Here is a 144,179-nt window from a genome sequence, read left to right as displayed (position 1 = left end):
CAGATAGTCAACCTGTAGTTGGATTTGACTCAAACTTTGACAGGTATCTACACCATAAAATTTAATTCTCTGTACCGAATCTTATTTATCTAGCTATCTTCGTTTTGTACTTATCAATTTAACTTATATCAGGAATATAAGTTAAATTGGTAAGTTATATGGAAGTCCTAACTAAATGTGTAAATTCTTGCTTTGGAATTCTCATTCTTAATATGGTGAGATGCCGTGTTCATTCCGTATTGTTCTTGTGTATTTTTAAAATGGCGTATCTAGTTAAAAAGAAACTAAGGGGAATTCTAATTAAATCTTGCTAAAGTGGAGTTACCCTATTAATGGCATGCAACTAATATTCGCAAATGTATTTACAACCTGTGGTTGATTTGGATACTCTACGATCCTAGGTAGTGTAAATTATGAATGCTATCTTAAAATGTTCTGGTTAATTTCACATTTTAGCAGAGTTTTATTTTTATATGATAACGATAGGCGTTAGGTTATTGGGGTTTTTTTTTTTTGTTAACTTTGTGAATATATATTTGATTCTGTTTATGACTTCAGACTGTTCGCATTCACGTATGTTCACAAAATTATTGACTTGGATATCCATTTCTATAAATATTCTTATTCTTTTGTCATTATAATGAAACCTGGCCAATTATATTTAATAAAACGTTGATATTATCCTGATTGCTTAAACATCTCTTTTCAGGCTCTTGATTTACAATTCATACCATTTACATGTTTTTAGACTTGTTTATTAAAAATTATTTTCCGAATTTTTCAATTCACCTGTTTGTGATGGCAGACCAGGCAGCTGCCTATTCTGATATGATGGAAATACACTACTTTACTGTTATTGCTACCCCTACTATCATTACTACCACTAGTGGAGTCACACTAATGATTTCTAAAGTTCTGTAATTAATGAAGTGACATAACACAAATAGATAGTTTGATATATAGTCAAATTTTATAATTAAAGATTCAAAGGATCATTGGCAAAGACTGTATTATCGTGTATCATAATCTAGTAAATACTTTCTTTACTTTCTACGGTTAAATAATCTCTATTTTAAAAGCCTTTGTACAGCATTTCGTTTATAAATAACTACTTTGATATCTTGATATTTTTCTTGAAAGACAGAATTGAATATGCATCCAAGTCAATTATTTTATTTTTAAATACGAAAAATGAAGTTTAGTTTAAGACACAAGATTATTTTCATTTCAAGAAAAACTCTTCTTTTTTTAAGATATGTTTTGATTTCCTAAAACCAAAATATAGCCACAATGAGAAAACTAATGGCATGTCTTCGAAATAAATAATATAATCTTATTACTTTCTCGTATATTTAGTATAGAGAAAGTATAGTAATCGTCAAAACCTTTGAACTCGACGAATCTCCACGTCTCAGATCTCCCTCAGTTAGAAAAACACAAATTTGAAATTATCTGTATGTATATTGGTGACAAAGTTAATTCTAAAACGCTTTGAGCTAGATAACTAAAATTTGGTATACGGTCTTCACAGCAAATTTTCAAATTTCTACCAAATTTTGTGCGAAATTCGTTGAAAGGAGGTCTGTCTGTCCGGCTGTTCAATTATAAGTCAACACGATAAATACAAAACGAAGAGAGCTAGATAGATAAAATTCGGTATAAAGATTTGACATCTGTTAACACCTGTCAAGGTTTGAGCCAAATCCCACAAGGGGTTAACTGTCTATCAATCTGTATTTTCAGAAACATGTTAAAGCAACAATTCAAAAACGAAATGCCTTAAATATATCAAATTTTATATGAAATTTTGGGACTACAAGTGCAGTTTTGTGTTAAATTTTTGTTTCATTAGGTTGAGAAATATGTTTCTAAAACACACTTAGATTTTCGGAACTATTAACGCAGATAAGGGATTAATCACCGAATATTTCGTTAATGATCACAGGATAGATTCAATAAAAATGCTAAATTCGTTAAAAGTTAATCATTAATAACTGTTGTACGCCAGTACCATGTAAGGCATTCTCTGGCATGACATGTTTATTACAGAGTACGCGAAAACGTTTTGAAGAAACTTTTCCGCTGGAGTTTTTTTCGTGGTATATGTATATTTAAATGTCTCATACTAACTTTAAGAACTCAAGAATAAACGATGAATCTTATAAAAAGCTTGCTATCCTTTCATTCAAAAAGTAGTTTAATATTCATCTAATAGTGCATAGACTATTTATTACAAAATTCAGTAACACTCATACACTACTCTATTGTGTGATAAAAAGCAATTATCTGGAGTTTCTATCTGCTTGCCTTGCAGGTGTAATTCCTTGACGAAACGATATTTCCCGTTAATTACTTTTCCAAACTTAAAGCAGAGCGAGTAAAGTCAACAACGTAACAAAATTAATATATGAAGAAAGTCAACAGTGAAAGGCGCCATCATTAGTTGCTAGGATGCGCTGGGATTTGGCGACGGAATTAAGCTGGGTGAAGCCAATAAGTCTTAATTCGTCGCTGATTGAATATCCCTTTTGAATATTAGCGAAACGGGTTGAGAGGACTTGTTAACGCAAATGGTTGCCAAAAGATATAGATTCGATTCCGCGATTAAGTGAGCATTTGTACACAAAGAAGGAATTGGCGACTATTCAGGCGAAATTAATACCTTTGGTTTATTCTAAGTAAGCGATATTTTGAAAAATAATTCACAAGTTGTTAACGAACACTTCAATTAGAATACATGGCTTCCGTTTAAATTCTTTAAATGGTCGATTACGTAAAAGAAGATTATTAAACTTTCGTAACACTTTCTAAAAATGACTGACTGACAGTAAGATTTTAAGATGGCGTATGGAGTATGTTTTGCATCCTCGTTTCAAATTTACCTATTTTTATTAGATTTTTGCATTAATCTTTCAAGAATAACATTAGAAAAATGTTAAGAACAAAAATGAAATTAAACACATAAAAATATGAAAAAATACATACTAAATTTTTTTAATGAAATTCACAAAGCTAGAAAATTGTATCAAAAGCAAAGCAATTTCCCAATAGAAATTAAAGGAATTTTTGAACTAACATATAATGAAATTTTTGTTAAAAAGATAAGAGTTATAAATAAAAATTCTGAATAAATTGAAATATTTTAAATTTTCGTAAACTTGAACTTTCTTTAATTGTTGATTGCAATGCGTTCTGTAACATACCCTGTCTTGTCCGTGTAAATTTCACAAATAACATTTTCCCATTGTACTTGGTGGATATTCCTATTAGTGTAAATGGGACTGTAGAAATCATAGAAGAACAGTTTGAAATGCATTACCATAAATAAAGAATTGGCATAATCAATGAACCAGTTTCTTCAAAAAAGATTAAAGAAAATATTTCAGTACCAAATGTTTTATTGTTTATTCATGTAAATCAATTATGACAATCCGGTCTTTCTAAATACTAAAATTTATTTGAAACCATCTTCATCTCCCCCTTCCTCTCTTCTGAATATAACCATTTCCTTACATTCATCTGATTAACCCTTTCCTTACATTCATCTGATTAACCATTTCCTTACATTCATCTGATTAACCATTTCCTTACATTCATCTGATTAACCATTTCCTTACATTCATCTGATTAACCATTTCCTTACATTCATCTGATTAACCATTTCCTTACATTCATCTGATTAACCATTTCCTTACATTCATCTGATTAACCATTTCCTTACAGGTGGTGATACTATTATTGGATGAGTGAATCGTTTTGGTTTAAAATATTTTCGCTGAACAGTTATGTCTGTCCCTTACTCGCATTGCAGATGATTTTAATCTCGTATCTTATCGTGTCACTAGCTAATTTTTTTATGATATAAATTAAGAATAAGATATTGGTCTTGTCTACTAGAAATTAAGGGAATCAGCTCTCACTCTTATTTTGTTTTGACGATATTACTTAAACCAATATATTGTATCGCATGCTTTACTGTAAACTCCAAAAAATTCTATGTAATGGTTATAAAAGTTGTAAAAAGTAGTTGCAATATCTCACTGTAATCCCATGACTCACTATAATTGATGCTACAGCATTCTTAATGAGTAAACTAATGTCACTGCAAGCATCGGGCTAAAGTAACCAAAATTATTACAATATGTCTTATTTTGCAAATTTAGGTAACCTCATTTATTCCTTTTTTTTTAATTCGAAAGAGGTTTCGCAAAAAAAGTCATTAAATCTCTATCAATCAATCCCTAATATCAAATTAATTTATTTAGTACAGTGATTAGAAAAATTATAATTTCTCGACCACATACGGCTCGTTTTGATACATTCTATGGCATGCCGAAAGTTTTCGAATAAGAGTAAAGTAATTTAAAATTGTAGTGAACTTTACCAATATAGAAAGAAACTGTTAGAAATGCAGTCTCAACTTCATTTACTGCATTAGTATTAAAGAATTTTTTTGAAAATGTTTTTAGGATTTCGTAAAAGTTTGTAATATATTGTTTGTAATAATTAAAACGTTTTCTTTTTTTAAAAGCAAATATCGATCATTCAATTTTTTTGTAAATTTCATTCGGATGTTTTAAAAAATGACATTTTCCTTAAAGTGTACGTTAAGGAAACTTACACAGATAAAACAAAAACAGTTATTTCAAGTACTGAAAAGTGTGAGAACAAATAATTTGACTCTTCCCTCTGATTCATGAAAAAAAAAAATTCCGTAAAAAAATAAAAATACATAAATTAACAACGAAAAATATCTAACTATTAATCATTGCCACCCATTTAATTAATTCGTTTATTTGATTAAATCATTACTTATTTCTGTTTCTATTACACATCTATCGAATTCGCTTTTAAATAATGAAACATGCTTTTATTGCAAAACCGAACTTTTAAAATCCATTTTCCATCAATGTTATGTGCTTAACACAGCCAATAAAAACGCAGTCTTTTAAAATAGATGGGAAACCAAATAGAATTTTTCCTAAACTTCACAAACACGACAATAAAGTTAATTAAAGAACCGAAGACAAGCCGGCACCTCCTGTTTGGCTTACTGAATGTAGAGTTGTCTAATAAAAGGATTAATGTTTCAGATGGTTATTCCGAATGTCTACTCAATCAACGAGACGTGAAACCGTGCATATATATAGCAACCGAAATACGCACGTGTTTCATCTGAACTAAATTGCAAAAGCCATCCTTCAATACACGGCTCAAACAAAGCTCTGTTATTGTGCGAGATCAACATGTTTGTCCGCCTCTGATGAACATGTGTGTCTAATGTTTACAACAACGAAAAACAGTCATACCCATTTCGAAATAAGCTAGATTTCTGAAGGCGAATTTAATAATTAATTAATTATGATACACCTCCGTATAACGGAAATATCATTTATAATGCGTGGATCTCCTTCCTGTATGTTTGATGTTTTATTCATTTTTCTAACATTATACTAAAATTAATTTATTAAAAAATGTATTTATTCAATTTATGTATTTATACCTCTCATATATTCATTATTTTTTTTTTAATTTTCTCGTATACGCTGTACAGAAAGTATAGGAATCGTCAAAAAATTCGAACTCGAGATTTTTGGCGTATCTCCACGTTTTAGACCACCCCGAGTTCTAAAAACACATTTTGAGAAATGCCTGTCTTTGACAAAAAAAATTCAAAATTGCTTTGATCTAGTTGGATGAAATTTAGTATATCGTCTTACACTAAATTTATAGACATCTATCAAATTTTTAGTAAAATCTACTCGGAGATCTATCTGCCCGACTATTCGAATAAAACGAATATCATTTAACACGAGAACCACAAAACGAACAGAGCTAGACGAATAAAATTCGTAACATCTATAGTCTAGACATCTATCAAATTTTTAGCTAAATCCAACAACGGGTGGACTATCTGTCGGTCTGAAATGTTAGATACATGTAAATGTGATAACTCAAAGACGCAATGACTTAAATGTATCAGTCATTATTTAGTAGGAGAATTGGAGACTACAAGTTCAGAGATGTGTCAAATTTTGTTCAGCCAGGGATTCATTACAAAAAAAAAAAAACTCACAATAAATTTAGCAAAAATACTAAATTTACACCAGAGGTTGATATTTCGTAACTATTGCATGCAGGGCGTTCTCTGCAATGACAAGTGTGTATGAGAAAGTTGTGGAGAGTCCGCTTGTTGATAGTACAGCGTGGTCGACTTCGGGAAGTGATCAAATTGGGTAATGAATACTTTTGAGAAGAATTTATAAGTTTTTATAACACAACATTGTCCCAGGCCCTGCAAAATACCCCTTAACCCATTCGAAATAGATTACATACCGAACAATCGAAAGAATTTCATTGCAATTCAATATTTTTAAAACATTTGCCATCTCGAATAAGTGAATTAACCATTATAGTTACTTAAACAGCATAATAGAAACGCCGAAATCCGATAATGGATATAATGAAGTGCAAGCTTTGCAAAACTGCCACTTTACTTAATCCGACTTTTGCAGGGTTAAAATTTAAAATTATATCTAAAAATGGTACTTTTTAAGACAACCCATGTAAAAGTAGGAGTCGTTTATCCAGTAGGAAATGTTTTAGTTTAGTTATATTCCCGTCCCGTTTTAAAGCAACACTAGGGCTGTTTAGGGACGGACCTAGTAATTTTGAAACGCGGTCAGATGACGAGGACGACACCTGAGCTGGCACCCCCACCCCCCACCCCCTCTCCACACCTGCGAGAGGACGTTTGTCCCGGATAGATTTAGCGTACACTAAACCCGCATACACGATGGTTCTTCGGTGGAATCGGATCACGAACCAGAAACCCTCAGGTTCTGCAGCCGAGACTTTACCCCAGGCCACTGCGGCCCTCCCCAATGGGAAATTGAAATAGAATCTCAAGGAAAACATGCCGATTTAGGCCCTAACGAGTTAAAATCTGTTATCACACCAAAAGAATGTTTAAATGATAAGTCTACAATAATAAGAGATTGCGGGGAACAGCAACAAATACAAAGCTCACTAATGAGAACCAGCGGGAGTGAATTCTCTAAAAGTTTCTTCCATATTCTTGATAAAATATGTTATCTCTTTCCAGCATAAAAGTTGGGAATCTTGGACAAGATCGTTATTTTTAGACTCTCATTTTGATACATTGTGGTTGGTAATTTAGTAGATAAAATCAAATATTCATTATGGATACTATAATATGGGCTCTTTTATTCCTAGCATATTTGTAAATTTGTAATCGGACACAAGGATTTTAGATTAGATTTTTAAGGGTTTTCATTCATTTACGCATATAAATAAACTCAAATCATTTCATTCTTGAGCCTCGAAGTTTCCTAGCTTTCTCCAATTCTCCCGAACTCCCTTCTAACCCTTTCCATCCTACTTGGTGACTCATTTTTTCATTAGGCTTTCAGGAAAGTCGCCAACTCATACAGAGTCGCTTACAGATATCTTCGTTTCCACCACTTGAAGTTAAAATTTGACAAAATTTCAGCAAGAAGAATACATAGCAAATTTTGTAATTCTAAATCGTTGTGATTTTTAGCTTTCATTTGCAAGAACGCATGCAGATATACAGAATGAAAAACTGTCATTCCTGGTTTTAGCTCAAAACTTGATACCTATGTACAATTTAAATAACCAACTGTATCAAATTTTACTAATTTGGCTTTTTTTATAGTCATCGTGTTCCCTTGCCATCGCAGAAAGAAGAAAATAAACTTCTTCAAAAAGGAATGTCGAAATTTTAAAGAAAATCTCCAACGACAGTATGAATATCGTCTCTAAAAGCAAAATATCGTCTCTGAATGTTTGAGTTATCAGCTTTATAGTCAAGCATAACTCCAAACCAATGAGACTGGACTCGCCAAACCTTTCAAGAGCACTTTCAAATTAGATCTTATTCACTCCACTCCCGCATAAAATTGTGAATTCTAGATAAGACCATGGATGCCTTGAACGGCAATGCGAATAATAATTAAAAAATATAGATCTTTGGAATGAATGTAGAATCTTTACTCAATCTATCGTAAAAATATGGATTCTGGTCGCCATTATACCAAACGTTTGAAACCAAAATTTGACGTAGAACTACAATTATAGTAACGAGATCACATGCCGAATTTCATTAATGTAAGTCATTGCGTTTATGGATTGATTTGTTTAGATACATGCAGATATAGAAAACAACAAACTGAGAACACTACGACAGATTTGTTCAAAAGTTGATGATAATCACTTTCTTAAATTCTAAACCAATGCTCTAAAATCTCTTTATCTAGATCTTTGTTTTGTAGTTGTTGAGTTCACTAGTACTCAAATTACTGCACATTCTTACGTTCAATGGATTTCGTTCAAAACTTGATAGAAATTTACAAATTTGATCAAAAATTCTATACATCAAATCAAAGAATTTTTGAATTATCGGGTTCACAGACTAACAAGCACACATAGCTCTAAAAAGTGATTTTCGAATATCAGGGTGATCTGGAATGAATAGAGTCGTTGAAATATCGAGATGTAAATTGTTTAATGGTTACAATCGCTTTTCTTCCCATATTATAAAACAAAAGGAACACAAATACAGAAATCGCATTTTAATAAAACTGTAAACGTTGGTTTATAATACCAATAGTGCTTCTAAACAAGATTATTTATCATCGAACCTTGGTTCAAAAATATGAGTCTTTAATATTTTCTAAATAATAAATACACTGAGATTGGAACAAATAAGATTAGATAAGATCAAGAATATCGCATATGACCCGACTTTGAAATGGCTAAGATACTCGGTGATATAGCAAGGCAAAATAAAAATAAAAACTGGCATCGCCAGTAAAGAAAATAGAGTTTTTCTTTTCGTGTTTATCATGTATGTTTTCGTTATGAAAGTTTAAAATATCGTCTATAGCATGAACTAGTTCTTTTTATTGCAAAGGCATAAAATGAAACGGAGCAATTCCCAGGTCCAGCAAGCGAAAAAAATCAGCCACGTGCCTCAACCGAAATATACCAGAAAATTTTAAGAAATATATACTATGAACAGAACTGATACTGCTTCGTGTATTCTACAACTTTCCCTTTAGGAACACAACGCTGATTTCTTTATTGGACTACAAATACTTCAAGCTTAGTCATTGTAATCATATGATTGCAGCTATTAAATTACCAATTTCTTTGAAATTTTGTGTGTGTGGTATATTAATACACAAAAAACCTATCTACCTAAGCCAACATTAAAATGGTATTTCTATGGAATCTCCCCCTTGTTTTCTGCGGTATATTAATATCAGTCATCATTGAAGACCTGTTTCTTCTTTCGCATTATTGTATTTTAGGTCATTAAATGATGCAGGAAATGCTTTTTTAAATTCTTTGTTTATTGATAGATTTGAAAGATGTATTTCATTGAATCAGCTTACTGCAAATTCAAAAGTGTTTATATTACGAAATAAAAGAGGAATTGAAAATTCTATTAAAGAGCTAATGATTGATAAGAACATGCGATTGAATAATTTAATAGATGAGTTTCATTTCCATTATAAAATATAAAGACGGCGTTTCAAACTATATTTAAAATATTAAAATTAAAGAAAAAATTCTACGAAACTGAATTCTATATCTTTAAAAATGTGGGGTTTTTTAAAATTCTTAAGATAATGTAAGGACTGTTTTTATAAGATAATTGTTTAGGAAGATAGGAATATCAATTTCCGTAGACAAGTTTTAACTATTTACTAATCTGACAGCTGTTCAGTCTATTTTTAATTAATTAACTAAATTAAAAATTAAACTTTCTACTGGTAGCTTGTTTCTTGATTACTTTCTTCTTTTCAATGACAGAATGTACTTTGATGACACATCAAGCCTTTTCTAGAAAATTTGTAATAATATTTTGGCAGCTCCATTAATAAGCTACGCGATGCGTTGAATCCAATACATTTGTAAAAACCTTTAATGAATCTGTCTGACATTCATATGATGGATTGCTTGAATTTGATTGTTGCCATTTGACAATAATTTATAGGAGCAACTTGTTTGCCACATGGGTTAACGTTTTATTTATAAATATAGATTATTCCAATTATTATTCTATTATTGTGCATATATAGATTAGTCCAAGACTGAAGACAAAACCAAAGAAATGAGTAACTCAACGTACAAAATCTATTTTATAATGCCTTTCAGAGCAATAATGGATCGAAATTTTATTCCATTTGTTGCACAATTAATGGCAACACTCTTTAAACCGATTTTTAATCAATGAAAAGCGAGGCAGAACACTTGAAATATTAGAATTTCTCCCCGCCCACAATGTTGAGAAAAACAATCATTTGATTTAAAAATTATAGGAATCACAATCTCATTTCTGAAGACCATCAGGAAGTACCGAATGCCGGAAATAAGCTTCGAATTTAAATGCGTTTTCGAATCGAATATATTGGGAAAATTTAGAGACCTATGCATTGTACAAACCTATAAAAGTGCAAAGAAGTTATTGATATGTAAGGAAACGCATCATAGTGAAAAATTCTATTAAATAATGCAGCACAAATAAGCATCAAATGCTCCAAGAGAGAAAGCTGTATCAATTAATCTTAAGATCTTAGTAATATATCAATATGCTCTGTAAAGTTGACATAAAAAGATTTAACATTTCTTAAGATTATAAAAATTCTAATCAATAAATTATAAAAAATATAATAATTAATTTTAAAGAGTTTAATACAACAGAGAAACACCAAAAAGCATACAAGGATTTTAAAAACTATGCTCAGTTACCTTAATAACATAAAAATACATTAAAGATTTTTTAAGAATTAAAAGGCTTCACTATAATTTTAAAACATTATAGGCTAATGTTTACAAATTTGTTTCTAAGGTTTTAATAGAAGTAGGGCTTATAAATAAAAATCAATAAAAAGCAGACTTTCTTTTTTTATAAATAAAAAAATCATTAAAGTGCAGACTTTCTTTTTTTATAAATAAAAAAAATCATTAAAGTGCAGACTTTCTTTTTTTATAAATAAAAAAAAATCATTAAAGTGCAGACTTTCTTTTTTTATAAATAAAAAAAAATCATTAAAGTGCAGACTTTCTTTTTTTATAAATAAAAAAAAATCATTAAAGTGCAAACTTTCTTTTTTTATAAATAAAAAAAATCATTAAAGTGCAGACTTTCTTTTTTTATAAATAAAAAAAAATCATTAAAGTGTAGACTTTCTTTTTTTATAAATAAAAAAAATCATTAAAGTGTAGACTTTCTTTTTTTTATAAATAAAAAAATCATTACAGTGCAGACTTTCTTTTTTATGAAAGAAAAATCAATAAAGTTCAGACTGTTTTCATACAAAATTATAAAAAAAAATCCTATTATATAAATTGCCATGATTTAAATTTCTAAAATCTGTCTTAAAAACTCATTTCCTAAATATTTAAAACATCCGCATCTGAATTGAAACTTCAATGTTCCCTTCAAAATTCAGGAAACTTTTAGGTTAGATCCTCTGCAAAATAATGTCCAAACCTTATGTCAAATATTTCACAATCAGGAGTTGTTGCCATTTCTATGTTCTGCTGAATTTTGATATATTATTTTCGGAAATAGTAAGCCGATAGTTAGTTATGTTCTAACTAATGCATTCCTCCACGTCTGTAGGTCCTTTAGGTAACTTTATAAATAAATTATTCTAAGAGCCATTATCTGAGAACAAGTCCGATATTGGCGAGCGTCTCTTCCTTAATTAATAAACCGGAAGCGAAGAAGGATAAGGAAAAGTGCACTAGAGAGGAAATTCATCATAAGTTATACAAAACAATTGCTGCCTCATGTGCATATTGAAATGAATGAACTGACCACTAGTTATTGAGTATTTTCATTAAAGCATTATTATAAGCCTTCGAGGTTATGCTTCTGCTCATAATCTTTTGTTTAGTCTATTTATATAATTCGTTGTCCTCCCCAGGAATTTGAGAAGATACATATAAAAACAAATATAAACGATGTATCTTTTTCATGTCATATTATTATTATTCCAATAAAATAATCATTTTGGAGAAAAAAATAAAACATTTGTTGTGCCCATGTTATTCAAATTCTTGCTTTGTATTTTTTTTTATAAATGCCACATATCCTGCTTTTATTTGTACCGTTTTTATTGAAATATTATCGTTTTTTCCGACTCGATTCTTCGCCCAGAATATTGACTTTTTTTAATATTTAAATTATTAATATGAAATGCATATTTAAAAATACATTTCTCCTTGTTATTTGATAGGATTTTTAAAAAATAATTCAATTAATTTACCACAGATGAAAAAATCATATATTATGAAATAAAAGTGGAAGTGAAAACCCTACTATTTAGTTACTAATTAGTAAATACATATAATCGAATGTTTCAGTGGTAGAGTTTGAATTCCATCATAGGATTTAAAAACATTGTTACAAATAGCGTAGTCAGACCATTAAACTATTAATATTATTAAAATTAAAGACAATAATATGAGGAAAAAAAATTTGTATCATCAAAAAGAACGCCAAGTCTATTTTGTAAGGTCATTGCCATGGAAGATATGAATATCAATTTCCGTAAGCAAATCATGTCAATTATCCATATCGAAACACTCATATCTACTTTTGCGTTCAATTAATTTTTTTTTTCAAATCTACTTTTTATATAATTTTCCAATGATTCAATGTAGCTCTTTCTAACAAAGTGAGCCATTTTCAGACAATTTCTAATAATATTTGCTGATCCATTAGTCAGCCAATGGAAGCGTTGAATTTAATATAGCTATAAAACTCTTCAATGAACGAGTCTCAAATTCGTATGATGGTTTGTTTACATTTGACTGTTGCCATTTGACAATAAGTAATGAGGACGATTTCTGTGTCGCATACTTAGGGTTTCATACATAGAGATTATAGCACAACTCTGTAATTAGGAATATTATTTACATTTTATTTATTGAATCAATAGAATATTGTACAATAGATACAGTAGCATCTTATTATTGCTCTTTTATTTTTATTTTATTTTTTTATTATTAGTAGCTCCTTGCTGGCATCCTGGCTTCGAGGTAGGCGTCTTCCCCGTAATTTGGGCGCCCCGGGTTCGAGTTCCTGTTCGGGCACGGTTGTTCTTCCCCTGTATTCTATCTGTGAAGTGTGTGAAAGAGCCCCCCCCCCTATAAAAAGGGGTTGTGCAAGCGAGTGTGTGAGTGCCATCTTCATATGAGCTAGAAGAAGTCAGAGTTCTGCCCTCGGGTGCTCAAGGGTCTTTACCCTTAGAAGCTACAGCACCTTCTCTCCGTGGTAACGTGGACAGGACATTATCAGCATTAATAGCTTTTATTTTGTCTCAACAGAAATTATATGGTAAAATTCTCGATTTTAATATACACCGTGAATATTATTGGTAGAAGATCATTACACTAAAATTATGGAAGACAGCTTTAAAAAAAATCAACCGACGTTATGAAACATGCCAATAACCAAAAAAAAAAAGTTTAAAATAAAAATGAAGAAACTATACATCTATCTGATGTTCCAATGCACAAATATTACACTGCATTAGATTATGTTTACATTCAAACTCAAAATCAAGGAGTAATTACACACTTGAAGATTTTTTTTTAAATTTTAACTTTAAAAATCCAGTCTTTTCACAGTAGGTTACTAATATATGTTTAAACTCATTTCAGTGAGAAAAAACCATATTACACTAATTATTAATTAATTAAATAATATTTAATGAGTTAATTAGCCTATTTTTTGAAACATGGTATCTTAAATTCTAATTTGTACAGACACACAATTCTAGTTGCAATTGATGCCTAATATGAGTCTTCATGTTGTCTGCCTCAAACAAGTTATAAAAATGTATAGTTTTTTTAAACAATTTTTTCATCAACGATAAATAGAAAAAGCGAGATTTTTTCTCTCATTTTAACTTTTAAACAGCTATCAAAATTTTATTTCTATAAATAGAACTTTGATTGAGGCACAAAACATCCGCTATTTCATACAGATTATTTTGATATATAAATAACTGTATTTGGTTCATTTCTTGTTGAGTTATAATTGTTTGAATGAAGCAACATAGTGGAAAAATATCAATCTTCATAAAATGAGTTTTAAAAACACCGTAACTACAGTTTTTAATGAGAGCACCTCAAGAAAAATAATTATAACTCGAGAAATATTTCGAATATTGACAACATCTTGGTATCGTTTGAAAGCTAAAAGATCAGAAAACATTATGAAGCAATAAAAAAATATTCGATATTTTGAACGATTTTCAAAGTTTCAAGTGTGAACATACACCTTAACTTGCCATTTAAAAATGTTAACCCTAAAACAGAAGAATCTTCATCATTTTATATCCTTATTTACTGAACTTTCTTATTTACAAAAATTTTGCCCTTTCAAAGCTGCAATATATTTTACATTTTCAAATACGTAATATGTGACCGACACCAAATTAAGCTCTCTGTTGCTTTTTGTATTCACAGAAAAAAATTATTGTATTTCTTGACTCAATTTATAAAAAATGGGAAAAGAAGGAGTAGATTTAATCAGTTCATTAAAATAACATTTTATTTGAAAATATAAGCAAACAAAATTCACTGGGCTTTTTTTTTTCATCCAATAATTTAAATAATCTTTAAACAAAGCAATTTAAGTTTTCATTTCATATTCTTGGATCAAAAATACACCTTATATATATAAAAAAAACTTCAGGGTTTTTAAAAATTATTAATTCCTTTTTGAAATGTTATATTTTCCTTAAGACAAAACATGTTTGTATCTAATTCAGCGATATGTACACACTTGAAACTTCGAAAATCGTTCAAAATATCGAATATTTTTTTATTGCTTAGTAATGTTCTCTGATCCTTTAGCTTTCAAACGATACTAAGGTGTTGTCAATATTCGAAATATTTCTCGAGTTATAATTATTTTTCTTGAGGTGCTTTCATTAAAAACTCTAGTTAAGGTGTTTTTAAAACTCATTTTATGAAGAATGATATTTTCCCACTATGTTGCTTCATTCAAAGAATCATAACTCAACAAGAAATGAAACAAATACAGTTATTTATATATATCAAAATAATCTGTATGAAATAGCGGATGTTTTGTATCTCAATCAAAATTATATTTATAGAAATAAATTTTTAATAGCTATTTAAAAGTTAAAATGACAGAAAAAATCTCCCTTTTTCTATTCATCATTAATGAAAAATTTGTTTTAAAAAAACTATATATTTTTATAACTTGATTGAGGCAGGCAAAATGAAGACTCATATTAGGCATCATTTCCAATTAGAATTGTGTGTCTGTACAAATTAGAATTTAAGATATCATGTTTCAAAAAATAGGCTAATTAACTCATTAAATATTATTTAATTAATTAATAATTAGCGTAGTATGGATTTTTCTCACTGAAATGAGTTTAAACATATATTAATAACCTACTGTGAAAAAACTGGATTTTTAAAGTTAAAATTTTTAAAAAATCTTCAAGTGTGTACGTTCACCTTAAGTAATCTAAACTTCAGGGACTGAATTTTAGGATACGCAATAACTAGAAAAGAATATTAAACGTAAGAAATTAATTCGCTCAAAAATACTAACCAAAGAGAATTTTTTTTTCATTAATCAGACTTTCCATTCATCATTAATAGGCTAGAATATTGAAATTTGTTTTATTAATCAGGTGTTCTTATATAAAATAAGTCTCACAAGTCTGAATAAGGCACTAATAAGCAAAAATATTGAGAAATTATTCATAAAGTAAAGCATCACACGAATCAATAATCTTTAAGAATATCATAATGGAATTTAAATATTAAAAGGGATGCAACGAGCTATAATGGTAGTTCTATAACCCAAACCTATATAATTTAGAGCATAACCTCGCTGTTTTTAGGTTTATAATTCTTTCAAGTGGTGTTGGCTTTCATTTTGAGATACTTAAGAATGAGTAATCGATGGGTTAGACAATAAAAGAAAAATTAGATTTTTTTTTTGAGAGGAAAAATATTTAATATTTGTCTTCATAACTTAATATAACTCGAGAAAGTATTTTCTAGGAAGGCATATATGTAAGTTGAACATTTTTATTTAAACAGTTAATTCCACAAACTTGGGAAGACACAAAGGAGCAAAATATTAATGAAATAAATTTGGAACGCGATGACCCAATAAACTTATCAATACGGCTTAATACTATAGTGGAACCTACAGTGGATGTACAATGGATGAAAAAGTGCTTGGGGCATTCACGGATAAAAAGTTGTTTTCACAACTATTTTGTTCTAAAAATTATAAAAATATTGTGTGATTATTGTTTTTGATTTTGTGATACTAATTCTCATCACCAAAACCTCAATTTCTTGGGATTTTCGAATCACGAGGGGTCAGTATTTTGGACGAAAGTCAGATCCTTCACAGAAAAAAAATACCTAGTTTGAATCCTTACCTGAGTAAGTATAAGCCTTGAAAAAGTCTTCAGGCAGGGTTCATCGTTTCGTTCTTTTTGGTTCCTTTGCATTTAAGCAATATTATTTCTAATTTGGTTAAATTCATTTGCGTTTTAGTTGTCGCAGCATTAGCGCTCCCTAAATACAATGTACCTTTTATTAGTTTGGTTCAGGAAATATTTATTTTCAGCTGAATTTCATAATGACTGCTTTTTTTATTCATAGTTTCTTAGAAGGAACACTGTTATTTTACTGACATCAAAAAATAAAAATATGCCCTTTCAGGCTGAGAATATATCACAAAAAACAGAAATACTATGTAAAACTTAATCTAAAACAGGAATGCTATGTAAACTCTAAGTTATTATGCACATCATTTTTATTCAGTTCAACCTATTTCTGTATACTGCTGCTATTGCATATATTTTGTACCATATTTCCATCAGAAAATAAAAAATTTCGAGACAATTCGAAGTATACAATATATGAAGGCATTGTTCTCTTTGAATCTCTTACTCAAATAAATCGAATACCCTTCTATTTAACTTATCCAAGTTTATAATTTTAATTTTCAACGTTCTTACTTTTAAGTAGTCATGATGTTGGAAAAATAGTAACATGTATTCTAAATTATTACAAAGAACGTTCTTATCATTATATAAGTCATGATGTCAAGTTGAAAAAAAAATTTAACACTTTATACTGTAATATTTGTGTTTTAATATTCACAAGTTTAGAATTTCCTCTTGGTTACAAGCAACACGAATTCAATGATTGAAACATTTTAAATTACTCAAAATAAACTGTGGATTTTTTAAGAAGAAGCAGTGTCAAAGCAATTTTGTTTCATAAAGTTTTTTGAAGTTTTGAAACTTCGTATATTAACAAATTTTAGAATCGTCAATCTAAGAATAATTAATTCAAAAAGTAATTATTCTTAATATTTAAAATATTAAATAAGTAAGTTTAGTATCAACCAAAAAGCACTTTACAGATAGCACAGCTAAGCAGCAGGATTTGCTAGTTCTACTCAAAATAATTTAACCATAAATTAACATCGTTTTTAAGAAAAAAAGAATTGAAAAATACTGCAATAAAGAACAACCCCAGAAGTTGATAGAAGAAGAAGAAGAACAACAAGATAATTTATAATATTTTTATGTCACTAATGAACGATAGATATTTTATAATTTATTAATATGTCTATAATGTTTATTGCAGGTGCAAGAAAAAGAATATCACATAGAAAAAATATCTAGAATACAATTATCCGCGGGCGTCTGAAACACTTTGAAGATTTAAAAATAGCCTTCACTTTTTCTTCGGCGTCATTATTGGATGCGAAATTCCGACTTCAATTTTCGCGTCTAATTGAGCCAGGGTTTTTTTTTATGTTTAAATTGGTTTTATTTATAAACTTAAGCATTAATAAAGTGTAAAAATCAATGAGATAAGTTTGTAAATTTTATTATTTTACATTTATTATATTCTCCCATCACCGAACAAATTGAAATTTATTGCTAATATTTTCTTCCAACATTTATTTTACTAGTATATATTCAACAATGCTTTTTTTTTTTCTGTTAGTGGATCGTAATTTTTATATTACAATTTTAGTAATTACCTTTGATTTGAGTATTCAGAACATTGTGGATAAAGAAAATAATCCCATTGTTGCCAGATAAAGGTTTTAATATCATTATATATTTATATCTAAAGTTTACTACAAATAATAATTTATTTCTAAAGCACTGTGTCAATGTTCATTATGTTTTCAATCATAACTTTATTACTTAATATGTAACTATTAGATCTGAAATACTGTTAACAGGACGGCCGCCAGTCTAGACAGGCACATCATCTACTTTTAAAATAATTTATTTAAAAAAATAATTTCGTAGAGATTAGTGAAATCTATCTCAGAAATTGTGAATCAGTCATGGATTTCCCAATATAAATTTTGTTACAAACTGTAAACCCACACCCTCGAGCTTCAATCCAAAGTGAGATTTATTGCGGACGAATCCATTTTCTCGTCGACCCTCCCGAAGAGATTTCAACGATTTATCAAGAGCGCAGTGTTCGTTTCTTTCCCCCGCTATAAATTCAACTTAAGCGTCCCTTGAGATATAAAGACACCGCCTTCACCAACGATTAAGTTAGTGCTGACCCTCCCTTTCTTCATTTCGCATTTTTCTCTAATAATCACCGACAAACCTTGGCCATTGAAATGAATATGTGGGAGGGGGATTCAACAATCGAGCTTCTGCTATATTCATGTCACCAGAGGTGACTAATCATACATGGAATTAATAGGAGACAAAGATACGAGCTATTTTTGTCCAATCTCAGCATGCAAGAGTTGACATGATTTAGGAAATGGCAGAATTTGCAGTTAAACACCCACTTAATTACAATTTTTCGTTTAATATCTGACAGAAACTATGTATTTCAATCATGAAGGTGTCGTTAAGTTAGTATGAAATTTTATGCTTTAAATAAGAATTCTCTTTCTCTATAATGCTACTGTTACTTTTGGATATATTTTGAATTGATAACCACATTTATTACCAACTATTTTACGTTTTTAGATAATATATAGATTTTCTCGTTCATAATGTACATATATTTGAATTGTTTGTGAACTAACTCTCGATCAAGCAGCCACATAATTAATGGATATTTCGAATTTCCATCATAAGTAATGAAATAGAAATTTCGTCATCATAATTTTTTATGTCATATCCACCAAAAATGACAAAATATGACGCAATTGTCTTGATAACGAACGAAAAAAAACATTTTATTTAGTAATTCCTATTTTCAAACGAAAACACTGTTAAAATCTTTTATATTAATAGTTTGTAGATGATAAAAATAACAGCAAAGGAGAAGATAAAAATATTCACTTATCAGTTACTCTCTAAAATATTTTTTTACTTTGTCGTATAGGTAGCATAAAGAAAACACTGAAAAATCGAACTCGAGATTTTGACGACTTTCCACTTTATAGATCTTCTTAATCCTGAAAAACTCATTTTTGGAAAATGTCCATCTATCTGTCTGCCTGTAACAAACATAACTCAAAAATATTTAGATCTAAGCAGATGAAATTTGGTATTCTGTTTTTACACAAAATTTGTAGACTTATATAAAATTTTCAGCAAAATTCATCCAAAGGAAGTCTGTCTTTCCGGCTGTCCGAATACACGTTAACATGATATACACAGAATTTTATCATGTATAGTGTCAACATCGATCCAAATTTAGAATAAAATCCAAAAGGTTGCTGGTCAGTCAGTCTGTACTTTCAGATACATGTAAACGAGTTTACCCAAAAACGCAATGAATTAAATATATAAAATTTGGTGCAGAATTGTACAGTTGAGTAAAATTTTTGTTTCAGTTGGTTAAGTAAAACGCGTTTCAAGTACAAATTCTGTTTTCGGGCACTATTAAATGTATGCTAGGAATAAATTGCCAAAACATTCTCTAAGGATAACACGACAGATTCAGTAAAAATACTAAATTCCCGCCAAAAATTCAAATTTCGAAACTATCAAGGCATCCTCTGAGATAACAACTTTGAGATTGTATGAGAAAGTTTAAGAAGACCACTTCCATGTGGTTTCGCAGCTTACTTTAACAGAAAAATATAGAATAAGTAATAAATTTAATTATAGATAGTCTCAATAACATAATGACTGATAGAAAAGAGTTTAAAATGACTTGTTAAAACTGAAAATATAAATTCACAGCAGTAATAATATTTTTCCAGGTATTTTATTTCTTTAAAAACAAAATTGAATTCCATGAAATTTAAAACAGTACTAAAATTATTTGTTTTTCTAAGCTATACGAGCAGTATCATCATGATGATACTAATAGAGGACTAATAATCTTATGATTTTATCTTAAAGGGAACGATTGAATCTATTAATCATTTATGCAAAGTATTACGCACAAAACGGAAATACTATATGAAGAGATTAGAAAACGAATGTTTTATTTCTCAATTTGTTTCATTTTTGCATTCACCTTTTACAGCATGTGGTGTGAAGACGGTATCTTTCACCTTATTGTTCGATACTGTTTGAAGAAAATGCTATTTGGGGGGGGGGGCTGCATTGATATCATCCTCTGTGGTGCAGTGGATGCAGTAACTGCGTTAATCTATTTTTTGTTCTACCTTTATTACTGATTTATGATATCCATAGAATTTTGATTTTAAAGACAAGATTTCAATCTTGAAAAAATGTTTTTAAAAAAATATGCATAATAAAAGCAGAAAATCAGTATTTATTATTTTTGAAAATGTTTAGTCATATATATTCTTATGTTTTGGATAGTATTTAGAATTTAATAAGCTACAATTATAGATTTCTTCAAAAACTTCTAACTAGAAATGTGACGCGTGACAATAATATAATTTACTCATCCAAATATAATATTTAGAAAAGCAGATATTTTATAAATTATTTGAGTCATTGGAATTATTTACAATACATCTAGCTCCCTGCAGGAAACTAATGTCGATGAAAGAAAATTTAATCTTGTAGTTGTTCATAGTTTACAGATAGAATGTTAAAAATGGCGAGAGAAATTAATGTTTCTAAAATTAAAAAATGAAAGCTTTTTTCCCCTTACCCAAAATAATTTTATCTCTGATAATATGAGAAAATTCAAAATTGCAGCAAAATTTTTTAATATTCATTCTACGTTCCAATAAGGAAAAAAGCGCATCATCTAAATTTAATCAAATAAAAGACCGATTTTTCCTCTCAATTTAATCAACTGCAGTAATACGATGCCGTAATATTTCACTTCAAAGATTCAATTAAAAAAAATATTTGACGTCTAGACGCACACAAAAAATAATTGTTTTTATTATTATTTAAATGTGTTTTTCATGTTATATTGAGGAGACAGAAGATTTTTGGAAGGAAATGCATTCAAGTGGTGGAAATATTTTTAAAGGGAATGTTAAGGACTAACTAACTAACACTACGAGTGTCTTATTGTGTTTCACTTTATTGAGTTTCTTTTTTAAGAAACTATTTCTTCCTTTAAATCGAAATTCCACTTCATTCGCGTTTTTTTTTAATTGAAGTGGAATTTTGAGTTTCCACTTCAATTAAATGAAATAGCTTATATATTATGACTTAACCTTACATATTATGAAATTTTACTTCATTTACTAATTCTACTTTCTTTGTATACTAAAGAATTGCACTTCAAGATGTACACTTCGTGGCTGCATACATAAAACCAGGAAGAGTGATCCCTTCAAATTTTCTCAAATGCCCCCGAAAGCCTTTCAGGTGTATCGATATTTTGCGAGAAAAAAATTTTTATCCACTCTAATTCCCGCTTAAAATTGAACCTCAACCATTTAGCCAAGAATGTGAAGACCACCAGTGCTCAGATTTTTATTTTCAGATTCTCGAACATTAACATTTCATGATTCATAGTATAATGAAGGAAACCGAATTTTAGATACATTTTTCCAATCGATTGAAATAAAAATTGAATTACAATTTTAGTAAAAAAGATAACATCAAATTTCATTTGTCTAAATTTGTGTTTTTACGTTTATATGCATGTAAATATACCGGGTCTCCCATAAATTTGTAAATACTTTAAAAATTCATAAAAATTGTAGGAATGAGTATATTTTAATGCGGTTTGCGAAACTGTTATTCTCATGAAGGGGAATTTTTTTTCATGCAAAAAAAAAGAAATAGTTCAAAAATTTGTCGATAGAGGGCGCTAAACACAAGCAAAACATACAATTCTACGAGAAAAATACTTTTATTTGCATGCAAGCAATTGTTTACATGCGTATCACACCAGTACTACAGTACTTGTTCTATGTGTCCGCCATCACCACAAATAACAGTTTGGAAGCGGGAGACAACACTGGTAACTGCATCATACAGCATATCCGGATGAATGCATGAGATTTCGTGGCGAATGGCTTCCTTTAGCTGCACTAACGAAGTTGGCCTATGGCGGTACACCCGAGTCTTAAGGTAACCCCATAGCCAAAAATCAAGGGTGTTAAATCTGGTGAGCGTGGGGGCCATTCATGTGTAAAGTGACGGCTGATTATCCGTTCTTCAGTAAAAGTTCTTCTCAAAAATGCCTTCACTTCGGTGTCGATGTGAGGAGGTGCCCCGTCTTGCATGAATGTCACTGTGTCAAGGACATTGTGTTCCAATAAGGACAGTATCACTTCCTTCTGTAACATTTCCAAGTAACTTGTTCCATTAACTGAACATGGCTTCCATCCTGCTTTTTTACAGGGCTTTTCAAAGAAAAAAGGGCCTACAATAATGGATGCAGTGAAACCATACCAAACAGTAACCCGTGGTGAATGCAGGGGCTTCTCAGTGTAAGCATGTGGATTCTCATGTGCCCATATTCTACAGTTATGGGTATTAACTGCTCCATGCAAATCAAAATGAGCCTCATCTATCCACAATATTTTCAACAGCCATCGCGGATCATCTTCAATTTTCGCCAAAGCCCAATTTGAGAATTCCAATCTCTTAGCTGTATCATTTGATAAGAGCTGATGTAGCGATTGCAATTTGTATGGGTACAATTGCAATACACCATGAAGGATACGGTACACCGAAGTCTTTGGTATACCAGTTATTCGTGCCACTTCTCGTGCGGTACTGACTGCACTTACAGACTGTTCCCTTAGCGTGTCCATTTGCGAAGAGACATCGGGGGTATGGACTGTTGTTAAACGAGGTGCACCACTGTGTGGCCGATGACACAAACTTCCAGTTTCTTCGAAACGGCGTACTAGGGAAACAAGTCCAACAGGAGTGATCGGATCTGAACCTTTCTTCAATCTTTTCTGAGTCCTAAACTTTCGTAAAGCTTCAGCCGCCGATTCGTTGCTGACATAAAACAACTTTACCAATAGTGCTTTATCCACCAGTGTCAACATCTTAATACAAACCTTATGCAAACCTTTAGAAATGATGTGTCAATCGCTCACTCTGCCTTTCATAAGACTTTAATTTGCATATTTCCACTGATTTGCTTGTGTGCAGCGCCCTCTATTGACAAATTTTTGAATTATTTTTTTTTCTGTATCAAAAAAATATCCCCCGTCATGAGAATAATAGTTTCGCAAAACGCATTCAAATATACCCAGTCCTTCAATTTTTATGAATTTTTAAAGTATTTACAAATTTATGGGACACCCAGTACAAAGAGCTAGTCATATTACATTTTTATTTTGGGATAATCGCGTTATTTTCACGTACAGCCAATATTTGTTATTTAATATTTCTTCGACTATTATTCTGCTATTTTATTCCTCACTTTTTTGTATGCTGCACATCTAAATCTCGAACGAGAATTTTCTTCCACCAACCATCTTATTAAGATGAACTACAGGACATCGTACACATCTCCCCGACATTAGCCCAGATAAACTTTCTGCCATTCCAGTCTAGTGTAGGATTTTTGAAAAAGGAAGAAATTGCAAGAAAAGAATTGCAATCGTTGAAGACTGCTGACTTCAAAGATTCCACTGACTGACTACAATAAATCGTCAAACATTGGTCTGGGAAGAAAGATAAAAGAGAAAAGTGTTTTCGGGTTGTTGTTTTTTTTTCCCAAGCTTTCTTTTTGTAAACAACTAAATATTGAAGTGAATATATAATCGCCAGGACGTCACACATCTTTTAAACAAACTTCTATGTGAAGCATCGGGTATTGTGTCTATGGTCTTCCAATGGGCTTGTATGCTGAGATTGCTTTTTTCAAGATCCCACAGCAAACACTTTTCGACTATTGTACGTCATTACGGGGTGAAATTCAAAAATATTGGCGGTTATTACGTCTCTTGATTCCGTGAATAATTTATGTTCACCTTGTTGCTAAATGTAAATATTTCTTTTTATCTTTCCTCTCATCTCTTTCTTTACGAAATAAATGCCTTTGGGGACATGCGCAAAAGCTCGCACTTTCCGAATCCGAAAAGGAACAGATTGTCGTAATTATCATTTATTTAAGTTAAAGTGTTTGCACCTTCATAATATAATCGCACAGTTGCAATGAAATGAATTTAGACGTCTATCTTATCCGTACAAACAGTGAATAATCATCCTACAAGCTCAGTAAACAAACGACTCGGCTATAAATGCAATATCTTATCGGCGTATGACTCTGCGTTTTAAAGTGCAGATTGTAAACGCTCGATACATAAAATAAACATTTCTTATTTTAGGATATTACGACCAACGATTGAAAATGTTTTAAAGAAATTAAAATCAAAACACAGACTACGTCAAATCCAAGTAACAGCGAGCATCTCACTCGTTCTATTTATTTTTACAACATAATCCTCGTTGCCAGATGCAACAGCAGAAAAACAGTTTCATTTAACACAAAATAATATATAAAATATTTTTGCTGCAATTACTTCAAAAACAAACATGAACAATTATAACAATTAAACAAATACAAAACATTAACAATTATTTGCAATATTTAGTTACGTGTGAACCACAATGACTTGCGATGATGAGTTGCGTTACTCATCACAACCTGTTCCTACAATCTTCAAATTTTAATGGCTCTACTCAATTGCTAACTTTGTAAATTATTGAGCCCTATAATCAGGAGTAACGCACATATTTTTTGCCCAACAACTGATCTCACTAAAAACCCACTATTTTTGGCCACACCACCAAAAATGCAAACATAGCTGGCTGGCCAATAGTCATTATTTTAAAGTATTTGAATTTCTTTCTGCATTTTTGTGTAAATGATCTTCATCTATCAAGAAGTAAATGTCGATTTATTTTAAGGCGCCCTTTCATGTTGCCATGATATCAAAATCGCGAAGTCGCCAAAGTATACAAGCCAACAAGGCGAAATATTATAGGCATGTTATAGCATCAGCATCATTATCGGATTCGAAATTCTGGCTTCGATTCTAACTTGGTTTTTTAATGCTTAAATTGACTGATTTATAAACCTAAGAATTCATAAAGAGTAAAAAGCCAGTGAGATGAATACTGCCAAAAATATAAACACATATGGAATTAGGGATAGGGTTAGAAACAAATTAAGAATAGGGTTGCTAGAAAAACTAATCCGTTTGCTTGATTGGGTTACCATACTGGCAAGAAACTCAAGAGGCACATTAGAATTATTTTATCCGCATATAACTCAGCTAGAGGCAAATTTTGAGTGATTATTTTTGCAGGATATGAAAAAAATACATAATGAAAATCGGAAAGTATAGGAAAATAGGAAAGTTTAAGTACTACAGAATACTACTACAGAAAATTAACAGAAAGTTTCCAAGTAAATCAAGAATTTAATTAAATCCTTAAAAGTTCTATATTATTATTTCAAAATTATCTAATGCTATCCACGCACAGATTAATTGTTTATTCAACTAGAATTGAATACAGAAATTCTGAGTTATCTGGAACGAATCTTCGTTGTTATAATTCATCCGTTAAGAGCGTCTGACTTACCCCTAATTAAACTGATTTGGATTCCGTCGTTAAAAGCATTGATAATCCAGACTAAGTAAAATTGCTCGTTAATCTGTAGCTTGTATATTATTATCTCTATAGAATGGGGATTACTGTAACTGATTATTACTGCAGGTAATCAAATAATGGAGGGCTAATCCAGATAAGCTAGAGTTAAATCCCCAGCATAAGTTATTATGATCTTATGGCAGCTTGAGGGATGCGTTTTATGAAATATAACCGATGCATGATGTGTATAAATATAGAAAAATTAAGATAATGTCTATATGTTAAGTATTTTAAACTAAAATCTGTCAAACCAATACAGAAACATTCCGGCATAATTAATAAGATTAGGAAACAACAGGTTCGCGTGTTACATTACTTTTTTTCACTCTATAAATAATTAAACGTAATTTTTTCAAAAACAAGTTTCCTGAACATACAGGTATATTATCTATTCATAAAAACGTCACATTTTTTTTCTTAACATTTCATTGATAAGTGCAGGAGAATTTTTTTAATAAAGACTTTAGATGCTACAAGTGAATGTTTCGAATTTAAATATAATCAGTATTCAAATATGAAACCCTGAAAAAGATTATCTTAAATTTTAAAGAATGAGTCTTTCTGAAAAATAGAATATATATTGTTAAAAAAAAAGAGAGAGAATTTTCAAATTTTTAGGTTCGAGTCTTCTGGTTGAAAAAAATGCGATATTAAAGGACAGGGATTGTAAATAAAATATAGAAAGTTCCCCCTTCTCATAAAAAAATAAATAAAAGTTATTCTCCAGAAGTTTTGGAACTCAAATACACGGTAGATGTTCTCAAAAATTGGCTTTATGTCGTTGTTGATGAAATATTTCGGAAAGAAGCAGCTGTGAAGTCAAAATTTCATCGTAATGTTAACTCAATGTATTCTAACTTTATCTTATTAGATTTTCAACCAAATGGATTCATAGACAAATTTCTAACAAAATTAAATTTCAAAATTTTATATTTTTTAGAATATCAACATAAAATGAAAGATATTTTTTGAGAAAAGTCAAGACGGTATTTATTTGTAACAAGTAAAAAATATAGTTATCAAAGTATGTTCATGTGTTGCAAATCAAAACAATATTCAAATCCCCATCCCATCTTTTTTTTTTTCCCCAGTCACTGTCATTTTTCTTATTACGGTTAATTCTTATACTATTACGTATCTTTTTCCAATTAGACATCAAAAATGGTTGTTTAGGGCAACAAAATATCGATTGAAATTTTAGTTTTATAGCGAATATAATTAGTTGATTTTTTACAAATGATTGTTCAAGTCAACAAAACATCGATTGAAATTTTAGTTTTAGAACGAATATAATGAGCTGATATTTTACAAATGGTTGTTCAGGTCAACAAAATATCGATTGAAATTTTAGTTTTAGAACGAACATAATGAGCTGATTTTTTACAATCTGCTGAAATCACAGGTATGCTTTAGTTCGTTGGCCTTTCATATTGCAATGTAATCAATCATTAAGACATTAATACGCAGGGTAATTCCGCATTCATGGTAAAAATTTGCACACTTTGCAAATTTGTACCATTCCAGGAGGACATGTTACAAAAATCAATCTACGTTTTGGCATTCGATCAGGAAGCACAGTTCCAAGACATAACCACCTAAGATCCCTACTCACCTGTTCCACCACATTGGGCCTCTACTGAGATTTCCATTGGAAACTAAAATAGGAATTATTCCTCGTCCACATTTTTTTTCATTGCGTGTGTTGACAATGTCTTGTGAATTCAGAGTTTGTATGTATTTTTTCGTGACTTTCATCCTTTCATTGTATTTTGATACGCCATGTTCCATTGCAAGTTTTGTTCCTTTCGGCGCTTACCGACAAATCCTCTTAGTTTGTCGGTCCACTGAAAGAACACCCTGTACGGAGGGGGGGGGGACTTAGCCATGCTCTTTCCGTCATTGCCCCTGTGAATAATGCTATGATTTATTCATGGACAAGATCATTAGTATTATCTAATGAGAGTAGATAGTATTATCTGATAGTTATCTGATGAACAAGATAATTAGTTTAATTCAATTGATTTGAAAAATTCCTTATTATTGAATATAATTAGATAATTGAAATCAAACGAATTATCACTTCATCATAAACTATTTAGAGGATGAAGGTGATTTTAAATCCGTAACTTCGCTCAGCTTTTAATATATGCATGCGACAGTTCATTGGGAAAAGTCTCATAATTGCATTCGCTACCACTTTCTTTGATCCTCGTTGCTAGAAATTAAAAATGAAAATGGTGGAGGACAGAAAATTTCTCTTCTTTGAAATCTGTCAATGCTGAAAGACATCAAACGTCCATTGAACTTAATTACGGAGTACGCTCAACGCCTGGATATGCCCTTCTCCCTTTCATTAACTGTGATTAATTGAATACTTAAGGAGTGTTCTTTGTTCCTTAGGATGATCGCCCAGTTGGATTCCGAGAATACATTTGCTTAGTAATCACCATCTAAACGAGGTTTTTTTGTGTATATTGACCCCTTATGAACATGGACCACTAATACAGTTTTGAGAGAAATAAGACATTTTTCTTTTTTTTGAAAGTAAAACTCGAATGTTTCAGTATTTTGAAGTGTCTGAATTCGCTTGGTCTTATGAAGAAGAAAGTTAATTTCAACTGGGATAAGATGAAAGTTGGAGAGTGATACTTCCAGATCAATGACATTTATTTCCGATTTGTCTCCGATTGGAATTATATGTGTACGTGAACAATGTAACTCAATTCTGAAAGTATGATTAAAGATATTTTGCATGTTATATTCGTAACAAAATTGTTGAATACTGGATCAAATGCGGTAAGAGGTACGGCTATTCGACTTTTTTCGATATGCTGTGAAACTGCTCAAGAAAATAGTTCTATTTTTAAGGAATTTTAATTCTTGAATAGAAATATGAATAATGTTTTAATTATTTCATTTATCTATTTATATTTTACCACTCATACACAAAAATATTTAATACAGTTTTTTCTCTACATAAATAGATTTCAAGCACTAAATGAAAATAGATTCTTTTAGAAAAGCGGCAGCACTTGTTTTGATCGCACTTCTAAATAGAATTCTTAATGCTTCAATCCGATTGCATCTATAATCTGTAGCAATTTAGCTCGTCATTAGTACATTACATTGCAAGATTCCATAAAAATATTAGTTTTTAATAGCCGTGTTTTCTTACTAGTATTAGTAGTGCATTATCTTAATATATATAAATTACGTGTCACGTTGTTTGTCCGCGATGGACTCCTAAACTACTTAACCGATTTTAATCAAATTTGCACACCGTGTGCAGTTTGATCTAACTTAAAAGATAGGATAGCTTACATCTCAATTTATAGCCGCAATATTATTTTATTGCAAATTATTTGTTCATTATTTGACAGTCACAATTATCTGTTAGCTCCAAGCGATTCTAACAGATGGCGGTATCTGTTGACTGGATTGAGTAAGTATTCTAACAGATGGCGCTGGGTTAAAAGTACCAACGTTTCACATAAGCTACAATTTAATGGCATAACCACCACGTGTTGTTGAGGCTAAAGTATAAGTTAAATTTATTTCGTAGTAAACGCAATACAATGAAATTCAATTGTTCTTACTTTTTCAACTTTTGGTATTAGCATAGCCGACCACGTGCTATTTAGACTGAAGTATAAATTGAATTCATATTATAGTAAAAGTAATACAGTGGAAGTCTTCTTGCTTTTTAATTATTAGTGCTTCATTGTTCAACAATCTTTAATTAAAATATATACATGTAAGTATTATCACATAGTTATATTATTATATATTTGCTATACATCAAATCACACTGTATGATATATGTATTTTGATGGTTATGAGGTACTTAAGGCTTCAGGATCAAATAAATAAATATATATATATATATATATATGAAAAAGTGGTACAAAGCTTCTCACACTTTTTCAATAATTGTAAAAATATTTTTTTTCATTATTTTTATTCAACCTCTATTAAAAATTATTTTGCACTCCTCATTTCAATGTGTTATAATAGCGCGTTTTTCAGTTTTTTTTTAAATATTTGAACATTTAAATTATTATTTTCAGTCTAATGCCACCGAAAAAATCTAACCTCAACAACGAGCGGAGCAGAGAGGCACGACGCAAACGTGTTGAAAGAGCTCATCAGTCGGCAGAACAAATCGCAACAAGAAATGCAGCTCAAAGAATCAGGACAGAAGAGGGTCGTGCACAAGAATCTCAAGAACAGCATGACGAATGTCTGCGACAGACTATTACGAGAACAAGAGCGGCACGAGAACGAACCATAGCTACAGCACGAGTACAAGAACGACAGAGGCAGCAGACCAGCCGCTCATTAATACGTGCATCATTTGTTCGTCTTGCTTTCGATTATGCACCAGATATTAACTACTCTGCGCATCCAAAAATTGGTATCGGTGCAATGGATAAAGTATGTCAATATTGTCAGGCATTGAAATTTCGGAATGAAACACCCGGCATGTGCTGCGCATCAGGAAAAGTTGTGCTGTCACCTCTACCCACTCCACCGGAACCTTTATTATCCTTTCTTGCTGGCGAGTCAGACGATTCAAAATTATTTTTGAGTAAGATACGCAAATTTAATTCTTGCTTCCAAATGACGTCATTTGGGGCAACTAAAATTTGCGATCTCCCATTTTGGGCGTAATTTTGAAACTACATTCAAAGTACAAGGCCAGGTGTACCATAAAATCGGATCATTGTTGCCAATGCCTGATGATCCGAAATTTCCTCAAATTTATTTTATGGGCAATTGTGAAGAGCGCGCGACAACTCGGTGCCAGTATAATTTCATTGAACAAGCAGAGGAAAGAGCAATTGTGATATTGCTGGAAAATTTTTTAGACGATCAGAATCAACTAATTCGATTGTTTAAAAGAGTTTCGCCACGATTGCAAAATAACAACTATCAAATCGTCATAAAAGCAGACAAATTACCATTAAGTGAACACGCTGGTAGATTCAACGCTCTAACTGTTGATGAGGTTGCCGTTATTATGGTTGGTGATCCAGTTGAACAAAAGAGCTATAAAAATTACACGGCGAGACAACACTGTCAGTACCATTTCGGATCTACACCGTTCATATGACGCACTGCAATATCCATTAATATATTGGCAAGGACAGGATGAATATCACCTTAACATCAAACAGTGTAATCCAAATACCGGTAAATTTGACAATTAACTATTTATTTTCTTACTGTATGTACGAATTTTAATTTCTTACTTCATTTTATTTTTTTATTTTTTTAGGTGCTAAAGGAGATGAAAAAAAGTTAGTTCAATGAACTACTACGCACACAGATTGATGGTTAAACTAAATCAGAACAACTATATCCTTCGATATCGTCAGCTATTCCATCAATACATTGTTAATATGTATGCTAAGGTTGAAAGCGAACGATTGCAGTTCATTCGATACAACCAAGCTAAATTACGATCGGAAGAATACATTCACTTACGAGATGCTGTTGTTGGAAATATCGACGGAAATTTAAACCCCAATGACATCGGTAATGCTTTCATTTTACCTTCAAGCTACATCGGCAGTCCACGGAACATGCAGGAATACATACAAGATGCAATGACTTACGTACGTCATTACGGCCGACCAGATTTGTTCATTACATTCACATGTAATCCGAATTGGAAAGAGATACAAACTTTACTATTACCAGGACAACAAACAATTCATCGCCATGATATAACTGCACGTGTGTTCAAACAAAAATTGAAATCCTTAATTGATTTTATTGTTAAATATTCAGTTTTTGGTATCACACGTTGTTGGCTGTATTCGATTGAGTGGCAAAAGCGAGGTTTGCCTCATTCCCACATTTTAATTTGGCTCCAAGATAAAATCCGTTCAGAAGAAATTGATCGAATAATTTCAGCCGAAATTCCAGACAATTGATCAAGAATTGTTCGATATTGTTACCAAACACATGATCCACGGGCCGTGCGGTGTTTTCAACATGACGTCACCGTGCATGGAAAATAGAAAATGCAAGAAAAATTTCCCAAAGCCGTATACGAATGACACTATCACGGATATTGATGGTTATCCAATGTATCGCCGCAGAAATACTGAGAATGGTGGCCACACATTCACAATGCGACTGCCGAATTTTGCAAATCAAGTAGAATTTGACAATCAGTGGGTGGTACCATACTCACCATTACTTTCAAACACTTATGAGGCTCATATCAATGTCGAGCTTTGCAGTTCTGTAAAATCAATTAAATACATTTGTAAATATGTAAATAAAGGCAGTGATTTGGCCATATTTGGAGTACAAAATATAAATAAATATGACGAAATAACACGATACCAAATGGGTAGATACATTAGCAGCAACGAAGCTATTTGGCATATTCTTAGCTTTCCCATACACGAAAGTGACCCTTCTGTCCAGCATCTAACAATACATCTTGAAAACGGTCAACGTGTATACTTCACTGAAGAAGATGTTCTCCAAAGAGCGCTTGAGGCTCCAAAAACGACATTAACTGAATTTTTTTACATTGTGTGAAAAATCTGATATTTTTGGCCAATTCGCAAAGACATTGATATATAGTGATGTTCCACGTTATTTCCCATGGAACAAATCCGGTAAAAAATGGGAGCCACGAAAACAAGGAAAATCACATCCTTCCATTACAGGCATATTCAAAGCTAAGACATTGGGGCGGCTTTACACGGTACATTCGAAGCAACGTGAGTGCTTCTATTTACATTTCTTATTGCTGAATGTTCTCGGACCAAAGTCTTTTGAATTTTTGCGAACAGTTAATGGCCGAGTATTCAATACATACCAAGATGCATGTCGTGAACTGCATTTGCTAGAAGACGATAACCATTGGGACTTAACGCTTGCTGATGCTGCGTTAACATCAACGCCCAATAACATTCGTCATCTATTTGCAATTATTTTAACGACATGTTATCCATTGCAAGCACAAACTTTGTGGGAAAAATATAAAAATTGTATGACAGAAGACATATCGCACCGAATTAGACAAACAGATCAATGCCAAAACATTGATTATACGCCAGAGATGTATAATGAAGCGTTAGTGCTGATCGAGGATTTATGTGTTTTAATTTCAAATTTACCACTTAATCATTATGGTATGCCATGACCTGATAGCCCAGCCACCGACTTAGTCAACACCGATTTACAACGAGAAAAACAATAGGACCATGGTATTTTAGCAACAATTATCGTGAACAGTGAGACATTACTGACAGCAGAACAAAAAACTATTTATGATCTGATTATGCTGACTGTTGCTGCTGAGTAAGGCGGGTTTTTTTTTCTTGGACGCACCAGGTGGAACCGGTAAGACATTTTTAATATCGTTGATTCTTGACAAAATACGGTCACAAAGGAAAATCGTATTGGCAGTAGCATCGTCAGGCATTGCGGCTACTTAACTAGATGGTGGGCGAACGGCACATTCAACATTCAAGCTGCCTTTGGACATTCATAATAAACCAAACGCAATATGTAACATAAAAAGAGAATAGTGGAATAGCTGCAGTGTTGCGGAAGAGTTCAATCATAATTTGGGATGAGTGCACAATGGCTCACAAATATTCACTCAAAGCATTGCATAGAACTAAGCAAGATTTAAACGGCAATGATAAATTTTTCGGTGGTGCTATCTTACTTTTGTCTGGTGATTTCCGTCAGACCTTACCGGTTATACATAGCTCTACTTTCGCGGATGAGGTTAATGCATGTTTAAAACAATCATTCTTATGGCGAAGTGTTGAAACACTTCGATTGGCCATAAACATGCTCGTACAATTGCAAAATGATCCATCAGCACAAATATTTTCTGAACAATTACTAGATATTGGGAACGGCAAAATAGAACTGCAACCAAATACGCAATGCATTAAACTGCCTGACAATTTCTGCACTGTTCTTCAGGGAAAAAATGAATCGATTCAGAGTATTTTTCCGGATATACAGAATAATTACTTGAATCATAACTAGCTCAGTGATCGGGCTATTTTGGCAGCTAAAAATGTTGATGTTGACGAAATTAACTTCCAAAAACAACAGTTGTTACCAGGCGATCTGATGTCTTTTAAATCAATCGATACTGTTGTTGATGAAAATGATAGTGTAAATTTTCCAATTGAATTTTTAAATTCACTAGATATACCTGGAATGCCACCGCATAACCTTCGATTAAAGATTGGTTCACCCATTACTATATATTTTCCTGCATTACTATGAGAAAAAAATAATTGAATATAATTTAATAAACGGGTGGAGATATATTGATGGCCTACTTTTGATTAACTTCGACAATACTAATATTATTACTAATTGCTATCCGAAAGATTTAATTCTAAAAGATACAAATAAAAATCAACTTGAGGCTACCTTTCTGGATTTAAAAATCGAAATTGCTAATGATAAAACAATAGTTGGTATATACGATAAAAGGGATGATTTCAACTTTAAAATAACATAACTATGTAACTACCATTCCAATCTAAACTCTAAAATTTTCAAAAATCTAATTTTCTCACAAGTTAACAGGATCAAAAGGGTTTGCAATAATAAAAATTCTTATATTGAAGCATCAAACAACCTCCTTAAAAATTTAATTAAAAATGAATTTCCTAGAAATTATTGTAATGTCAATTTTTTAATTAAACAAGGTATGGTTTGGGATTAATCCTTTGGCTTAAATAAAAATAGAACTTTCCTTGCATATTGGATCACTCAATAGATGGCGCTGGGAGCCTGCATATGTTTACATAATTTACCGTTAGTTTTTTAAAAACAGGGAATCATAATCGATATTTTAAAGTTTCCTTGACTGTTGATGGTATGTACTGGCCTTTTCGTTTTTAATTTTTAATTTTAGTGCTATTTTTTGTTTTTATTGTTATTTTTGTTATTGTATTTTTACTTTGTTGTGGTTAATTTCTTCTAATTTGTTGTTTTGTATTTCCTTTATGTTAAAATGGTATATCTCTTGAGCATAATTTCAGGGGATTTTCGGGTCACGAGGAATCATTATTAGACAATGTCTGTATTTCCTCACAGAAAAAATACCTTTCTTTGAATCCCTGCCCGAGGGTGACCCTTGAAAAAGTCTTCAGGCCGGATTCTTTTTATAATTTTTTTGGTTTAATTTTTATTTGATTTTTTGTTTTTCCTATTAACTTGATTCTAATACTTTTGTTTCAATTCATCTGTGTTTTAGAAGTAGCTGCAATTGCGCTCTCTAAATACTATGAAGTTCTTTTTTGGTTTTAGTTTAAATAGGTTATAAATTTTAGTTGCGATTTCGAAACTGTTTTTGTTTTGTTTTCAGTTTAGTTTCGTTTTCAAACTTTTTCTTACTTAAGATTGGTTACTATATTATATATATATATATATATATATATATATAAAGTATATATCTTTAGGAAATGAGATTTAGAAATTCTTCTGATGAATTTCAGGTGACGTCATGCCTTGTCAGAAGACTATAAAAGTCAAGGTGCTCACACGAGAATTCTTTCTCTTTTTAGGGTCCTGATCGCATTGCTAGTGTACTGATGCTATGTATTTTGCGATTTTTTGCCTCATTATGTATTGTTGATTTGCACATGTGCTATTCTTTGTACACCTCGGCTTCATTTTTGTTACATAGGTTTTGTGCTTTCTTGTGGAATAACGAACCGTTTTCTTTAATCATGCCTGATAGATTTTATTCACCAGATGGTTTTTCTACCAATATACTCAATACTAGAATTCGCTCAGTCTAGGAGAATAGCCGTATTTTTGTCTTTAAGTAAACTTAATATTAATGTCCCTTTACATAAGATGATAAATACAAAGATTTTTATCTGCTGCAGCAAATATGACAGAATAATATTTTCTTTCAGTCTAAAATGACAAAATAGCAAAACTTTGAGAGGTTCATGAAAATTTTTTTAATTGAGTAGAAAGCTTTTAAAAACACAAAATTAGCTCAAAAACAATAAAAAGAACATTGAAATTGTTCATTAATCATAAAATCAGTCGAATGTAACATACGAAAAGAGCCTATAAATTAAAATATTTCAAACATTAATTTCCAATTAAAATGCAGCGGTACTGTCGCTTCGGTTAGTTCAAATGTTTCAGATAGTATTATAACATATTACCGGTGACAAAATAGTTCAATCTTATTTTAATAATTTAAAATAAGAAACTAAACAGATTCAAAATTGGAAACAGCATTAACGGGCAGAAATCCTGTATGAAACATTTGGTGGTATCGAAAATAAAAATTTAATTAAAAGCAAATAGATTTTGAATATAATTCGATAATTGCCCGAAAGCGAAAAATATTGAAAGTTTGTTCTCAGTAATTGGGGAGTCAGATATAATATTTAAGGGACGAAAAATAGCAGATACGAGTGTCAGGATTCAATCCTGAAAATTAATTCAGCAATTGAATATAATGGAATTGATAATAATCGCAGGAAAGCCACAGGGACTGAAAACAGTATTAATACCGTTTGACAAAAGTAATCTTAATAATTTGATTCCTCTCGAAGAAATAGTTGAGAATTTGCTTTGTGTCCGTATGCTGAAATTAATCTTTTTGCTCTTTTTTCTCTGCATCAAAACTTTCAGTGTAAATCCTGCAGCGTTATGAAATAACAAAATAGTTCGCTACAAAAAATAATTTGAGTATTGTAAGATATTAATTTAAATCACATAAAGTTTTTATTTTTAGTTTTTAGATAATAATATGAATTAACTAAGAATCAATCCCACCGAGGGCACTTCATTTTTGAGGGTAAGAAGCTTCCTCAAAAATGATTATTGGTTATCGCAATCCGATGAGTACAGAAAGGGTATGGGATCGATTACCTTCTACCGATGATGGTACATGCTTCCTATGGGAAGTGCTGTACCGTTGTCGGTGATGGCCTTTAGGACTCAATCTAATTCATGCGGTTCATTATATACTAATACATTTATTAGAAAATATTTGAGAAAATTTTGCCGAGTCCATTTCCGCTGACTGAATTCAAGCAAGAGGCATTTCGTATAGCCAGAGTTCATTTAACTCATGACACATATACACCATCGGTGACGACACAGTTAAAATCATATTCAATACTCGTCCATAGTGCTTAAGATCCAATAGTAAATCATTCATCTCAAAAGTTACCCAAAAGTAAAAATGGTCAGGATTCTTCTGCACCGTATAATGCTCAAAAAAATCTAGTGGCAGACATTTTTTTCAAAATCGCGCTTGATTTATTAAAAAGCAAAATAAATTTAATTGTTCATATTAGATTATATATATATATATATATATATATATATATATATATATATATATATATATATATATATATAATCAGCTCAAATCAGTCATATATAGATATATCTTTATTTTTAATGTTAAGCAGTTGGTAGAAAGTATTGATTTAGATGCAACTACAGCATTAGATAATTCTTTCAGGCAGAATAGTTTATACAGCCAATAAATTATGCAGAAGCAGTAAAATTATAATGTTGGAAAAACATTCGAAATCTAGAGTAAAATCAAAATGCGAGTAAGTATTACTCCACGTTTCTCAAAAAGTGAAAGAGTTTGAATCGATGCTAGATGCGATTTCTAAATATCAAGCAAGTTTGAAATCTACAGAGATTTAAACGTCTCTGAGGCAATCTCTATGAAATGACAATAAAATCAATAACTTCAATTCTATCGCCTGCTTCGAAATCCTTCTGGGCACTTGTTCATTTGTTGTCAATAAAAAGGGGAGGTGTTACGTTTATGTTAAATGAAATAAAAAAAAATTAAGAGAAAGCATTGTTTTTAATGTTTTGGGGTATTATCTTGAGCAATTTTAGAGGGAAATTTCCGTATTACTAATTCATTTCTTTACAATTATTAAAGATTTCGCTGGAATCATTTTACCTATAAATTTCTACTGTTTCATACGTAAATAATTTTAAACAATTATCAAAATATTTTACCTCTAAATTTTGGAGCATTGGTTCGTTTTGGCAGTGAGGTCAATGCCGAAGTTAGGAATATTATTTCTTGTAAAAATATTTATCGAGACTCCAATTTTATAAAAAAAAAATAATAACTTACTTGACACATCAGTAGACTAAAATTATTCGAATCATGCATTAGCTTATGAAGGAATTAGGTTTGCTTTTATCTAAAAGGAATGCCAACATCCATAATTTGCAGAATTTGTACCATCTTTTATCTCTGATCTAATTTCTTACTTACTCTACTTCATTTTTCTAAAATAACGTTCTAAGGCCATGTTTGTTAGCAATATTGGATTTAGCGTCATTATCCACAAGTGGTGAATCTTTAAAAATTATTTGTGGAAAATAAAATTTTATTTTCTCATATAAACTATTACCAGATTTCGTAGCACGTTTAATAATTTTGCTTTTACGGCCACTTCAAAGTGAAACTTGAATCATTCAGATCTTGCAGATGGTAGATTCAAATCCTTATTTTTTCCTCCAAAAAATAAATAGGAGAAGTTCCGCATTTCTTGCGCTTGCATAAAATTATTTAATAAAGCGTTATTTATAAATTAGCCTTTTCAACTAATAAATTAGGTTTACAAAATTTAGTTGTGACAAATTATCTTAAGGTTTTCATGTAATTCTGTTATTTGTAATTATAATTTGTTGTGTGATTATGCACATGCTAAATAGGCTAATTAATGCTGTTAATGGAGGGTTCTGCATGTACTCTTTAAACTGTATGGTTTAAAAGTGAGTGGCAAAAACTTGTTTCTGTGACTTCCGTGTCAGTTTTGGAATAAACTGGTGTAAATAAGCTCAGGTCGCTAGTTGTTAACGGCAATGTTCAGCGCAAAATGTTATGAGTTATCCTAAATGTTATGCGATTTTCGTCCTTATTGTTAAGTATGTGTGTGTGTACTTGCATGCGATGTCGAAATTCAAAATAAATAACTAAAAAACAACCAAGAAATACTCATTGGATAAAAACCCACACACCCAGCTACATAAGGTCTCTCAATAAATAACTTTATTTTAAAATAAATCATTTAAAATATATTACATATGAATGCAACTACCAATCATTGGACCAAATGGATCAATGTCTACTTTTCTTTTAAAACTTTTATATCAGATATAATTCCAATAATCCATCCATAAAGTGCAAAATGCGGCCCCGGATATTTTCAATTATCCTTTTTCGGAGCTTTAGTAATTAGTGTATTAGCCAATCCAATGCAAGAGAAAAATCCATTTAAATGCATCTTATTGTTAAATCCGAGGAAAGAATTTGACATATTCCTCTATAGAATGAAATTCCACTCACTGCTTTAGACAGTAATACAATACCTCACGAATAATTCCATGCAAGCGCTTCGTAGATCTATGCATTTGTGGCATTTTTCAGATCTGCATCGATGTATTGATGATATGCAGCGTTAACTGCGTTTCTCAGACAAAAGGGAGTGCAACGAGAGTAATCGGTAATCAATAAAATGCTCTTTCCATCATACTCATCGGTCCTCTTACAGATCTTCTGCAACTTATATTCACTAAATAATTATGCACATCCGGAAATCCATCAACGGTTGAATCGGTAAGAAACCATTTGATTCCACTAAGGATTTGAACTGTTTCATTTCATTAAAAGAAGCGATAGAATTTCATTTTCCTGACAGTTCCTTTGATTGATGTAGCTTGTTGTTCGAAATAGTTACATTTCCAATTACTTTACACAATAGTTAACAGTATATGAACGTGCATACACTTTAACGCATTTTAGGCTTCCCCACTTCACCTACATCTATAAAATTTGGCATGCACAGACTTTGGAAGATGGAAAAATGCACCCCAAAGCTCTTTTTTCTTAAATTTTAATTAATTAAACGGCGAAATTTTGGAATTTTTCGACAATTGCTTCCGAAAATATTACTGCATGAAATTGAATTTCATGACTTTCTAAAGAACAGAAAAAGGATTTCAAGGATGCCAATTTACTTATTGCAAATTTTTTTAGCCTATATCTTTAAATAGATTTTCAATCTGTTTTACAATAATTTTATTGTCTTGAATGAAACAGAAATAATTTTTAATATTTCGTCAAATATTTGACCGTATGATTTTCTTGCTTTGTCGAAAATTAAAGACATTGTTTATTATCTATCTGGGGGCACGGCAGTGACCCCGCCAAGTCGAGCAAAAACAAGTGGCACGGCCGTACCATCCTTTTCACGGAGCAGTTCAGGCCATTTTCGACCCCCTATAACTTCGTTGTGGATAAAACTAGAAACCTGAATTTTCAGTAACCAAGCAGGCATTATATAAACACGGTATATTTCAAATTTCATTAAATTTGAATCAGTGGTTTAAGAATTTTGTCACTGATTGACTGACTGACTGACTGACCGATCATCAAAACTCTAAGGCACTTCTAGAAGACAGAAGCTTCAAATTTAGAATACAATTAGTGTTTAGTGTATAAATCGAGGAAAAACTAAAATATTTTACAATTTCTATCTAGTTTTCTAGATACACCAACTGCATAAATAACTTTGTAATCCCATATAAATATATAGGATGCCGTGCTCCCAGATTACAAAGTTCCATTTGCAGTGAATGACTCGGTGTACCAGTATATGTATAAATAATAATAAAATAATAAGTGCATATATATATATATATAAATACTTTTATTATTATAAATACATACATATGAATGTATAATGAGTGTTGCCATGCCAGTTACATACGTGCGTATTCATATGTGCGTAAGTAAGGTTGTAAATAGCCGCGCTCGCAGTGCAAGCTAGCGCGGCGCGCACAGAAGTGAATGCGCCCGAGTGAGCGGCAATCGCGCTCATGCGCGCGAGCGACCTCTTGCTGTTCGAATGTGCCTAGAAATCTTGCTTATAAATTCATAATTTCGAACTTGCTTCATAATTTCGATTGCTCTATTAGTTTGACGACTGAAAGGCTTACTCATTAGTCCACTGATATTATTTGCTTACGATTTGGACGTTGTTTGGATGATTTTAAAATATTTTAATACGTTTTAAGTACTCTAAAGTCACGTCTGTCTATTAATCGTATTCCTACACACACACACACACACACACACAAAAAAAACAAATCTTGCGTACCAGTACTAGTAGTCGCAATGGATTCGGAAATACTGTATGTGAATGACCATCCTAGCCCACACTGGGTTGTCCCTATACCTGGCGATGGTTCGTGTTTATTTCATTCTTTGTCATTCTCTATGTATAAGAATATTGAGTCGTCGTATGAGATTAGACTTGCTATAGCCGAGTATGTGGTAGCGCGTTGGGATAAGTTACAACTGTATACTTGTGACGAGCGCGGAGACCCCGACATTAACGCTGATTTGTACAGGACGGCAATGGTAAAAACAACTACATATGTTTTCGCGTCTGAACTTATGGCGCCACCGCTTTGTAACCATATGCTTTCGAGGTTTACGAAAACGGCCTTAAGTATTTGTTGAGCTAAGTCTCAAAACATTACCATTTTTTATGATATCAGTTTCATTTCCAGACAACTTTTCCCTTAATTTTTACAACTTTTTTAATACAATCTGATTTACAATATGTTCTGAATTGTTATTATGGAATTCAAACTGATCCATCAAAGCATTCAATAGCTTTTGAATTTTTTTTGATTAAATCTTTAAGAAAGTTTAATCTATAATAATAATTTAATAGTCTAAACACTGAATAATCTAGTCGAGCAAACTGGTAGCCAAAGACGGCTAATTTAACAATATAATTCAATACTTAATTTTTGTTATTTAGTAAAGTGAGTTTTTAAGGAATATTCTGCTTTATGGCTTATATTTAGAATGAAAATAAAATGTAAGTATGACCAGCAATGTGTATTCTATATTTAGGCAATACCTATGTATTTTGTCATGAAAACTTTTTAAAAAGTTGAAAGTTATATTCTTTTTATAGACATTCATATTTCATGTTATCCATGCATTCTATAGAATGACAAATACTATTCGAAAAAACTACGAAAAAGAATTTCATAATAAGGGTTTTATTTAAAAATAGTTGATCCTACAGAAATAAAAATGCTGTTTAAAATATTAAAGAAAAATCCTTAAAATCTTTATTTCAGAATGAAATATATATAAAACAAACTTTCTGCTTTCCTCACTAAAGATAATTGGAATGGAAAAAAATATGTATATATTGCAGCATCAAGAAAGGAAATAATTTTATTCTTAAATAGTGTTTTTTCTTATAAAAGAGAATAGCAATGAGTTTTAAACTTCACCAGTTTGTAATCTGAATTATTCAAAATACTTGTGAAAAAGTAATCGCATTATAAAACTACCAAATATTTTATAGAATACTACATTTCAAAATTTGTTGGAAACATAAATTAATGTATGAACTTATTTTAGCATCACATTACTTAATTTTTATTTTCTTTATAAAATTATACTAAAATCGATAAGCATTCACAACTTCAGAATTTCTGCCTATTTTGGGGAATAATTTCAAATAATATATCTTTACGTAATCACCCTATTCGAGTAAATGTTTGTATACACATTATATTAAAATCTTATTTTAAATTTTAAATTTTTATTTTAAATTTTATTTTTATGTTTTACTTGCTTGTTTTAAGAATTAATCCCACTGATGTCCATATTATATAACTATCATTGTGTTGCAATAATAATACTCAAATTCCTGTATTCCAAAACAATAGATTTATAACAATACATTACAAAAACACTGATCAAAAATCGATTATTTAACAATGGATTTCTGACAATGAAATATAATAATAGCATTAAACTCTGAAACATTATCGAAGTTTCATTATTAGTTGAGATTTGCGAAAGTGCGTTTGATATTTACTTTGCGAATTTTGCGATTTATTTGAAAACTTTATTTAAAGCTATAGGACATGGCGAAGGATGTGTTTTTTGTATCGGTGGGTGTCTTTCACTTGAGTTACACTGCTGTGAAAGTTTATAAAGCTTTCAATGGAGATTTGCCATCTGTTTCTTCGATCTCTGGATACGTGAGAAATATTTTTAAAACTGAGGAGCCAGACATGCAACTGTTGACTAAACATGATTCTGATCTAAAACGAAAGGATGACCTTCGTCTTGACATTACGTCTTCTATGATTTCTAGTGACAACGAAAATGATTTTGATGATAAATTGATCGTTGGAAGTTTCACGATTTTATTCGGGCTGATTACAGTCCTCGACCTCTTTTTCTTAAAGGATCTCACACGACTGAATTGATAATCATAGAAAAGTCATTAAAATAGCAAGAGTAACCGAACTAAAAGTTATACTGAATATTTAAAGAAATTCCTCAGAAACTGATTAAATATACTGAAAGATTTAGACTGTACTACTTCAGACTGGCTCCACCATGGCAATAGGCATATTTAGAGCAATCAACCAAAGTTTCTTTTCAAGAAAAAGGAACACATATTTGAAATCAAGCTCTAGAAAATAAAACTATAGCAAAACGAACCTGCCAAATTTATAACAGAATATTGAAATCCCAATAGATTTGGAATCAATGGCAAATAATATCCATCTTAAAACTAGTTCCTAAAACAAAACTGTCAAGCCTCACATCACTGAACCTGGATGATCTGCAGTAATGTCAGATATATACTGATATATACAAGTAAAGAATTATTGAATGAAAGGAATGTGAAAACTTAGTAAATGAAAATATTTGCAGCACAAAAAGAATTGAACAAAACTCCTAAATCGACAACTGGAAATTTCACATACTCCTTCGCCTTTTTAAACTTTCCTTTCTAAAATGATCTCGTGCCATTCAGAAGACTACAACGTCACAATCGAAAAACAACTTCGAGAACAGAGATAAAAAGGTGTTGCGTATTTGGCATTTTGCTCTGCAACTTATTACAGTTTTACACAGAATGCTTTAAACTCAATGCCAACCTGACACCATCGGGAAATTGAAGAGAAATTATTTTCTGGGAACGTAAACAACTGTGCTGCAACGCAAGTTTCCAATTCGATTCATGTTTATTGGGTTTAAATAATCATTGTTTAAAGAAAAACTAACGCAGTCATTATCCATCAGAATAGGTATAATTACACTTAAAATCCGGAAAAAATGGCACACCTGCATAACATCGTGTAGGGAATCCACAAGGATATAGATAAGTGGAACACGACGAGACATCGACTGAATTAACATTTAAAGGTATCATGAAGATATTTTAGACTTTGAAATCCGCAGAACAGTTCATAAATCCATAGGAATGCGAGATGGAGGAGATATCTTCAAAACCGCATATAGTAGTAATACGTCAGTTCATATCCGATTATTTAGGTGACCAATGGAAGTTAGAGGGGAGTTCCTGGAATCGCCCAGTAGCGAGTCTATGTGTGCTGGAGAAGTCCAAATGAGTGAAAATGCTCAATGGAACATGAATCGATCTATAAGAGGACAGAATTCTCACATACCTATCAACTGTGAGAGTTGTTTCTAGACATATCAAGAATCCCATATCACACAAACTATACTATACACGTCAAATACCACCCAGAAGTTCTACCAGTCCCTTATTGGCCAGTGGGATCCATGGATTCATGAAGATTTCTACGTACCCATACTCATTAATTCAATTGCCAGATGCAAGTGGAAAAAAGACTCGCCAGACTAGGTAGCGTGTTTGAGTCATCAGCAGTCCACTAGCGATGTTGGTGAAGCGTAAGGCTTTGAAGTCAGCAAAGATACACCAGTTGGTTTCGATTCCGAAAGCCCATATGAATTATTTTCTGTTGAACATTTCATGCACTAATTTTTTTTTTTTTTTTTTTTGATGATCTTGCAATATCCATGGTAATTTGAGGATGTTTTGCATGTCCCTCTTCTTTAAGGATTCTTATTAGTCTTTGTCAGTCCCTTGTTTCAAGGTCATTGTTTCGGCTCCTCTGATGTCGAAAATTTGATATCTTACCGGAAACCTGATATTCATGGTACACTTGCATAGTTGTCATACTCTAAAATCGAATTCTCATCTCTATCTAGGAAATGGTATGTCCCTTCTCTTGTGCGCCGAATTTATTACCATGGTCAAAATGACTTAAATCTTTATAACCTGTCATTGTAACAGCAAGAACAGATATAAAAACTTTGAGAGACACCTATTGCCTTATATATGTGCTGCGTAAAGCATTTAACTGAAATCGATCACAGATGAATTGCATCTAGTAAATTAAGGAAGGATTCAGGGATTCTTGAAATATTGTTACCTTCTCGAAGAAAATATTGTTATTCTCCCAGAAATGTGACATAATTGAACCCGTTTCTGTTTGATTCTCAAGGACTTAGGAATGGTAATCCATTAAGATGCGATTATCTTTCTACGAAATAATAATAATCAAAATATGAACAGAATATCCAAGAAATGTGACAAAATCTTTAAAAAATGTAGCTTTATAGTTTAAATAAAATTCTTTTAAACCAAAACATTTGCAGTAATTCTTTTTGATGTTATTGTCTCTTTATGTATATTCAATGTTACAAAAGTTGCAAATGTATTTGAATCATATTAATGATAAAATATTTTTATAATAATTTTATTTTATATAATTTATTACCATTAATTCTTCCTTAATACGTTACAGCAGCATAAAACACAAAGAACCATTATTTTTTCACATTTAGCATTTTTCTCGTAGTTTCATCCATAATATGAATCACTATCAAGAAAAATAAAAGGCAATGTTTTGGACTACGACATTTTTAAAAAACAAAGCAAAAAAGGCATTTGTTTTATAATAGCTTTTCCTTGGCTTATTTGGCGACTTCAGAATTATGTGAAGATCGCAGATATGAATTTTATTACATTTTGGCGATATGCCTCATTTCCTTGACATTGAATCTCGGGAGCCGCAATTAATGAAAGTGACAAAAATAATACAATTCATTTTCGGAAACTTCCTGTTAAGCTGCAGCTGCATCCAAATATCCAAACTTTCAAAGGAAAATATTGTAGATCTTTCAATGTACGGACCATGAGGGAGGTATTCCATCCAATAAAAACTTTTAAATTCTATCCCGTAGTTTTGCTGTTGTCATAGCAAATCCTTATTAGTAACTGCAGCAACACGGTTTCAAGTTAATCGGATTGAATTTTCAAGGCAATATCAGCCTTTACTTGGTAACCAGTAATCTCCTTATTATAATTCACATGCATAAAAACCTAACATTGACAAGTTATATGACATTTAAATAGCATTTTGTTATGGCATGCGTTTACCAGTATCCGGAAATCAAACCATCAAAAGTATAACTTGTAAAAAAAAAAAAACCAAGCCTTGCAACTCAGTTCTTTTATCGTAAAAAGTTGCGAGATCCATGTAATATCAAGTCGGTCAATTTATTCAATACCTACTAAAGGGTCCTTCGATCTTAACTTATTACGTAATTAGCTAACCTAACAACAGCTTATAGTGACCATATTAATATTGAAAATCTTTTATGGTTTAAATAAATAGATTGACTTGGCCATCGCATGAAAACACAATGTGTCTTTACATTAGATTAGATTACATTAACATATTATATTAAATTAGATTGCTTAATGCGATGGCCAAGTCAATCTATTTATTTAAACCATAAAATATTTTCAATATTGATATGGTCACTATAAGATGTTGTTAGGTTAGCTAATTACGTAATAAGACAGAAGGACCCTTAAGTAGGGACTGAATAAATTGACCGACTTGATATTACATGGATCTCGCAACTTTTTACGATACAAGAACTGAGTTGCAAGGCTTGTTTTTTTTTTTTTTTTTTTTTTTTTTTTTTACAAGTTATGTTTTTGATGGTTTGTGTAGTTTACAAGACAAATAAAACTAGATTGAGTGTACTCCCCTAAACTTTCTTGCATACTATTTAATAAAGTTGTTAACTTAAAGAACGCCTTGCATAGAACTGGAGTACAATAGTTACGAAATATTAACAATTGGCGTGAACTTGGCATTTTTAATGAATCGCTCATGTCATCCTTGGCGAGTTTTTTTAGCGATTAATGCCTAGCATATAGTTAATAGTATTCGAAAATCGAATTTGGATTTTAGACGGATTTTTCCCGACTGATTAAAGCAAACTGTTGACACACAACTGTACTTGTAGTCACAAAATCCCCTATCAAATTTTATATATTTAAGTGAATGCTCTTTTGAGCTATCGCGTTTACAGACCGACGGACGGTCAACCCCTCTATGCATTTGGTACAAATTTTGATAGGTGTCTACAATATAGATCTAAAATATGTGCACCACATTATGAATACCTCTCTTTTTTTTATAGTTGTGTTAATTCATGTTCGAATAGCCGGATAGACAGACTTTCTTCGGACGAACTTTACTCAAAATCGAAACAGAATATAGAACTCAATAGAAATCTATAAATTTAGTGTGGAAACCGTATATAAAATTTCATCCGATCGAAAATCTAAGCGTTTTTCAGTTTTCTTTGTAACAGACCGATAGACGGACAGATAAACGTCTTCCAGAAACGTATTTTTTGAACTAAAGGGTGTCTAAAATAAGGCGTTTCGTTAAAATTTCGATTCTAAATTTTTTGACAAATGCAATACTTACTCTATACTTCATATGCAAGACAAAAAGAAAATTACAATACCATTAAATTTAGAAGATAGATGAACCGAATATAACAGTGGTATAATGCCATCGAATGAGTCGCCTTTAGAAAAACTCATACACTATATATAGAACACATGTAAGATTATTAAAATATCTGACAATTTGGCAGAATTATGAACATAAAGTCATATCCAAACGATTTTGTAGAAATTAAATATATAACGAGTATCTCCAACAAACCAACTGGCCACCAATATTAATTAGATGTTAATATTTTGACATTAAATATTGCCGGCGTCCTGGCATAGGGGTAACGCATCTTCCCCGTGATCTGGGCGTCCCGGGTTTAAGTCCCGGTTTGGGCATGATTGTTCTTCCTGTTCTATCTGAGATGTGTGAATGTGCCTCCTGTAAAAAGGGGTTGTGCAAGCGAATGAGTGATGCGAGAGTAGTTAAGTCGCACTCATGGCCCAAGTTGGCTCTACGATAAAAATAAGAGGCGTTCCCCCTTAGGCTTAAATCGGCTGTCTTTGAACAGTGGGCTTGTCCGTGGCAAATGCCATAAAAAAACATTAAATATTTATAACATGCCGAAAATCTTTCAAAAATAATTTTTTCACATAAGTTAACGGATAATTATTAAAATATATTTTTTGGATTCAAAATAAATTTACTTTAGATTGAAATATACCGATCATTTATTACCAAAATAACCCTTAGATGTATTTCTTTAATCAATAAATACTTCAATAATACCCTTATGAAATATTCATTTATAATTCAAAACAGTGCGGTTACAATATTATCCAAATCTTTTAATGCATTAAAAGAGCTCTTACCGACTACAAGCCACTTCCCCGATAACAACTGTCAAAATACATTCTTTGTAACTTTCTCTTCAATTACATCTAATGGAGGCTACTAAAAGTGGCTTTTACTGTCGACATTATTCCTTTTACTCACTCAGTAGAGTGCGATTAATTCCATTTACAAGCAAGACTACTAAAAGTCTTTCCAAGTGTCTGAATGAATGTCATTGAATAGGATGCAAGAGGACCAGATAATACATTCATGTAGAATTTTCTTTTCTTCAGTTTTTTTAGATATAATGGAATTTAGTTTCAACAACGCCTCTTCAATATAATGTAAAACTAATTGAATTTCAAACTTTTCGGTTATTAAGATGGTCTCATTTCACGAAATTTACATTTGTCAAATCTTAATTCATTTTTTTCGGATGCGAATGCAGCGATTAGCGCATAAAAATTTATTTTTTTGAAAGAATAAGTGATTTTTATCAATGGTTTTAGTCTTGCTAGCTTTTGGAATTTTAGAATTTCTGATATTTTTAATGGCATCGATTTTAGCAGACGATTTTATGCGGAATCTATTTAAAATAAATATAATTTTTGTCGCCTTTTCTTTCATTTCGCGTGTTTTAGAATCAAAATATTCTTTTACACCATGTTAAATAAATAGAAAGTATCTTGAATCTTATAAAGCTCCTTTATGCATCATAAATCTGATAATTATTTCTATTACATTATCGATTCTCACACCGTTTATATGAATAATCTTCGATATAGATCTTACAAAATGCAATATCATTTTAGTTTTTTCAATTTTCATATTAAAATATTATCTTTGCTGGAAAATGCTTCAACAAAACAAAATTTTAACATTGCCAAATAAGTACAAAGAAAAATTGTATTGCAATTGTATAATGCGTATTATTGTGTTGCAATTGTATAATGCGTATTATTGTATTGTATAAATCATTTTTATCATTTTATATTTTACTTCTGGAAATATTCTATCACTCCTGAAATCTTCAAGCTTTACCATTCTTTAATCGAAGATAAACCGGGTTCTCATTCTTTTCCTGCCTAAAAATTTTTATTCCTGCACTATTTTTAAGGAAATTTTAAAATTGGTTTGATATACTATTAAAAATAGATGAGCATGAAATTCCCATCCAGACACATTTTGAGCTTGCCTTTATAAACAAACAAAACAAAAATTAAATTATAAAAAATATATATAATTTGATATTTCTACAACTTATTGATTAAGAATAATATTTCAAAAGAATGAACATTATCCATGTTTTTATCACAGATGTATTCTACATTACATAATTGATGAGCACAAAAATTACAATTTTTTTTCAAAAATCTAAAAACCTATCTGAATATACATCACAAGGAAGGAGTTAATGTATTCAGCAAGTTCTGCAAACTTCATTTTACGAAAGTCAAAATTCGCCTCTGAATGTTTTTGTTCTTTTACTTTTTTCCACAAATTAAATTAATTTTCACTTTCTCAAATTTTCGTACCGGCATCTCAAGTAAGAGGAACTGTAAGGCAGCAGAAAAGAAAAAGACTTTAAAGCTTTCCAAATATCTTAGCATTTTTAAGGCGCCCTCTAAAAGAATTTTAATATTTAGGGACTCTGTTTTTTTTAATGGTCCATGGATTTCCTGAAAATGTATTTTTTCATACTTAATAACTATTATTTATGTAAAAGGGCAGGTTGAACCTCATAGGCAGGATTTAAGATACGATAGCGGAAAATAATAAAAATTATCTTTTATATAAGAATTTAAGGGCGCATTTAATCCATTAAGACACAAACAAAATAAATGGATGTGAAATCAAGAAAACTGATAGACAATCATTCACAAGTCTTTCCTCATAGGATTTCTTTATAATGAAAACTCATGATGATGCTCCCTAGTAAACATTAATTTATTCTATATAGCATTTCGAGATTCCATAGTGTTATTTTTAGAAGAGCATTGTACTATTTAACCAAAATCAGAGAACGAGAGCAAAATTCGAGCCAGTAGTCCAAATTTCCGCACCACACCAGTTAGGAGACACTACTTCATATAAAGCGGATCGAATCTAGGGACTTCCTCTCAGAAACCGAGACCGCCAACCGGCCCACTGCAATCTCCGAAAAAAAGTTTAAAAACAAATAGTTGACTTGTGAATGACATATTTCAATGTGTTTTTAAAGAATCTGCAATTCTTATAGCTTCTAAAGCTGTATTTGTAAATCTCAGACCAAGTTTTATTTGAACAGTATTAATAATTTTAAAATTAAAATGTGATTCTTACAGAATAACAAATCAGCCATTTCGCATTTAAAAGAAATTGAGAGAATGCACTTAAAACAGTCTCCGAATGTTCCGTTAAATAAAAGCAGATATGCTAAATTAAACCAATAAAAACATTTTTGATTATACTGAATTCAGATTGCCTATTACCAGATCAGTTCAATAGAAATAAAATTCTTACTCATAAAATAATTGATAAACATTTAAAATAAAAGTACTTCATTAGCATGATAAAATTCTTACAAGAACAAATTTTTCTGTACCATTATTCTGAAGTAATTTTATAAGTAATTCGTACACAGAAAAATATACAAAATAAAATTGCGTACATATGCAAAATTATATATGGATATAAAGTAATTTCCTGAACAGCGTAACATTTTTCTAATTATAATTAATCCAATTCTGAGATGAATATTTGGGGTATTCTAAAGATATTAAAACATCTCAAAAGGCTTTTAACCATCACATTTTTGCATCTTTATTGAGATTAAATTATAATTAGAACTAGTCACTTCTGACAAATAGCTTTTTCGCAGGGAATATCAGGTGATATTTAAAGTCAGATAAATCGTCAGATCATGAGTGTAAAATAACTTTACATTCATGTTTCCATCAAATTGTTAGACATTAAAGCTTATTATTATAATGGTCTTAATTCGGTTCTGTTTTTTGTACACGAACCTTTCAATTAGAAATCAATCTTGTAACATTAAAAGCCTTATTAAAACATATCGTTATTAAAAATGAAAATCCATTTATATTTCACTATGATGTAACCCCTTTCTAATTCGTCTTGAAAACTACACAGGTATTAAACAGAATCTTTCTTTAACTTTTAACACTGAAAGTAAATCACGCGTTTAAATATTTAATGAAGTAATGAAATTTTGAATATTAAGGCAACAATAGAATGCATTGTTGGAAATAGGACAAAAGAATATTCTTAAAAACTTACTAAAAGTAAGGAGAGATATGGACGACTATCAAATTGGTATCATTAAAAAGACAATGCTTTTAAACTTTCAATGTAAAATTCCTTTTCGTGCGAATATATTTTGGAAGTTATGGTTACTTTATTTTTAAATAAAATTTCAAAAGTGTCACTCTACTGTATTGGCGTTTTAGTGTGAACCAGACCCACTTACACAACGGTTCTTCGGTAGAATCGGGTCTCGAACCTGAAACCCTCCGGTTCTGGCCTTACCACCACACCCCTCAAAAAATCTTTAAAAAAACTATAAAAAAGGAAAAAAATTATTATTCATTATATTTAAAAAAAAATTAAATAAGCATTAATTCTATTACTGACATCCTCCAGTTATTTTTATTATTATTATTATTGAGCTTTAGCATTGTTTTAAAATAAAAATATACATTTTTAAGAAAATCATTCCACCAAAATTTTTGACCGTCTTTTTTTACGCAGAATACTTTTTTTTAAGTGAAAGTATTTGCTTTTTTTCTTTTAAAATGACCCAAATTCCTTTCAATTAAGTGGAAATAGTACATAATTCATAAAGCTCTTATTTTCTTAAAAAATATTTTTTTAAAGAATCGAAAGATTTTAGATTTAATTGAATATTTTCTACTAATTCATGCAATTTATTATTTTGAAAGAAAACACTATTGACTATGAAAACAGAATTTTCAGAAATCATTTTTGAGAATAAATTCTGATTTTAATCTTTTATTTTTATCAAGTCGATTGCTTTTTAATACATGAACTGTCTAACCAAAAATGCATATGCTATTCCAATAGTTTCAAAATAAACAAAACCAGGCAAAAGTAAGTTTTCAAAATGAAAAGGGAATTGGTGGGTTTTGAATATTTTGATAATTTAAGAGACATTAATCCTAAAGCTTTTAGATTAATTTTCTTTCTCTAAAATTAAATGTCTAAACAAAGACTCTTAAAAGATGCACTCTCCAAATTGAGATCACTAAAAGATCAGATGTAACTATAAAAAAAATCATATGTTTGAAAACTTAAAAGGTAGACCACATGATACTGGAACCGACATAAGAGAAAATTAGAAGTGAATGACCTGCAAAAAGTGAATAATTTCTCAATCAACAATTAAGTCAAAAAAAATCGTCTGGTAAATATTTTGTAATTTTTAATCTAAATGATATCTATGATTAAAATAAATCTGTTTAAAACAGGAATAATGAAAGCAGAATTACAAATTTTAAAACATCTCTTTCTTAAATTTTGTCATTTTATTGATTTACGAAAGATTTTTATGTCGAGAAAAATTGTTTCGTGTTTTTCTTTTATTTCAAACAAAAATATCACCGTGAATACAAAATAACGCATAATAAAATACATTCAGTACTCAAAGATTAAGAAATTCTTGTGCATTAAAATATTTTTATATCTGTTTTATGCATTGAATACATAGATACGGTATTTCCTATAAGTTAAGAACCTTAGTTATTTTTAAAAAGAAAATTGAACCTGTAACAAAAACAGGCTCTATTCATAATAAATAGTCAGTGTTAAATCTTTCCTTTCAAGCAGTACTTAAAAAAGTTTAAAAGATTAGCTCCAGCTTTACAAAAAAAAAAAAAAATCTACTTCAGTGCTTATTGTATTGAAACAACAAGTGTTGTTTTTGAACCGAAAAAATATTTTTTTTTCTTTTGTATTAACAAATTTTTCCAAGAAACAGAATTAAAGATCTGAAAAAGGAAAATTTTCTAACAGAATATAGATTGATGCGAAAATAAGCTGTATTGTCAGCAGTTTTATCCATATTACGTGTGAAGGAATGCTACATAAAACCATTAAATAACCTTAAGAATGTTAAATCTAATATCACTACAGTGATTTTATCGAAATAGAAAAAAATCCATGCCCCATGCATTCGCGATTTGGGGAAAAGAGCATATTCAAACTTTTAAGTGATTTCTTTTTCAAGCATTTCATTACAACTTTGCTCTCAGAAATGTGAAAAACTTTTTTTTATGCAGTGAAAACCCGATTTTCTCCAAATGTTGCTTTAAAAAAAAAAAAGGCGTCATTTGGCACTTTTATTCTATTCTTTCACGTTTCTTCCGTTCCTTTCATATTTGCTCGAAATATGCGCGAGAAGAACAGAAAAGGAAAATATGAAAATGGAAACATTTTAACGCTCAAGAATTTGGAGTGTGTATGTTCGACAGCTTAGATTATTTCCTTTTATCCAAAATTAAAACTTGCATCCACAGCATAAATATATAAAGTGATCAATCAAACGTGTCAAAAAGTATAATTTGTGGTTATATTCTCAAGTAACCTAGTAATATATTTTTCGTCAATACATATTCATTCCAGTAAAACCTTCAAAATGGAACATAGAAATCACTTTAGGATTAATAGAATGGTTATTTTCCAAAGCGCCAAATGAAAATTTTCCCATTTTCTTATTTATTAAAAAAATTATTCATTTTTAAATGGTATACCCTTTTCTTATAACACATATTGTCCCTTCTTATAGGTGCAGAAACAATGTGTTAAAATACTCTGCATGAAACTACTATTGTTTTGGATTGTTCCTTATCAGAATAATTTTCAGGTTTCTTTACCTCTTATTAAGCCTCATTATATAAATGCTTGGAACAAATGTACAATTTCAGGTATTCGTTGTATCATTGGTAGAACTGAGACTCGAAATTCGAAGTTCTCCAGTCCTATAGCCGAGACCCTATGGTAGACCACTGAAATGAATCTGTGCCAAACAGAATTTTGATCAAGTCATTACAATTTGTGATGCTATGTTTCGGTGATTTTCATGTAGTCTTGATTATAGAATACCTATACATTTGTACAAATACTACATCATTAAACTGCTTTTAAATTAAATAGCATAATTTTGTTTTTATTCCATGACAGAAAAGTAACCTTGAGAATTAAATATTTATTTTTATTAACAAATATTAGAAAAGCCTAGTATCTGCAGAGGAACTGAAACGATGAAAATAAGCATATCAAATAAGTAGACGAAAAACTGATTTCATTTTCCGAGTTCGAATTTCATAAAGTTAAATAAAAAGTGATTAATAAAAACAGGATGCTGATTAGAAAGATTAGTTGAATGAATGTCGCTTGAAAAATTGAATGAAATCATTAGAATGCAAAATATTTTGTTTCTTCATAAACTATTGCACGACTCAAGCTTTGTGTATTTTCACAGTTAAAACTAGCGCCCTTAAAATTACAGCCACACTGGAAAAAATATTTTAGGATTCAAGAAAATGAATATTCAATTAACACATCACCATACATGCCAACAATAAAAGCGCAATTTTCAAGAGAAAAGTATGTGCAATACTAGAAATGTAATATATCCAATGAATCCGATTTTGAAATTTTAATTATTCGTTGTAACTGTATGAAATAATGCCAGCAAACGAAAACGAAGCTTTATTTGTTTAAATTTTAGTTTTCTGACAAAAAAGTTTTTTTTATGCGTCTTTAGCCTCTTCAGACCCGATTCTTTTTAAATCGGGTAAAAAAATTGATTTCAAGATCTTTTACTTTTGTTAGATCTCAACGGTTCAAGGAAAAATATATGTTGATCAAACAGTTTTAAGTCCCAAAATTTTCAGGTACACATATGTGTATCTCAGGTCTTAAGTAAAAGTATCCTCGAAAAAAAATTATTTAATTTTCCTGGTTATTGAATAGCTACATTTTTTTTCGATTTTAATGCCTTTTCAAATGAAAAAATGTACACAATTTATTATATTTTCATTTATTAAGTTTTATTTTGAATAAAATTTCAAAAAACAGTTGTTTTTTTTAAAAATACATATGTAGATATTGCAGTTTAAACATTTTACTTTACTCCTAGATTTACATCCTGAATACCTACATTTCAAAGCATATTTATCACCCATGTTTTAAAGTATATGTCTGGACATATCAAGTCTTATTTCTTTCAAAGGATAGGGACAACTCATCTTGCTCTTTTAGATATATTTCCACCAGGTGGTGATGAAATCTCCAATGATCTGTTTGTTACATTTCCACCATTTGATGACTATTTTTTCCTTAATTTGTTTATATCCAAAGATGATTTTTTTTACTTCTTCCTTTCTTGTTGATTAAGAGAATTTATTCGAATTTTCAACAAGTCCCGCTGATATGCATTCAGAATTGCAATAAGGATATAACATTTTTCGGCTTCATTCCTGACAGCTCTGCTTATCTCTTTTTAACCATTTCATAGCATACCCAAGCAATTGACAACTATTATATCTACAAAATGTGCGCTTACCCACATTGACCACCTTTTGGTCCTTATTTTACACCAATAATATGCTAAATAAAGATCAAAGCCACCTATACATATGTTATATGATTTTACAATAGCAGATTTTGTTACATAAGTTTTTTGTTTCAATTATTTTGACCATCTCTTGTAAGTCCCAACTAACTCACTACCTATACATGTGGATAATTTAGTCATGGTTTTATCCATGACTTATTATGTGTCCATTTTACAATCGTCCGTAATCCAATCACTCCACTCTCCTCTTTTCATGCATTTGTCAGGTTATGATTTTAGATGCATGAGAAATTCTATGGCTTTCACTAAAATCCTTTTGTTCTAGAAATTCAATAATCTCTGGTTAAAGCCCTAGACGTAAAAAAGGTTATTAGCTTATAAAATTCAGTACACTCTAATCATAATGACGAATTAAAATATTTATTGATTAGAAAACAGCTATAAGATTAATTTTCTTACTAATGTTAAAAAATAAATATTTTTAAATTTATATTCTGTTGCATTAGAGATTGTAAAAATTATCATTATAAAAATTTATCCAATATATTCAAAGACAAACAGTGACAGTTTAAACAGGGGCTCAAAAGATAAATATCACGATGGAAAACAAGCAGTCAGGAAATGAGGTTCGAAAACGCCTGAGGTACTCATATGTGTACCATAGTTAAATTTATATTTTTGCCGATTCTATAACAGATAAGCAGATATGCTTTGGCCATGACTTCAATCAAGAATTAAGGGTTTTATAAAAAGTTATACAAGAGTTTATTTTAATAACAAATGGTAAAAAACGTACTTACATTTGTTGAGTTTTATGTTAGATGTCATTTTCGTTATGTATCTAATTAATAGCGATGGATATGAAAAAAAATACTGAATTGTAATTCCATTTAATGATGAAAAATGCAAGCTACATTCATAAACGTTGCAATGCATGCCTTTTTTATAATTTTACTTTGGAGGATAAGATAAATGAAAAAAATTGTAGGTACACATATGTGTACCTCAAAATCGAAGAGACTAAAGCATTTTATATTTTAACGTTTTTTTATAAAGCAACGTTTGAAAAAAATCTCCCATTTCATGTCTTCAAGAATATAAATCCAAAATAAACTTAGAAGTCTCAAATAACACACAATCTCACAGCATGATGCGTGTAGATTTATGCCATTTAATTCCCTAAAAGAAATCTGTATGGATTGCCTTCTTTTAATCCGAATACATTCATCATATTTCGTGGCATCTTTGGAGCCATCGGCTGTCGTTTTTCCCGCCAATTTCTCCTTTTTCTGTCACCACTCTTTTCACTTAAAAAATATTCTTTTTTCTTTTTTTTTCGTTCGCCATCTGTGGAGCTTTTCTGTATTTTTATATTTATTTAGTTTCCTGTTACATTTAAGGTGTTATGTGTCGGCGGCCGAAATGAGAAGATTAAATCAATATTTTTACTATTTCTGTTAGAATTGAAACATAGTAATATTAAATAAAGATAGCCGAGTTAACAGGAAATTATTTCTTTAAAAAATATATATATTCTTCTTATAGGTATATTAAATCCAACTCTTCACTTCGCTAATTAATGGAACTGTAAAATATTACTAGAAATTTTCCGGAGTTTACACCGAGTCATCAAAAAGTACATTCAGTTAGAGGAAAGAGGATATCAAAGAAATCAAGAAAATAGGCTTCAAAGAGAACATTTAGTCGAGCAAAAAAATGAAGTTAACGGTAGCAAAATGTAATCATTATGACTTGTCTGCGGGAATTGATGTTCATATCTTCCAAAATAATTGTCTTGCAAAAAATAGTCTGTACTATCTTAAAACTTACAATTTTAATAATATGAATTTCATTTCCATATAATTTCTTCCCTTAATTTTAATAACATTTAAAATTCAATTTGTTATACTATCCATAACAATGTTTTTAAATACTATGATAAAATTCATATCCATCTATCAAAACATTTAAACCAATCATTAACTCAATAGCAGGAGTTATGCTTTTATTTCATTTTTATTTCGTAATGAATATCCATATTTTCAGATGGATCATAAAAGAATGTAAAAGACTTTAAAAAGATACATTTCATATTAATTATTTAACATTTTAAAGAGGCAATAATCTGGGCGAACAGACTAGTCGCCAAAGGCGGTAATTATTCACTTATAAATGTAAAAATGTTATCTCCGTAGAACTTTTAACAACTTATAATCTGTTTTTATTGTTCTTATTCTTTTCTTTTGAATTTTTACTATATATAATTTTATTAAGTTGTCTCTCAATGCATTCATTATGTGAAATCTTTTTTTGATAATAATCCGTCTTGTATTCATAACGCCGCCACCACGGAAACTACTCAGAATATCCGCATAAGGTGTATTGAATATCTTTCAAAAACGCAGACAGATTTACATGAAGTGATTATCACCTAAAATGTCTTGTAAATTGATAGTAATTTCCCCAAAGCGGGCTTGCCACCTCCCCCCCCTTTTTTTTGTGCTTTTTCTCTCGCCTTAAATTATGTATAATCAATCAACGACAGAGAAAAGATACGAGTCAAAAAGCAGGAGATGAAAGAGTTTTTTTTTTTTTTTTAACACTTAAATGTTATGGGAAAGTAGATCTCTGGACATCTCCGAATAGAAAACTAACATTTATCTAAAAAAGTTGAATTCAAGGGAAATTATTTTTTAATTGAAAAAAATTTTGTCTCTGTTTTATAATAAAATAAATGTATTTAATCTCCGCTCTTCATAATTTTTTAAATGTTAAAAATTGTATAATACTATAATGGTAAATTATTTGATTAAAAATTTTAAATTTATGGTTAAAATTGTTAATTGTGGGAATGATAATTTGAGAAAACGATACATTTTGTTCAAGCATAAAATTAAACGCATTTACTTTTACATTAAAATAACCTATTAATATCTCTGTATATAATAGTTTGCTTAATTTTTATCAAAATTTGCACTTAATGATCAATAAAATTCCCTAGGCATTTTACATAACATAAGATCAAACCAGTATTGTCATATACAAAACTAATAGATGTTAATAGATAGGATACGAGATCTTTTGATTATCCTTGTAAAGAAAAAAGAAATCAATAATTCGTGAAAAGCATAACCTTATTCCTAATATCCCACATCAATAACAGTTAACGAGTTTCAATTAGCAGAAATTCTTAATTACTGTTCTTTATTATAGTTAGACTTTTTCTAAAAAAATTTCAAACCCCAAACTTTAAAGTGGAACACTACAATAGGAAATTTAATCCAAATGCTAGAAGTGGACTTCCAATCAATGCTAGAAGTGGTAGTCCAACTTCTCCTATTTCAACCGCGGATGCTCTCAAATATGTGGTCATCCAAAAAGAAAGAGTTCTCACTTGTGCGGTTATCAATTCTTCCTATCACATAAGGAATCTACAAGCCTCCCCATGCCTGAGACGGGAAAATAATCAAACGAAACCAAGCGCATTTTTCATAGATTGATTTTCATCTATCTGCTATGTATGCTGGTGTATATAGTCCTATATCATGAAAATAATTTTATTGGCCTTCCATATCAGATAAAATCTTAAAGTAATGTATCACCTTTAGGTCTGTGCCTCAAAGACATTTAACAATTTTAATATCAGAAACAATGAAACAGGCAAATGCCTCTCTTTACAAGATTGAATCATCCACATTCAATTACTTATTTTACATATGGAAAACGTTGGTAAGTATAACGCTTATTTGTTTTTATTTTTCAGATAAGTATTGGCATTCTCAACAGAATTATGTAGATTCTCTTGGCGAAACAGACCAAGCAAGTCGGAGCGATCGAGCCACATTCAAATTATAAATGAATATAGAATGGGAAGTGCGGATGCTAGACTCGGAACTATACAAAAGATATGAAACATCTAGGGACTTAGATCAGAGACTTTGTAAAAACATTTCCATTTTTTAGGACAAATTTGTTTCCGTAATGGAATATAAACTTCCCTTGCGATTTCTCATTAATTTTGAAGTTAGCTACAAAAAATAAAAAATGTTTTCAAGACATTTTATTTTTAATATAACGGAAATATGACACTACCAGATATGAATTTTCATTATTATTATTTTAAGTTTTTGTTTGTAAGTGACACGTAGAAAAATGTCAAAAAATGTTATTCTATCATTAATTCGCTTCAGCATTTTTGAGACCCACATAGTACAGCCTTTTTCACAATATCGTATGATGTTATATTATTGAGTATCATAAGATATTGAACACTAGATGTGTGCCAGTAACGATTGAAATACTGAAGCTACAAGTTCTTAGTGAAATCAAATATTTTTAAAATTAAAGACTACACGTCATTCAAAAAATGAAATATATTAATGTATCGTTAATAAGAATTTTGCCGTTAGCATTTTACATAATTTGGTCATGGAGACCGAAGATTTGAAAAGGATGAATTTGTGCATGAAAGAATGATTGAAAATAATGCAAATAAAAAAAATTACAGGATTTTATTTTTTTAATCTATATTCTTAAACGGAACGTATTCCTGCATTTTATTTAGTCAGTATACTCCATTTTTGTTGATTATTAAAAGCAATTCATTGTTTTCTTTCAAACTGGTATTAGATTCATCTTAAAAATATATTAGAAATGAGAAATTTTTTTATTGTTTCAGATGATAAGTTTTCCAAACCCATCAATTCTTTCGAAACTTTTCTCCAGTGAAGATTGTCGACGATTCGTGTAATCTAGCGCCATCTGGCGATAGAATATGCAAGAAAAAGAAATTTTGAACAACGGAGAAGATACTTTCAACTAGATTGCATATATGTACTATCTTCCATTGTCGTTATTAATTATAACTCAGTCCTTGAAATAATTCAAGAGAGTTCTCTAATAAATTTAAGCATGAAGAAATTTAGTGATTTCAGATTTCCAAATATTTATTCGTAGGTTCTACCGATACTTTCGCAGTCGCCGATGAAATAGTTTTTTATAAAATAATTTCGCTGTTAAATTAAACGATACGAAAGGTCAAAAAGGTTTTATATTTTTTTGCGAAAAGGACTTTCAATGAAAAATAGGATTTTCAAAGACTCTTAACACTTAAAAAATACCGCGCGTGTTAAATATTTTTAAATTACTGTAAATTAATATTAGGCAAATATTTCTTTGAGAAAAATATTGCACTTTTTATTTTCTTAATATTTGAATATTAACGATTTTCTTAAATATCCAATAAACAAAAAACATCTACGTTTGAATAAAATTAATGCTATTTAGCATCTTCATAAATTTTCAAATAATTATCAATTTTTTAACAATTTAGAATCGAATGCTACAAAAATAATCATACGGACTTATTCCTAATATCAGAGATAGCTCCTGTTTTGTACAGAATTGTAGCATCGGAGTTGATTGAAGATATTTAAGGAACAGTTTGGATGTAGGATTTGCCATATACAAATCTGACGCCTCTGATTTAACGCAGAATGACTGAAATATGTTAGATTAAACCATATATCAAATTGAGGAGATAATCTGCAATTTTTAAAAGATGTTTTCTTTTTTTTACTAACATTTTAATTACTGCGCCCATATGCTCTAAAGGTAAATTATCAATTCTGTAACTTAAAAGCTGGAGTTAAAATGATTTAAAGACGCTATAATGCGATACAAAGATTACACAGTATATGTATAAATATCTCAAATATTCTACTGATTCTCAACTGAATCGGTAAGAAAGCAAAAGGGAAAGTTTCGTTTAATCAGACAAAAAAAAATAATGACGCGCTGATAAATGAATATTTAAATATTTTAAATTGTTAAAATAATTTTAAATATAAAAGAAATTTGCCGTTCTTCAAAAACATTTAAGGGAGAAAAAGGGAGAGAAAAAAAAAACGTGATTGGAACAGAGAAATTGCATACATTGGAATTGTGGGGATAAAGAGCATTTTAGTATTTTGATATTTTGGTTGTCATTAACATTGCATTTTGAGATTGTGATTATATGTTCTATATTTAAATCAGCACATATATTAGTTATATATTTAAATATATGTATCGTTATATTTAAATTAGTTTTAATTTTATCAATTTTGTTATATTACCTACAATATAAGCAAGATTTCATTTTCTGGAATTTCAATTTGCTGCAGAAATATTTTAGCGATTACAGTCCGAACCGAAACTAGCATAATTCAGCACAAGGCGGAGATAAGCTTAGTAAATTATCACTTTACTAGAGTTTCATGCATTGTAATTCTGTTCATGTAAATGATGCGACTACATTTAGTTAAAACCTTTCGGAAAATCATCAATTTAGCCTTTTTATCGTTACGTAAATTATTAATTTTATTTTGCTAGTGATATTTCAATCCTTTAATCTAATCCTTCAAAACCAGCAATCAAAAGGGAAAACGCACGGAAAACTTTAAAACTAAAAAAAATCTACCGGAGATTACACCTCTTATCCAAAGATACCTTTTTTTTTTTTTTTTTTTCCCCACCCTTCAAAAAAAAAAAAACTTTTGGAAGGGCTGTTTTCTCCTTTTTAGTTCCAATTTCCTATTGCATGTAAGCAATATCAGTGCTACTATTTTTTTTCCACCCCCAGATCTTTTTAATCTAACAGGATTGTTGAAGATAACAATCATTTCTATTAGACTAAAATTCAAAAAAAGGATTTTTTTTTTAAAAAAAAGTTAAAAAATTGTTGAAGATTTTATTATTTTAGCTAAATTTGAAGGAATTTTATGTCATCCAAATAATCTTCTCGGTCATTTTTACATCTACAAACGCTGCAGAATCTGAAATTCTTCCGAAATTTTCGTGGACCTTATTAACATTTTCTACTATCCATACGGCAGTGATTCACGGTTTAAGAAGACTTTAACATTAAAACTACAAATTATGTAGGATCATAATGTGCGAGATCTGGTTGATTCGCGTAAATAATTTATCTTTTTTCCAAGTTTTTAATTAATTAAATTCGCGCCACAAAGAATCGCGAAAATATCGTTTGGTGTTTTCGAATATTTTTTCAGATTGATTTTCACACTCTTGTATAATAATGAAACTTATGTTTAATCTTTATATTCGTTATAACCGCACTTTTATAGGTTTCTCAAATCTGCAAATATATTGGAAATTTTAGATTATGAGATCAAATTAAAATTTTGATTGCAAATCAAATATAATCAATTATATTGATTACATTTAACTACATATACAACAGCTTTCAGAATATTCCAGCAACAACGAACTTGTGATCGAATTATTAGCTACTCATTTGTTACTTACAATTACCGTAAAGCATCAAATGACAGCATTCTAACATTTAAATCGAGGTTAGTGGTTCAAGATTTAAAAAAGAATAAATATAAGGCTTATGCAGGCTATAACTTATCATTGGATCTTCGCCAAACTCACTTGAAAAAAATCACTTAATAAAAGTAAATGAAATTTCAAAAGAAAATAAATATATGAAACAAAAATATACCGCATAAACTGCAAAATATGGTCTGGGTTATAGAAAACGAGCTGATAAGGGAGAAAAAAATCATTCTACAAATATTCGTATTTCAAGCTATACGAGACGAAGGAATTTCTTACAGCTGCATTATACGCCACTATAATGTTTCCGCATTCCAAATCTGTCATAAAATGGAAATGAATTTATAAGACTCTCTCCAATAATTTTTAATATTATACCACATAATCAAATTTTCTAAGAAATCATATAATAAAAAAAAGCAATCCTTTAACTTCAATGCCGTTTCTGGATTTTTGGCGGTCTTGTTATGCTAAACATGCTAAATGAACGGAAGATAATAAAGGAATTGAAGTTATTCATATTTTATTTCTATAAAAATTGTAAGAATAAAACGAAACAAACTCAAATGTGCTGAAAATACAGTGAGTTAAAACGAACAAGAATTAAAATATGTAAACAATAAAATCAACATATAAAGTTTTCTAACGAAAACGCAATCACTAAATTAATAGAATTTCTACTAAACGTTGAGCAATTCAAATCAAAAGTTGAATTCACTTACCTTTGATGTATCATTTCTTCGAGGAAGCAACTAAACGTTGTCTTGGAGATCACGTGGTAAATTCATCAGTACTATTGTAGAGGTCAAACAGCACAATCTGAAAGAAAAATGAATTTAGTTTTCAAATGTTTTTGATTTCAGATAATAAATTCATAGGATTAGATGCTCAATTTTTGAATGCTTGTGACATTTTTAATCATTTAAGATAAATGTTTCCCAACTTGTTGTACTTCGACCTTTTGGGTACTTAATGTGTTAGTTGGGGTTACGCAGAGCTAAAATTTATCACTCAATTTTATGCACTGCAGGCTATTTTCTTCCTGCCTGTCAAATTTCGATTTCTGAAGGAAAAAAAAATCGTAACTGCATGCTCAAAAGAGTATGTAAACAAAATTTCTGACCAAGCCTATGGTTTTTTTAACGGCATGATTATAAACATCTGTTTAATTTGGATTGACCTGTACTTAAAATGTGCCTAATTTCTGACTCCACTACAGAGACCAATTGAATAGTAATGGAAAGCTTTTTCTGCCTTTAAACATTAGGATATTCAAATAAATAAATGTATAAACTAAAAATTTTCAAACGATAAATTAAAAAAAACAGTTAAGCTTTTTTTTACTAGACTGAATCCCTAAGTAGAATTGCTAAATTTTGGAATATTCAATAAGTCAAAATATTATCCACTTACCATCCATTTATATTGAAATAATTTCAGAGGTCTCATGAAACGTTTCAATTTTATCATGAATTAAAGAACCTAACAGTGTGCAAACTGCAACAATACTAATTGGTGTTTACATTTTATTGCCAACAGTAACACGTAATAACAACAATACCAATCACTATAACAATTATACTAAATCCTCGAACACTAGATTTTCTATTAAAATAGAGACATTCCATTTTAATAATGTGCTGTTTCTTTCAGCTAATAGTCTATAAGATATTGTTAAGGATATTAAGAGATCACTGTTATGAATTCGTAAATTAACGAGATTTAAAAATGCGAGATTCATTTTTAAAATATTATTCAATGCACGAATCTAATTAAAGCATCAAAGGGGATTAAATAATTATAAATAATTATTCGTTAATGCATAATTATTCGTTTATTGTTTCCGGAAATAAAAATATAATGCCATCAAAAACATAACTTGTAAAAAAAACCAAGTCTTGCAACTCAATTTTTCTATCGTAAAAAGTTGTGAGATCCATGTAATACCAAGTCGGTCCATTTATTCAGTCCCTACTGCAGGGTCCTTCTGTCTTAAGTTATTACATAATTAGCTAACCTAACAACATCTTATAGTGACCATATCAATATTAAAAATCTTTTATGGTTTAAATAAATAGATTGACTTGGCCATCGCATGAAAACACAATGTATCTTTACATTAGATTAGATTACATTAACATATTATATTAAATTAGATTGCTTAATGCGATGGCCAAGTCAATCTATTTATTTAAACCATAAAAGAGTTTTAATATTGATATGGTCACTATAAGATGCTGTTAGGTTAGCTAATTATGTAATAACTTAAGACAGAAGGACCCTGAAGTAGGGACTGAATAAATGGACCGACTTGGTATTACATGGATCTCACAACTTTTTACGATAGAAAAATTGAGTTGCGAGACTTGGTTTTTTTTACAAGTTATGTTTTTGATGGCATCTCCTTTCTTTTTGTAGATAATCCTTTTCTTATTTTTGTATGTAGTCTTCCTCTTTTTCTTTTCTGGTATTACTTCTTGAGCTTCAGCTACAGTTTTTCTCATAGCCCACTCCCTATCTCTATGGGTTTTTCTCGTAAGCTTTGATGTTACAATTTTTGACAATTCTGGACGGTAAATGCTTCTTAGTCTGTTGTATTCACAAATTGAGGATTCCTGTACTTTAATACTTCCAAAGTCGACATTAATTAGATGTAAGCTCTCCAGACTTGTAACTCTCGAAAGTGCCACGTAAGCGTGACCGGATGTGAATACTGCGGAACCGATATCCATCAGTGCATTATTTAGACCTAGGCCCTGACTTTTGTGTATAGTTATAGCATAGGCTATACATATTATACTTAGAAGATCAGTTTGCTTTTCTTCTACCAGATTGATTCTCTGAAAAAGACCAATTACGTTTGCAGCTTCCACAGCTTCAAATTGAATTATTTCAAATTAGATATTCAAAATCCCAGTGCGAATTATTTCAAATTCCCAGTGAGAATAGTGTCAACATACGAAAGAACGTTTTACAGTAATCTGTATTGGATACTGTTGGATGCCGAGCCAGTGATCCCAGAGCTTGGTGATAAACTTGGCGACCATTTGGCCACTTGGAGACGAATTTGCCGACAAAATGAAAATAATGCTCGTAACTTCGAGAAATTTATCGATCCGTCCATTATTACACGCATATTTTAGTTTTTCCTTGATTTATACACTAAACACTAATTGTATTCTAAATTTGAAGCTTCTATGTCTGCTAGAAGTGCCTAAGAGTTTTGATGATCGGTCGGTCAGTCAGTCAGTGACAAAATTCACAAACTTTGACTAGTTATAATTCTTAAACTAATGGTTCAAATTTAATGAAATTTGAAATATACCGTGTTTATATAATGACTGCTTGGTTACTGAAAATTCAGGCTTCTAGTTTTATCCACAACAAAGTTATAGGGGGTCGAAAATGGCCTGAACTGCTTCGAGAAAAGGATGGTACGGCCGTGCTGCTTGTTTTTGCTCGACTTGGCAAGAGATTGTGCAAGTTGATTCTTTCTGAAAAATCAATCGGCGATTTGATACAATTAGAGATTTTTCATTAATATTAATTACCTAATTATCAAGAAGCGTCTCAATAAGAATTCCGAAAACAAAAACCTAAACATGTGAAGATTATAAAAATATTTGTTGGAAAATGACAAAAGTATCGAAATTTCTGTTTCAGGATATATTGGCTCTATGAATTCCAAAATGAAACTTGAATTGAAAAACGAAATTTGATTGAAACGACAACTTGAACGAAAAAAATTATTGTATTAAAATTTTTAAAGTCCCCAATGGAATAACATTTATTTTCCTAAAACAAAATGCAGCACAAATTAGTTTTACATAACAGCTTTCAAGTTTTTCTACTAACCGATGCCTATAAAACTACTATGTATCTAACATGTGATGTCCCAAATAAATTTTCAGCGCGAAAACAAATAAGAAAGAATCATAGTTCAAATAAAAAAAGTTTTTAAATTCAGGAATGGGAACTATGGCCTGAATTCCAGATTTATTGCAAACTCACATCGTAAAATAAAGCAAAAAAAAAAAAAAAAAAGTTTGATACCGCTCAATCCTGCAACAAGGGATTTAATATCGTATTTATTCTATAGGAATAACAACTTACGGTCAGTTAGTCTAAACAAATATTAAGATTTTTTTAATAAAATATATTTCATCTTTCATATCCAATAGCAATTAAAACGTTAAAATCGGATAAAATTTTTTATATTTATACCTATGTTTGGAATTACTTTAAGAAACAGTTTTAACAAAAAAGATTAAATCATACAAAAATACATTTTTAAAGTTTTAAATGATACTTTTCAAAACATTTAAAACATACATTTTAACTTAGCTAGATTACCGGAAAGCAAATTTAATAAAATAATTAGCACAAAAATTCTTATTTGCTCGAATCGCAACTCTTCTAAAACAAAGTTGACAGACTGTCACAATACTTACAGGCATTACAATATATATTCAATTTATAAGAAGCATATTAACATATGATCCAAAACATAACGAATATATTTCTGATCTTCCCGTATTACATGAATTCAAAAAAATAATCGTATACTTTTAAGCTCAATATTTACAATTCCTGATTATAAAATTTTTCAAATTACATTTTAAAATACTGAAGTTACATGGAAAAATTTAAATTAATTATAAGTTAAATTGGAATAAAACTGAACTTATTATGCTTTACAAGAAGTATGCGTGCTTTAAGAATCCAATTATCAGGGATAAAATTTTTTCTCCTTTATTTTTCCTTGTACTTCTTGCTACTATGTTCCAATAGTAAGTCCAATTAAATTGCAACAAATGTTTATTAAATCTTTTTAATATTACATGTTTAGCATGAATGTATCACAACATATTATAAAAAGATAGGAAAGAACTTACCAGAAAGAAAAACTTCCATAAAAATTCTCTCGGTTCATTTTTCTTGGAAATCCAACAAGTTTTTTGGCCATTTTCGGTACAATAAGAGAATTGGGAACCAGGCTGTTGTAAGGCAAAAATTTTTCTAGAAAAAACCTGTCAAAACTCTCCAAATAACTAAAGCAATTAGAAATTAAAGAAAAAGATTTACACGGCGACATATCGCCATGAAAAGTTACAATTTGCGCCATTCCAATATGGCGGAGTTTTTAATTCCAAAATAGTATAATTTTCATTCACAGAGCTGGATTCAAAGTTGATGATGCTTTTAACTTTGCCTGGTTTATTTATGTAATATATATTTAGTATATATAACATTTGCTCAATAGGATCCCTTAAGAAAATGGCAAACCTAAGTCAAAACTTCTGTAGATTACACATAATTTTCACCCCATTCTCTCTTGTTGCGTATGGCTTTCTAATCGTAAGCGAGATGACAGTTCTTCAATTAAATAAGCAAGACGTAGCAATTGTTGTTAAAAATCCTCCGAGCTTCCTCAACAAATGGAATGCGCAAGCCAAAACTTAATTCGTTGCTGATGCATACTTTAGATTCGTGATTGCAGTGCCGCACCTACCAATAAATCAGAATCGTCTGTTTTGCTGCAATATGGAATTTAGAAATTTTGTGTCTTTAATTCCTTAACGTTTTGATTTTTTATAATCTAATTAGATGCATCTTCCGTTGCAGCTAAAACACAACACAATTGTGGATTGGATGGGTGAGTCGATTTCATTCGTAGGTAAGTAGTTATTGCGGAAGTCAAAATGGGTTCTTGTCATGGGTTTTTGTGATTTAGCCACAACGGGAATCAGCTGACTTACTGATTCTTTTAACCTCTTCGCATGCAATGGCGTGCCTGACATGCGCATTAAATTACTGCATTTTGAAACCACAATTAAGTAAAAATATTAAATAATATAAAATGCAAAAATCAGTTACATTCGCTTCAATATCTCAAGTATCTTTTATATTATTGTAGGAGTTAAAAAAGCAATAAATGTTCCAAATAGAATGCGTCAACTGACTCAGAAGTTTAAATGTTTCGAACGTAGGCAATCACCTTAAGATTACTGTTCAATTTAATTATTTCGGAACTATTCCTTGCTAAACGTAATTTCGGTTTTTTTTTTTTTTTTTTTTTTTTTTTTGTATTCATCCAAGAATGGTGGATTTTTGTTATGTGTTTTGACAAATAACACAATTTTGTCGCGCTTGGTATAAAACCAAGCATTAAGTCTTATTTTTTATTCCATTATCATAACTTTATTTTAATTTATATTATTGTGATTTCGATTTTATTAATATTCATTATGTCGCGAGCAATATTGTACGGGTAACAGTATTATTTTTAAAAATGTTTTGGCAATACTTAAAGGTAAAAACATTTATATTTAACTGTTCAAAATTCCTTCATGTTTTCATAGTTTATTTCAAAAATATGTTTTAGCAATTCAGCATATTTAAAAGTATTTTGTATCCTTTTTCTTAATTATGAAATTTTCCCGCGAATGAAAATGAAAATATGTAAAATAACAATTTATTTTATTGCACTGTTTTCTTACTCTGCATATTCCTTTTCTTTGAAAACAATTCAGCAATTATTTAATGGAGAAACATTTGAAGGTAAGTGTATTCACTTATCACTGAAGAGAAACAAAAAAAAATGTTCAACAGATAAATGTGTAAAAACATTCTTTTTACTACACATCGATAAAAGAAAAAAAATTGATTAAGATGCAAAATCGGTCACATATTTGGCGCGTTTTTGGTGAAAGAGCAGATTAGTTCACTACTTGAAAAGGTATTCAAAATCGTTAATATGGCGAGCTTTCGCATCTTGTCTCCTGTATTTTTGATTATCAAAGTTATGACTATCAAAAACATGTCAAAAAAATCACCCCAAGCAGTGGATGATTCTGCTTTTTAACCGCGTCTAGTTAGTTAGTTTGGCAACATTTTGATAATTCACTCTTGCGTTGTACCTATCTTAAGGAGAGATTACAAATCCAAGAGAAAAGACACGAGCTCGCCGTGTTGGTGATAGTGAAAATCATGCCAAGCAGTTGACGATTCTGCACTTTCACCAAAAATTTAATTACAGCAAAAATATCTATTTTTTGTCAATTATGTTTCAGAATTTCAGCATAATAAGAAACAAATCAATTACAGAAAGTAAGGTACTTTTCCATTTCGCCTTCTGAAATCTCGCCAAGCAGATTTTATTGGCGGCAACACACAGTACTACACATAAAAAAGGCGATAAACAGTTATCAGCGGGGATACTCCGTTTGGCGTCGATTGGCATCAAATGGATCGTCTAAAATGTCGCCTATATGCGCCGGTGAAATGGAAAGGTGCCGAAAATAGCAAAATAAATAAAATAAAGTAGAATAGAAAAAAATATAAAAGTATTTGTTTATTTTTATGGCTCCCAAGCTGCATATTTCACAAGCTCACGCTCATCCAGACATCATCATCGCACACAACCGAGGGCGGTATTCATAATATCAACCAATCACATCTCTACTTTCGTGATGATGTCGTGTCCGCGTTACCACGGAAAGGGGAGGCAGTAGTTTCTGAGGGTAAAGGCCCCTGAGTACCCGAGGGCAGAAGTCTGACTTCTAGCTCACATGAAGATGAAACTCACACATTTGCTTGCACAGCCCCTTTTTAAAGGGGGGGGGGCACATTCACACACCTCACAGATAGAACACAGATGAAGAACAACCCTGTCCGAACCCGGGACGCCCAGATCACGGGGAAGATGTGCTAGCCCTATGCAAGGACACCGGCCTCTACTTTCGTATGACGGAAAATAAAACTGCAAACACATGTTGCATTTCAAGATCTTTGCGATGTTTATTTAAGAGCTGTAGCCTCTTCAATTTACATATAAAGCTTTAGAAATGAGTTACCTATACTAAAATTAGGAAACAATAGATTACAAAAACATTTAAAAAAAAACGTTTCATTTGACTTTTCGCCAAGCACTTGAGAAAGTCAAAACTTTCATTTTCAGATAAATGAAGTAAAAAAATTTTTATGAGAATTCAAACACATAAAAGTAATACTTCTGTTGATAAAGCGTTTTAAAAGAAATGGGTATAAATAATCTGGAGTGTTTAGCACTATCAGTCTGCCTGTGGTATTTTCTTTGACTTGCCATAGGAAAGAGAACCTTCTCGCATCGATTTATTATTAATGATTTTCAGTCTTAATCTTAAATCAATGCTTTGTTACGCTTTACATATATTTGTTGCACAGTTTACCTGCCCGTAACAAAATTACAAAAGGGATTTGTTATAATTATTTTCTCGTATACGAAGTATTGAGAAAGTATAGAAATTGTCAAAAAATTCGAACTCGGGATTTTGACGAATCTCGTGTATTTGATCTCCCTGAGTTCGAAAAACGCATTTTTAGAAAATGACCGTCTGTCTGTTTGTATGTGACAAAGATATTTCACAAATGCTTTGAGCTAAACTTTTGAAATTTGAGTAAAAAGAGGAAGCTCGTCTGTGCAACCGTTCGAATATAAATTAACACGATAGTTATAAAACGAAGAGAACTAGAGAGATAAATCCGCTTTGCATTTTCAATACGCAGAGGGACGCAAGAAAATACGCAAGACAGACTTCCTTAGAAATGGATTGCGTTCAAAATTTTATAGAATTCTACATATTAAGCACACAGACTACATACCAAGTTTCATCAGTATAGTTCCGAAGTATTTAAAATTTCATGTTCACAAAGAGACAAATCCAAAAATACATATGCATATAATGATACATAATGAATACATAGAATGATTTTCTTGAATGGTAATGGACAGCTAAATAATTAAAATAATTCTAAATCATATAATAGTTTCATTCATATTCGTTTGAAACACCAACCATCAACTTCAATATTTCCATTCAACTTCACTGGAAAGCACGTATTTAGATCATTTATGTAAATATGGATGAATTTTGTATTATATTTAATAAGCAGCAAATGTATTAAGACAAAGAAAGAGTCCATCCCCCCCCCCCTCCTTTAACGGATATAATTCAAAAGATGCGTCGAAAACGTCTAATTTGATGCCTTTATCAAATATTATATTTCATCCATCAAATTAGATGTGTTCTTATCACTTTGACGTACACACAGAGAGCCATAATTCTAAACGTGAATTTTATGGGAGATTAGAACCATCGATATCCTACAAGTCGAAATATTTTGATTTAATTTATTTTCTATATGCACACGGGGAAGTTCTAGTCACAGGTTGTGACTAAACAAATTGTCATATAGGTAGTCCTATTTCAGTCCTAATTATAAATGCCCCATAGTTTAGCTAGTCCTATATAGCCTTATAACAATCTAATATCTAAATCATTAGAGATAGGTATATGGTTTCAACTGGAAAAATTCCTTAAATTATGTAAAGAATTAGATTTTAGGCTGGTAAAGTCAATAAAAGTAAGATTAAAATAATTACAAATTCTACATTTTATACAGTTTTTCGAATATATTTAGTGCGCTCTTGTATATTTTGTCAGTTGAAAATATGTTGACTTCTTGGCGTCAAGGATGATGAGTTGGCGACAAATCTTGTGACACTTTGCAGCGTTTGGCGATAAATGGCGATAAGTAGATGCCGCCTTGAAGTCGCAAAAATTCCTATTTTTCAGAAAATTCGTCAGTTTTCAGAGAGTGTACGAAAGCCTTGCTGTAATCGCTGATGAATCAATTGCTATTATGCTTTCTTTGAATAAGCGTGATACGATACGATCATCGACGTTTTGACTAAGAAGAAACTGCAGAACTTGGTCGAGAATGTAACTTTATTTGAGGCGTTGAGTTTCTATTTTTTTTTCCCCTGTGCTTTATGAATGAATGAATTTGAACCGGAGCATTTTATTAAAGGCTGGATTATTTTTTCTTTAACAGTAATAAATATTTTTAAATAAATTTATGCCTGTGCCATTTTAATCAATCTATTCAATCCCTGAACTGAAACAATATTCTTGCCACGCTGAAAATTTCACAGATCAAAGAATTTTTTTTTTTTAATAACTACGGCATATTTCTGCATTTTTGTTTTGCAGGCCATATTCATGTATCTGACACAGCAGTCGACCATGATGAAAACCATACAGAAGAAACAGAAAATCATGCATCAAAACCACTTTTAACTGCTGAGGAGAATCTGATTCTACGATCAGACGATTCCCATTCTTCAAATGGCCATCAAACAGACGTCAAAGCATTCGGATTTTCAAGACTCAAAAAAGATGTAAATATTCCGCTCTTGTGCCGGGATTATGGCTCGTGTTTGTGGTCAAATCTCAAAGCTCTGGCGACCAAAATGTATAGAACCAACAAAGAGATTATCTGCCTACTGTACAAGAACCTACCTCGACTTTGCAAACTCTTGCAGGTGCAAGATTCGATGCAGCTCATGAAATCTCACGTTGCCCTCCTGCAGTTCCTGGTGTCCTTTATGGGGGCCACAGCTGTCTGTAAAGTGGTTAGTTGCCTTTTCTATGTATACAAGTTATCCCGTATCATATTTACTTCTAACCGTTGTTAAATAAACTTAAAATTTAGGCTTCATTTTCTCACATACGAAATACACAGAGCGATACTTACTGCAATTGCAGAACATCGAAGTTTTGATGAATCTTCACATTTTAGAATTCCCTGAATCCGGAAATGCGAGAGGAATAACAATTAAGCCTAAATGGTAATAATGAAAATGCCTAAAAAAATAACAATAGCCCCCCAAAAATATTGGGTAACAAAAAAAATTGTAGCCTCCCATCAAATTTTGGAAGAAATTTGACCATATGACTGCCCACTTTCATGAGAATAATTCCAAAAACGAGGGAATTATTTCAAAATGGGTGCTTGGAATTATACTCCACTGAAAACTAGGGATTTGATTAAGATGCAACTAAATTTTAACCGTCATCATGAAATTTAACCGGCTTTTTAACTATTTCTTTAAGTATAGTCAGCATTTATCTTTTTTATAAGACACGATATAACAATTATACCATTAAACAGTTCTCTACAATCTAAATTCTCCAGTTCCTAACTATATCCCTATCTTCTACTCTATATCCTTTGAAGACGCCTTTTTTTGTGTGTGTGTGCACCTCTCTTATTTTATTCTCCTCTTAAAAAAAGCTACATTCCATGTTTTTATCAATAATGCTAAAGATTTAAATTATCCTAAGGACCAAACAACTCTAATTAAAAACATAAATTCTACAAACGTCACTATATTGCATTTTATTTCACTTTTAATACTTAATATTAATTTAGTTTTATAATAAGACGGATACAAGTTTGTAATTTTTCCGACATTCAGAATTGTAGCGCATCTTTCTTGTCAAAGGATAGACTTTGGAAGAAAAATAAAAATCAGTATTAAAAAAAAGGTGTGCAAGAAACATATATATTTGGAATATCGGATACCACTTCAAACCATAGTTTTATGAACGACGGTAAAATTCAAAATAACAAAAACCAAAATTTTACTCAAGGATCAAAAGCAAAATATCGTCTACCCTTACTATCTTAAAGGTAACAAATAAAAACACAAATGACTTATCCCAACCACTATCACCCAAGCAACTAAAAAATGATTTTTAATATATATATATATATATATATATATATATATAAATGTTAAGAAATCTGCAACTGGAAAACTGACCCCTGCTCAGCACAATCATTAAAAAAAAAAAAAAAAAAAAAAAAAAAAAAATAGGATTACGAAAATAAAGACTAAATCAAAGACATTACCACAAAAACAAAGACTCGAACCCTGTATAAACGACCAATTACAGAATATACAAGTAGAATAAAGTAAAAAATATTATTATCGAAATCAACTTTTGATGCTATGTGAAATCCAAAATTGTCAATACCATCATAAACTACAAACAAAATATATTACAACTCTAAAGCCATAAGAAAACTTCAAAATTGTTCCTCCCAAAAAATTAAGGAACCAAGAATTAAAAAGAATTTTTAATAAGCACTGAAAATATCTAAGCAAATTCACAGAAAAAATTTCTTTAAAAAAACCCCACTGAAATTAAGAAGAAATTTCCAACAACAATAGGTCCAACATTTAGTCTTTCATATAATCCAAGTTTATATGAAATCTGCAAAATAGTCAGAAACTGACACTTAATTCACATCCTGGTTCTTCAAAATCAAGTCAAATTCAGAAGACGATTAAGCTAATAAAAAAATAACTAAAATTAATAACTTAATAGAAAAAAAAAGCCTAATAATTCTATTAGCACAAAATGCCCAACATAGTTACGATATTGGTAGTGTTCAAAGAACGAAAAACGTCATGGAAGTATCGCCTACCTTGGGTAAAGAGTTCATCGTTAACGTATACCCCGAGGAAAAGTTCTTCAGGTTGTTGGAAAGCTTGCTTGTTGCCACAAAAATTTAAAGCATCAAGGAAGAAATTTAAAAAAAAAAAAAACTTATGTTATATGAATAAATTAATAATTATGGGGAAAAAATGTCTTAAAAGAAGTCAAGAAAACCTTACAGCATCTATAATATTCATCACCTCCTATCCCTAAAAATCAGAATTTAAACTTATAGAAAAAAAGAACATTCCAATGCTTCGGATATCATCATTCCTCAAGATACTGCTAAATCAACTTCAGATGTATTAAATATTAAGGGGAACGTACCACTAGCGATTCTAACATTAAAGAGGAGATCCAAAATCAAACTTATTTTAACTGCAACTGTAAAGAAAGCGGTTACAATGCATCACGGAGAAGATGTAAAAGCCTTTGGGAGATTACATAATATTCTACCAAAAGATCTTATATCCAGAATATAAATAGAGAATTGAGGTTGATTGCACAAGTCGATCTCCATCACCGAATGAATATATAACTTTATTCAAGATTAAAGAGTCTCAAGATGCCCTCAAAGAAAAGGAGTTTCTCCAAGAATTCCCCAATCTGCAATGAGTTAAATTACTTAAGAAAGCAAGAAAGAGCCCCAGTGTTAATACCTTGACATACAAATTTACTTAACTTCTTAATTAGATGAAACATTCTGTTTGAGGCAAATATCATTATAATTATTCAAATATTCATACAATAATATAAGGATTTTGAGGTAATAAAAGGTATAAGAGATAATAAGGATATTTGTGGGTTTTTAAGTGGATTTTGCATTTTAAATTGCTTACTATTTTCATTTAATTGCAAATTTGAGATTAAAAATTCAGTAATTCGATGCACGAGTCAGATTTGTCATTGTCTGTGAGGGAGTTAATAGAAGATACTACTAAAGGATCTGAAATCGTAAGAAGCATGCCAACATAGAAACAACTCTCATTGAAAAATGGATTGCTTTCTTGAGTCAGCCTAGATGATCCTCAAATTTGGCCCCCCCCCCTCAACAAAAATTCTCAAGATTGCCCCAAATACAAAAACGCTCTCCCATTGGACAATAGATCTCTCTCTATTATCTAAACATTGATTGGCTCCCTTTCCTCTCTGCTTTTGCCATGGCCAGAGAAAACCATGCATTTGCAAAAAAAAAAAAAAAAAAAAGACTGAAAGTCATGCATTTTTTTAGCAGCACCTAAATGCCAATCAGGTTCAAACAGTTAATCATCTAGAGAGATGGTGCAGCCATTTATTCTGCATCATTTCGCTTTCCAAAAATTTAAATCAAATAATTTTGTGAGTGGATTTTTTTTTCTTTCTTTTTACAAGCATTTTGTAATAAGTATATTAAGATTAGTTGCAAGAGAAAAAAGAAAAAAGCTACAATTTCATTGCTACAATGAAATAATAAGAACAGAGGATTTACAGATAAAGAAACTCAAAATTTAAAAATTTCTATTCAAAACAATGGGCATGTTAAAATGAAAATTATAAATTAGGCCACAAATTATGATAATAGAAGTATTTTATTTCAATAAGTAAAACAAATGAACACATGTATAAGTGATAACATTTTACAGAAAGTGCAAGAAATAAACAATTGTAACATGAAAATAAACAAAAACAAATAATGTGGACAAAACAGACAGAATTAAATAAAAATAGTAGCTACACATGTAATTAGATAGAAAAAAAGCTTACAATGCATAATGTCATATAACAATCTAATGTATTACATGTAAAAAATCTAATAACATAAAATTTCACAATAAATATAAGTGACATAAACATAAGTGACAATATATTTAATACAAAAAGATTCCAAGATAGTAGATTCCAAAGATTCCAAACAAGATTTCTTGTTTGGTTTACAGAAAATATTTAACACTTTGACAAATAATATGAGACAAAATAAAATGTTACAATACACCTAAAATTGGACAAACCATCCATTTTATTATATTAAAATAACATAGATCAAATTTTAAAAAAATCATAGTTTTTAACTTACATCACAACAAAATATACCCATATTATGATATATAACATAATATCCTTTATTAAAATATTAGTTTTTAACATTAAATATAGTTTTTAATTTACATTACAACAAAATATACCCATATTATGATATATAGCATAATATCCTTTATTAAAATACTATACTATTAGGACACTATACTATTAGCATACTATACTATTAGGATACTATAAATATGAATAATAATCTGTTCAACTCACAAAGTTCTTAAATTGATTGTCGATTTGAACTTTCTTTGGCGAAAATAAAAATTCTGCATTCATTTTTACATGTTAAAAAAAAAAAAAAATTGCAACAGTCCAGTTTAACATTTACAATAACTTTTAGATTAGCGCAATATTTTAATTTATCAGATGCATAACAAAATTGTTTCCACCTATTACAAAAAAAATTAAAATAAAAAATAATTTTGCTATAAAAACTTGCATGTTTATTTTGTATTTATTTCACTTCTATATTCTTAGAATAATATTTATTAAATATATATCTTACAATTAAATATCAGGAAAAATCATAAATTTCATCAATAGCAACCATACAAAAAGCAAAATATCTATATTTAAATCTCCATTGATGTAAATAAATAGTTATAACAAGAAAAGAAAAAAAAAACACGTTTTGGAAATATTTTAGGCAATATAGCTATTCTTAAGCCTTACAATAAATGAGTTTTTGATACACAATAAAAAGAGTTTTTTTATTGCCCCTACATACTTGGGAAAACAATTCGAGTATTTTTAAGAAACAAAATGAAGTACATTAATTAAGAAAAGAATTTGAGCCAAAAATTACAAATGCAATTAATAGTAATTATTAAATAGTATTTATTAACAGTAATTAATATGCAGCATAAAAAAAACTTAAATAATATTTTTCAACAAAAGAATATTTGAAACAAAATATCATGAAATAAAAGAATATTAAAATATTACAAACTCATCACCTGAAAAATTAATTAAATTAAAATATTGTTTCATTTTCAATAAAAAAAAATTTTTTTCTTTAGAGCAGAACTTAATACAGTAGTATTCTTCAATGTGAAGAAAAATTAATATTTTTGACAACCACTAAAATGCCACCATTCACAACCACTAATTATTGCTTTCATAACATAGGATTTTTAAAAATGGAATAAAAAGCTGAAATTTATTTCTCAGTTAAGATAAAATTTAAAATGAAATATTGGTTGGATCCCTATGTGGATAAATTCTTTTACTTGAAAGATAAATATTTACTGGAATATATGTGAAATGATTTGATTGCAAACTCATACTCAAATGATTCATGTATCTTGATTAAAATTTCATTCTTTCAATACAGTTCTGAGTAAAAGGAACCATTATTTTATGGAATTTTGCAACCTATAATAATAATTAATAATTTAAGTTTCGGGCATTTATCATAACCTTTTTCCCCCCCTAAATAATGTCATCAATAATGAAAACAAAGAATCAAAAGTAATGACTAATATAGTTGTTACATGTAATAAAAATTTTAACATAAAAAAAATTTCTAAAAATATGTATTATATTTCAAGCACTGTCTCATATTATCTACAAATAAGAACAAAAATAATAATTCATATATTAAATAGTCTCAAAACGAACTTGGAATTAAAGAATAACTTTTTTTTTTTTTTTGGCAGAAATGTAAAGAAAGAAAGAAAAGAAAAGAAAGAAAGAAATTTGAGCACTGAAACCTGCAATTAAATCACTTTCAGAATTAATAAAGGCAAATATTCAATATATTTCTTTATTAGAAAAATCAAGCAGAAATTAATAACATTGACTAAGATTTAGATATTTCATATAACATGTAGTTGTTAATTATTTTTATTACACAAAATTTATCAGAATTAATATTGAACATTATATACCTAATATAGATATAGTGTATTCTATAAATTTTTTATAACTTTAGAATAGAAGAAACAAAAGAGAAAACTATACAAACACTAAAACATTGAATAGAAATTTTTTTATCTTCCTTTATCCCATAGCATATTTAATATCATAAATAAACTGAAATTTTTAAAGTAACTTCTGATTACAAAAAACACCTATCTAAATAATCAACAAAAATGAAATTAAAACTATTGGAATAAAAATCTCACTTAAAAAAATAAATAAAACTTTTGTAAAAGCTTTAGAAGTATGAAAGTTATCAATATACTATCTGATAACAAATTTCTAAAAGTGACATAGCATTCTAAAAATATAACAAAAAAAGGAAAGAATCTTTGGTTCAAAATATTTTAAAGTCTATGTCATAACAATAAAATAGTGCTTAAGGTCCACTTTCAGATTGTGCACTGAAAAACTTCAACAAAACAGAGGATTATTCGACTGGCCTCTCCGCATACGACATATAAACTTTTCTTTACATTTTTCATCACAGTCAGGAGTAGAGAAAGTTGCCATTTTGTAATAATAACTAAAAAAGAAAGTTTTCATGTTTCAATGAAAATAAAGTTATAGAACATATTTCAGATCAATATGGGTAGTTTAATTTTGGAATTTCATATTAAGTCTTTAAATAGCAAAGGCAATTAATTTGAAATATAACAATAACAAACACATAATTGGGATGTATAAATATGATACATAAAACAAATCAAACAACAATGCAACTAGCAGATAGCTTCAACTTTTTTTAATTTTTGAATCAGTACTAAGAATTTTTAGCTAATAATTTGTATTTGAAATTTATTTTTATTCTTTAAAATAACAGCGTTTTAAAACCTTTTTAAATGATTTTCAAGTATCAGACCTAAACAAAAATGGTATAATAAAATTCATCTCGAAGTAAGTAAACTTCAAATAAACAAAAATTATGACTTTTAAAAATATCACACAATAGTGTTGAAAACTTCATGAGATAAAATATAATTTAGCACATTTGACTTTATAATATATATGCAAAAATAATTTTGCATATGAATAGCAGAAAAGAAAAAACTTTTGGAATTTGATTTCAATTTATTTTACACAGTCAAAATTTGTACAGGACAGAAGCAATGATAAAATGACATATGATTATGTTGCAATATAAGAGCAAAATGGCCGAATTTTCCTCCTTCAGTGATTTTACTATGAGATTCTGATGACAGAATTAGCAATTTTCTTAAGTGTGTGTTAGAAATAATTAAATAAGAAAGTGGGAATTGGATCCGGAAATAAGAGAGCATTTTAGAATGAAGTTAACATTTTCAACGTAATTTTCAATTTTAAGATAAAAATTAGGATTTAAATTCGGAGATATCATTACATATATTATAGATATATAATATAGATAGACAAATAGATGAATAATTAGCTAGTATGTTACAGTACAGTATAGTACAGATATAGCTAGTATGTTATATTAAACTAAAATACACTAATTATCTCAATTTGAATTATTCCAATTTAATATTTTAATGAAGATCCTATGATCTTTGCATTAATTTGCCTATTTAAAAAAAACAAAAAATAATGTAGTAAAAAAATTAGTATTGAATCCCTTATATAAAACCATTAGAACATCTTGTTTATATGATTATAAATTTATCAGAGTTATAGTTCTTTAGAGTATTGAAATTCAAAATCTATAATATAATCAATCAGCACTTTCTATTATGCTGAGTCAATTTTAAAATTTCATTGACCCTTTGAATGGATGAGTAAATTCCAGCTTTTGTTTTGGTGTCAATTAAATCAGAGAGGACTTTTTATTATTGTTGTTATTTACCACCAACTGATTTATTAGTATGTGATTAAGGATAAGCATGAGCCAGAATTGGTTAAAGGAACATAAACTTCATTTCATTTACATTATTTTATGAGGGATGTAACTAAAGTCAATGAGCTGATGCCTGCAATTTTTATTATTTTACACCATGCAATGCAAGAATATAAAGCAATAATGATATATTACATTTTGGTGAGTTGGAATTAGTTCCAATCTTTTCTTTAATAACTTGTTTGTTTGTTTTTTATAAATTTTGCATTGCATTCTTTTTTACAGTACATGGATCACTTTTATTTCCAATCCATTTTAAATTATCAGTTTTACTTTGAGTGTTTTTTAGCTTATGGAAATCCAGGCTTTTACTGCTTATTTTTTATGTTAATATATATTTGCTTAAGTATGCTGCAAATTTGTTTGTGCGTGTGCATGCATGATGCATTAATTTTAATCATTTTGCAAATGTGCATGAGATATTCTACTATTATTTTTTTTTTAAGTCTGAGACAATCAGATCCAAGACATTGTTAGCAGGATAACAGCCTGTCTAGGTGGATACAACTGCTAATTTTTAATAATTATATTTTTTGATTAGGTATAATTATATTTTTTGATTAATATAATTTTTACATCAATGATTTATCTCCCAAATTCAAATCTAAAAAACAAAAATAAATAAAATAAAAATACTTAAATATTTAAACTATCATAATTAAGTTTTTTTTAATTTTTTTTTTATTTCAGAGAAACAATTAATAACCAAAAATGTTGTAAATATAAAGCACTAACTGGATATGATGCAAATCTATTATAGTCAAATTTATACATATTTTTTTTATCTTAGGGAAAGGAAGAATTTTTTTAAAGAAACTGTTTAAATATAGTTACTTCTTGATTTTTGCAATTTACATAAGACACAAAAATTTACATGATCTATAAATGTTATACTTTTTCAGTATCTTACTAAATGAAAGAAATTCAATTTTTATATTGAAGAAAATTTATATTAATTTTTTTATCAGCATATTTATTATTTTGCACAATTTTTTGCATAATAAATTTAAGTTGATGTAGAATAAATGGTAAGTTTTTCTTTTCATTTAGTCTAAGATAAAGATTTATAAAAATAAATATATATATATAATTATGCTGTGATATATTAAATCTTTCTGTCAACATATACAAAGCCTATGTCAAATCTCATTATTTTGTGTCTTTGTTAAATTTTGAGGCTGCCCCATGAGATAGCAACTTCCTCTCTAGAAACTCTATAGTAATCAGAAAATGTTTAAACTTAATGGATTTAACTAATGTCAAGCTTGTGAAGGTAGATATTTGATGGAATCATCATGAATTTACATTTCTTAAGTTTTAAAGCCAAAATTTCGCACCAGAGTACTGCAATTCTCATACCTGAATGAAATTATTTTAGAAAAATTATAATTAAAAAGTAAAGAATACAGAAATTTTTCTCTCATCTCATTTCAATATAAGAAGGGAAGGGAAAGAATCTTACCTATGGAACTTTTGGAAAAGAAAGTCATCTTCCTGGAACTTCCGAGTCAGATTATTCCAGTCTTCAGGAAAGAGTGATGACATATTATAAGCTTCCTTAGCAGAATACTCGAATTGCCAGTTCAGTTTCATCTTTAAATTGGCTTCAGTCAAATTTGCAAAATATGTTTCATGATCAAGAACATACTGAAAATGAAAATAAAATATTTTTACATATAGAAAATAAGAGACACAGACCATGTTTATTAAATGTATGGAATTTAATAAAATAGGTAGATATATAGATTAATAGATGGGTGATTAACATTAAAGATAGATACTTTAAAGCAAAGATTGCAAAATAATCTACAGTAATTACAATTCTGCTTTTTAAGAAAAACTCTGCACTTAAAAAAATAACTAATTCTTAGAACATTGCAATATATTGAATAACAACATTGAATTGAATAATATATAACATAGAATTTTCCATCCCTTTGGAAATATTTTTAAGGAATGAATACTTTTCACAATAAAAATTGTAATTAAAGAAATCAAAGAATAAATAATTAAATTCTAATTCATTCTTATCAAAACACAAAGAGTGATGCAAAAAATTCACATGTCTCAATTCTTAGAGCATCACTTTTTAAAAATTTCTTTTGCAATTTAGTTGCTTTTTTTATTATATAACAAACAGCCCTTTTATATGCATTTACATCAAATAAAATAAAAATAGAAAATTATTTAATGAAAACAATTGTAATGGTTATTTTCTGAACACTGCTTATAATTTTAAATACTTCAATCTGCCATTCTAATTCTTTTTTTTTTTAAGTAAAATTACTTTTAAAAAAATTAGGGTTTCCAAATATCTTAATATATAAAACTATAAATAAATGGGGTTTTTTTTAAATGCATAACATAACATACTCTTGAACTTTGTGGGTAATTTCCATCTACAGTATATATCCTATAACCTGGATTAAAACCATCATAAGTTGTTACACTGGGACCAATGTATACAATGCTGGTGGCTCTATTATGGCTTGTTTCATCAAAAAATAATTCAAATTCATCAGAATGAGTGTGTCCAAAAAACTGACCTGTAACTGTGCTTTCATACCTGTAAATATTATAAGTCTATTAAAAAATTTCATTTGAAGATATGCATATAAAATTTATTGGCAAAAATTGTTTCCCGCTTTTATTAATTAAAAGGAAGAAATACTTAAATGGAAAGTTTTTGGATATTTCTGATAAATTATTTTCAGTTTCAGTTGTATATATATTACAAATAGAATAAAAATATTTTTTTCAATTTCAATAAATTAAAACCAAATTCAATTTCAAATAAATTAAAATGAATATTACGAAAGGCGAAGGTGATTTATGGGATAGAATGATATAAGGTCCATCTTTCTTTGGCATAAACTTTTTAATTTTGCTTTGGTTCGCTTTACTTAATGGGTGAAGCTTTGCTGAAACTAAATCATCAGGTTTATAGTTAGAGCTCGGTTTACATGATTTATCTGCATATGCCTTTCGAAGATCTTGATTTTTCTCGATATTTCCTTTTATTTGAGACATATTCCTCTCAAAACGTTTTAAAAAGGTGTAAATTCTGAAACAAAATTATCATTATGAATGACAGACCGTAGATAAGTAGTAAAATCGTCTAAAGTTCTTAATTCTCGGGCAAAGTTGAGGTAAGCTGCAGTGCAACGAGTAGTTTCGTATTTTGCATTCAGTACAAATCAAATAGCTGTAATTTCCCAATCCATAAGTTATAGTTATGGTTGTTACCTACCATGATTGCCAAACGAGGCTTCAAATCTCTGTTTTTACATTCAACAGGTTTTGCCTGTGGATGATAAACAGGAACTAAACTTTGATTAATATTTAATGTATAACACAACTGTTGCATGATGGCGCTGATAAACTGCATACCATTGTCACTTATTAAATGACGCGGTAACCCATATCTTAAGAAGACTTCATTGAGTAGTGTTAAGGCACATTCTTTAGCAGTAGCTTGCTTTAATGGGAATAACTCTACCAATTTTGTTGCACAATCTTCAACGATAAAGATCTATTTCATGCCTTCACTCGTTTCTGGTAGAGATCCAAAAAGATCAATAGCTATGCTTTCAAAACATTGAGCAGGAACAGGTGTCTGTAAAAGACCAGTAGGTTTCTGGTTTATTGCTTTATATCTTATGCAATCCGCACAACTTTTGACAAAATCGGTAATTTATCTCTTCATGCCCGTCCAATAGTATCTGGATGATATTCGAAAAAAGGTTCCATCAGCTCCGTAATGAGCAGCTGTAGGAGCATCATGATGGAGTTTAAAAATTTTTTTCTGTTTCATGAAATGGGACAACTAACTGAGCTGCTTCCCCTTCAGAGTGTGGTGAGTAACGATAGAGTACTCCTTGATTTGAGACGTATCCGCTTTGTATCCAATTTGCAAAATCAACACTTTTGTCAATATCCTCAAAACAATCTATGATCTTCTTGAGTTCAGTATCTTACAACTGTTCAGTTCTTAGTTCAGCAGCTGTTCTTGGTGGGATATCATTAACAATAGTTTGTAATTCCCAAGTTCCTTTATCATTGAATTCAGGTCAAGAAAGCATGTCAGCCACAACGTTGCATTGGCCTAGAAAATAATCAATTTTCAAGTTGTAAGATTGAATCTGAAGTGCCCATCTGGCTAACCTTTCAGTGGGTGACGATGAAGTCATTAACCACTTTAAAGTTTGGCGATCAGAGGCTACTGTAATATCTGCACCCTCAATATATCCTCGAAATTTATTCAAGGCCCATACAACAGCCAAAGCTGCTCTTTCCGTTGTCGAGTAATTCTTTTCGGCAGAGCTCAAGAGTCTACTGGCATATTCTATTGGTCTTTCATCGGCGGGTCTTTCTCCCTGTAGAAGAACTGCACATTAAGACATAACCACTTGCATTCGTCCGGATGATAAAAGGCTTCGTAGGATCAAAAAGTTTCATCTGTCTTTCAAACATAGTTAAAAATAATGATATGTCATCTGTTTCAGGGTGCAATATATGTAAAACTGTTTGTAAATCAAATCGTTTTGGAGTAGAATCAATCTCATTAGGGTTTAACAGATTTGGATGTTGGAGCTTAAGCTTTTCAAGCTCAAAGGCTCTTTCCACAGCTAGCTTTTCTGTTTCCAATTTCTTTACTTCCGCTTCTTCTAACTTTTTCCGTTCGTCAACAATGTTATTGAACATATCGGTCACAAACTGTTTGTTATCCATAAAGAATGCAGATTAAGTTATTTTATCATGTCGGTCAATTATTTTATCTTGGGATGTTATATTTAAATCTAATTCCAATGCCACGTTGTAATTCCTCCCCCTTTAGATAGAAAAGCCATTTTTCTTCGCAATTATTGAAATGAAATACGAAGTTAAAGCTTGAATATAAAGGAACAGTTACACACCTACCTCCTCTTTTGAACATATAAAAAAATTAATAAAGTAGGCAGAACACAAATTATTCAAATCTCCCTTTTTTTTTAAGAATGCAATAATAATAATAATCAAGTAGGAGATAAATATATTTTCACCAATGGAAATAAAATATTTATGTTCAAAACAACTTCATGCGTTTATATTTTAGATGAAAGCAACACATAAAGACAGATATTAAGTTCAAATGATTTAAATTGTTAATTTTATCTGTAAGTATATATACACACTTAATAAAAGAAAAGCAGATATAGCAAACAATTGCTATTAAATTTGCATAAGTACAGAAAAAGATTTAGCTTTAAGAATTCTTAACCATAAAAATAACATTCTGGGAATCAGAGATAAAATTGCACATTTTATAGGAATAAAAGATGGCATATGCTGAATCATTACTCTGAAAATAAAATTAATATATCTGTACAGTTCTTTCATAATACCAAAATACCATGCAGCTGCAAAAAAGAAAACATGTTCAGTAATTGTTTAGAATAATCTGAGAAGAGACTGAGATTATGAATACTTAATGAGACAGGGCACGTCGCTCAAGGGCGCATAAAATATCAGAAAACGAGAACAGACAGTTTTGGTTTAGGTTCTATTTCAAGTATGATAAATTAATTCGTAGTTAAATAAAATACAGAAATAATACAACTTGAAAATCACCATATAGAATTCCTTAATATTTAAAAGATATGTTCTTATGCACTTTCAATGATTGAGATCAAATAACAAAACAATACAGATACTTTAATATTTCAACTAGCAATGATGATTATGCTATGAAAACAGAAGTAATTTAGAAATTATTAAATATTAAGTAGTATAAAAACATTTCACAAATCTTGGTGTATTCAAACGTGAAGGAATGTTGTATTTCAACGAAACAAAGGCTTGATGCTGTTGAAGTTTTAAAAAAAAATGCACAAGTGTTATGGCTCTTGTCAGGGAAAGACACGGACAGGAACGGCCAAGACAAAATTGATCAATTTTTCTGTGCTGTAAATTTGAAAAACACACACACATTTTCTTTTATGGATTTAAATGCAGATTTTTGCTGGAGATGCACAAATAATAAATTATAATCAATACAGGGGCCGACGTCCCGTACGAGTTAGAATTTAAAACTGAATACTGGAGAACTCCTTAGGACATCGATGCAAAGATGGCAGATGCTGATTTATTTTTGAGCACTAATGTCTGGAACACAATGATGAGCCATTCCCGCAATGGGTAAAATTATTTTGTGTCAGAATGACACGCCAATGTGGTGGTGTGAAAATTTTCTTGTGATCGTCGGGACGACTTCATTATCGTTTCATAATTTCCATCAGAATTCTTTTTCGTTGGGTGCCAATGTGGTGGAATGTAGATCGTTATGATCTGTGCAATGTTTTCAGGGACATTTCTTTTAATAATCACATTCACATTGAATACAATGATAAGGCATTCACATGCACAGCTTAACAGGACAGACGTAGACAAAAGATTGTATCACAGCACGAAGTCCTGTTCCCACAATCAGTGATGGTAAGTTCTGGGTTGGAAGATTCGCTGGATTGAACGAAGTCTGGGGCTTGAGTGGAAACTTGTTTCGATGTTAGAGTGTATGTAGTCTTGTGTTTTTAGCAGGAAGCAGGTCCAATCAGGGTGAATCTTCCAGAGGAGGAGCGAGGCTTCTAGGATGCGATGGGTTTCTTTCTCCTTTTCCTACAAAGATGCTTTTTGCCTTGGTGTGGGGAGGTGCGCAGAGGTTGGAGTATTGTATTTATGTTATTGATGAATGAATTATTACGATATGGCTCATGAGGAACTTTGATTGCGCAATTGTGATAGATGACGGAACTTTTATGATTGACTTTTAATTTAATATTTATTTAAAATTAATGGGGGTCAAGATGAGAAGATTGATTTAAGAGTATTAGCATTAGGTAAAATTTGGTTACATTTGAGAAGGATTAGTCTGGATCTTTTGCTATTTGGGGTTAGTTGGTAAATTTCTATCTCTTTTATTGATTTATTATCAGGTTGGATTATATTATGAAAAGATTTTTCTGCGATGCTTTTAATGAAATCTTTCATTGAAAGGATACTGATGGCTCGTCTTATATTGTCAGTTCTCATGAACCATCTCGTTTTTGTTATTTGTCTAAGGATTATATTTTGGCACCTGTTTATGATATTTATATTGGATTTTGCTGCATATCCCCAAACTGGTCAAGCATACGTTAGGACAGGTCTTAGCATGGCTGTATAAATAAGCAAATTATTTCCCTAGTCATTTCTGAATTCCGTGCAATTAGAGGATATAATTTACAGGCGTTATCTCAGAATTTTTGTTGGGGATTCCAGATTAAGGTTTTGACTAATATCACAGTGAGGTATTTAGCTTTCTTAGACCACGGGATTTCACTTTTATTTATTTTAATTATGTTTTGGGTAGTTTTCCTTTTCTTTGTGAAAACACCGATATTGTTTTTGAAGGATTTATTGTAATTTTCCATTTGGAGAACCAGCTTTCTAGTTCTTGGATGTGTTTGTTTAATGTACGAGAGATGAATTTTATGTTCCTGTTTTTGGCCTGTTTTGCCTGTTATGCAAAAATGCATAGTTTGGTATTGTATTTCTGAGGTATATCATTAATAAATATTGAGTATATGGTGGGGGATAATTTAGCTCCTTGCAGTACACCTGCTTTTATGGAGTGCAGTTTGGAGAGTGTGGTGTTAATGTGTGCAGCTTAACAGGAAAGCATATCATATCATTTTTAATACCATTGCAATGCACTATGGGATGGCATATGGGATGGCCTAATAAGGCATTGCCATCTAGTATCCAAAAGAGAAGATACCAGTAATGTAATTGCTACGAATATTATAAAAATTAAAATTTCATATAATTGAAATATTTCTGCAATTGAATATTTGCAATAATGAAGACATATATACTATTTTTTAAATTCCTTTTATTTTTTTTTTTTTTTTTTTTATAAATTCAATGAATAATTTTTACGATACACAGGATATACATTAAATCTATTGAATAATTATATCAAATATACCAATTAACATTTGGTATATTTTAGTATATTTGCTTCGTATATTTGCTGTTATTTTGTATATTTGCTTTTGATGTATATACTATAAAGAAATCAAGAAATTCATACCATTAAATGAGATATATTAATAAAATTTACGGCAAGATAATTAAGCATTTTTTGGCGAAGTTACTATTATACTATTTAGCATAAGAAAAAAAAAATGATTATTTTACTTTTAGGGAAATTAAATAAATTCAGTTTATCATATTAACTTTGTACAAACAGGCCATGAGAAAGAAACTCACATTTTTGAACCTTGAACAAAAAATGAGAATATTTTAAATACAATATTATGATAAATAAATTGAAATAAAATTGAATGAAATAGATTTATATTGAAATTCTAAACAAAATAAACTTTAAAATGCAAAATGTAATGAACGTTTATTGCATTAATAATTTTAGCTGTGTGAAATAAAAATTCTCTGTAATAAGTTTTGAAATTCTCGACTAATGAAATAAAATCTTTTAAATTCTAAAAACAATCAGATGGGTAAATTTAAAAATACATAATAAATAATATAATATATATATTAAGAAAACAAAAAATACATAATAAATAATATAATATATACATTAAGAAAACAAAAATTCATAATAAATAATATAATTTATACGTTAAGAAAACAAACATGATTTTAATACTAAGCAACCATTTTGAAAATTTTTACCTGCTTGAATATAATGCACATGTTTACCTGTTAATGATTCTATTATAGTTGCTGCTCCATACACCTAAACAATCAGGTTCTCCTGGTGGAATGTGTCCAATAATATGAACCTAAAAAAAAATTATGAATTATAAATTCTTAAGCTTAAATAAACCAAATAATCATGTTTTAGTTGGAAAAAATATTTAAGTGGAAATTGCTTAAATTGGCTATTATTTAATATTATTTATGCATCACATAAGCAAATTCTTGAAGTTAACATAATTCAATACAAAAATTAAGTTGGTTACATAACCCTCTAAAGCATTCTTTGAATTCTCAACCGAATCAAAATTAAAGAACATTATATAATAGAATATACCAATTAAATTGGTGTAGTAAGAAATTGAACAATAAAATAGTAAATAATAGAATTTCAAAGAATTCACAAAATTTGAAAATAACATCTTTTTAATAAATTTAAGAATTATAATATTTTTTTATTTTTTTTTAAAGTTTTGCAAAAATTAAACACATATGCATTTAAAATAAAATACCTTTTCTCCCTTGTTTTCAGCCATTTGTAACTGTGCTACAAGCCATCCCAATTGCCCAGTTGGGTCAGTTGAATTTATAAGCAACCACCTAAACAGGAATAAGATTTTTTAAAAAGTACTTTAACATAATTCTGCTACTGTATATCAATCATTTGTAATTCATCCAACTTGTTTTTAATTTTACTTAGATATTAAAACTGGTAAATAAAACTAAATATTACTGCATTGATATGTATGTAGAATTCAACGATAAAATATAATTTTAAATAATTGCATACTATAATTGGCCTAAAAAATTAGAGAGTAATTAGTGTATATGTAGCAATCGCTATACCAGCATATAAAAGAAATACAGTAGCTAAACATATTATTGAAATTAATTAAAATGCAAATTTCGTATTGCACAATGCAACACTTTTTGATTTTTCTTCCATGCAAGTGCGAAAGAAAATTAAATAAACTGCTGAACTGCAGACTATTACAAATAAAAATTGCATGAAACTGAAATGAAAGACCAAATAATTTGGAAGAATAGAATTTATTACAGAATATAAATAAGATTTAATACAGAATATAATTTTTATAAGAATATAAATGAAATAATTTGGAAAATCAAAATATTTTATCTTTTAAAAACAGTCAATCCTGTAAAAGCAATAAAAATAATTAACAGCAATACTAAAAATGCTTTTATTATTGGCAAAAATAAAGTAAAAATTTCAGAAAACTTTCTCATCATTAATTCTGTATAACTTCTTTCAAATTATAAAACAACAACAACAAAAAAATAAAGTGATTAAATGTTGATAGATGGAGGATGAATAAATGGATGAAGTATTTAGAAACTTAGTTTTAAATGTGAAACATAAGTAATTTCCACAATCTTCTTCGCCTACTAAATGTAGATGTCTGTGTTGCTTCTTTTTTCCATTTATTTAGTATGATATTTTATTTTACCTTTCACAGTGCAAATTCCATAAAACACCAAGAAAATATGTTTTTAAAAATCATTAATGAAATCTCATGCTCATATTTTCTTGCACATTTTTCCCATTAGCAATATAATGGACAGTCCAAACTATGTGCATAACAAATTTAAGTAATATAAAAATAATTTGTAGGAAAAGGAAAATGTCCTTCTCAACATTATTAATTCATTTTCTAAACAATTTAAAAAGTATTAGCAGAAATTGATGTATATCTTACAAAGATTAGTCAAAGTGTAATTGCATAAAACATATTGTCTTAAAAATATAAATTATCAGGGAAAAAAATATTATTTTTCGTCACTGGTCTATGAACAAATTTTCTATAAAGAATAAAGAAAGAAAATGCTCACCAATTCAGACTATTGCAATAATTCATATTCAAAGATATAATTCGAAGTCCCGGATACACTTCAGCAGTATAAAATGCTCCTCTGAAATTTAATTATAAAACATTAAAAAGAAATTGATTACACTTTCAAAAATGAGCATTTTAAGTGTATAAGTAACAATGTTTTTGTGTATAAGTAACAAATATGTGTGTCAAAATCAATTATCTCATGAAAAAAAAATCACGGCATATGCTTTTTAAAACCAGAAACAACATAACATTAAATTCAGCTCAAGAACTCATGCATTTTAATAATTGTTTGTAAAATATTCACAATAAACAGTTTAGAAATTCAATATTTTTTTAATGAATTACGGAAGTTTTGCTATTTATTAGCACAGCTTATATTTAAAGCTGCGTTAAAAAAAATTCTTATGTAAAAAGGATCATTCAGAAATATCACCATATTTTATGAAAAATTAAAAATGAACTACCAATAACCGTAAATAGCTTTCTAACAAATAGAATATATTCAGTGTATAAAGCTACAATGTTTTCAGAGAAATTAATTTCATATATAAGGAATAACTTTCATTTTAATATAAATTAGCAGTAAATTTTGGCAATCTACTAAAAATAGAGTTAAAGGAAAAAGAATTGTATCTAAGTACATGCACAAACATTGTTCAAATTTAACAAATTTCATCAAAAACAATCAAGACAGATTATTGCTCATTAATCTACAAATAAATTTAAGGTACAAATTAATTATTAAATATGAATTAATAATTCAATTTATATGCACAGAATATTAGATGTTTAATTATTTAACACAAGACGGTAATTAAAGCAAAAATAAAACTAATATACAAGATAATTAACAGACACACTTACAATCTGAGGGTTTCAGAACTGTCAGGGACCCATGGCAACCAAGCTTTCTCAATTTCATTATATAACCATGAAATTGAATCATTTCCTTTTACATCAGGAATGGGAAAACTGCAAAAATTAATTTTAATAAAATGTTTTAGAGTAAATATAGAATAAAAAAAAACCTGATATAATATTACTACTTAAATTTTTTTTTAAAAAATTTTAATACTTCAAGGAATTCAAGAACTTGTTAGGAAAAAAAAGTCCATTAAAAAAGTTAAGACCTTATAATAAGTTTTCATAAAATAAAAATTGAAATTAATAATTTAATATAAGATGCAAACTTTTAGACACAAAAACAGATCATGCATCAAACCATACATTGTTTTAGCTACAAGGAAAGGATAAAAAAAGAAAGATTATCCACAAAATTATTTAATTTTAATTAGAAAAAATTAAATTCAAGTTATTCAGAAAATAAGTTTTTCCACATTGGTAGATGGTAGGACACAAAGAACAAAAAAAAAAAAAAAAAAAAAAAAATGTGAATCACAGAAAGATTTATCCTTTTATTCTCTGACTGTAAAAGAACATATGAGTTGACGTTCATGAATTTAAGCTGTGTTACTGTAATCATTTAATGCAGTTACTTATGTATTGACGATGCTGAAGAATTGACATCCAAATACTGCAGATTTGCATCATAAGCTGCAAATTTCTTTGATTGTAGTTACAAAAATTATCATACTATAACGATTGACTCAATTCCAGGAATGAGTAAGCAATATTTGCTCCAATTTCTACAAGTAGTAGAACAAATGTTTAGTAAAGTTTTTTTCGGTAAGTTTTTTTTAAGTTTTTAAAGTTTTTTTTTCAAAAGTAAGTAGAACAAAAGTTTCAGAAAAAAAATGTAAACATTTTCTTTTTCTGAGGAAGAGTTATATTTATAAAAACTTTTTAAATATTTATATACCTCTTTGTATGAATATACATTTTTGTATAAAATATATATTTATACAAAAATTGTGAGGAACGGTGGAAAATTCCAGATTCCTTTAAATAATTTGCATATTCAGAGATATATAAAACTATATTAATAAAAGAATAGATTTTAATTTTAGAAATCAGTACCTTGAACAAACACATAGTTTAAAAACACATCATACAAAGTTATAAAATGATAAATAAAATGGCAAAAGGATATACAATATAAATGAAAAAAGGATAAACAATATGAAAAATGCCATTTTAAATAAATATTTTATTTGAAATCTACAGATTTAAGAATTTTCTCAATTTTAATTCCAATTATTATAAAAAAATGGAGAATAAAACTGTTAAAATTTTAAATCCATTCAATATTGTAACAGAAATATAAGTCTTCACCTGTTGACAGGTGAGCTCTCATGATTTCCTAAGGCAGGGAAGATAGGAACATGGCCTAAATACTTCAACATAACTTTGGAAGCCGTATGCAGAAGGTGTATCACATCATTTCGAGTATAGTTCCATATATCATGAGGAGGAATATCACCCGTCCAGATCACATAATCAATCTGTAAAATAGGATGCACTTACTTAGTTTCTAAAATTAATTTATAACATACATTTTCTAAGATCCAAATTCTGGATGAAGGAAAACCATAACAAGTACAGCCCTTGCATTATAGACTAGTTATAATGATTTATGACTACTTGAATTCTAGAGGATTGTGTATGAAAGTAAAATCAATTCAATCATCAATGAATAAGTAAAATCAATATAATGTATTAGATTTTAAGAAATCATGTAGTTTTATAATGGAATTTTTGTCAGTATTATATAAAATGTTAATAATAATAAAATGTAGTAAGAACTTCTGAAAATAAGACAATAAAACAGAATACATATTGAACATTTTTCATGAGGACAGAAAAAAGAATTGACTGTTTGGACATCTACAAAGTATAGTTTTGATTACTAATAAGTGCATTTCATTAATTTTGTAAGTTTTCCATACTTGCCATATAAACTTATATCAACAGTTATGTAGAATATACAAATTAAAAAAGAAATTGCAGTAATAATTAATAGTGAAAATGACAATAAAATCAATGGAGTAAAAATATATGAAATATTTACTACTTAAAACATAAATTATGCAAAAATAATATATATACCTTATGTGTTTTATTTATATGATCAAGCATATTTTCTAGTGTTCGAAGAGGTATATCACAATCACGATAATCTCCCCAGTATCCAGATGCATCGGATGGACTTTTGGGTGGTCCAGATGTGGGTCGACAGCACAAAGGTTCCCCACAGGAGGCACTGGTATTCTCTTTATAGTTAAGATCAATGTGTACATCCGAAATATGCAAAACACGGAGTTGAGGATCAGTAGGCTACAGCAAAAATACATAAATTCAGCAAAAAACTGAATTATACAAAGAATTTTACATAATTTTTTTTAATCAAAAAATAGATTGTTTTGTAAAGAAAAATGTATGGTAAAATCTGACAAATGCTTTGTATTTGTTCATTTTAAATGTTTTAAAACAAAATTTTAAAATTAGTAAAGAATAAAGGACATTTCTTTTACCACATAATAATAATTGCCTTTCTTCAGAAATAAGATGAATTGGATCATCACTTCAACTGGTTCCTTTTCTTTGAACTAATAAGTTGTGGACTTTCTTAATTGAGCAGTAGTTTTTCACTACAAATGACAGTTTCTTTTAATTCAAAACATGAAGAAATGGACAGCAGAATGGAAGTTATCTGTGTTTTTAATCCCCCCCCAAAGTATTTATCACTGTATTGATCTTTCCTTTTTTTTTTTAAATCTCTTTTTAAAACAGCCAAAAGGCCTAATATTATACTCAATTATCTAAAAGCTTGAAATTTCTTCATGTAATATTAAAGTGTTGAATCCATTAATGCAACATTTCAATTGAAAGATTTACTATTTAAATTGAGAAACAATTTTCCAAAAACAATTTCTTCTGTTTATTTCATCACAATATGGATTATTCATTCATTTATGTTATTTTTGTTTTCTGAAGCTAAACTGCTTTCAATTTTTTTCTTCATACTGCCACACAAAATATGGAATCCATCTATGAGATATTTGAAAAGATTTTTTTACTTAACACTCTAGAGTCACTAAATTGTTTTCAAAGCACGAATCATAAAAGAATGGAATAAAAACTCATATATAGCATTAAAAAAAACATTTTCATATTTTTATTGTTCTTTGTATATCTCTTAAAAATGAACCAAGTGGCCAATAAGTGCTCTCCCTTAAATCAAATTGATGTCGATTCTAATGATGCACTAATGATGGCAGCCATTTTTAAAATGTATATTCAAATGATAAAAAATAATGAAAAAGATCATTGTAATTAGCCTGTTTCTCTGATTTCTATAATTAATACATACTTTTAATTTTCTATTTTTTTTTCTTATAATAACTAATTTTTATGATTTCATTACCAAAATTCACATTTCACTATTAGAAACAATAAAACATAGTAAATCACAGTTTACTTTGTCATTATAATTAAATTTATCTTTTGAATATAAGAAACTTATTTAGTTACTTGGCATTAATACTATATGAAATCATACTGAAATGGTTTGGTTATAAAATTCCAACACAAAAATATATGATATAATCAAATATATTTATTATTAATAGATAAAAGCCAAAAGGTAAAAGATAAGTTTCATAAAAAAGTTTCAAATTAAAATTTTAAACATGAGCAATTTATCAGATATATATTTAGACATCTTTTCAATGAAATGCTGAAGTTAGAAAACTAAAATAAAAAAATAATAAATTTCTTTTCATGTAAATAATTATTAAAACTATTTGAAAGCCTGTCACAATTCAGAAGTTAATCCTATCAAATGTTGCTACCTTTGGTGGACGAGGAGGATTCACAGGTGGTTTAGGAAATGGTGGGAGAGGCACTTTCCAGTCATGAAGTGGGTTAATAGGAGTACCACATCCCTGGTAAAGGACGCTGCAGATCTCACCGGGATTAAGGGCCACTTGCAACAGAACTTCAGTCAGCTCCCTCTAAAAGAGTTTAGAAAATTAGAAATATGTCAGAAAGGTAAAGAAGTTTCTAAATTGTAAAGATAAAACAATTCACTTGTAAAAATAAAAGTAGCAATTTAGGCAAAATATTAAATTAATTCATACTTTCAATGCTTTTGAAATTCTAAGGTGATGTAAAATTATATTGAATAAATGATGAATATCCTAGATGGCATCCACTTAAAAATAAACTAAAAAACAAAATATTAAACTGATGCTAAAATAAAACTGAAGCATGTCCTCACATTGGATCTAGAAACAATACTTCCTAATATTAAAATCCGATATCTATATTGGCATTAAAAATAATTTTATTATGCTAGGCAATTTAAAACACTAAAATTCTATAATACTATTGGTTTATATGATTACTTATATGAGAATCCACATATTATCTAACACATATTTATAAAAAAAAGAAATATGTGTAGAAAATAGAATAGAAATAAGTATCTATGAACATTTAAAGGTAATATTTTATCTGGGATTGAATAATGCACATTTCATAATTTCAAAATAAAAGTTTATTATATATATATATATGCTTAACTAAAAACAATATATTAAATTGTTGCCCTGAAATTCAAACCATTTTCATTTCTTCATCAAAAATTTAATGAATTTTGATTTTTTTTTCATGGTTGAAAATTAAGGAAGGATTCTGTTTGTGCAAGATATGAAAAAACACAAAAAGTGAAATTATAATACCACAAAAATTAGAAAATAGATGAACTGAATATTTATATTTTTAATATTATTTAATATCATGAGGCTGGTTTCCATTAAGAAAGTTGAAGTGCATAATGAACTAAATGTATGTAAAACAATTATTAAAATAAGATTTTAATGTCTGGAAAATCATGGACAGGAAGTCATAACTGAATCATTCATCTGAAATTAAATATAACGAAAATCTCTGGCAAGTCTAATGGTTGCAAAAGGTGACAAGTTAATAATAACCATTATATTTTAGAAATGATGCTCAAAAAAGGAAAGAAAACTTCACCTTGAAAAGTTTTGTAACTCCTGTACAGACTCGAGGAGTTTCAATCTTAAAGAAGTTGCAAATCTTGTAGGCAACAGATGCAATATCATTTTCTGTAGCTCCAGAATTTAGGTAATGTTGAAAGAAAGAAATAACAAATCTGCATGAGATGCATTTGGTGAGGATACTGGCTTTTCCACCAAGATTTTTAAGGAACTAAAAAATGAAAATGAATTTTAAAATGATAAGACTTAATACTAATGTCACATATTATATTTTATATATATCTTACAGATAATTATGATCTTATATTGAAAACCATCAAAATCCAGCATAATTTCAAATTATTAAGTTGATACATATATAAATTTTTATTAATCATAATAATATTATTTTATAAATTTATTTCATTTTTGGTTTTTTAACAATTTACAATCACTGTCAGTGATGTATTTCTAATAACACAGGCTAGGGATCGCAACTGGCTATGGTCATTAGACTAGAGACCAGAAAAGATTTTATATATATATATATATATATATTCTAATTGCCAAATAAATTAATTTGTAAAAAATACAGATTCTATGAATGATAAAATATTGGGATAATATTAACATTTTATCAAGTAAAATTGGTCAGATTTTTATGTTTCATTACCTCCATTTAATTATTTTTTATACTGAACATCTGCTTCAATAAAACAGTCTATAAATGAAGATGCCAAGAAGATGGGAGTCATAACAGGCAAGTACAACAAATACATGTTCACAAAATTAATAAAATTAAAAATATTAACCTAAAATAAATCATTAATATTTTAAAAATGTCTCAAAATATGAAACTAAATTTATCCTTATTAAAAAAGGAGCCACTTAATATACAAAACCTAAAGCTTCAAATAGCATTCAAGTCACCTCTGATTATTACTTATAATTGTTAAATTCCCAGGAATTAAACATAATGAATCCTAAACTCTCTTATGTGTCTTTTTATTATTATTATTACTATTCGCAGTTGGAATTAAAATTTTGCAAATGAAAATGAATTTCAATTTCCTAAATCTGGAAAATAACTTGTAGTAGAGGAAACAACAACAAAAAAAATGAGAATATTAAGAGCACAATTAGCTCTGCTGCATGAGCAATGAATGTTAAATAAATATTGATCAAAACATGCATATCAGTGGGTACAAATAAACTGTTTCAAACAAATTAACTTACAAAAAATTAAATCATTTTCTCTAATATAATCACAAGTTATTAGAACTAGAATGAAAAAATATTCTCAGTTGAATTCATATTCAAAATAAATGTTTAAAAAAATACAAAGACAAATTATTTCATTAGAATTAGAAAAAATATCTTTCATGCTCTCTCTTCTGTTCAGTTTAATGTCTACGACAAATAGCATTTCTATTTAGATAAAATTGCAGACAAAATTTAGCAATCAAAATTACTATGTGAAATCGAAAACTCATCTTTTTTGTCATTATTAAAAATGTCTTAGAATGGAGTTCTTATTTCATGTGAATGCATACTTGTAATAATGCATATTCTAAGATTTGCTTTCTCAAATTTTGAAAATGTAAATTAATTTATTGCTTCAATTATGAACCTTACAGAATAATATTTTCACACTTGTTATTGCAGCTTATATTTTGTGTGGCCTATTTTTAATGAAAGGCATCTTACAATATAAGATAAATCTTTCAAGCTTTCTTGCAATTATTGAATTAAGAAGTTAATAGAATTTGGTATTCAAAATAAATTTTCCAATGATGATCTAATTTATACATTATTTAATGTCAATATTTAGCAACTCTTTAAATGAAAATAATCTAACCAAATTCCAAAAAAAATAAGTGGTCAATACTTACAAATGGAGACTTAAGCAATACAGAAAATGATTCAAAAATTTGAAATATGTATGTTAAAAATATTATTTAGCATAATATTAAAAGGCAGGATCTCTTTTTTTCTTCCACTCTACCATTTTTTTTTTTTTTTTTGTATTTTAAGATTTTTTTAAAAATTACTTATGACATTTTTCATAAACCTAGGCTTAAATCTTCAGTTAAAGTATAAAAAAAATAAAGAAATATCCAAATTGTAATACATGATTAATTTTTGATCTTGAGATTTGTTCAATGATTTGTCAGATCAACATTCTATTTTTAAGTCACAGAAGGGTATTGTGTATATTATAAATTTGAAATATGGTAAGGTAGCCAAGACAGCATCTTAGCAGGCATTCCAGAATCCTAAATTCCATACCACAGCATGATAAGATATTTATTTTATAATATCAGAACTTAAGCACAATCAGATCTCAAAAATATTGTTTCACAAATCTTAGGATGGGTTTCCCCAAACTGGTCACTGCCGCTGTAAAATGGAGGGGATTGTCAATGCTTGCACTTACCTGTAGGCAACTTCATTATATTAATATAAAAAAATGTTTATTGAAATATATTGCTTTTCAATAAACAAAAAAGACCTTACTTCTTTCACATGAATCAAATCTGGGAGATGCTGTATGAAAAACATTCCATCTATTTCTTTATCTTTCTTGGAGTGCACATGTTGAAGGACATCGGTCATTACACCCCTCTTCTGTCTAATCTTTATGTCGGTAGGAAGGGCACTGCATTCCGAGATGATGACAGCAAAGGTGATCCCCAAAAAGATTTGACAAAGGAAAATTTTATTCATAGCTCAATTCTATAGAAGAAGAAAAAAAATATGATAGTTAAAGTAAAAGGAAAAATAAAAATGTAAATTAATAACATGATTCAATTTTAAAAATTCTACATGCATGGAAAAATTTTGATAAGTATACCATCATAGTAATGAAGAATATTATGTCACAGACAATATAAAAGGTAATGATTTATTGAAGCTTTTGGTCAGAAGAAAAAAATAATAGCTGATAAAAACGATTGATTCAAATTTACTGTAATCTGATCCTTCAAATCTGTTGCCAGTATAGTAACCAAAATAGACATGATGGTACTTTCTCCGGCAATATTATTACTCATTTGTTTAGGATTTTTTTTTATCTTATCTTGTACACTTGATACTTTGCAATTCTGTACCATTAGAAATATGAAACTACACACTAAAACAGACTTGAACCAAACTGTTAACAGAATTAAATTATGGTAAATTCTTTATGAAAAAATCTACTTATAATTAATTTTATAAAAAGACAAAGCAGTAAAATTTATGTGAAAATAAAAATAATTTTATATAGTGGATATAATCATTTTTTTCCCTTAATGTCTAATAGTTAAAAATGGTAAATAAAACAAATTTTTAATTTTGGTTAATTTTTATAAATTTAAGCCAAACTGAGCAAAGCATACTTTTAAAATTAACAATTTCACTAATAAATTAAAAAATGGAATAAGTGAAACAGATAGATGAAATAATCTAAAATCCTATCTCTGAAATAGAATAACCGGCAAGATTCAAAGATATTTAAAATTTAAAGAAAAAATGCCATTATATTTTTGTCATATAGATTTGCAAGAGTATTCTTGGTTAACTTATTTAGCAGTTACAAAAGATGACATCATGAATGCTTTTTCTGCATGTTTCTTGATTGATATGAAAAGTATTTTATTTTTCTTTACTTCTAATAAACAATATTAATCTCTGAACTTTCAAAGATGAAAAATGATTTGATTTTAATTCTTTGAAAATAATTTCCATATAGAATTATATTCTAAAAAAGTTATTTCTATTGATATTAATTTGAAAATATTTTTTTTAAAGTCTGAATATGTATTTATTGTAGGAATAATATTTTGATCACTTCTGATGTAAAAATATATTACTGATATATTTTTAGCAGTCAATTATGTTTTTTAGAAGCCAGTAATTTTTCAGTTTTATCAACCAGTTTACCTCTAATAATTAATAAGAAGGCATAAAATTTCTCTTAACAATTTACACAAAATAATTTTAAATTTAATAAAATTTTTTAAAGAATTTCAATTTTATATCTGTTATATGGAAATGTATATGCAATATTTTTCTTACAAACCTATAATATTAATTAAGCTAAAAATATCTATCTAAGAAAAACAATGAACCACAAGTAATGTCTAAAGCTTACAAGTTTCCAAACAGCAATATAAGTTTCATTAATGTATATACAACATAAAATTTCTGAAATTAAAAAAATGAATATAAGCTAAAGTAGCTTTGATTCTTGTACAAAATATACCCTCTATCATATTTATAAATTGTTATCAATACTAATATATTTCAAATTCTTTACAATAAACAGTGATATTAACTGGAGTTAACTAAGGTTCTTTTGCAAAACTAAAATAAACAATTTAGAATTATCTTCTCAAAATGAAAAATTTTATATTATTTTTTTAGATGAATAATATAATAGATAGGAGAATCATGCACTTTATAACCAAAAAAATGCATTTATTAAAAATAAAATACAAATATTCAAGTTTTAAAGATTAAAAATACAAAAATGTTTTATAAATTTAACTTTACAAAAGAAAGAAATTAATTAACACAAAAACAATATCATGTCAAAAATACCATTTAATTGAAGAAATAACTTTACAAAGCACTGGAATTAATTTAAAAGCTCTCATTATTGCAATACATGCATTATATAATGGAAGAGAAATACTGAAAAAAGACAAAAATTTGAATAATAAATGATAGTAAATATAAAAAAAAAATGAGAATAAAAAAAAATTCATACATGAAATTTAAATCATTCTTTTTACTCCTGTCTGAATTAAAAAACAGTTAAACGATAACAAATTTCAATTTTGCATTATACATCGTCCATTATAAATATTAAAATGCTTCAATAAATAAATAGTAATGATCAATAGGAAAATATATTTATAAAATATTCATTATAAACTATAAGATTTCACCTATGTAAATTCTAATGCATAAAATTTAAAAATTGATGCTTACAAAAAATTTTAATGAATATTAATTATTTAAAATTCCTTACTCGGTAATAAAATCTTCATAAATATCTACTATTTTACCGCGAACGCAAAACTGCTTCCAGTATGCGAGACAATATCAATGCTCACATGGAAGTTCATCACTAATAAAAATATGAAATAAGCGGAAATATAAACAGTTGGCTGCTATCGGAAAGGCACGAATTTCTAAACATAATCGCGATTGATAAAAGGGTTTATCAATCGCGATTATGATAAGAAAAACGCTCAATAGATAGGTAAGAGAAAGCTCAAATAGACGCGGGAGATCGGAAGATGTTTATGTTGCACAAGATTCAGCGATGTCACGTGACATCCGGTGAAGATAAGGTCGTGCGCATTGCGTCACAGAGAAGGGTTTTCGCTTTCATTTGATTGGAATTGGATGATCTCAACGCTGCTTTTTCGTTCTTTTTTTTACAACCCTAAAAAGTTGCGGTTGTCTCCAGTTTTATCGATAAAAGGTTTTGCCATCATGCTTTCATCATTTAGTTTGTCACTTTTTGTTCCGGCGAATAAAAGGTCAACCATCGTTAAATGTTAAAATCGATAGAGGTGAAAGTTCTTTGTGCAGTAAAAAGAAAAAAATGTGGACGGAAATACAAATAAAAGTATTACATATTATATATATATATATATATATATATATATATATATATATATATATACATACAGTAAATTTTTTATACAAAATAATAGCATTCTTTATTAATGATAAAGATTATACCAGTGTGTATGTTTGGTCTCAATAAAAATATCTTTGCACAAAAATAAATTTTACACCATTTCAAAATTTAAAAAAAAAACAGTTCTTTTAATTTATATCAATTTAATAGCCATGCAAATTTTGGGAATTAAGAATATCGTTTGCTTAATTTCGAACAATAGATCACATAGATGCGCTGAAATTCAAACTGTTTTCATTATTTCATCAAGTGTATAATTTAGTTTAGTTTAGTTTAGTTATATTAACCTCCCGTTTTAGAGCAACACTAGGCCTATTTTGCGACGGCTCTCTTAATTTTGAATAGCGGTCCGATGACGAGGACGATGCCTGAGCTGGCACTCCTCTTTCCAAACTTCCACAACACATCAGGGGAAAGAGGTTTGGCCCCTCCCGCTGGTGTGGTGTGGAAGTTCAATCATCGAATGTTTAATCGCATGCCTACTTTCCATTGTTGAAAGTTAGAGAATAAGAGTTCTGTTAAACTCGTCTGTTATTTGTGTAGTTTTACAAGACGAATAAAAATGTGAAATTATAATTCAGAAAAATTTAGAAAATATTCATATATAGAAGTATGTTTAAGTTTTAAATAAAGCAATGATGCCAAGAATTTAGTCTCTTTTAGAAAGATTGGTTCATGGACATTATGAACAGAAGATATGTAAAATAATTAAAATAGTACGACTTTAATGTCTGACAAATTAAAGGAATCATGTACATGAATTTATATCTAAATTATATAAAAGGAATAAAATATAATTAATACCCGCTGCGAAACAGATGGTCGCCAAATGCGACTAGTACGTAATAAATAACATTTTAAGATTTTTTTTTGTTTACATTTTTTACATTTACTGTCATTTTTTTAATGTTTACATTTTTTATCACGAATAACTTATTTTGATTTCTCCTTTTTTTAATCTAGCCTAAAAATGTTATAATCAAATTAATCGTATGATTATAAATATAAATTGTCTTCGACAAGATTTAAAATTATTCAAAAAATGATGAAACTATTATATAATCTTAAATCCTGTCTTAAAAATTCTAAATGTTAAAGACTCAAAATATCAAAATTTAAAGATAGCTCACTCGTAATGTATAATAAAAAATCTTAAAAATATATTTATTTTATTACATGACAACAATAAGTTGTCCTGTAACAATATGAAAATGAAATAGACCTCTGCGAAATCAGTAAAAGAGCTTGAATTTTCCAAACTGAGAAAATAATGAAATGACCTCCTTGGATTGAATGAAACACTTAAAATTCTAGAGGGAATCAAAAGCGTGGTGGCTTTACGAATCCGAGAATGAACAATTGATAAATGAAATTTGGTATCAAGATTACAATGACAGTTCTATGACAAATTTCAGATTCAATCGATAGTAAAAAATGCATCCATAATACAAAGACGAATTTTAAGTACTTGGATATTAATCGTATCTCAGGAATTAATTGAATGTATGTTGGTGCTCTACAGGTTGGACTGTTTCTCTCAAAACTACAAGATTGGCTCGTATATACGGTGGGAATGTGCTTTCGAAAGAAGTTTTTTTTTAAATTTTTAATTAGAATTTTAACTAATAAAAATTAAGCGAAATTTTTCCGCTGTAATATCCGAAAATATTGCAACACAAAAATTTGTATATCTTAAATTTCATATATAACCTTTTTTTTAAAGAGTGTGCTATAGTTACCATTTCTAAAGAGTAGGATATTTTGAAAATTGGGTTGAATTAATTTGGAACTCAAGATATGTTTTGCGATACTTGTTGTGGAATTATCTATTTGACCCATATAAATAAAAGCTTTATACAATAATTCTTTCGAACCCGCCAACCGAAGACTCTCCGTGTGTGGGGGTGGCTGGCGCACGTATAAACGTATAAATCTGTCGTGATCACAAAGTCCTCCATGTCGAGATTAATAACACTGGGGGCGGGGGTACTGGATCAGAGGTGATCGTTCTCTGGTTCAGGTCTAAATTACGATCTGTGATTGAATGAATGAATTGCATAAATGAAGTCCACCCCGTAAAAAGGGTTGTGACGCATGAGTAGCTAAGTCGTACTCTTGGCCCTAGATGGCGCTACTGAAAAACGAGACGCCAAAATTTCGGCTTAAATTCGCTAACTTAATCAGGGGGGGGGGCTTGTCTATGACAAACGAAAGAAGCAACAACATCAGAAACAACAACAACAATAATTCTTAAAAGATAATGTATCAAAAATTATTGACATCAGTATATATTATATTATATCATATTGTATTGTATATTATATTATCAACACCATTTCCATTAGAATTTTTTTTTTTTTATCTCAAGATAGGGAAAATCTGTTATAATTTATAGTATTCATTAAAAAATACAAAATGGAGAAATCAGAAAATTCTAATAAAAATTTTAATGCTTAACATTATATACATTTCCCCCTTTTAATAATGAGAATATTTTCTCAACCCTCAGTATTAAAAGATGATGGCCCACAATTTATAAGGTCTGATCTAGCCTTTTTTTAATATTATTATTATTATTGAAAGGAATACCAATTCTCAGCAGTTTTTTTATACATTAACATATAGCAGAAATCTCAAAAATAGAATTTTTTTCTCTCTCTCTCTACCAGCTTTGAAGAATTAATGACTCCTTCATAAATAAAACTGAATTCGAAATCCTGTAGAAAAACTAGTTCGAGGAAATCTGAGATCATTTCATGATGCGAGGGAGGAAGAATTTCTCTGCGGTTTAGGGTTATTCGCAGTCAAGGTCATCCATGTTGAGTGGGCAGTAATGACTCGAGCATTGTGAACTCAACAAAGGAAGCTTATAAACCGACGGAAATTTATCTTTCGCATACATAGACGACAATTTATTTTCGTATATATTGTCATTTCTTTCATCCTATTCTTCGGATTTAAGATCTAATTGAAATATTAAATATATATATATATATATATATATATATATATATATATATATATATATATATATATATATATATATATATATATATATATATATATATATATATATATATATATTCAGTTTAAGAACTGCACGTCGTCTAATCAAAATATTTAAATTTTTATTTATTTATTATTGCATACGAAATATACAAAGAAATATTTTTATAATCATCAAAAATACATATTTTAATGACCTGCTTGAATTCGAAAGCCACATTTTTGAATCATGCCTATTTGTTGCACTCGTTATTTCAAAAACGCGAGGGCTATTGTGCTTGTAAATTAATATGTAACATTTACAAGAAATTTCGAAGTATTTGTCTAATTTTAGGTTAAATGTCAAATCTATGTATGGGAAATCTGTCAGTTCATATGACAGCTAAAAAATAAGAAATGGCTAAATATATAAAATTATATGTCTGTTATTTGAAATAATACAAAAAAGCAATCACCTAGCCCAAACTATGACCGTTTTCGCTATTTTTTTACTTTTACTTATAAGTACTATAGAAAAAGTATAGTAGTCGTCGAAAAATCCGAACTCGAGATTTTAACAAATCTATAAGATCTCCCTGAATTCGAAAAACACATTTTTGGAAAATGCACGTCTGCCAGTCTGCGACAAAAATAATACAAAAACGCTTTGAGCTAGATGGTTGAAATTTTTATTTATAGTCATTACATCAAATTTGTAAATTTCTATTCAATTTTGAGTAAAATCTGTCAAGAGGAAGTTTGTTTGTCTGGCTGTTAGAATGTAATTTAACGAGATAACTACAAAACGAAGAGAGTTAGGTAAATAAGATTCGGTACGCAGATTTAACATCTATAGTAATCAAATTTTGAAGCAATTCCAATGAGGAGCTGGCCATATATTAGTCTGTACATCCAGAAACATATAAATGCGATAAGTTAAATATATTAAATTTGGTATGGGATTTTGTAACTCAAAAGTGTAATTTTTTGTCAAATTTTGGTTTCAATCGGTTGGGAAAAATGAATCTAAATCCAAAATTTGATTTTTAAATATTATTAACCACATGCCATGGATTAACCGCCAAAGTTGACACGAGCGATTCAATAAAAGTGCTAAAAAATATCTTGTAGTAATAGAGATCGGTTCAATTGGCTAAAGGCAGGAAAGACTTATTGCTTTCGGCGTCTCATGTTTTAACAATTTTGTTTCAATCGGTTGGGTAGGATAAATTTTTAAATTTCATTACACTATAAAAGTGCGAAAAAAATTATTTTCATTTTTCCTACTCTTTTTTTTCATCCTTATATTTCATAATATACTATTATAAAAATCTACCTTAAAATCTTTTTTTTTTTAATTCACTGCCAAATTCTGTTATCATTCGTTTTCGAAACAAAATTTATTTGCAACTCATTAAATAATTGCTAATTATATTTTGAAAATATTAAAATACTGTATTGTTATCGAGTACACACAACTACATAAAATCACATAAAAATTAGCACATAGAAAAGAGAATGAAATATAGATATCAAAATTCTGTCTTTAATTCGACTTGTTCAGTGTCGTAAAAAAAACATGCAATAAGAACAAGTAAAATAAAAAAAAATGACTTCGTGAATATTCATTAATTTTTCAGAGAAGACCTGAGATATTATGAGACCTTACGTATGCACGTGCAGAAACGCTGAAACTCTTGCTATTTGAAAGTGTAAACAGATGTTACAACTTTTCAACATCTGTGCAGAATTCAAATCACACAGAGGTTTCCAACTCGTTTCACTTGTTATCAAAAATACGATACGCTGTAAATAGTTTTAAATTTAATCAAAACACTCTAAATCACCTGCTATTATGTTTTTCTTCCTTCAGAATGAATGAAGTTCTTAACAGGTGGTTCATTTATAACAATTTCTCACATGGCGATTTTTATTTTCTCTTATTGGAACTCGAGATTTTGATGAATCCCTCTGACCACGTTCCAGACCTCTCTGAGTTTGAAGAATAATATGTCTCTCTGTCCGTCTGTGACAAACATAACTCAAAAACGCTTTGAGGAAAAGGAATGGAATTTGGTATACAGTATTCACACAAAATTTGTAAATTTTGTATTTTATTGCTGATCAAATTCCTTTCAGAGGAAGTCTGTCTGTCCGGCTGTTCGAATATAAGCTAACACAGTAACTATAGAATAAAGAGAGTTAGATGGATAAAATTCGGTATACAGATTTATCATCGTTATTATAGTCACTTTCAAATTTTAAGTCAAATTCAACAACTGGTTGAAACGTCTACCGGTCTGTTCTTTCAGAAACATGTAAACGTCTTAACTGAAAAATTTAAATAGATCGAATTTGGTATGCGATTTTGTGAGTGTAAGTTTAGTTCTTTGTCGACTTTTTATTTCAGTCGGTTGGGAAAAGCGTATATGAAACAAAAATTCGATTTTCGGATACACATGTCACAGATAAATCGCCAAAATACTCGTAAGGGATCACACAATGAATTCAGTAAATTGCTAAATTTATTCCAAAGCTTAATATTTCGCAACTATTGTACGCTTATGTCATATCAGACGTTCTGTGGGATAACACCTTTATTAGAGGATATGCGAGAAAGACCATAACAGGAATAATGCCTGAGTTCGAAGCGAACATCTGCAGTTATTACCATTAAGATGGCTAACTCAAGAGTTCATTAGCAAAATCTATAGTGATTTAATGACCGAATTAAAAAGAGGCAAGTCAGATAACTGCCTAGGGGTCTGTGCGGTTTGTTATGCGCGAGGATAAAACCTGGGACCTTGTGGTTCGCAGCCCAATAACATGACTATGATACAAAAGCAATTGCTCGTGCAGCGTAGCTGTTAACTGGCTTATAAGCTTTCACCACAAACTCTCCCTCCAGTGAGTCGGAGGTGAGACGAACGATATGGCTGTTGAGTGGTAATGAATGTAGTTGTTGAGTCTAATGTGCCTGTACCCATTTGATTAGCGCCAAGCGTTATGGCGAGTGTGTGTGGTTGCTGTTGCTGATGCTGCGTCAAGAGAGTCTGACGACTTTTGGGTTGCTGCGGCCTTTTTTGTGTTGCTGCTTCAAGTGAGTCTGACGACTTTGGTCCGCAGCCCAGTAACATGACCACGATACAAAAGCAATTGCTCATGCAGCATAGCTGTTAACTGGCTTAAAAGCTTTCACCACAGGTCCATATTTCCTGATTCTTTTGTGGCAATTTCAGAAAAATTTAATTTACGAGCATTTCACACTCAAATTTGTATATATTATAAATTTGGAATCATTATTCAAATAACATCCCTAATTACCAAACGTTTCTAATTACCAAAAAAGTAGTTACCTATCAAACGTGAATGAATGCATCATATTAAACAGTACGATTTTTTAAACTAAGAAATATAACACAAATATGCAATTGTGGATTTAGGATTATTACGAAAAAGTAAACAATATGAAATTTCTTTTTTAGCAATGAGTCACTTTAGTTCCACATTTCAGGAAATTTTTAAATTAAACTAAACAAATCATTAATATGGTAATTATTTTACAATAGTAACTTGATGAATATTATTTATTTTTAAAAATATATATACTAGCTTTTACCCGCGACTTCGTATGCGTGGAAATTTTGATGTGTATGTGTGAGAACTGACGGTCTGATCACAATGTAAAATGTTATAAAACCGTATCATTATGGTACTGTTGAAAACAGTTTAGCTGATTAGTATGACCAAAACAAAATCAAGTCTGTATCCGTTGAAAATACAGTTGTCGAGAATCAGAACACACTGCGCATGTCTGAATTTTCAACGCCAATTGGGGCAACGCATGAATTTTCTACGCCAGTCGGGGTAACAAAATACAGATTAGAAATTTTTAATTTCCTTTATTCTGTTTTATTTTAATTCAAAAGTACTTCAGAATGAATCCGAAAGATCGATTAATTAACAATATTTAATTTTAAATGCATAAAACACTAAGAAAATAAACAAAATCGTTTGAAATAATCGGTCGAAAGCATGTTAAGCCTAACCTTATTAGCGTGGGGGGAAAAAAGCCTGAAACCGTACTCATTTGGCGTTGGGGAAATGAAAAAATTTTTGGCGGGAAGTTAGTTTCTAATTAATAAAAAGTTAACCATTCAATTAACCGGAATAAATAGTAGCCTATGTCCTATTCCATACTATAATCTATCTTTGTGCCAAATTTCTTCCAATTCCGTTCAGCCGTTCTGGCGTGATTGACTAACAAACATCCATCCTTCCATCCAAACTTTCACATTTATAATAGTAGTATAGATATATATATATATAATAAGTAAAAATAATAAATAAAATTCTTGAAAAATTAGCCATTATCATTAATGATTTTTTGACTTACAAATAAGAGCATTTAATTATTATTATAGATTATAAAAAAATAATAAACTTCTCCAAAATTACTTTTTTTATATAGGAACTGGTCAAGTGAAATATCGGTTAAATAAAGGATTGATATTCCAACACATTTTAAATAAATAATAAGCTTTACACTTACTTAAGAATGATTTTAATAATTCACTGTAAACAAACATCACAACCTTAATGTTTTATAACATATAAATTCTCAATTTTTGTTAAATTTTTTTTTGGCAATTAATCTAATAATATATTTTTAATTCATTTGCCGGGAGTCCAACTCCGGCACAGAAATCCAGAAAGTTTCCTATATACAAGGGCTACTAGAAGTTCCATTTTCAATTTTGATTATAGAATTAGAGTTCGTTCATGATTTCACGCATGCGCGTCTACTTTACTGTTTCATTGGCGAACAATAGAAATCATTTTTAGATGACTAAATATTGTATATAGAGCGTTTAAAATTTTTCTTAAAAAATGAATATTCGAATTGCAAAAGGGTAACGTTCTAATGCTTGTAGCACTAAATCAATTGAAATTCACACATGAATTTATGAAATTTATGAACAAAACGTGATGTGCGATTCCATGGTCTGGACAGAGGTGGGAAATTTCAAATGAAGGATGTGAAAATGTTCTCGCTGAGAAACGAATTTTGTGGTGGTCATTGATTGATGAGTAGTTGAAAATCGATGATAGTGATTGTTTTGTGGAAGAAGATTAAAGAGAAATAAAAATTTGCCATTACAACACTATCAATGCATTTTCCTCAAATTGTCTGATAATTTTTTTTCATCGCCGATGGTGGTACTTTTCTGCGACGGGACATACAAAAACCAATGTGCCCAGTATGATGAATGATTGAAAAACGTTAGCAACTCATATATGTGTGTAATGATATTTCTTAATCGAATTTAAATACTAATTAATTTCTTATCTTTTATTTTAAATTAGCCTATATTACTTTATTCAAAAACTGCCCCTTATTTTCCAGATCCAAATAACACTTTTTTAATTAATTCATTCTATCACATTCTCTAAAAAAGCTGATGGCAATTTTCACATTATAAGCGATATATTTCTATCACATTATAAGATCCCTGACGCCCACGCATTTCTTTTAAAGGTACCTAAAATTCCCTGCCCAGTATCGATTCTTACAGTGAATTCTTTGAAACATGTTAAAAAATCATTTTAAGAATCTCTCATTAAAATCACCGAGAAAAAATTATCACACTTTCGCTGTTGTGTTCTGTTGTGAACAAACACAAGAGTATGCCCTTCTGTGGAAATAACAAACTAAATTTAATTCCAATATGCGTATATGTGTGTGTGTTCCGCATTGCCACCTAAACACAAAAATGTTGCACATTTATTATATAAGAAAAGAGAAAGAATATTTGAAGAAATAAAAGAAAGGAAAATAAATCAAACAAGACATAAATCAAAAAATGATTTTCAACTACTAACTTCGAACGCTTATTTTAGCATAAAATTGCATTGTCAGATTTAAATTAGTAAGAAAACGCGTACAGCTACTCGCTTTTCTTAATTTGATATTGCTTAAATGCGTGGACTAAAGTTTAATAAAATATTTTTTGGCATTTTTATGAAAAATGGGCCAGCTTTAGAAAATATCAGAAACTGCGATTTGATCTTTTGAATACATTTGATTGCAATTATTTATTTATTTAAATGTGACATTAAAGATCAGGTTAAATAATCATTTTGCAATAAGGGCTGGATTGGGCGATATCAATAAAGTCATAAACTGTAATCGCTTCAATATGCAATATTGCATGATTTTTGACGAAAGATTGAAACGAATTTGAAAATATTCAATTCGATGATAATGGATCCACCTTTGCCTTCCAGATTGCCGAGCAGATTTTTTTTTCTAGTAAAAGGCCTACATATAAAATTATGACTATACAAAGGCAGGTTACAGTATTTACAAGTTTGTTGGTTTCCTTTTTTACAAAAATCAGTAAATTATTTTATTTTATTTGTGTATATATCTTAAAGCATCTCTTTTTTATTGCGATTTTTTTAATAATATTTTGTCTATGTATTATTAAAAGAAAAATTGATTAAATGCATTGCCATTTACTTTATTCTTTCTGTATGCGAAAACTTCATCTTCATCGATGCATTGAATATAATGTTTGTTTGTTTGTAAAATGTTGCGATGTTTGAGACGCAAAAAAAGTTTAAAATATCTTTTGAAAACTGGAATATCAAACAAATACACATATAAAACCTAAGCAACTAAAAAAAATATAGTTTTAGACGAGACGACCGTTTCCGTATCTGGCTCTTAAAATTATCAGAAGTTTATCTTAAATACCCATATCTTAAAAGCGTAGTTTTTTTATATAATAACAGTACGAGATTCATCGATTAAAAAGTATCCAAACAGATAAAGCAGCATTAGCAAAAAGACGATAATATCCTTTAAATTTAATATTTGTTCATCTGCATTTCTAAGTGTCGGCATTTATCAGCGAACTCGTGATCTTGAACTTATCTCCATCTTTTTCCTTCTCAGCTTAGACGCTGTAGGAAAACTTAAGCTGAGGGAAAAGGATTTTATTTCTCGCAAAATCGCTACTTTTTCGTGTTCTGGTAGAAAATGTTTAAACAGCCTTAGCAGCAGCGGTAGATATACATATATAGATAAGATCGACTGCTACCTAATGATGGAAGTGAATTTTAATTCGATATTGCACAATGATACTTCTATTCGTTTAAATCTCAACAGTTACTTGTTAACAGCATCAGATTTTAGACCTAGAGCCTCTGGTTCAAATTTATCAAATTTTGAGTGAAATCCAATGAGGGCTTGATTGTTTGTCAGCCTGCACTTTTAGAAATATTTAAAGGCGATAATTCAAAAACAAAATGACATATCTAATTTGGTATGGGGCTTTGTGACTACAATTGTAGTTCTCTATTTAATTTTGATTTCATTCGGCTAGGAACAACGCTTCCAAATCACAAATTCCACTTTCGAATGCTTTAACTACACATTAAATTAATTTCTAAAAGATTCACCATTTTTTACATGATTGATTCAGTAAAAATGGTATCCGGATCAAAGATTAATATTTCGTAACTATTGTGCGCTAATGCCAGGTAAGGCATTCTCTGGGATACTACTTTTATTAGATAATATGCGAGAAAGCTTTGAGGCCCACTCCCACTGGCAGTAATAGAAAATACTTTTGATTGTCCATCTATAACGTTTAAAGTAGAATTGTACCTTAACTGGTCATTCTTTTTGAGGACTCAGATTTTCATAAGATGTGACATATATGAACAAATCACTTCTAATTTAGGTCATAAGAGTCATAAAGAGTGATAACCAGAGTTTAAATTTGAATCGAATGGTTGAGAAATTATCTTTGATTTACTTTTCGTTTCGTTGCATCACAAATACTCTGGTGATTTTTCTAGCTACAGTTCCCAAATATACAACTCGTAAAATCAGGATTTTGACTCTAGCCAGTATAATATGTTAAACAAGAATAAAGATGGGTGTTTCCTAAACACAGGGAATATGTTCACAGTAAAATAGATAAAAAATTTATCAGTCTTAAAAATTAATACTTATCTAACCATTTTCCTATTAAATTTTTCTATAAAAATTTAACGTTTCGGCAATGCAGTTTATTTACGCATATGTTATTTAAATCGATGAAAAAAGTTTTTCTTGTGACAAAACAATAGATAAACTTTATCTTATCTTTACATAAACAAGCTTCTTTGTTATCATTTTCAACATCATCCTTTATTTTTCCATGTGACAACGCATGCAGTCGAAAAAAAAAATACTACTTTCCTGATTTTCTTTAATGTTTCATATATTGTTCTTGCTTTTTTAGCTGTAAATGCTGAATAAGCAGAAGCTGCGCTAACGATAAAAATAAAAAATAGTGTTTGTGACAATGACGTTTTAATGAATTTTTCATTTAAATTGCCGTTCAAGCATTTTTTAAAAAGAAGAGTAATTTAAAGTATCCGGTTTCACTCTGATTAATTATGACACATGTTAAAAGAAACAAATGGAAGGTATAAAAAAAAGAACATTTGAGGAAATCTGGATGAATTTGCTTTTTGTCATCTAATAATAAGGATGAATATGCTTATGTGTGATTATGCGTGTGGCGCTTTACAGGCTAGACCATTTGTCCTAAAGCTACTATCTTTTGTACATGTACACATTACATGGAGGAGTGGAAATATTCATCTCGGAATGATTTTTGTTTGAAACTTTAGTTAGAATGTTAATTAATTAAAAATTAAGCTGACTTCTGGCGTTTTTCTGCAATAACTGCTAAAACTATTATGGCATAAAAATAAACTTCACATAATTTCAACATTTAAAAAAAATATCTTTTTAATGGAATAAATTTAACAACTAATTTATTCCAAAAATATCTTTTTAATGGAATAAATTTAACAACTAATTTATTCCAAAAATATCTTTTTAATGGAATAAATTTAATTATTGCAGTTTTTTTTAAATTTTAGCAATTTTTTTAAAATATTTTTTTTGTGTGTAATTTCGAAAAATGCATTACATTGTTGCCCTGGAACTCAAAACAGTTTCATTGTTTCATCAAATACTTAATCGCATTATTATCTTCCATTGTTGAAAACTAAAGGAGGATTCTGTTTAATATCTGCATAGTCTACAAGACAAATAAAAAAGTGAAGTTACAATATTGCGAAACTTAAATGAAACTGATATTTGCGTTTTTAACAGGTTTATGTGCACGATAAACAGAACTTAACCAAGACAATGGATTAACATGGATTTAATGTCAGACACTTTGGAGGAATTATGAACATGGAGTTAGAAATGCGATTTATCTGAAGTTAAATATGATCAAGGCTCCTGGAGAAGCAGCTGATCGCTTTAGGCGATTAGCAAAGAATAAAAGACTTTATGATTATCAAAACCTTTTTTACTTTAATCAGATTAGATCTGGGAAAATTATCTTTCTTTATAGGATAATTTATGTTAGTTACATCAAAAGTGTACATCAATATTAAATTTAAAAACAATCCATCAACGAGTTTACTGTTTACTTTGCAATTTGTATATACATCTAATGTCAAGTATTGTGAAGCAAACAGATTTTCTCTCGTACATAAAGTATACATAATATTGCAAATGTCAAAAAAAAAAAATTGACTTCGAGATATTGACCAATTTTACGATCTTTTAGATCTCGTTAAGTCTGGAAAACTCATTTCTGGAATTACATCTGCATGCTCGTGAACTCAATAATTCAAAACCCCTATTTGAGCTAGATGAATGAAATTATGTTTATAATCTCTTACACTAAATATGACATTTTTAATGGAATTTTGAGCGAAATATATTCACAGGATATTTATTTATCTGTCAACCCGAATTCAAGTCAACACAACTGCTATAAATTAGGAAGATCTAGCTGGATAAAATTTGGCACATAACTTTTGCATCAATAGTATAAATCCGTATTAAATTTTAAAACCAATCTGTGAACGAGTTTACCGTTTGTCGGTCTGTACATTATAAACATAGTAACTCAGAAATATAACGATTTATATCAATGAAATTTCGCATGTAATCTTATTAACTGAATTTATAGCACAGTATTATATATATATATATATATATATATATATATATATATATATATATATATTTGCTTCGACGCGAAAAAAGGAGTCCAAAATACACATTCTGTTTTGTTTCAATGTACAGCAAGACACAAAAGGTTTATGAGCGCGATTCTGAAATGAATGAAGTTGAATAAGTTGCATCCTTAACATTAGTGGCATTCATAACTTTGCACAATAGGGTAATACGCCAATGGCCTTAAAATTTTTTTTTTTTTTTTTTTTTTTTTTAGATTTTAGTTTGGTAATAGTGCAGAAAAGTTGCCTTTTAGGTTCAAAAACAATATTTAAGAATTTTGTTGCAATATTGCATTACCTTAAAGTGCCGCAACAAGCTTGAAATTTGTAAAAAAATTGAAAAATTATAAAATTTGATAAAATAATATTTTTGTGAATTTTTCGTTCATATAATGTTACAAAAGCTGATTTTAAATACATATATAAGCATAAAAATTGGAAAAAATTATTAATTACAAAGTATAATAATGAAAAAATACTTTTTATGTCAAATTTTGCGTTTCTTATTTCTGTATCCTTAATGATTACAAATGTTACAGCTGCAAAATGTTTGTTTCTAATTCATTGCCATGTTAAACTGTTTTTTTTTAATTACATTTTGGCATATTCACATGTGAGTCAATTTTTGCTCTTATGTATCCTTCTCTTGAGATTGAACCACAGACATTTCGATTCGGCCACCCGTGTCACAGCTCTTTCTACTGCTTACATTTGACAACGAAACCGGGGAAAGTGGATAACCGAGTCCCCTATACTATTTGGTTCAGCTTCAGATGCCTTCTGTATAAAGTTTTAACTTAATATTAAACCGCACAGACACTTGATAATTTTATCGCTTTTTGCCAATTTGATGGATCTGATGGGCTTGCCTCTTTTCGTAAAGAACACTGTTTTCTTCAGCGTTGTCATTGTCGCCAGTAATCGTTTCTCATACGCTAGTATTTTTTGCCTGTTCTTGATTAAACTTAAGTATTCTCTGTAGTTCTTTACTCTTTCTTACTTCTTTCATCCTCAAAGCACTTGTTTTGGCAATATCAATACTACGTATAAATATTTTTCTGTTAGAGCACTGATCATTTAGAACCTTTTATTCCATAACTGGCACTTTTTTCTTTTATACAAATCAGCAATATCAAATAAACATCTAACTTTTTCTCTAAATTCTGTGATGTTGGAATTAAACTTATTTGAACATTTTCTGCTTTTAGACTTTATTAAATTCCTGTATTTAGCGTGATAAGCTTTTATCATTTGTGAAATTCTTTTGCTAGAAGCAACGGGAATAGAAACTCTTGACTATATTTGTTCTATTAAGGGAACTAAAGTGTCACATATTTCGCTTACAGAAGGACCCTTATCTAAAGCAATTTTGAGGTTGTACCTTATATAACAGTAGCACCAGATTCGTAAGTAGAGAGTTCAACTTCAAGCCAATCACTAAATTTCCCAAAATTAGAGCATTCCTATTTTTGTCTAGTATTCTCTAATTTAGACTCAGCGATTTTTACTCACAGCAAAGCACACGAGCACAGTTACGTTAATCAGTTACACAATAGACGGAGAAGAGACGCCAACTCAACTGAACTCGGCAAAGCTACTGATTTGAAACCAGCTCTGTCCTTGTCACCGGATGCAAGCAAATTTCCGCGTTACCCAACAACCGCCCGGCGATGACTCAGTGCCATGCCAGTGCAATAGTAAAACTGTTTTCATACTTTTATTCATATGGAAACGCCCAAGGAAAGCTTTTTATTTCATAATCGAGGCACTCAAAAATCCTTAAAAAGTTGCAAAAAGTGCTTTTTTATGAAACTTTAACAACCTTGCGTACCTCAAGGCCTACTCCAATATTTTCATATTCATAATTTATTTTATCTACACCAAAAGGCAACTTTTTCTTGCTATTAAAAATTAAAAATTGATTGTTTTTCTTTCCATCCTATTGCACAAGATCCACAATTTTTATGCTGTTGTGAAGACATGTTACATCTTCGTTAGATAATATGCGAGAAAGTTTCAAATAGATCACTACATTGTACACTGTTTATTTTTATACGTTTTATCGCTAAAACGATCTGATCTGGGGCTAATTTATGGACGCATGGCACATCTTAAGAGAGTGACAACAAAATAATTTTGAAATTGTTAATCTTATCTGAGCAAAGGAAACTTTTGATTAGAAAATAAGATGTTGGGTGACACCTATAGAACTTGTGTCATGTGATCGTGATATCTTGCAAATTATTTCATTTATATATATAGTCCGAAATTCGGCTCTTTAGAAAAACTTTCAGTCTTTTCGATTCGATTCGCAGTTTATTAGAAACTCAATGTTCAATAATATAGGGAAGCTTAAAATAGTAGTTTTAATATCCTTAGGATATTCCAGTCTTTCCTACGAAATTATAAATTTTGCTGCGAATTTTTAAAAAAATATTCAGGGGATCATTTAAAAATTTTTAATGTTCCCTTTCTCACCGCCATGGCTACCAGCAATGCAAATAATCTGGATGATTGAATAATGGGGTATATAGCAACAGAGGCTGATATACATTGAATGCTGAAAGGTCACATGTTAAAATGCCTGAGGGCTTTGAAGAAAAATGTGAAGATTTTCGTTGATAATTTGTAATGAAAAGGAATTATATGAAATGTTTCATTGGATAGTTTCTCGTATACGCAATAAAGAAATAGTTCAGAAAAACTCGAAATTTTGACGAATCTAGACTTCTCTGAGTTCGAAAAACCCATTTTTGGAAAATTTCCATTTGTTTGTCTATAATAAATATTACTCAAAAACTGTTTGACCTAGACGGATGAAATCAGTATAAGATCATTACACCAATTTGAAGATTTATGTCAAATTTTGAATAAAATTTGTTCAGAGAAAGTCCGGCTGTTCAAATATACGTTAGCACGATAATTATAAAACGAAGAGAGCTAAATATATAAATTTGGTGCATAGATTTAACATATATAGTGTAGACAGCTGCGAACCAGCTTCAACATCAGGTTGACTATCTGTCTGTTTGTTCTTTCAGAAATAAGTAAACGCTATCATTCCAAAACTCAATGATTAAAATATATCAAATTCGATATGAAATTTTGTGACTACAAGTGCAGTTTTGTGTCAAATCTTTATTCTAATCAGTTGAGAAAAACTTGCCCAAAGCACAAATTCAATTTTCGGATACTACTAATTGCATGCCTGCCAAAAAGCTCGCTAAAGATCGCACAAGAGATTCAGTAAAAATGCCAAATGCGCACCAAAGTTTAATACTTCGTAACTATTTCTCGCTATTGCCATGACAGCCATTCTCTACTTTACCCGAGATCTATAATATTTTTGCAAACCCTACAATAAAGGACTCATTATTAAAGGATTAAGATTATTAAAGTATGCTAATGAATATTAGGAAGGTTTTGGACGGGTTTTTCGAAATAAACAACAGATATCCGTAATCTATTCAAGATACAGATTTCAGGATTATCTCTAAACGTGCTAATCGTAAATATCAGGAGAAAGCAGACTTGAAACATATAAAAAGTCATATCTATCTGACTGACAGATAATAAATCGACGAGACAACAAGGTGAAATATGATGTCATTCGATATCAAACTAGTAAACAATGAGGACGGCTTTATCAGCACTACTCATTAGGACCACAATTGAACAATACATGTGACAACAAAAACATTTCATATAAAATGTTAAAAAAATACACATTTTACGCAAATATTAATAAAAATAATTAGAAACAGCAATATTATAAAACATGTTATTTTAAGATGAGCTATCTTTGACTCATCAGTCGGTTCGCCAGAACTAATTGTTACCGCAAATCTCAATTAAATATTTTGTGTATAATTTCGGTTTGAAGGCTTCCTCAGGCAAAATATTTTGAAATTTCAAACTTTTGATGGGCAATTAATCTATACTATTTTAGGAGGCTTAATACCGTTTTGCTCATTCTACTAAGAATTTTTCTAATTTTCTGTCTATATCATTACGATTATATCGCAGGAAAGAATAGTAATGTTTAAAAAGGGATGCGCTTTCAACATTGTTTTATTTAGAAGTTAAACCTAAAATGTAAGTATAACAAAATTACAAATATTAAAATTGCCTTATAATTAAACCTTATTCAACAGAGAAAAATAAACCTAATCTTCATATTTTGATCATCAATAATGGAAAAAATGCCTTGAAGAAATATTAATGGCAATATTGAAAACGATTTGAGTTTTACTTTAACTATGAATAAATTGTTGTAAAGTATGTTTTAAATATTTTCTTTAACTAATTTATTAAAAAAGTAAATACATGCTGCAAAAGTTTGGTGATATTGAAAAGATAATGTTTATGTTTGAATTTTAAAATGATGTAAAAATCACTTTTGTGCTGTAATATTTTCGAAAGATATCATGAAAAAAAGTTGAATTTTTGCTTAACTTTTAATTAATCAAAGTACTAAGGGATTTTTTTCTTTCTTTGTACCTTTTGGTTAGCCAAGCACAAGCGAAAGATCGTCAAATAATTTAGACTGCGTCAACAAACCTCACGTCATAACAATAATAAATTCATAATCTTAACTGTCTTGAGTTTGTTCTATTCATTGTATATGTGAACTTTTCGAACTGTGCGATTAAATATTTGTTAAAACAACTAAAACACTTTGAATTTCAGGGAAACCATGTAACCTGTTGTTAGAAATTAGAAAAAAAATATTTTTAATAAATTATCAAATTTCTAAAAGAAAAAAAAATAGCAAGAATATTAAATTAGTAACACTGAAAAGTTATATATATATTTTTTAATTTTAAGAGGACGTAAATATAATTTTTGTGTTTTAATATTTTAGGAAGTTAAGATAGTTAAAATTTCGTCTAATTAATAATTAGAATTGAGATAAATTTTTTTTAATCTGCCTCAAGACAAGGTACGAGATAATCTATACATTCCTTACTTCCAAAGTATGAATGCGTCACGTCTGACAGTTCAAGGCCAAACGGTTTGGCCTGTAGAGCAGCGTTTCTCAACCTTTCAGTATTTGCGGCCCAGTTTTCAATCATAATTTTCATCGTGCCCCCCGCTTACAATAAAATGTATACAACAATAATGTATATTGAGTATTTTGGATTCTGTTTTTAAATTATTTTTAACTAACTGCCAAAACAAGAGTAAAAGCGAGCCACCGTTGGCGAGAAACCACATCTTGCATTTTGGACAAGCCGGCGGTAAACAGATGAAGCGAATGAAAGCGGGGAAAATATTATATTTGAAATGAAAGCCAAACAGGGAGACAACGTTAAAAGAACATGAAAGTAAAAAAAAAATCGTTAATGAAAGTTAACCTAGACGGGGTGAGTTAAATTTAGAAGCTGGGAATACATTTTTCGAATAATAAAAGAAATAAAACAGAAGCATGACTAAACAAAAGTGAAAAAAAAATAATGTTTGTGGAAGGGAATCCACACGACCTATGCCGTCTCGAGCATGCGCGGAGCAAATGTTTTCTCATAGGAAGAAGGAAAATGTTCGATAACGCAAGTTTCAATTCCAGCCAGTCTCATTCGAGTCGATCCTTTTATCGCTATCGAATCTATAGTGAATGTGTATGTTATATATGTTTTCGTGTTAATTGCAATTCACCATATTAAATATTCACGGCAGTAGATTTATGCAGACTCATGGATAAATTTTTAAGCCGAAGTAAGCAAGCATTAGACGATAGTCAAGCATCAACAAGTACACAGACGAGCGTGGTTCCGAAAATAAAATCAAGAAAATATTCTCAAGAATACTTAAATTTTGGATTTACCAGTGCTGAAATAAATAAAGAAGAAAGGCCATTGTGTATCATTTGCTCAAAAATGGCCGCAGACAACATGAAACCTAATAAACGACATTTGGAAACGCTTCATAGTGGGTACATCAACAAACCTAGATATTTTTCGAATGAAAATCATATAAAAAGCAAAAATCATTTTTAAAGAAACATTGTCTGTGAATAAAAAAGCTTTAATTGCATCTTACAAAGTTCATATAAAATAGCCATATGTGAAAAACCTCACACTATTGGTGAAGAATTTATTTTGCCAGCAGCAATTGACATTGTAGAACTGTGTTTGGAGATAATTTTTCAAAACAATTGCAGTCCATACCTCTTTCAAATGATACTGCTGCTCATCGAAGTGGCGATATAGCCGAAGATGTACAGTGTCAACTTTTCTCGAAGTTGCGTGACACAGAGAAGCTTTGGCTTCGAAAGCAATGAGTCCTGGTCTGAATACTGTGTTAACTACGGTTGTAACCGTAGTAAATTATATAAAAATGAGACTCCTGAAATCGAAAATCTTTTCCGCTCTTTGTAAAGACATGGGTTTCAGTACATTCACCATTACTATTTTATTGTGAGGCAAGATGGTCATCACGTGAGAAATTTTTGCAACGTGTTTATGAATAAAGAGAAGAAATCGCCAATTTCCAAGCAGGAGAAAACAGACCGGAGGCCGAGAATTTTCACGATGGTTTATTTGTGATGAAATTGAGGTACTTGGTCGACATATTCGAGAAATAAAATAATCTGAATCTTCAACTCCAAGGAGCAAATACACATATGTTGGATACGAGTGATAAAGTTAATGCTTTTTGTAGAAAATTGGAATTGTGCAGCAGAAATTTAAAGCGAAAAACCTAACAATGTTTGCCAATGTGGATGATTGTACTAAAACTTACAAGGCTGAAGAAGAACATGTAAATATTGTTTTGTAACCATTGAAAATCTTTTAGCCATGCTGGTAAAGAATTTTAAAAAGTATTTTCTTGCTGGCGACAAACTGATAGCAAGTTACGAGTGGGTTTGAATTTTGGGCAGGAGTAAGGATGATTTTTCTGCACTGAAAACAAGGGCATTTCACATTCTATTACCATTTTCAACATCCGACTTTTATGAAACTGGATTTTCTGCTGTGGCTTCTTTGAAGACAAAATATAGAAACAGAACTGAGAATGGCTATTTATAATACTAAGCCTTCCTTCGAAAAATTTTGCTTTGCAAGACAGGCCCAAGAAAGTCACTAATAATTATTAAATTTGTTTTTAATTTAGTATGTTTTGATTTAGTATGTTTTTTTACTTTAATAAGTTATCAAATATGTCAAAATGTATTTTTTCTATGTGTATGTGTGCTTTCCTTTCAGTCAGTTAATCAGTTTTTTAAAATAATATTTTCTCTTGGATATTCTCGCGCGCCCCTCTTCTAGTGTGCTCGCGGTCCCCTAGGGGTGTGCGCCCCACAGGTTGAGAATCGCTGCTGTAGAGCACCAGCACGATGCACATTCATGTTTATTATGTGTAGAGATTGGATGCATGTTTTTAATACTTCATTTAATAGTTATGAAATTATATAAGTTATAGATCTTATAGCTAAAATTTCTTAAACAGAAATGACTAAAACTATATATTGAGGATAATACATGCACAACAATTGCGAAAGAGCTTAACTTAATAATCGATTTGATTTACTTCAACGTCTTGAATACCGAAATGGCAAATTATTCAAAAATCCAAACACAAAAAGAAGGAAATTTTAGCGGGAATATAAAAGCAGAAAGAGTTGTACTGGAATAAAACTAATGCGAGAAATCGGAGTCTCTCTGATTGATTGTTTACGCAGATAAAGGAGAAAACAAAGGATTCATAGTAAAAGGAAAATGTTTTCATATTAAAGTAGACATACTTAAGAATTCATTTGTTGTCATGATTTTCCGTTTAGCATGACAAAATCAGGTTTAATTCCAAAAGGAAAGCTGAAATTGGGGAATTTTGGTATGGCCATCAAAAGAACAATTTTATTTTGTTTGAAAAATCTTTATGAAAACATTTTTCAATTTTTTTAAGGAAAAAATATTTTTAAATAATGAGAATATTTAAAAAATAAGTTCGATCAATTGTTATTTTACAAAGAAATTCTACTCTTTGATAGAGGGATAAAATGCTTTAAAATATACAGGATACTTTATAACTTTTAGCATAGTAAGTATATTATATGTATTTAGTATACTAAGTATATAGAGAAAATATTATGCTTCAAAAATAACCCTCTGACTGACAATACAAGCGTGAAATGGCACTAGAAGAAAATTTTTATACCTATCTTCAACATATCCATCTTTTATGAATTCCTTCAGCTAAACTATCTTGAAAAAAATGTATATTGTGAAAATAATAAATTATCACTATTGTTATTTGCAGTATATTATGTTAGTTATCGTTTTATTATTGTTAGTTTTATACATTGCGGTAACTAAGCATGTTCATCGCTTTACATTTGCTAAGGTGGCAACCAATGGCAAGTGGCTACTGAAATGGTTGAAATCTACTTCATTATGCTCACCAGTTTGTCGCCAACCTAAATAAGCGAGCGGAATAGTTTCTCTGGCAATCCAACTACCAATTTGTATACTAACGTTTTTTGTGCAGCTAATACTTTAGCGATTTGGCATTGTTGGCTTTCTTGGAGGTGTGAAACGGTACATTAAAGTATATTTCCACCACGTTTCACCATGATAGTTTCAAAAGCATTTCAACTTATTCTTTTTCGGGTTTTAGAAACTAAATTTATTTCTTTGGCAAGATGTCAAATTGATGTGTTGGCTTATCACTGTCTAGCTGATTTTCTCTTTATTTATCTAGACAATTAGAAATAATATGAATTAGTTAGTTTAACTTATAATTAATTCTAAATTAATACTAATATTCTTTCAATGTGCCCTGATAGTACATTAACTCAATACAAGAAACAAAAATAAAAAATAACTAATAGAAAATTTGCTTAATCCTGTTTGAAAATTTGCAGTTTTAAATTTCGAAACAACATATTCGATATTTCCTGTAAACATTCTGATGGATCATAAACTGATTTTGAAGCTGGTCAAACCGCTTTATCTCTTTCAAGAGAATGTCGGAGGATTCATTTCCTAGATCTACAATTTATATTTAATAGATATTTAAGTTAATTGCTAATATTAAATGCAAAATTTAAATTAAGTCTGATAAAACTATAAAAATGGATGTCGAAATATAAAAAGTTTATGAATATATCTTTTACTCACTGCTGATATTAACTTCAACATACATGTATTCAGTTTTAAAGACGTGCTGTTGTAAATTATGATTAAAACGACCTTTTTTATTGAGCTTATTACGGTAAAATAATATAAATAAATAAAAAAATTTAATTCGGAGCAAAATATTCTGGTAAAAATCTGTTATCACTAAGATATTATACAATATTTTTATGATAATATTGTTCAATGTTCTCAATATTGTTTAATACTATAAAAATACCGCAACAATATTTAAAATTTCTTGCATTATTCTCACATTCTTACAGGATGAATCAAAATATAAGAATTATAATATTGTTTAAAACATAAATAAATATCTGCAAGAAATAAATCTTTGTTGAATTTTTTTTGGTCAACAATAGAAGTCAATATAATAGATAACTAACTATCTGCAAAAGAGAATTAAGATTTGAAAAAGCATTAAGATTTGAAAAAAGAAAATTCTGATGTGTTTGCTAAACTTCAGCTCCGCATATATTAATGAACACTTTTAAAGAAGCTTTCATGAAAAATATGAACGTGGAAAATAAAATTCAACAGTATCATCACCCTATGCATTTCAAAGACATTTTTAAGACTGGAGAATTCGAAAGACTTCATAAGCTATCGGATGCTTTTCTTTTCACTGAAGATGGTGGCGTCTTCTACGTTCACAGAATGTTTTTGGCTTTTCGAAACATCTTCTTTAAATCTCTGTTCTGCAGAAACAAACATGAAAAACATTTCTACATTCCGAATATAGATGAAAAGACTTTGGACACCATTTTGATTTATCTATATATCGGGAACATCAACCTAACGGAAGAAAATGCAAGGAATCTACTAATGGCTTCCAGCGTATTAAAAGTGAAGGACTTATTCAAACTTTGCCGCTCGTTTGCTTTGAAGAAGATGACAACGAAGAATTGCCTTCGCTTTTTCACCGTAGCTTGGGATATTAAAGATCTGCAGCTTTTAGAGAGTTGTTTTAGATTCATTCAGATACATTTCGAAGAGGTTCTAATGGATTCGAGAGAATACGTGGCTGATTTACCTTTTGATTCTTTGTTGCGGTTTTTGGGAGACAGGAATTTGAACGTGACTAGCGAGAAAACAATCTGGAAAGCCATCGTGACCTGGTCAGAAACGGAAACACTCGAGAAGTTGCGTTTTGTTCCTCGGCTACTTTCAGTTTTAAATTTAGATGAAATTGATGAAGAATTTGCAAAGGAAATCCTTGACCATCCAATCATAAAGCATAATCCTTTCTGCGATGAAATGAATAATGCGATACTTAAATCATCGCCAAGTTCGAATCGTGATAGCTTTATAGCACATATTCGTAGAGACCAAAATTTCATTTCGGATATTTATAATTGCCGAATGCCTTTGAATCTGAATTTCATAAGTTACTACAGTACGTTAAAAGAAAGTCCTTCGATAAAACTGTATCTAACTTATGATGATAAGCTGGATATTTGGCGACAAGTTGGCGACATCGACTTTTGGCCAGATTCTCTCATTCAGATAAAGGAACGAATTTACATGTTCAATTCTTTGGAAAACCGCAGCCTGGCATTCGATGCTCTAAGTTGTTCCTTGATACAAGTACGACCCAGTCCATTTCCTCGATTTCATTATCACGTGGTCGCCGTGGGTAATTCCATATATGCAGTAGGAGGAGCAACTGAAAGGGAGGAAAGTACTTCCTTGTTGGAATGCTACGATCCATTCTTTGATTCATGGGAGATTATGAAACCAATGATTCCAATGATTCTTTGGGAAGCCATCATTATGGGCAGATTCATTTATGCCATCGGCGAGGATGTAACTGCAAATCTTCCAACAATGATGGTTCAGGTGTATGATTCAGATTTTTGCAGCTGGAGGTCAGTTAGTGCTCCAAAAGTATATCGTCAGGAATTCGCAGTAGCCTCATTTGGAGGTCAGCTATATGTGATAGGAGGGCACAGTCCTTTTAATTGTCTGAAAAGCGTGGAGATATACGAACCTGCCAGCGACACCTGGAGGGATCTACCAGATTTACCATTTAGTTATGTCCTTCCGAAAGCTGTTGTTCTTGATGGCAAAGTATTTGTGTATGAAGACCTCTTTAAGGGGAAGCGATATGGTACTGTTCATCCTCCAATTTATTTTGATGAGGGCAGACAGAACTGGGCAACCGTAGAACCAGGTTCTCCTCTGATCGATATTCATTTGTATCAGTTCTGCTCTTTGGAAGGATCTGACGTTTTAAAAGAATTGGTTGTCAATAACAGACGTCCAGGGATTTCATGGAGCAATAGTTTCTTGTACAAAAATTTTTAATCAATGAATTAAAATTTATTCGATAGCCTTTTGGTTATTTACATTAAAATATGCCATTAAGAATTTATGTATCTTCTATTCCAACTTTTATATTTGATGAGTAAATAAACAATTTAATGACTAGATTGGAAGAGGAATCAATTGTTATATATACTTGATTTTGAGTAGTGATAAGACAACATCATAATTAAAATTACTTTTTTAATCTTGATTTTTCATTTGCGCTAGAAATGTTTAGACTTGTTTGTAATTAGATAATTATTTTTATTTACCAGAATATACTTTGATTATATGGTATTTTTCGGCAGATAACCAATATTTTGTGCTTTAATATTCACCCTAACTTTAGACTAATACTGAAACAAGTTTTGAACTAATAACTAATTCCCTAATAGTAAATATAACCACAATGTTGTCCAGTAATATAAATACTTGTCTATATCGTTAGATATCGTAATAATTTTGTTGGAAATTTTGTACTAATAATATTTGTATCAATTAAAATATTACTGCATTATGCTTGTGAGCACTGGATTGAATTAGGCCCAGAGAAATTAGAAGCTAAAGCAATTTTCATGAGCTTGAAACATCCAATGATTACCTTTTTAGCTTGAACACCATAATGAAAACATGGTGAGGGATAGCTGAAGTTTAAATATAACTAATCCATTTTGAAACGTTTAATGACTTTATTAGCATGAGTACATGGTTAACTTTATATAATTGAGATTAAAAAATGTTTGCAAAAAATGAAGGGAAGAAAACATTGCGAACAAAAGTTAGTACCTCTGAAGATAAAGAAACACAAGTTCTAAAATAACCGAAAGAAATGCCATGTTTTCCACTGATGATGGGATAGATTTGACAAGGGAATTGTGATTTGTTAATCTAACAATAGGGATACCTTCCTCATAACAAGTTCATGTGGTTTCACCAAATAAAAATTAATAAGTAAATAAAATGCAAAATAAGGGGAAAAGAATTCACAGAATTTAAGTTACAATATTTCCTTTTCTCTCTTCTTCACTATATTTCGATGACAATCTCTTTTTTATCGAAAATGCTTACTCAAAAGCGAAAGGTAATTTTTTTAATGGTAATAAAATAATTTATTTATTTTAAGAATAACACACATTTCTTCAATGATTACTACAGAATTCTACATTTTAAATTGCGAATAACCAGCAGTTAAAATTTCGTCATGCATTATTCAATGAAAAAGTATTATTGAGAGAGTTCTTGCAAATACAAAATATAGCATCCGAACTGTATTTCATATAATTTTTTGCAATGCATATTTTAAATTATTAAATCGTGCATTGAACAGAGAAACTTATCCGTCTAAAGCTAGTAGTCCATGCCCAGAAACTGATTAGGCCTAGAAGAAAATTTTGGATTTTTTTTTTTTTTTTGGCAATTTTGGCAAATTGCTCTAAATAATTTTAGGCTAATCGATTTTGGAAATCAGCTGAATTTCCGGAAATACAGGTTATATTTAATTTCAGTTAAATTGTTTAGACATATTTCACTTTCAAACTGTCAGACATTAAAGCTATATTTTTTTTGACTGTCTTACACTTGCTCTATTCATTACTAGCCGCCTTTGGCGACCAGCCGGTTCACCAGTATTACCGCTCGCTACAATTTTCAATTAAATATTTTAAGTAACTTGTCTCTTAATAGCTTCTCAAACAAAACATTTTTAATCTTCAAATTTTGATAGTCATACCAAACTTATACTGATCGTTTCGTTCAATTTACTATATATATTTTGCTAATTTGTTGTCATTTGCGGTAAAACTTCAGCTTTAATTTAAAGTGGAAATGCTGAAATTGCAATTAATGTAAAGATATTTTTTAATGAAACCAAGCGTTTTATTTTATTTATCATTTTTGTTGTTATTTATTTATTATTATTATTATTGAATATGAGTACTGCAAACAGAATCGTTCGGTATTTAAGTCTTATGTGAACTACAAAATATTTTTCATAATTTGCGTAATATCTCAAAGAATAATTAAACAAAAATTTCTCAGATTCAGCATAAAATTCAGTTCTTAGTTTTGCTTTCAAAAGGATTGAAATGAAATCAATAATAATATTTTGTTCCAGCCTATAAATATATTTCAAAAATTATGAAGTCTAAATTTTATGCAGTAAGGTATCATATTCTGAGAAATATTCTGGACACACCAAATTTTAAATAAATGAATGAATGTTTCTATTTTCCACGGTTAACTAAGACTGATTTATGAAGTTTTGAATGTTAAAAATTTAGAAAACCTCAACATTTTCATAATCTTAGGCCAATTAATCTTGAGAAACCTGCGCGCTGATTGGCGTATTTTCTTTAAAACAATCGATGGAAAATCTAAAATTATCCTTTTTTTTTTTTTTTTTTTTTTTGAATAGTGATATTCAAATTTTTATAAATCAGTCAGTTTAAGTGATTGATTTTGTTAATTGGAAATTAATTCTTTATTTAAAATATTAGTGTTTCAAGAACATTTTGATAAACGTGATTTCCACAGCAGAAGCTTTATGTAAAATCAAAAATTCGTTATATATTAGAGTATTTATTGGATCAAGTTACATAAAATATAATCATTTTCCATTTAGACCATTTTAGAAGACCTGTGTCTATTACTAAAGGTTTACAAATTAGCAGTGTGGCCCTGATTTGAATGGATATCCTGTTCATATTAAACAAAACTTGCCTTAAAATAAAACTGATTTATTGGATTAATAATACAGATAGTGTAAAAGATCATAAAATAATTTTTCTTGAATTTATTTTTTAGAAAAAAATAATATTCCATATTTGTTTCATTTCCTACAGACACGTGACGAAAATCATATTTTTGCAGATTTCATTTCCAAAAAGATTTAATTTATTTTTAAATGGAGCTTTAATCGATGTGATGGCAACACTTTGAAAAAAGCTAATTTTTCCCCCATGAATGCGAAGCGTGCTCGTGCAGCTTAAATTTTATTTTTATTTTGTACGAAAAAAATTGTTGAAAAATATAGTTAAATTATTTATTTAAAAATTAATTAAAAATAGAAATTTAATTTTAAGGTTAAAACATTGGTATCATTTAAAAGATAAATTTTTGATCTTTAACTTGATGTAAAAATCTTTTTTGTGCGGTAATATTTTCGGAAGTTATAGCAGAAACACGCTAAAATTTCGCTTATTTTTTAAATAAATAAAAATTTAATTAAAAATTCGAAAAAATAACCTCGAGGTGCACATTTCCGGCCTCCAAGGTATACACGTGGCAAATTTCGTAGCTGTTGGTCGAACGGTCTGGCCTGTAGAGCGCCAACATACACACACATACACACACATTGAGCTTTATTATAAGTATAGATAAGTATAAAACCTTTTATTTTTTTCATAGAGAGTAGTCTCATAACATCATAGTGCCATTAAAAATATTGTTGTTGTGTGCTTTGACTGTCTTCTAAATTTCGCTTTATTTTTTTATTTTTCCTATTATTGTAACTTCACGGGTTGCAATTACAGAGATATTAAATGGAATCCTTCTTCTTTAAGTTTCAACAATGGGAAAAAATTAAGCAATAAAATATTTCACGAAACAATGAAAACGGTTGAAATTTCAGAACAATAATGTAACTTATTTTTAGAAATTAGACAAAAAGATATTTTTATACAAATTACAAAAATGCAGAAAAACAACACAGACTATTCAATTGATATCAATTTTTCAACTCAAACTAAACAACTTTAACTTCCACTAAAAAAAATAAACTTTTTAAATTTTCAGATTTACTTTTGTGCAACAGTTTTTTTTTTTTTTTTGGACATTATCGAAAAAAAAAAAAAATCCCGCCAAACTTTAGCCTAATTTTTAATTAAAATTTCAAAAAAAAAATCGCTTTGAGGTGCAAATTTGATAGTTGTAGGTCCAACGATCGGGCCTGTAGAGCGCCAAAACATATATTGACATTCATCTTTATTATTTCGCCATTGGCAACCAAATGATCCACCATTTTCCACCATTGATTATATTTAGTTTTAATTAAAACGATTAGATATAACTTCAAATCCATTATTCCATCGAACTGTCAGATCTTAAAGCCGTGCTATTTTACATATACTGTGGTGATTGCATACATAAACTTTTCTAACAGATATCAGGTGATTGACATCATAACGCGGTTGAAAATGCAAGTTTACAGTTCATTATCTTCTAAAATTTGCTTCTTTTGTTGTAACTTTATTTTTATTTCTTTAGTAAACTATACAGATATTAATCAGAATCCGTCTACTTTAGCTTTTCAACAATGGAATAAAATCACACGATTAAATATGTGGCAACAATGATGGCAACCACAATGCCTTAGACAATGAGAGTATTCATGGCAAGAATGTAATCCTTTGTTAGAAATTAAGGAAAAATATTCTTAAAAATTTGCCATAATTCAGAACATATTGGCATCATTAAAAACACATTTTTTTATATATATTTTGTAAAAGTGTAAAATTAATTTTAGAGAAATTATATTTATTGAAGTTAAGGTGGAAAAACGACAAAATTCAGCTTAATTGTTAATTAGCTGAAACTCCAATTATAATTTCATAAATTCACTCTGAGGTGCACATTCCTAACCTTCAAAGGCGAAATTTAGTAACTGTAGACCAATCGACAGGTCTGTAAAGGCCAAAACACACCAAAACACACACACACACACACACCAAAACACACACACACACACACACACACACACACACTTATTGCTAATAGAGATTTAAAAAAATTCCACAATATTGCTCGTCTTAGATATTTTAATCCAAATCAGCGCTTGTAATTATTTTTTGTAATTCTTCTAGCTTCTTTTTTTTCTTTCTTTTACATTTCTACAGGATGACACGAAAAAAAAACCCCTTATTTGGAGTTATAAGCAAAAGTTATAATCTCTATAAGAGACTATTTATAATAGACGCAGTTATAATCATGACAAAAATATTTTGCATTTGAAGCTGAGTTCAAAAATCTGGAAAGAATCGACCATGCACAAATATCTATCAAAATTCGAAAATTTTTAGTAGTATTAATTTAGCTATGTAAGTCAATTCTAAAATTTGAAAAATATTTTATCTTTGATAAGCAGCATAGTAAGTAAGAGAACAGCATGAAAATTAGTTAAAAATAAATAATAAAAGCAGCATTGAAACAAAGACAAAGAAACGAAATATTTGAAGCACAATCAAAGCCTGAAATCTATTTCAGGCTGAATCAACTGCATGTAATGAAGATAATGTATTAATATCTACCATCAACTATAAAAATGTATTAAGTAGAATTACTCTTAAATTACAAGATTATCTTGTAATATGGTCATTCATAATCTGTTACAACAGTAATCAGTATTTAATTATAAAGTATATAATTGCTTAATGCACATAAACGAATAGTATTATCTCTAGACAAGATTATCTTGCAGAAGGTGAAAGACGGGTTAATGATCGAGTTGAAAGTTAAATCTAAGAAAAGAAATTGAAAGCCTAATTTTGTAAACTGCACTTCATTGTAAAAAAATGTGTAAAAAAATTATCTTAATTTCAAACGAAAATAATTATTGGACTTAATAAATAAATAAATGGCAATAAATAAATAAATGGCAATAAATAAATAAATGACTAAAAATAAACTGCAATAAAAATGAATTAGATTTAATTATAATTCTATAAATTACTATCTCAACAGCGAGTTTTTTTTTTTTTTTTCAAAAATTATAATTCTGTAAATTGCTATTTTAGCAGCAAGTTTTTTTTCTTCTTATAATTCTGTGAATTATTATCTCATAAGCAAGTTTTTTTTAAAAAAATATATATATATATAGTTCTGTAAATTACTATCTCATCAGCAAGTTTTTTTTAATTATAATTTTGTGAATTACTATTTCATCAGCAAGTTTTATAAAAAATTATAATTCTGTGAATTACTATTTCATCAGCAAGTTTTTTTAAAAAAAATTATAATTCTGTGAATCACTATCTTATTAGCAAGTTTTTTTAAAAAATTATAATTCTGTGAATTACTATCTCATTAGCAAGTTCTTTTTTAAAAAAATTATAATTTTGTGAATTACTATCTCATCAGCAAGTTTTTTTTTTTTTTAAATATAATTGTGTGAATTACTATCTCATTAGCAAGTTCTTTTTAAAAAAATTATAATTCTGTAAATTACTATCTCATTAGCAAATTTTTTTAAAAAAAATTATAAATCTGTGAATTACTATCTCATCAGCAAGTTTCTTTTTTTAAAATTATAATTATATAAATTACTATCCCATTAGCAAGTTTTTTTAAAATTATAATTCTGTGAATTACTATCCTATCAGCAAGTTTTTTTTAAAAAATTATAATTGTGTGAATTACTATCTCATCAGCAAGTTTTTTTTAAAATTATAATTGTGTGAATTACTGTCTCATTAGCAAGTTCTTTTTAAAAAAATTATAAATTTGTGAATTACTATCTCATTAGAATGTTTCTTTTTTTTAAATTATAATTCTATGAATTACTATCCCATTAGCAAGTTTGTTTTTTTTAATTATAATTCTGTGAATTATTATCCCATCGGTAAGTTTTTTAAAAAATTATAATTCTGTGAATTAATTTTTTACCTTCAAGTTTTTTAAAAAATTAAAATTTCATTTAATTTGGAATATGAATTTATAATTATGTTATTGAATTAACTAATTTTTATTAATTCTGTCATGTAAAGTCTTAACTATTATGTATACAATTGATTTAATTTCTGAATTTTTTTATACATACTTTAAAATAATAAAATTCAAATAAAACAACGAGTATTTTGTCGATCTCTAGTTTTAATCAGTTTATGTCTAATCTGTTATGCAGTAATCATCTGAGATATCAACCTCCACAAGTGATCTCATTTTGTGTGTTTTATGTGACTATAAGCATTTCCGAAATACATGTAAATTTATTCCATTCCCGATAAAGTTGCGCTGATTTTGCAATCGGCGGAGTAGTTTGCATCAAGATGCTTCAGATTATGAATAAATAATGTGCTTTAAAATAGACTTTGGAAGTATGAAGTAATGGAATTATGTCATACGACATTATAATGCACGTGGCAAACAAAACTGTAGATATCATTCTAAAAGCGATTGGACATTGAAATATGCAATCATCTAATTTATCCTTTTTTTAAAAAAACATTGAATTGTCTAGACCACTCGTCGACAACTTGTTGTTTTGTATCTATGTTACCGTTAAAGTATGGAGTCCGTTATTTTATAGAATACCTAGTTATTCCATGAAATAACTGATCGTGTCCGTTAAAGTGTAAAACTCTCTTGTATTTCATGGTTTAACTAGTTATTTCATAGAATAACGATCTGCAACCCGTTAAAGTGTAAAATAATCTATATCATATATCTCGCACGACAAATACATTTACCTTCCACCCCTACTGCATTTATTTTTTGTTGTTTGTTTTAGAAATAAAAAATGTTTTTGTTTTAGAAATAATGTTCTTTGTAATTCCAAGTGTCATTTTAGTAAGCCTTGTTGTAACAAATGATTTTATGGTACGTTTCCATAAATACCATTTATACGCTGCAGAAATTAGATAAATTGCTTCTTTTTCATTTTAATTGTCCATCAATAGTTTAATTTCATTTTAGATAAATTGTTTATTTACACTTTAACTGTCTCTCATTAGTTAATTTATAGAATACCTAGTTATTTCATAGAATAACTAGTTAAAGTGTCAAATTAATAACATATCATACACTTTAACGGACATGATCAGTTATTTCATGGAACAACTAGGTATTCTATGAAATAACTGCATTATATACTTTAACGGTAACATCTATATTAATAATAAAGATGATGTTGTGTTGGCTCTCTACAGGTCAGACCATTTGATCTGCATTATGAAATTCGGCCCATGTATACGTTGGAGGATAAAAATGTGTAACATTAGCGAATAAAAAATTTTTTAATTAGAATTTTATTTAATTGAAAAGTATGCATAAATTTTCCGCCATAACTTCCTAAAATATTTTAACAAAAAAGTAAATGTTGCATCACTTCAAAACGTAAAAAAAAATTATTTTTGCCATGATAACAATTTAATACTCATACAAATTTGTACAGAATTTTGGCATTAATAAAATTTTTTAACACGATTTCCAAAAGTGTATTATATTGTTGCCCTGGGATTAAAAACGTTTCCATTGCTTCATTAAATATGTAATTGCGCAATTTTCTTTCATTATTGAAAGCTGAAGAAAAAGGATTCTGCTCAGCATCTGTGCATTTCTCAAAACGAATAGAAAAGTAAAGTTACAATGTACCAAAATTAAGAAGATAGATGACCCAGATATTTACCTTTTTAATAGTGTTATGATGCTATAGGATTGTCTCCATTCGAAAGGTTAATTTATACAAAAAATAGGACTTAAGACATTTAAAATAACTTGGATTTTAGTGTCAGACAATTTCGCGGTATCATGGAGTTATAAAAAAAATGACTTATCTGAAATGAAATATGACCAATACTCTCAGCGAAGCAGTTGGTCGTCTGAGGCTACTAGTTACATAATAATTGCATTTTTTCTTAAATAAGGAATTGATATACATTTCAGAAAATAGAATACTAAAGTTAAGGAAAAAAAACATTCCCCGACAAAATTTCTTGAGATTCTTGTAAATATTACGGTTTCTCTTAAATCCTGTTGATGAAGCAGAAACTTGCTTTCGCTGCACAAAGAGAAAATTTTAAAAGTCAAGATCATGTTGTTTCTGATATTTCAAACAGCTTATTTAATTCTTGCATTTAATTAAAAACTACAAACATTGGCAGTAGCCAAAATAGATATCAGATTCTTTTTAAAAGTTTACAATCATGAATTTTATTAAAATCAATTAAAAAGTCAGTAGAACAATGTCCGATTTCTTCGTGAAAAGGAAAATGACGCATTGTTTATCGGATTTTCCTAAATTATTCGAGGAATTCAGCATCAGAAATCATATTAGAAACTATATATTTGCGATATAAACGTAAAATAAACTTATAATATATAAACATATTTCAATTTTTATTTTATTTTATCATAAAGTAATCATTAATTAGCTAATATTCAAACAAAGTAAATGCAGAGTAAAATATATAAAATTCAAACACACTGCTTTGAAGGAAGAAAAAAATAATGTATCTGTAGGAATAAAATTACTTACTTTTAAATTGTAATAATAATTATGAAACATTATTACTAAGCGATTTATAATGTACAATTAAATTTATGTGTACTTTATGAAAGTACCTTTAAGCAAATCAAAAATATCGTCAGTTTAACAAAAAAATGTTATTTTTCAAAATATATGTTTTAAAATTAAAGTCTTGATTTTCAGCTCTATAAGTAGTATTTTGTTACATATAATATTAAAGATTATATTTTTTTACGAAAAACGTGTTGCTGGCACCTGATTTAGATAGGAGTTCAGATTTGGATGTATTTTGTTTGAGATATTTAAAAGAGTTTTTTGGATTATTCATTTTATAATCTGTTTCATTATACTGTCAAATCTAAAAAGTTCAAGGTTTATTATTTTTGCGAAATGTATGTAAACAGTAGTTGTTTGTTTGGTATTTCTTTCAAAATAAGTCCCCTAAGCAAACTGTGTATTTTTACCACCGTTTATATGTTATATTACCACCAAAAATGTGATTATGAATAGCTAATCTATTTGTCATAACTTTCCATCCCTGCATCGTGGTACTTTTTTGGAACTTGAGAAACGTTGTCAAATTTCTTTACACGAGAAAAAAAATCTACTTAGCGCAAGATTAGGAGAATAAATTACTTATAGAAGTATCGGAATAAAATGCTTTGAGAAATGGTAGCTGAAAGTCAGCCAGTTTAGTATAGTGATGAAGCACTACAATTTGCCTTTTCAGAAAACGCTGGATCGAATGTATGTCACCGCTAGAAGCTGCGTGTTTTGTAACCTTGGCATTTGATGGGTAAATTTCACTATTGCTTTTACAATGATAAACTTTTCATACGTTTTACATATTGATGAGCATTCTGATCCCTCATTTTTTTCTTTCCACTTTTTTTTTAACCAGTGTAGTTCGACTCAGTGGCAAATTTTGAAAAATTTATATTACGAGACTTCATTTTTAATAATTAGTGCATGCATTTATTAATGTAATTAACAAATTTAATTGACAAGTTATGATTTATTTTATTTTAGTAATTTCGGGAAAATATGCATTTATTACGCATTAAATATGTTTTTATTTATTTCCGTAATACATATATCATAGAAAAAAAAAATGTTAAAATAATATTTAAAGTAAAATCTTTTGCCAAATTAAACACAATTACTAATTATTTATTTACTTTATAAAAACTCTGAATTATTATATTAAAATCATAAATTATTTACTTTTGAAAATTAAATAATAATTTTCAAAAAATAACATTGTATATATTGTTCTACTGAACCTGCCAAGCAGCATATAATACCCAATTAGATGAAAAATCTTCCAAATACTTAACTTTTAATTCCTTTAACTATTTAATAATACTCTTTTAATTCAATTATTAATAATTTTAATAATTAAATGAATAATCCTAATATTCTGTAATTCGTAGTATTTGCAATTTAGCAGGCTTCATTATTTAATAAATAATAACATTACTTAATCGCCTGCGTCCTCCCCTCAGCCCAGCAATCTTAAGCAGCTAGCTTGTCTACAAAGTTGAAAACTCGCCACTGTTTCAACTCTTTCCTCCTACAAAATCGATGATGTTCCAAAAAATTAAACCAAGAAGAATTCAACTGACACGAAAGTATCACGTGAGCATTAACTGATTTCCTCAATTTTTTTTTTATCTTTATCTTTATTTCAATCGGCTTCTACAGTTAATAATCGCATTTATATGTTAAAATATCCGAAACTTATCTTTAAACGTCTATAATTTTTTTTTTATCAACAAAAGAGATCATAGCTAAATTTTGAATATACATATGCACTTTGGACTTAACAAAAGCTATTGTGTCTATATATATCGGGAAATTATCAAAACCATCTATAAGATGTGTTTGACTTACTGCTTATGATACTGCTGATATGCCTCGAAATACAATGATCGATTTTCGGAAACATGTCTATGTTTTAAATTTATTTATTTTTACTCATACTTGAGAAACCTAAATATAATTTTAAACTCACGAATGTATTGAAAGTAGGCCATGATTCCACTTTCCTTTATTAAAATAGCAATGAGGTCATTACTCAGTTACGAAAAATCAGAAATATCATTTCCTTCAGTCTGGAAGACGATAACGAACACGTTCCGATTCCTTTTTTTTAATCGTCTGGTTCCACTCCCTTAATGTATGCATAAAGAAAATACTAAGCAGAACGCTTCTCTTTATGCAAGAATAGCATTATCATTTGAAACGCAAAGGGAATATTTTTTTCAAACAAAATATATACCATTAAATGGTAGGAGTGGTCTCCTTAAAACTTTCTCGCATAGTTTCTAATGAAGGTGTTATCCCGGAGAATGCCTTGCATGGCAATGACAATATTAATTTTTGGCCTGAATTTATGAATTTTACTGAATCTATCAAGTAATCATTGATGGTTTTTGGCGATTGATGCTGTCAGTAATATTCAAAAATCCAATAAGTGTTTTAGATACCTTTCTCCAACTGATTTAAAAACCAAAATTTGACAAATAACTACACTTATAGTCGCAAATGCACTCTTAACTTAACACTTAACACCACACCAGCCTGCGCCTCCATTTTTAGAGCTCATGTGGCCCCTTTCCAGTTTGGTATAGATGTAGGTAGACTTTATTAAAAATAAAAAAATAAAACTGCAATCAGTTTGAAAGAAACGAACAAATGACAAAATATGAATACATATAACATAACAAGAACACCAACTTTGATATATTCATTGCATCTTGCTATAAATAATTGCGTTTTTTAGCTATATATGCTTCTGAAAATACAAGCCAACAGACGATTAAAATTTTGTTGGATTCAGATCAATAATTAACAGGTGTCTACACAATAGATGTTAAATATGTGTAACGAAGTTTATCCATCTAACTCTCTTCGTTTTGTAACTACCGTGTTATCTTCTATTCTAACAGCTGCAAAGACAGATTTCTTCTGAATGAAGTTTGCTCAAAATCTGATAGAAATCTACAAATTCATTTACCTCAAAGCATTTTAAAATTATGTTGGTCAAGGATAAACAGATAGATAGATTGCCAAAAATGTGTTTTTCGAACTCAGCGATGTCTAAAACATGGAGATTCATCCGAAACTAGAGTTTGAATTTTCTGACGATTGCAATACTTTCTCTGTACTTCGTATAGAAAAAAGTAAAAATGAATAAAACAGAGAGAGTGATCTTCTTGAAACATTTTTGCATATTTCCTATCAAAAGTGCCGGCCTACTCTTCCGCCTTTAATACATTTGTTATGTCCAAGAATTTCCTGAGTGCTCGAATTTTTATTTTCAGGGTTTCAAAACATGAGCGTTTTGTGTGTTTCGTAGTAATATTGAAATAATACGAATATGCCCTTTGGATGTCTTTATCGGACCAAGATATCAGATTGCATAGCAATTTTAGTTTCAAGATTACATAAAAAGGTCCGTCTATTTAAATAGCTGCGGTTTTGAGTTATTGCGTTTTCATAAATGTGAATGAATGAAATATAAATGTAAATGTCTGTACATATCGAATGTTTTCATAAATGTGAATGACTGTACATATCAAATGTTTTCATAAGTGTGAATGTCTGTACATATCGAATGCTTTCATAAGTGTGAATGTCTGTACATATCGAATGTTTTCATAAATGTGAATGTCTCTACATATCGACAGACTATCAAGCATTTGACAGATTTCATGCCAAAATTTATACGGTTCTACTCTTTAGATTCTAAGACTGTGTTCCAAATTTTATTCATCTAGATTTTCACATATTTTAAATATCCTATACACTTGCATTTGAACAGACACATAATATTTGCCGAGAATGGCGATCGTTCAAAATCTGATAGCTCCCAATCTTGGTGTAGAAAACACATGCCGAAATTCTCTCTGTCTTTGAATTACCATGTTTCACAGATGCAGAGACATAATTCCAAAAAAGACATTTTTTGGAAAGTCTAAACGCGGAGATTTGTCAAAATCTTAAATGATAAAAAATAAATACATTAAATTCCAATCAAATAACGGCAGGGGCAAAATATGTATATTTAAAAAATGTTAATTAGTATCTAATTTCAGAATTTTAAAGTCCCCAAATGGTGCATTTTAATGAGAATCCTCTTTTATTAACTGGCCAATTTAATTTAATGTATCAGTCCACTTTTAATCAAATCAACATGATTTAATTTAGTTTATTTCATTAAAAAATATAATGAAAATAAATTTATTATGTATGCCATACAAATAATAGCTTATCTAATAATATTTGAAAATTTTACCATAATTATTAGTTAACGATTTCTTCCATTTCACATAAAGATATACAATAATTATAATTGATTATAAACGAATAAAAATTTTCAAATGTCGATTTATGTTGCTGAAAAGTGCATACATAATCAAAGAAAATCTGTATAAGTATAAAAATTGTAGTACATTTTATAAAACATGTGATTACGTATTCGTTCAAGCACATATAAGTGAAATTTATGATTAAGATGACATCAATTAAGCGACAAATTTTTATTCCTTTCATTCAAATATTTAAGGCGAAAACTATATAGAAAACTTCTCTTTTTATTCGTTTGACTTAAATCTTAGTTAGTCAAGTGAGAAAATATGGAAGATTACAAAAGGCTACTAGAATTTTATACTGTTTATAAAAGTAAAATAGAAGAACGTTATATAAATTAAATTAGAATGATTCGAATTTAAATATTTATTTAATATGTTATGTATGGATCTAGAAATAATATCTAACACAAAATGAAATGTAAATTTCGACGATTCCTATTAAATAAAAATTTGCGATTTTGAAAAATAGTGACTATAGGCTTATTTTAAGGTATTATTATGTGTGTAATATATTTTTCCTTTGCCTAAGAGTTATTAAAAATATGGAGGGATCAATAAAGTCGATAAACGAAATGGCAGAATATTTTCTTTTAAGTGATACCTCAAATTTACACAAGACAAATTTTCGCTCTTTTTCTATATTATGTATATTTTACATATCTAAAAATTTTGGCGGGAAAAAATATAATGTTTTCTAAGAATAAAAGTCATAAAAAATTCAATAAAATAAGTAGTGAAAAATTCAATAAAATTAAGGTTATATAATCATTGTATGATCAATACCACGTATAGACTAAATATGTACTTAATGCTAAATATGTATAATATCAAACACAATTTGTGTTTCAAAATTATTATATTAAAAAAATATTATAATTAAAGATATGATAAAAATTTTTTCAATCCACTTACCTTGAGTTCTATAAGTAGAATTTAACCTTTGATACCGTTCCAAGGGACATCAGAATTTAAGCATACAAAAGATATATGTAGAAGCCGACGAATGATTGCAGCGAAATCGATAGTGACAGAAAGAAAAAAAGAACAGAAAAGAAAAAGAACGAAAAGAGCTGTCGTCACAAGAAGCACTTCACCTGATTCGCCAGCTAAATCCGAACTCTTCGTATAGCGAAATTCGTGATTGTCTTACTTAAACGAAAACCGAATTATTATTCCTTGATGAAAATATACCTCAGAATAAATAATTAAGTCTGTGGTTTCAAGGTAATCGTCTGCAACCGATACCACTTCGTTAAGTTCAAATGCGCAGACGATATCAAAATATTTTTCGCGTATATAAAGTAGAGAAAGAAATAAAGAAAAGAAGGACCGATTCGCTGTCGTTGTTAAGAGGGAAGTATTGTTCCTTTAGTTTAAAATAGTTTAGGAGGAAGCTTTGTGCTTTTGATGAATGCTTTCTAGGGTTGTCGACTAAGCAATCGCAAAAAGTTATTTGGGAATGGAATGAAGAAAACAGATCTAAGATAAAATTGATAGACGTGGCTTCTCATATGCAGTTATTTTTTACCAGAAAATTTTTCCTCACTTTGCATATTTTTGATTACATATGCATGGACTTTGAGTAGACGTTTTCAGAGCGTAATTTGCACACATGTGTTAGCCCTTTGCACTAGGATGGTGACTCTCTCTCACGATTCAAGAAGGTGCATCATTTTAATGTTTGTTTTTTAAAATTTTGACTTTAAAAGAAACCTAAAAAATGGTAAGAAAATATAAATTAATTTTTCGGTAAAATTCAGTTTAAAACTATAATAATTTTTTTTTCATACTAATAAGCAAGTCCTTGTATTAGGTGAATAATTATGCATCGAATTACTTTTCCGAGTACAAAGGGTTAGCATAGTAGCTATTCATAGGTTATTGGATGTTCATATGATTTATCATAAGGTATCATTTCTTTCCATTTTGACAGTATTATTTTTTTTTACTGAGCTTAGTATAAACATTATTTTCAAAAGCAAAGTTTTTAGAAAAGTTTCAGTTTCTACATTTTTTCATTCGTGAAAAATCGTTTTATCAGAAAATTAGTAATTACAACTATAATAAAAGAGAATAAATAAGAAACCTGATAATTATTATAAAAAAACTCAACAAAAGA

The 144,179-nt window shown here is 29.4% G+C and overlaps 2 protein-coding genes across 3 annotated transcripts; one reads left to right on the top strand and one right to left on the bottom strand.

Moving 5' to 3' along the window:
• Window positions 1-80,256: 80,256 nt before the first annotated feature.
• Window positions 80,257-143,150, bottom strand: LOC129968483 (sphingomyelin phosphodiesterase-like). 2 transcript variants are annotated; one of them, XM_056082411.1, is made up of 13 exons: window positions 142,973-143,150; window positions 100,736-100,954; window positions 98,256-98,450; window positions 97,067-97,228; window positions 95,322-95,549; window positions 94,548-94,717; window positions 93,180-93,287; window positions 92,308-92,388; window positions 90,969-91,056; window positions 90,460-90,542; window positions 84,091-84,283; window positions 83,180-83,364; window positions 80,257-80,370 (listed from the first exon to the last, which is right to left on the bottom strand). In XM_056082411.1, the coding sequence occupies exons 2-13, from the start codon at window positions 100,943-100,945 to the stop codon at window positions 80,259-80,261; spliced, it is 1,815 nt and encodes a 604-aa protein (XP_055938386.1). In that variant the 5' UTR covers window positions 100,946-100,954; window positions 142,973-143,150; the 3' UTR covers window positions 80,257-80,258. The 2 variants fall into 2 exon arrangements, with proteins under 2 accessions (XP_055938386.1, XP_055938385.1); XM_056082410.1 differs by lacking the exon at window positions 142,973-143,150 and adding an exon at window positions 103,236-103,511.
• LOC129968373 (kelch-like protein 3) lies at window positions 126,965-128,491 on the top strand. Its single transcript, XM_056082229.1, has one exon. It carries the CDS (start codon window positions 126,965-126,967, stop codon window positions 128,444-128,446), a length of 1,482 nt encoding a protein of 493 aa, XP_055938204.1. The 3' UTR covers window positions 128,447-128,491.
• Window positions 143,151-144,179: the final 1,029 nt, after the last annotated feature.

Source organism: Argiope bruennichi, chromosome 5 (genome assembly GCF_947563725.1).
Source record: "Argiope bruennichi chromosome 5, qqArgBrue1.1, whole genome shotgun sequence".
NCBI lineage: Eukaryota > Metazoa > Arthropoda > Arachnida > Araneae > Araneidae > Argiope > Argiope bruennichi.
The sequence above is the reverse complement of the archived record's forward strand: the minus strand, read 5'-3'. Positions and strand labels throughout refer to the sequence as shown.

Excerpts from the sequence above, each read along its gene's own strand:
- LOC129968483 (XM_056082411.1), bottom strand. The coding sequence starts at position 100,945 with ATGAATAAAATTTTCCTTTGTCAAATCTTTTTGGGGATCACCTTTGCT. Across the intron at positions 92,389-93,179 it reads AGTTCTGAAACCCTCAGATT|AGGAGCATTTTATACTGCTG; the intron begins GTAAGTGTGTCT and ends ATTAAATTTCAG. Across the intron at positions 80,371-83,179 it reads CTTTTCCAAAAGTTCCATAG|TTATTATTACAAAATGGCAA; the intron begins GTAAGATTCTTT and ends TTTCTTTTTTAG.
- LOC129968373 (XM_056082229.1), top strand. The coding sequence starts at position 126,965 with ATGGCTTCCAGCGTATTAAAAGTGAAGGACTTATTCAAACTTTGCCGC.